This window comes from Mixophyes fleayi, chromosome 11 (genome assembly GCF_038048845.1).
Source record: "Mixophyes fleayi isolate aMixFle1 chromosome 11, aMixFle1.hap1, whole genome shotgun sequence".
NCBI classification, from domain to species: domain Eukaryota; kingdom Metazoa; phylum Chordata; class Amphibia; order Anura; family Limnodynastidae; genus Mixophyes; species Mixophyes fleayi.
The window spans coordinates 5385652-5500287 of NC_134412.1; the positions used below are offsets into that span (position 1 = coordinate 5385652).

Genomic DNA, 114636 nt, shown 5'->3' on the forward strand with positions numbered 1-114636 from the left:
GGCTTCTAAGGTGTTTCCTGGTTCTGTTTGTTTTAATACATTTAAACCCCCATGTTGTGCTATTCCTGGGAGGGGGGGGGGGTGGTTGGTTGATGGAGAGGATGAAGCAGTCACATTTCAGTGTCCACCAACGGCCCCCATCCCCTGCACCCCCCCTCTCTGCCAACATTGAGCGCATCTGTGTTGGTGTCACTGACTTATGATCTGCGAGTTTTGCAAGCCTGTGGTTGAGCTGCAGCTGTAGATAATAACTTGGTGTAAGAGATGGAAGGAGGACCACTTATCTCGGTCAATATTATAATAGCTGCCTAACCAAATGTCATCTTGGAAACTTTAAGTCACCCTTGTACCCCCCCAAAACAAACAGTTCACACTGAGGTGGAGGCTCAATTCTGGTGTCATCTCTCCAGCGCTGATATTCCCTTATTCCCACCAGATATCTCAGCGAGTAGAGATCGATGTAACCGACACTTTCCTCCAGCAAATTCTTATTTTACGCGCTGCGCAATGTGTGCAGGCGCAAAGCAAGATGCGCCTCGAGCGTAAAGATAATTACATACACAATAAAAAATAATTCCAAGCGTATGTTTGGGCTCGATGCTGTCACCCTGCTTTGCAAGGTGCCTTATTATCAGTCTGCCCCACCCTGACTGGATCCCAACACACCTGTGTCTTCCAAAGGGGTCACATGTGGAGAAAAGTCGGTCTCTGTGCGCCCCAGAGCCCCAGATCCCCATAAAGACCGGTCCTTATGCGCTTCTCTATGCTTCATCAGGAATTCCACCTGCACCCACATATGACCCCCCCCCCCCCTCCCCAATTCATCTGTCCATGGCCCCCTCCTGGTCCCCTCTTCTGAGCAGCAAGACCTAGGTGCAGAAATAGAGGCGCTAGTTGAAGTTTTTATTTTGTGTTACATCTGTCACCAAAAAAAGGAAACCGAGCTGTGACCTCACTTCCCAAAACGAGAGGACACACACTGACACAGTGATACACACTACACACACACATACACACATACAAAGCCTCTCATCCGGCCCCACTGCGCACCGAGAAGCACCTGGAGTAGAAATGGCTTCCTGAGGACCCCAAGTTCAAGTCTCTCCAGGTGACATGGACTGCACCATCAAGGTAGGTTCTGGTCCTGTTGCACCCTGTGCCCCAGAACGTGGAGATTCCACCCACCCCCTCCTTTCTCACACTCAGCCTTGGGGCGGTAATCCGAGGCCCCCACTCTTTCCTTCTGGTACCAAATTTCCTCTTCCTTCCCTTTGGCGGTTCATGTCTGAGCTTAAATAACATTCGAAACCACCAACTAAACATCTAAGCGAGGGGGACCTACAGACACAGCCAGGGAGCCAGGACCCCGGGGCCCAAGCATGGGGGACCCACAAAACACAACTAGAGGGGCAGCAACTCTGGGTGGTCTGCACCAGACCACCTGCAGCCATAGGAGGAAGAGGTGGGAGGTCCAAGCCAAGGGCCCCAAGAATCAGTGGATTAGCAGGTGGGTGACTTAATATTCTGTGGAGTGCAGGTAAAACAGGTCAATCATTGGTAGCTGGCCTACGTCCACTCCAGGGGCCCACTAGGGGCCACACACTTGTCAAAGGTGGCTGCAAAGATGGACATAATATACCCCAACATTTTACCTTGAAGCCAGGATATATAATAATAATAATAATATATTGCTATCTACACGATGACTTTTCATCCAATCTTGCATTTTATCAAATCTATCTATATATAGGGATTTATGGAAATATAAGAGTTAATACATCTATATATATATATATATATATATATATATATATATATACTATATATATATATATATATATATATATATATGTATATATATATATATATATATCTATATCTATAGATATATAATATATATATATATATATATATATATATATATATATATATATAGATAGATGGAGATAGATATATAGAGATAGGTATAGATATATTATATCTTAATTCATTTACATAAGTCACAGTATATAGTGATTTATGTATATATATATATATATATATATATATATATATATATGCATATGTGTGTGTGTGTGTATATATATATATATATATATATATATATATATATATATATATACACATAAATCACTATATACTGTGACTTATGTAAATGAATTAAGATATAATATTGCAAATAGTTTGCGTATAAATGTAGAAAGACAATACAACATTTAGAAAATACAGATTGTCAACATGCCACACACTTATAGTAATTAAACACCAGCGGGATTTTATTTTAATTACATTTATCTTTACTAATTTTTCGTAATCTATTAAAGCTTAATAATACTATTTTTTTTAAGACACAACAAAATCTTTTTTTTTTTTCAAAAAACATTCTTTTTGGAATTTAAATATTTTCAGGCTGAAAATCCCTCGTATAAAGTATAAATTGCACCGAAATATCAGTTTATTGGATAAATACTACTAATTAATGTTGGACAAAAATTCCAATCGCGGTAAATGGCCCGAATCTCTTCTATAAACGAAATATCGATGTTGCAACGTAAATTAAAGACAATAGTTATATAAAAAAAATTACCGATGTTAATTGTGAATTCCTGTAATTGTTTTATTGGATTATTTAGATCCTGGAAATGATGTTTCTGTGTTTGGGTCCCTGGAACACCAATATTTTTTTTATTGATAAATATTTATAGACTTTTATTTTGGATTCTTGCTGTATAATTATAACGGTGTCTGATCTGTTTCTATGTTTATAATTCCTATAAGTAAATTCCTATAAATAAGTTCCTGCAGCAAAGGCGCATATAGATTGCAACAAAATGTCTAAAAAAATTGTGAATTGTTTCCACTAATGTTTTATATTATAAATACATAATATTTATAATATTTATCTGCAAATAGACATAGAAAAGGTGGATAGATTCAGAGACACGGAAACAAAACAAGAATTAAAATAGGTTTATTTTCTGCTTGAGACACGAATCGCTGATCTATAAAGGACTTTAATTCATTGTCTGGAAACAAATCGGAATAGAAATAATTTTTATTTAAGGGGGAGGGGTGAAAAAATTGAGTTTTTGTTGTTCAGGGCGATAATATAAACAGCTCATTTTCTATAACAACTGTTATGTTCGATGTTTGAGGAAGCAGCTTTCTGGTTTCCGCAAATTGCTGCAGATTTGGAGGGGGGAGACTTAACCCTTCAGTGGTTTCTTGCCTGTGCATTAAATAGACCAGCCTAAAAATCTGCAACTCTTCGGAGGAACTACAAGTTCCAGAACGCCCCTGCTGGGAGTTGTAGTTCTACAACGGCCAGGGTTTGACATAACCCCTGCTTGGACTTGTAGTCCCACAGTGGCCTTTGACTACTGTCTGATAGTACTTTGTTGCAGGTGATTATTATTGATTTTTGTCCACATGATATTAGATCTCACTGCGGTGATCATTGATAGGGGGGTCACTTGTAACAATATATCATATAAAGTTGTTCAGTTCTGCTTTTAAAAATTCAGGCTCAGCCCCCCCCCCATATAATACTATTTTAGTGAGAGGGTCACACACACCCCAGGCCCTGCAAATTGCATCATTGCAGATTGTGTGAGTGTTGCAGAGGGTGAAAACGTTCTGTAACTTTAGGGTCTGAAAAGACTCATCCACCTCTCCCCCCCCCCCCCCTCCCAGTTCTGAAATGAGTCACCCGTCCAACTGCGCTTTCACAAGCCCACGCTCGGTTAACCCTTCTGCAGCTGCCAGGGTTACCCCTGGGGGGTGCAATGCCTGTTTCCTAAATGTATGCAAGCTGTGCACTATTAATGACAGGAACCGTGTGCTCTAGAAGTGCTTACAGTGATCCTATGTGTGGATTATAATGGTACAACGCATCAGAGTATGCTGGCGCTATATACATGCAAATTAATAAATACTTATAATGATATTGCAATGAAGGGGGGGGGGGAATGAATTATATGAAGTATTTGGCAGTACAATAAAATAAAACGGCATTGATAATATATTTATGGAACCATTGAAGGCTGATGGGAAATCACATTGTATTATTTTATGTGGTAGCCAGAGGACTCACAATTCCTAAATTCACAGCATGGATGACAGGGCAGGCTGGGATTTGTAGTTCCACAGGACCAGGCTAGGCTTACATATGATGTCAGTTTAAGTATGGGTTAGATGGTGTTACATATTGTTCTGGGATATTATTGTTATGAAACAATGCAGAAATGAGGAATAACCAGGACTTACAATAAGATATGACATTATAGTTACAGAACACATATTATTGGCAAATTCTAGATTATTTAGTATCAAGGAGGATATCGCAGAGATTTTGGCTACAATGTGTTAAATCTCCTGTTCATCGGCGCAGTGCTTAAAGGTCATATGTGGTCAACGGATTTATATATAGTATGTTATAAAGAATTATCAGAGACTTGTAGAAACTATGCTTAGAACATGATTAGTATTTAGAGAATGATCACTGCTAGCAGCTCACGTTGCTGTCCTAAAAATTATGAAATGGAGCCAAATTAATTACTTACACAAAAAGATAATATATTTGTTTAGTGCAGTTCAAGTTATGTTATACGAAGACAATTTATTCCCATATTAGCTCTATCAACGAGGGAGAAAACAAATTTTCATACAATAGGAGCAGGATGTTGTTATTAATGGATTTAAATCAATTTATTGAGCTCCCAAAACTCTGACACATGATCCATTGCTAATACCCAAACTCTGCCACCTGACGCATTTCTCAGACCCAAACTCTGCAACCTAATGATTCCTTAACCCAAACTCTGCAACCTGATGTTTCCTACACCCAAACTCTGCAACCTGACGCATTTCTCATACCCAAACTCTGCATGCTGACGCATTTCTCATACCCAAACTCTGCATGCTGACGCATTTCTCATACCCAAAAACTCTGCAACCCAACGTTTTTCTTTACTCAAACTCTGCATCTGACGCATTTCTCATACCCAAACTCTGCATCCTGACGCATTTCTCATACCCAAACTCTGCATCCTGACGCATTTCTCATACCCAAACTCTGCATCCTGACGCATTTCTCATACCCAAACTCTGCATTCTGACGCATTTCTCATACCCAAACTCTGCATCCTGACACATTTCTCATACCCAAACTCTGCAACTGACGCATTTCTCATACCCAAAACCTCTGCAACCCAATGTTTTTCTTTACTCAAACTCTGCATTCTGACGCGTTTCTCATCCCTCTGTTCTTTTCTCCACATATACAGTGTATTTTCCTCCTGGTCCTCCTGCTGATTATTCTATTATCTTGGCCAGAATTCATGACATGACATTCATTGTGTTTTTAGCATTAATTCTTTCATTCAGCCCAGATTATTGTAAATGGAAACACTGGTGAGAAACCAGAGATTGTGCATTGGGTGAGAAGGTTATTTTGGAAGTCGGGTAATAATATTAATAACAAACGCTGTGAGATCAGCTCAGTGGAGAGGAGAAGCGGAGGTGACATTATCGAAACATTCAAATTTATGAGAGGAATTACTAGAATTCAGCTATCCTCCATATTTACATAAGTGTACCCGTTGCCTATACAAGCTAGAGGTGGCTGTTTTGTAGACTGATTTATTATTAACGAGCATTCTGCCTATCAGTTCACTAGAAACTAGTTGCATCATGGAGGTATGAGGTACAAAGTGCCTCATGCCTCTGCATAGCCCCTAGCGAATTGAATGCCTCATCTCCATAACATCACTAGTTCCTGGGGAATCGAGTTACTCATGCCCACGTCTTGTACCCAGCTACCAGCGACTTCAGTGCCTCATGCCTCATGATGTCACTAGATCCTAGAGAACTGATAGGTGGCATTCTAATGTACGCTGATTCAGCCCACAACACGGCCCACAGAATACAACACTCTAATGTAATTGGACCTATGCATGTAAATACATTGTAACATTGAGAAGTCTGTATCCACCATCCTGTTTTTTGACTGGTATGGGGAGCCGGCAGTGAAGGGGTCACTGTGTAGAGAAGTGGGACATCAGCTGTGGATGGGACAGACACACACAACCATCAGATAGTTTTAGTGCAGCCGTTGGAAACAAACTATAAAGGGACCCCCAGGCCCAGAGCTTGCAGTTATGTGGTTAAGGCATGAAGGCAAACCGTCACCGGATCTGGTAAGGAGGCAGCTCAGTGTATTTGCCACAGAGCAGAACCTGGCAGAGGGGGGCTCTGCACTACAAAGGTGGGGGGGGGGCTGCTGCTGCAGCAAAAAAATAATTTATCTGTTTGATTGACATTCTGTAAGTTATGAGTCAATGTGGTTGGTGCAGCCAACGCAGTACAGGTGTGTGACAGACAGCCCCAAACGTCTCTCACATACAGTTATTAATTCCCCAATGTCTCCTATCTAAAGAACTCGAAAATCTCTTCCTCAAATCTTGTATTTCATTAATATCTGCAGAGTTATTTACACTCTTTTGCAAAGTTAATGTTATTACCTCTGAAATGTTAAATATATAATCATTCTATCAGGATCAAAAAAGCAATTGTAGTGGACTAATCAAATAAAAAGTGTTTTGAAACCCTGTAAACGTTATTACTTTTGGAAGAAGCAGTTTTTAACATTGCATAAATAAATAAATAAATAAATAGGGATTTGGTCATTTGGGGGGTAAATATAATATTTTGACAAACTATTTGCAAAAAAACGTCTCATAAATATGATGGAAATTTGCTATTTTTAACTTGTAGAGTAATAAACTCACTTTCGTGTTGGAAATGGATTAATGAACTGTTTGCAAGTTTTTTGTAAAAGGAAAAGGAAAAAAGTTTAAACATGAAATGGCACAATAACATTATATATAGATAGATAGACTGCTGCATATATATAGCAGTATATATATATATATATATATATATATACATATATATATATATAGAGAGAGAGAGAGAGAAAGAGAGTTATATATATATATATATATATATATATATATATATATATATATATATATATATATAGAGAGAGAGAGAGAGAGAGAGAAAGAGAGAGAGAGAGAGAGTTATATATATATATACATATATATATATACACATATACATATATATATATATATATATATTATATATATATAACTCTCTCTCTCCCTCCCTCTCTCTCTCTCTCTCTATATATATATATAAAACTCTCTCTCTCTCTCCCTCTCTCTCTCTCTCTCTCTCACTCTCTCTCTCTCTCTCTCTATATATATATATATATATATATATATATATATATACAATTTGAGTTTGCAAAAAAGGGAATTTAGAATTTATATGTGTTAAATCTGCTTTTGCAATTTATTTTTTGTTAATACAGTTTGACATTCACAAGTGTTTTAGTGAAAGTTTTTCATGCACACTGGATAATTCACTATGAATAAAGTTTCCAGTAATTCAGTTTGTTCAGATGAACATTTATATAGCTCTTGTAAAATGTCAAAAATCCAATGAGTTCCAAAATCCTAAAGAAATGTTCTACTTAAGCCTATTTTTTATTTTTCTACTACGCCGCTACCTATGATCCCAAAGCTGGGGATTCTCACAGAGACTACTTTGGGCAATGGGCGGAGCTAATGCAGTAGGCTCCACCTCCTGCTCCTATTTATTATTGTGAGCTATGCCTGGTCAAATGTTCAAATTTCAATAAGCTTTATTAAGGTACTGTTAAAATTGCACAGCAACAGGCAAACATTTGTGTCCAGTTCTTTTTATGCAAATTACATCATGGATAAATTTATGGCAGAATCAATTAAAAAGACCAGGGGGTAAATGTATGAAACTGCGCATTTTGCAAGTCGACAAATATCGGCAACTTTGCAGGGGGAATTTAAAGAGGCAATGGCTTTTAAAGTCAAGTTTTGCCTTTAAAACCATTACTGCTTTAAATTGCCCCTGTAAAGTTGATGGTATTTGTCGACTTGCAAAATGCGCAGTTTCATACATTTACCCCCAAGTCATTTATAGAATTTAGTAGATAAATGATCGCTAGAATCTGATTGGATGCTATGGGCAACGCTTCCACTTTTGCTCTTTAGAAGGATGGATAAATCTACCTGTGTATCTGGTGACATTTCACAATGCTTAGACGGAGCCCCATGTTAATAGAACTTCCTCAGTCTATGAGGACAATTCTTGGTTAAAACATAAAGGGTATTTGCCCCCCACCTCTCAGTTAGACCTGACACTTTATCACATCTCTGTATAACTCCTGTTTTGACCTTCTGATACCTATGGTAAAGGGCTTTACCTACTAGAGGATAGCGGGTCCAGTAGACAGGACTTCTTAGGTCTGTCCTTGTTCTAAAAGAACAGGTGAAACCTGGATCAAAAAGTGTCTCCCAACCTTTGGTCGACTTAGCTGGGGTGGGTTGGAAGTTATGGACGATCTACTCAAAGTTGGGATCACTGTAGTAGCAGGAGGTAAATTGTCATGGAGAACAATCTGCCCTGTCATAGCCCCTTGTGCAGTGACTTAATGATAAGGGTAGAAGCCCACACGACTGCCATAGGAGGGCCTGCAGGGCCCATCTTGGCCCCTCTTAGTCAAAGGACAGTACGCCAAGACTTGTAGGATCATCAGGACCATCAAGACCGTCGGTGATGACTTCTCCCAGGTGGAAAATAGGACCCGACAGACCTTCCCACTCCCACTTGAATTTTGCCCCTGAGTTATTATTTAAGAACCTCTATCGGTGTTTCATGTGACAAGAGTGCGCCCCCCCCCCCTCCGTCACAGTTATGCCATAGGAGCGCCCACTCACGCTCCAGGCTCCACTTCTCTGAGTAGATTCGAGCGGTAACCTCTCACAGTATTTATTGTTGCATAATAATTGCATTGTTTAATATTTTCTTCTTACGCCTCGTTACACACAGGGATGTTACAACATTTGTGGTGAGTGAGGCAATCTCACAGACCTCTCTTGTATTTTTCGCTGTAAGTGGCTCAGACTAATTCCGAAACAGAGATGGAGGGTTGTATTCATAGCTTGTAACTATTACTCATTGCGAGAGATTATAAACTAACTTGGGTCTAATGCTGGGTGCCTACACAGTCAAGGGAAGCGTGGAATTATGGGACATTTGTGGAATTATGGGGCATTGTGGAATTATGGGGCAGCGTGGAATTATGGGGCAGTGTGGAATTATGGGACATTGTGGAATTATGGTGCAGCGTGGAATTATGGGGCAGTGTGGAATTATGGGACATTGTGGAATTATGGGGCAGCGTGGAATTATGACACATTGTGGAATTATGGGGCAGCGTGGAATTATGGGACATTGTGGAATTATGGGGCATTGTGGAATTATGGGGCAGCGTGGAATTATGGGACATTGTGGAATTATGGGACATTGTGGAATTATAGGGAAAGCGTGGAATTATGGGACATTGTGGAATTATGGGACATTGTGGAATTATGGAAAGTGGAGAATTATAGGGAAGCATGGTACTATTATGGGATTACGACACTTATAACACCCTAACTTCAATGTAACAAACACTAACCTAACGACAATTTAAAAAGAAATAGAATTTTATCATTTAAAAGAAAGATTATTTTTTACACAGTGGCAGCAAACGCCTCTACACTGTGAGTATATTACTGAGGTAAATCAGACTCGGCACCTGTGGAGCTTACAATCTAATTTCTGTACCACACTCGCACAAACACCAAACATATACTGTATATGGTATTTGCACTTTGTGGGAAAACTGTGTGTACAGGAAATATTTATATACTCTGCGTAAGTAGCACCCTGATCAGTATCAGGCCAACTATCAGTATAATAACCACTGAGCCACCCAAATCAAACGAGAGAGAGAGAGAGAGAGAGGGAGAGCGTGGGGGAGAGAGAGAGAGAGAGAGAGAGAGAGAGACAGGGAGGGAGAGCGCGGGGGAGAGAGAGAGATAGGGAGGGAGAGCGCGGGGGAGAGAGAGAGATAGGGAGGGAGAGCGCGGGGAGAGAGAGAGAGAGATAGGGAGGGAGAGCGCGGGGGAGAGAGAGAGAGAGAGAAAGAGAGAGAGAGAGAGAGAGAGGGAGAGGGAGAGAGACAGGAAGAGAGAGAGAGAGAGATAGGGAGGGAGAGCGCGGGGGAGAGAGAGAGAGATAGGGAGGGAGAGCGTGGGGGAGAGAGAGCGAGAGAGAGAGAGAGAGGGAGAGGGAGAGAGACAGGAAGAGAGAGAGAGAGAGAGGGAGACAGGAAGAGCGAGAGAGAGGGCGTAAGAGACAGAGGGAGATAGGCAGGAAGCGAGAGAGAGGAAGAGGGAGAGAGAGAGAGAGCTGGAGAGAGACAGGAAGAGGGAGAGAGGGGGCGGGAGAGAGAGAGGGAGAGAGAGAGAGGGAGAGACAGGAAGAGAGAGAGAGGAAGAGAAAGAGAGCGAGAGACAGGAAGAGGGAGAGAGTGCGCGGGAGAGAGAGAGACAGGAAGAGAGAGAGGGGAACGAAAGTGAGAGAGAGAGAGACAGAAAGAGGGAGAGAGAGAGGGAAAGAGAGAGGGAGAGAGAGAGAGAGAGAGAGAGAGAGGGAGAGAGACAGGAAGAGGGAGAGAGATGGAGAGAGAGGGAAAGAGAGAGAGAGAGAGAGACAGGAAGAGGGAGAGAGGAAGAGGGAGAGAGAGAGAGAGAGAGAGAGAGAGAGAGAGAGAGAGAGAGAGAGACAGGAAGAGAGAGAGAGGGAGAGAGAGAGAGACAGGAAGAGAGAGAGAGGGGAATGAGAGTGAGAGAGAGAGAGGGAGAGAGACAGGAAGAGGGAGAGAGAGAGGGAAAGGGAGAGGGAGAGAGAGAGACAGGAAGAGGGAGAGAGATGGAGAGAGAGGGAAATAGAGAGAGAGAGAGACAGGAAGAGGGAGAGAGTACGCGGGAGAGAGAGGGAGGCAGAGCAAGAAAGAGAGAGAGGGAGAGAGAAAGGAATAGTGGGAGAGAGATGGAGAAAAAGAGATCAGCTTCGGTTACTGGAAAAGAAAATGATTTAGGTGTTACAGGTCATGTGGGCGGGTGAGGTTAAGGTGTCAGGGAATATATAAAGGAAGTAGTTATAAATTCATCTTTCTTTCAAAAGGAACTTAAATATTTCACTTTACTGAGCAAACATTATTCTCTATTTTCACATATTTGTGGACACTTAGCTATGTAACACGTATACATGTAATATCTGTGCAGTGACACAGGGAGCTGCCCATGGTTATACATGGGCTATTGGAGGAAGGGCTGATTTAAGAGGGTGGGCAACATTGTAATGTCCTGGGGTCTCATCCGGGGTCTCACATGATCAACCGTTAAATTTGCAGAGAAAGCGGAAACTGTGACGGCCTCATAGGAACCTCCTTGAACAAGTGTCCAATAATTGGGACATATGTAGATCCCAGAACAAAGGCACTAGGTGATCCTATCCCAGTTGGACTGGAACAGGCCTGTCTGCCCACATGGGCATTTGTCTGCAGCCATTGGCTGATAAGACCCGCCCCCGAGGATCCATTGTTTGTATGAATGTCTAGAATGTGTAATTGACATGGACCCTACTGTTCAATGTCTGACACAATCAACCACAAGTTGTCACACATGAGGCTGGTTTTCGGATGTAATGTACAGGTCATGAAGATGAGCCCCATTTGAGCATGTTAATCCCGTGTCCTGGTAAAGCGTGTGGACAGGGATACAGAACTGTGCAAATTTGTCCCCATTAATGACCATAATGAACGACAGGTCAGACCTGCGCAGTCCCGCGCTCCTGTACACTGACGCATGAGGTTTAGATGCTGACAGGTGCAATCAAGATGCGAATCTCACGTTGGCTTCAGACAGTGCTAACATTTACGTTATGTTTTTTTTTTTTTGCTTTTAGTTTCTTTTTCTAACTGGTTTCCAGCATCACTTACAGTCAAAAGTTTATCTCCAAATTGAAAGTACATTTCCAAATTTAAACTATTTCCTTCCTCTGTTAATCTTGTCACAGCCACGGAGAGTAGAAAAGTGCAAATTCCTGATAAGTGGGTGATCATGTGGGCTGCAAATAAGGACACAAATGATTGGAACTTTCTATATTCAATGTCCTCAATAATTACTATTAAATATATAGATAATTGCATGTAAACACTTTAAAACTCTTCTGACTTTTTATATATATATTTTATTTTTTTTACTGATTTTGTAAACTTTCTTTTGGGTTAATTTTAACATCTGAATTACCCCTTGAATATACTGGAGATACCACAAGGGTTATAGCTACTGGATTGGGAAAACCTGCAATAGGGGCATTCGGTAACGGATTGCTGGTTAAGGGACAGGGGGTTTGGGCAATTACCCCACAGGGGAGAAGGTTGATTTCCTGCTTGGTGCTGCAAATAGTGAGCAATCATTATATATATATATATATATTACGTATTTTATTGTGTGATTGATTACTCTATCTCGCTTGTCCCCATGAGCAATCCCAAAACAGATTTCCACAATGCTTTAGGGATCAAAACTGATCCTTGTGTAGTGTATTGCAGTTATATATTGACAACGTGATCAATACACGGTGATATTGGATACTGGCTATGCCAATTGTCATACTAAAGTCTGCCCCATTTGTGTATCTGAAAACATGGATATTACTGAGCAAAATAATATACTGGAAATAGCTAAAGTATTTATCTGCCCAACTTGTTAAATTCTATAGCAGTTGCCTATGTTTTAAAAGCTGCTTGTGTTGCTCTTATAATGAGGGGCTTGCAGTCTCCTAGCTAACGGTAATTGTGATTTGTTTGGAGTCTCCTGACCTCTTAATTATTTAGCCAAAAGAACCTGCAGTAATATTAATGGCTCTATGATCTGTCTCCCAAGTGTTGCTCATAGTAACCGACAGGACATTAGAACTCCCTATTGGGATGTGTCATAGCTAATGGATAATGGTACAATTTGAGTGACTTGTTTAATTTAAAGCAGGGTTAAGTAATCTGTGCCTCTACAGTCACTGGGGGGATTTACAAGTCCCAGCAGACTGCACCAGATAGACCCTCTCAAGACTTGCTGAGTCTTGTAGTCCTACGGCAGCCGAAGAGACACTTTTTCGCCCAAAGTGTTATTGTTTCAGAGAGCGCTGTGTAATTACTTTGTCTCCCAGCCTCAGAGGGAGCCGACAGAATTCTTTCCACATCTTTTCTTAGGTCAGTCCCTGCACAGGATGTTGTATAGGCCATTGTGATTATCTGCTCTTATCTACAGCCCCAGACATTATGAAACATCCGGTCCAGCATCCTGATTATTCCAGAGCTGGGAAGCATGCCCCCCCCCCCCCCCCGTATCTAAAGAACGCAGGACATGTCACCTTGTTAAATGTGACGTGCAAATTATATATTTCTGCAACAAGACAAACTTATATACCGATATCGAGACACCTGAGGTTTTAGTGCTGAACATTTTAGAGACACATTTTAATATTATTTAATACCATGCAAAATATTGTTTTATTAGAAAGCAAAACGATTGACAATATTATTACAGGTGAAAGTTAAAACAGAGTCTCCTTGATTCACTAATTTTTTTGGCCCATATAGTAACTTTCAAACGGCACTGAACAAAGTTCGTATATTATATTATACGTACTGGTCTATAATCTACTCATAAACTCCCTTATTACCCTGTCATCTCTATCTGCCCTCTTGCTTGGAGTATTATGATATAAGTTGCATAAAGTTACGTTATAACATTTCTAAATAAATAAACAAACAACAGCAGCTTGGTACAATGTGTCAAATAACACAGAGGATTCACCCTAAAATATTTAGAAACTTAGTACTTTGATTATTTAATTATTGTTCTATAGATATTTTGTGCTGTCATATTTGCTTAGATTTACAATAAATAACGTTTCAGTATAAAATGTAGACAGTCAGTAAAATGACATTCAATGTGGTCCAATTGCAGAGTAAAAATAATTCATCGCTAACAGCACCCAAAGGAGGCATCTAGATCAAATGGAAAATGCCTATAACCATCATTAAGAGTTTTATCCATTATCCCCAGTGGGTTTTATAAAATCGGGAGTAAACCTCTGGATGATCAAAAGTTGTCGAACTACATATCCCAGCATGCCTAGATCTAGTCTTCCAAATAGTCTGCCTCTGTAATCCTCATTAGGATCATACAGACTTCAAAAAGTATATTATTTTATTTATTTATTTACTGACTTAGTTTATATTTTTAAATTGTTGCAAAGCCATTATATGTCATTATCTCTAATTCTCCTAATTTTTCCAAGCCATATTCTCCTTCTAATAATCTGTGTAATCATTTCTCCCCCCCCCCCCCTGTTTCTCTATCGCTCATATCCACCTCGCTCGTTTAGCCTCCGTCGTGCATCTTGCTGAATCTTGCACCCTAACCGACCAATCAAATTGCACCTCAATCTCCGGGCTGATTATATCACACGTCCTGCACAATCACATTTTCCCTCATCAGTAAATCAGATCCTCTCTAATATCCTTCTTAGTAAGGCTAGTGGCACACAGGTGCTCTATGTATTAAATTAGGCACTTACAAATTCTCCCTGTACACAGCCAGGGGTGTAAGATCCAGAAATTATGCCCCCCCTATGAACTTCTACATAAAAGCCTTCATGCTACTTTCTGAAGTCACGGTATCTGTTCCAAACTTATGAAACGTTTTTAAATGATAGATTGTCTTAGTATAACTACCAAACGTACAATATGTTACGGAAATTTAGACTGTAAGCTCCAATGGGGCAGGGACTGATGTGAGTGAGTTCTCTGTACAGCGCTGCGGAATTAGTGGTGCTATATAAATAACTGATGATGATGATGATTCTTCTCTTAGTATAGATTTAATACAGATTGATTGATTTGTTTATTTAAAAAAGTGTTTAGTTCATAAACATTTAATAAAGAACTTGCATTGATGATGATCAACTATTCACTTTTTTTACCCTGAATTTCATGCGACAGACATGAGTTATAGCAATTTATATTTATAGCACATACCGTAACCAGTGAGGCAGTGGCTATAGATTTAAAAATATTCTCAAACAAATGAGATTAGGCTGTCAGCGAAATTTGAATAAAAACTAGGTTAATGACTATGAAAAATGTTAATTTTTAAGATGAACAATTTAATTTATCTATCCCTCTAATAGCTATTGTGCTGAACGATAGTTAATATTAATAATAATATTTATTTAATGATGTATGGATACATTTTTGTCCAACCACTGAAACACTGACAACAATTAACGTAGGATCGGGAGTCTTTGTATATCTACAGTCACTGTTACGACTGTTGTAAAACGAGATAGCAAATGCGAGAAAAAGGGCCCTATAGTAGTGCTCGGCCTTTTGCCCCCCATAAAAATATTAGTTCCTACGCCCCTGTACATAGCTGTGACGTTTATAGGGGTAATCTGCCAGGAACCAGCGTTTAAGCTGCCATCTACGCACAGGATAACACACAGTGTAAACATTGGGCCTAAACCAGACAGGATATAATAATGCCCACTCGTCACTAACCTAAATCAGAAACGGATCGTCCACCAGCCAACCTAGGCTCCTCACTAGGGCCCAGTGAGCATTGAGGGGCCCAAATTACTCTAACACATCCTGACACAATCCGGTGTCCCTCTCAATCATTAATTATACCAACATTACTTCCCCGACTGCTACAAAGCGCTCAGGACAATCGCTCCTTCAAGGATAGCTCCACCCAAAAAATAAAAATGTTGTATTGGGTGGGGTTTAATAAGTTACAAAAAAAGCAAAACACAAAAGTTAGAACTGTATATCTGTGTCTACATCTCTGCGCTGCAATGAAGGGCTTGCCACATTTTGATTAGTAAGAAGTCCCAGTAACATTTTCGTTATAATTTTACAATGTTACATATATGTTGTCATTATTACTGTTTATTTAGAAGAAGCTGCAGAACTTAGCAGCGCTGGACAGTCAGTACAAGATAGAAATCATATATAGAAACAGTCAAGGGTGACGGAGGGGGCTCAGTCACGAAGCAGAGGATAGAGAGGACCCTGGTCGTTAGAGCTGACAATCTAAAATGTTTCTATCTAGCGGTGCAGTTCTTAGGCTTGTTCCTATCTCACTATCACTTATTCTGGGAGAGAACAGGCAGATTTCTTTGTCTGAGTTCCTAGGGTGTAGCCGCGGGTGGGGCTCTGTATGTGGTTATTAAGATTTCTGTGTAAAACACGCAGCAGTCACGGGCTGGGGGATTTGGGTGGATACATTTTTGATTGAGCTCCAAGTATAGAACGTGTGTTTATCTTTCTGCTTTCTTGTCGCCCTAATTTGCTGTGTTCGTTCTTTATTCCCCGCTATCGTTCTTCGTCGCCTCCACTCGTCTTTGTTTACCCTGTTTCGGAGCGGGCGGGGATTGTCCAATCGGATCAACAAAACGGTCACCGTAGCACAGAGTGTTTCAGTAGACGAGTATGCTGATCTTATGCGTAGTGAGTCCTTTAAGGCTTAGGAGTTACCCCATGTGTGTTCGACTCAACTCCTGATTAAGAAAAACATGTAAAACAAAACAACCAATCAGATTCTAGCTATCATGTTCTAGAATGCTATAAATAAATTAAAGGTAGAATCTTATTGGTTGCTACGGGCAACACCTCCACTTGTTAGAAGCTTTAGTAAATCTACCCGCTACGATTCCCTGGAGTACAATTCTTTTTTTATCACAGCAATTATTAGCATTTTATTTATTTCCATAGCCCCCGCACGCTCTGTGTGCTACATATAGTTAATTGCACAAGTTTCATAGTAATGTAGCAGTAATTCATCTGTTCTTATTATTTGTAGACATTCTCTCCTCACATTCTACATTATTACCCTTACGCGGCCTTGGCCCTGTCAGGGAACAGATACCAGGCAGGAAGTGTCCTGCGCTGGTGGCAGACGATGATTAATGCCCCATTATGGCAGATTGGGGTAAATGAAGGAGAACTGTTGTAAAGATTATTTGTGGCCACTGAAAACTCTTCCTGTTAACCAGAGACCGTTTTATCTGCTCACGCTTTGTGCTATTTTGGTCAGGGCCGTGATCCACAATGAGAGGAAGTATCCGTTGTGTACAGTTCTTGGTCTGCTGGAGAGCTTCCATTAAACACTAGAGGCCAAACGGCTGCCATTATTGCACATATATCAGTCCTGCTGTTTAATTGCTGATGCAGACTGAGTGCTGTCCCTCATTTACCCACTAGGGGCGCTATAGGGGGACACCTGCCCATTTGTCACTTTAAGACCCTCATATTAATACATTACTTTCAACTTTTCCGTTTTTTCCCTAAAATACTGCTCAGTTTACCTTATATCCTAAATTAGTAAGGAGACATCGACTTTTGGTGCATAAAGATGTGTTATTGGTGTATGTGCTCCTTAGGCAGAAAATGATTAGAATTAATTTGCTTTTGACATGTAGTTGTGGTATCAGGTGTACTTTTGAGTGTTCATATACTAATTAGTTTACTGTATAGAAACCTGACACAAATCTCTTCTTCCATGGCTACAAAGTTACATATTTATGAAGATTAAAATATGCTTCATCAAATACATTGTTGACTGGCTTGACACAAAAATATAAAAACAATTTTTCCCCCTCATTACATCACTTCTCTGTGCTGCTGGGAGACCCTGCTCCTTCCACTATATAACTCTCAGTCTGTGGCTTCCTGCTGCCTCCATTCCCCTCCTCACATCATGTCACTGCCCCTGTCACATGCAGCCCTGTCCTCACTAACACATCACTCATCTCCTGATATAATCTGTGCTGCTGGGGACCCCGCTCCTTCCACTATATAACTCTCAGTCTGTGGCTTCCTGCTGCCTCCATTCCCCTCCTCACATCATGTCACTGTTCCTGTCACATGCAGCCCTGTCCTCACTAGCACATCACTCATCCACTGATGTACTCCGTGCTGCTGGGGACCCTGCTCCTTCCACTATATAAGTCTCAGTCTGTGGCTTCCTGCTGTCTCCATTCCCCTCCTCACATCATGTCACTGCCCCTGTCACATGCAGCCCTGTCCTCACTAACATATCACTCCTCTCCTGATATACTCTGTGCTGCTGGGGACCCTGCTCCTTCCACTATATAACTCTCAGTCTGTGGCTTCCTGCTGCCTCCATTCCCCTCCTCACATCATGTCACTGCTCCTGTCACATGCAGCCCTGTCCTCACTAACACATCACTCATCTCCTGATATAATCTGTGCTGCTGGGACATCAGGACCAATATGTTCGTTTTAGCTTTAGGTGCAAATATAGCACAGGTGCTGTACTGCTGCCATCTGTATTGCAAGGGGTGAAACACAACATTGTTTTGCAAGCAGGACAAGTACTACCAGAAGCAGAAAGAAAGTAGTAATAATACCACTGTATAGGTCACTGGTACGGCCTCATCTAGAATACTGTGTTCAGTTCTGGAGGCCGTATCTTCAGAAGGATATAAATACACACACATGTTACACACACACATTACACGCACACACTAGCCGCCTCTGTTGTTACACTGCTGCAGATTTTGGATACGTCTCCCCCTCCCCTCTCTATATCAGACTGTGCCTTTTACACCTCTTTAAAGCAGACAGTGGTTTTTTTTTTCGAGATGGAAACTCGCAGCCAGAAGTTGTATTTGCTGCTATCTCTAAATCAGTCTTTATAGAGAACACTTGTACGTTGCAGAAAACCATGTTCATGTCATTTACTGTAGATGGGAGTTTAACCTCACCTGCAAATCCCTCAGATGCAAATGATTCCAGATTACTGATAGGATCACTGATAATATCAATCCCTTTAACCCCTGTGAAGGGGCTTCTGTGCAGAGAACACAGCTAATTACTAGGCTTAATGAAGAAATGCTGTGCACATTTTTGCTGGTAGGAAATTAGTCATTTAATGAGAATATTCATTGCAGGAAAGGTGACGAAACGATTGACTGATGTTCACGAGAGAGGAATGACCCGAAACCGTCCATTCTGATCGCTGACAGAGAGATTTCTATCCGCACTTTGCTAAGTCCCTCAAAGGCGTTTTACTCAGTTACAATTTTCAGTCTTTTATTGTTGCATTTTTAAAAGATTTATGATGAAGATATTCAGTGTGATACAATATTACAAAATCTAATTTCAACCGTAAATAAGACTTTTAAAGGGCAGCAGTCACATCGACACCTCTAGAAACACCCAGCGCCTGAATCACAAAGGAGCGTGAAACAAGCGCATTGTGTGCTTTTTAAAAACTATTAATGTCACCTGTTAATAATATAGTCATTACTGACAAAACATCAAAACCTCCCCCTCCCATAAAATACATTTATTAGGATGTATTGCTACAGGTGTAGGGATCATTTATAGTTAATGCTAATGTGGCACAGTGGTTAGCATTGCTGTCTCACAGCGCTGGAATCATGGGTATGATTCTGGCCAGGGCCCCCCTGTCTGGGTGGAGTTTGTATGTTCTCCCCGTGTTTGTGTAGGTTTCCTCCCACAGTCCACAAAAACATACTGTTAGATTAATTGGCTTATGGCGCAATGGACCTGTGTATGTGTTGTACGGGAATATAGATTGTAAGCTCCAAAAGGGCAGGGACTGATGTGAATGATAAATATTGTCTGCACGGCACTGCGTAGTATGATTGGTGCTATATAAATAAGTAATAGTGATAATACACATGAGCTATCAGACGTGTGGGTGGTTTCACACTAGAGCCTCTTCTGCTGCCTTTCTCCTGTTGAAATGAATTAGTTTTGTCCTGGTGGTGTCACACAGGCAGTTTTTTTGCACTAACATCTGATAAAAAAGTTACCAGCAGGAAAACAGCTGGAGAAAATATTGTAGAAGTTAAAGGTATTTCTCATGAGCGATTAGACAGCGGCTGAACAACCACATGGATTCCGTGCAGAACTTCTCAGGCAGCAATATATGGAGGAGATTCTTTCTACATGAAAAACTCTTGTGTAGTAATGAGCACAATTTTCAAAACCGGTCCTCAAGATATTCACCTCGTTCCATCAAGATTATGATAGATAGTGGTGCAAAAATATTGGGGTGCACGCCATGAAAACGAGTATCTGCAGACAATACTTTCCTTACCCTGGGTCTCATTAAGTAGAACAGGAAGTAGGATGTTCTACAACATTCTATAGATCAGATACTTTTGCAGAATAAATGTATTTCTATACAAGTGTCTTTGTTCTGTAGATTTCTGGAGAGGGTAGTAAATTGCAAATGCAAATGGGGGCGCGTTCTCGTAAGACTATAAATCTCCAGCTTCTGGGACATTATGGACAGTAGACATTTTCCAGAACGCTGGATTCAGTTTCTTGGTTTCTGCAGCAAGTGTTGTGGAGCAAGAAGGGTTTATGCAACGTGAGGTCGGTGGGGCAACATCCGCTGCCTGTACCAACCGTCTGTGACAGCAGATTTCTATTGAGCTAGGAGAAAGGCACAATAAACCCATATAAACGTAACCTTTACAGGAGTTTAATGATTGGTGGAAGAGGGAGAGATGGTTGTGACGGTTTCTTCAAATAAAACTGAGTTTACATTTTTTGCAATAGAAATACAAAGTAGTGCACATATCAAAAGTTACAAGAGGATGTTTACGAGCCAAGAAAGTCGTCTGAAGCGACACAGTCCCTTTAGGATATGTGATGGCAAAAGTTTGAATAAGTCATAGATTGTGCATTCAAGAGGAAAAAAAACTTTATACAGCAATATGGGTATTACAAAGAGGTTTTAAAAGTTTCTAGGGGTAAAAGGTTTGATCTTGAGAAGAGCAACAAATATCAACAGGGGACATAAACCCCCAAATGACTGTCAGGAACTTTGTCCGTGGCCATTCTGACCACTTTAGACTTGAAGGTCACTTTGAGCAATCGAAGGCCACATCTGAAGACTCTGGAACAAGTTCATGTGGTCTATCTCCTTTTAGATAAAGCTCCTTAAAGAGAAGGTGTTCTGTACACGTCACTGTAATTATTGTAACGCTGTCTATCTCTCTCCATGTAGGAGGCCCTTTCAGTGGTCAGCGAGGACCACACACTCTTCTCCCCTCTTCTGCTGAAGACAGAGATGCCGGATGAGTACTCACCAAGCATTAAGGACCGCGGAACTATTTCGGAGCCCACCTGGGTATCCACCAGTGACCGTCAGCACAGCATCAAACAGGAGATAGACGACCGATCCGGAAACAGGCAAGACTGCTGCTGTTGTTGTTTGGGATGAAATACTAAACACACTATGGGGTATATTTACTAAACTGCGGGTTTGACAGAGTGGAGATGTTGCCTATAGCAACCAATCAGGTTGTAGCTGCAATTTATTTACTGCATTCTACAAAATGATAACTAGAATCTGATTGGTTGCTATAGGTAACATCTCTCCTTTTTCAAACCCACAGTTTGGTAAATATACCGCTCGTCACAGAAAGCATTTTATATTAGTCCAAGGGAGAAGGCTTCATCATGAAGCTAGAGGTCTATGCCAGACATTGGTTGGCTATTCGTCATGGGATTCATAACAACTGAAATGATGACTGTTAATCATTCCTTGATCTAGTGAAGATATTCTACAATGATTATAAAAAAAAAGCCTGAGAAACAGAACTGCAGATAATTCTAGATATTATCGGGGTTACTTTAATGTATGACTTGCCTTTTAACAATACTTTAACAGAAAATTTACCTCTACCCCTTGTTCTGTCTCTCTCAGGCTCCCCCCAGCTGAGGTATCAGTATTACAACAAGTGGATAAATCAGTTGAGGACAATGAAAGCCCCCATACAAACTACCAGACAACGTACCCTGACACCAGGAGCAACGGAACCGAGTCCCCAAATCAAATCGTCAGTGAGGAGAAGAGGGTTATCGTACCTGCAGGTCAGGAATGGACTACATCCAGAGAGGCTCTGGAAGTATCTATGGTCTCCGTGCTTAGGCTCACAGCCCCGTGTGACACTTTCTTAAACACATTTGCGTGTTGAAAACTCAGAAACACACTGTCGCTACCAGGCGACAAATAAGTGGTGAAGAAAGTGATCTTTCTTGACAACCTTGTAAACAAATTGTGGCCTGCACTGGTTGGTTCAGTAGCTGCCAAGGTTATTTAAAGCTTTAGTTTTTTTTATTTACAAGCTATATCATAATTGGCAGTAACAGTGTGTTTTTGAGTTTTCAACAGATAATATCAGGTAGGGCACCTACAACCAACAGCACCAGTGAAGGTCATCAGCTGACTGAATATGATGCAATCAGACTTTTGCATTTCAATACAATATGACATTTTGTAGGATTTAAATTAAATTATTATTATTATTATTATTATTATATTATTATTATTATAATTATACTTATTATTATCCTTAATTTATATAGCACCAACATATTACGCAGCACTTTGCAATTATAGATAAAATATTGTTTTTTTCTACAGGTAAATACATTACAGCTCATTTACTAACATTTAGGAGCACAATTTGCACCACACCTTACCAACCAGTTGCCTCGTTTCACAACTTGCGCTGGACAGATAAAAGCTCACTTCTGATTGGTTCCTCTGGTTCATTACAAATGTTGCAGATAAATGCAATGTTAGCAAAACAGTCCTATCAGTATAAGTCACAATACACCCTGAGCCTTTATACCTCTGCTTATTTGCTCCTATTAACTACTATGGCATCTAGCGCCACCTACTGCCCAAACTATTATGAAATTGGACGATAAAGGTCCTGCTAGCAGTTAACCAGTGTCTCTGTGATCACAGACCCCTTGGCGTGGACACATGACCACGTGGCTCAGTGGTTGGACTGGGCTGTGAAGGAGTACGGGCTTTGCGATGTGAACACCTCGCTGATGCAGGGAGTGGATGGCAAGGAGCTCTGCCGGATGACACGAGAGGACTTTCTACGAATGGCGTCTTCCTACAGCACAGAAATGCTGATGTCACACCTTACGTATCTCCGCCAGAGTAGGTACCCCCCAAGTCCAAAATATCTTTATCAATCAGTTCCTTCAATATTTGCAAAAACATTTAAATTAGTTCCTTTACTATTATTTTGGGGTACATGGTTCCAACCTACTGAAATAAAATTATTATTATTATTATTATTATTATTATTATTATTATTATTATTATTAATATCCTATAGCACCAACATATTATGTGGTGCTGAACAAAGAATATTTAATCAATAATATCCCCAGATATGAAAATTTGCAATATATTGATATTTTCTCACTTATATTCTAAATAATCTACTTAGCGAACTGCTGTCAACTGAAATTATTTTTTTGCTTACAATTTTCTAAAAAGTTTACTGATTTTTACTGACACGTTGTTATGTCGTTTCTCATCTTTCCTAATCATCTTACAAATCCCCACAGACAGCCCGACATTCACGTATTCCGTGGTCCCGACCGTCCAGGCACATCCAGTGACCCCACGGAACCCAGTGAAAACAGGTGAGTACAGAGGTCACCAGAACAGATCGTGCGACTCAGCAGCGCGTTTCGCCAACTACAAAATGCCTGTTTTTGTGCTTTATCTGCAGAGCCTTTATATGAAGATGTGCGAAGACCGAGCTGGAGCTCAACTACCAGTTCAATCCACAGAGGTAAGTGATAACAGACTGTACACATACAGGAGGGGGATAACAGCCTTCTCTTTGGCGAAATGCGTTGTGAACACATACACAGTTATTACACTAATATTTACAGCTCTTTCAGATCATTTGCTATTAGGCTTTTAATCAGTTTGTATTATTAATGTTAGCGTTTCCTAAACTGTACAAAGGGTCTGGGTCACTCATGAACAACAAAATTGAACAATTCTAAGTGTTGCTGAATGTTTTATAAAATACATTAAAACTATCCTGCTTGCACTTTGTATAGTAAAAATACAGGCATGTAACATGTACTTTATATGTTTCTGACATTATATGACTGGTCTGGTATATATATATATATATATATATATATATACAGGGGCCAACGCAGGATTTGTAGAGGGGAGTTTTCACACCACGCCGCCAGTGGGCGTGACCAGAATGCATGGGGGCGTGGCTATAATATTAGACAGTGTTTGGCTGCTCTCCAACTCTTCCTATCCCCATAATATACATGGGCAATGCTGCGTGCACTACTGTTAGGTGCACACAGGTCTCCCTTTTGAAACAGAGCCGTGTGAAGCGGGGGCAGGGTCCAGCCACCTCAATTATACTATGTCCCAGGCTTGGAGGGGGGTTTCCAGGAACTAGGACCCCCCCCTCGGTTTGCTTATGATATATATATATATATATATATATATATATATATATATACTGTAGATAGTTGAATGTATTAAATGGTTGTGTTTGTTTGTAGGTTCTCCCCCTCAGACTCCAGCCATCACCAGCACGGTCGGTTCTGTGCGCAGTACGCCAGGTAGGTTGCTGCGCAGTTGGATATTAACCAATCATTACAGGAAAATTGAACCAATTAAGGAATCAGTTGTGTGTTACTTATGTATTGTGTGTGTTTGAATACAAAAGAAATGAAATACATTCCTGAACCACACGGACCCCACGATAGACCGCTCCCGTCTCATATTATAACCCAAAATGTGACGATTTGTAGCACTCGCGATACAATGTCCTCTCTTTAAAAATGTGACAATTAGGATTCTTGGTCACGGTCATTGAAGAACAAATTCCAGCTAAAAGCGCAGACAGGTTGTGGGCGCTGTAGCAGAGCGTTAGATGCGTGTTCATTAGGGCGTCTCAGAGCCTCTATGCAGCGCACTGTACTGTGTATTAGATGGACATTCCCGCAGTACATTGTATATTACAGACATGGACGTATGTGCAGCAGTGATGATTGTCAGAATGTGCTGGTACCGGTCCATTGACTGACATTACTTTTTGGACCATGAGCACTGAGGCGTTTCTGAGATGGTGCATTCAGTGCTTACAATTAATGCCCGTATGAGGCGTTAATAGCCTCATTTCTTTATTTTACAGACCCCTACCAGGTGTTGGGACCAACAAGCAGCCGTCTCTGTAATCCAGGTGAGTTACCCCATCGCCCAATTTGTCTGATGTGTTGGAATCTACCCGGAGCTGAGAGTTTTTGCCACTATTTGGCAATAAATTGGGTGGGGTTTCCTACATCAGAGGCGGGGCTTCTCACATCAGAGGCGGGGCTTCTCACATCAGCGGCGGGGCTTTCTACATCAGCGGCGGCGCTTCTCACATCAGAGGTGGGGCTTCTCACATCAGTGGCGGGGCTTCTCACATCAGCGGCGGGGCTTCTCACATCAGAGTCAGGGCTTCCTACATCAGTGGCGGGGCTTCTCACATCAGCGGCGGGGTTTCTCACATCAGAGGTGGGGCTTCTCACATCAGAGGTGGGGCTTCTCACATCAGTGGCGGGGCTTCTCACATCAGCGGCGGGGCTTCTCACATCAGAGTCAGGGCTTCCTACATCAGTGGCGGGGCTTCTCACATCAGCGGCGGGGTTTCTCATACCAGAGGTGGGGCTTCTCACATCAGAGTCGGGGCTTCCTACATCAGCGGCGGGGCTTCTCACATCAGAGGCGGGGCTTCCTACATCAGCGGCGGGGCTTTTCACATCAGCGGCGGGGCTTCTCACATCAGCGGCGGGGCTTCTCATACCAGAGGTGGGGCTTCTCACATCAGCGGCGGGGCTTCCTACATCAGCGGCGGGGCTTCTCACATCAGAGGCGGGGCTTCTCACATCAGAGTCGGGGCTTCCTACATCAGTGGCGGGGCTTCCTACATCAGTGGCGGGGCTTCTCACATCAGCGGCAGGGCTTCTCACACCAGAGGCGGGGCTTCTCACATCAGAGTCGGGGCTTCCTACATCAGCGGCGGGGCTTCTCACATCAGAGTCGGGGCTTCCTACATCAGCGGCGGGGCTTCTCACATCAGAGGCGGGGCTTCCTACATCAGCGGCGGGGCTTCTCACACCAAAGGCGGGGCTTCTCACATTAGAGACGTGGCTTCTCACACCAGAGGCGGGGCTTCTCACATCAGAGGCGGGGCTTCCTACATCAGCAGCGGGGCTTCTCACACCAGAGGCGGGGCTTCTCACATCAGCGGCAGGGCTTGTCAGCCCCTGTAGCCTCTGCTCCCCCTAATGTAACGCCCCTGGGCACAGTGGTTAGCATTGTTTACAGTCAAAGCTGGGGTCTCGGGTTCAAATCCAACCAGGGTGCCACAGTGTATTCGTTCCGTTTCCGTGTTGGTTTCCTCCTGGTGCTCTGCTTCACTTCCCATGGTCCAAAAACATAATGATAGGTTAATTGGCTTCTGACTAAATTGGCTCTAGATTGTGTGTCTGTGGTAGGGAAATTAGATTGTAAGCTCCATTAGTTGTAAATCAATAAACATTCTCTGTGCTGTGTAATATGGTATGTTGAGTTTAACAATATCTCCGTGTCTCTCAGAAACAAAAGTTCTACGTAGCACAAATTAATTCTAAAATAAGTAATTTTTCTACGAGGAAACTTTAAGGTGCTGATGAAGTAATAAATAAATAAACAGCGCAACAAGAAAATAATACTGTAACCTGTTTGCAAATCCCATGTTGAAATATTTTGATAGGAGGAACACACTGAGATAACAGCAGGGGGTCTTGCTTAGATAATGTTGCTGTGAGTCTGCACAACCTCTATAAGCTGCCAGCAAAGCCGCGGAGGATTTGGTAATAGCCCACAAGCTGTTTACCCAATAACGTTTAAGTAAACGATGCATCGATGTAATGCTCATTACATAGCATCTTCTTACGTTACCCCTGCTGGTTCCTTGTCTAATGTTTCATTGCCCCCCCCCTCCCCCCAGCCCACCCCCAATACATGTCCCAGCTCGGAGGGCTGCCAGCTTCGCTGTTGCTCACTTGTAGGGCTCAGTAGGGAGTGAGGAGATTACAGTGCTCCACATGACGTGCCTTGCACCTAATTACTCGGGCTTAGTGTACAAATAGTTTAAATGTTTTTATTAGCTGGTCTACGCCAATGTGGATTATCATTAATTTGTTTTACTCACTCTTTAATGACTTTAAAAAGTCCTAACTACTGTCCCCTGCTGCCGATTTTAGGAGCAACAAAATGGAGCAAGATAAAGCAACATTCCTTTAATTTTGCTATATATTTTTTTTTATCAAATTAGCCTTATTGGAAAATGCAATGAGATGGAAAGCTAGAAAACTGTTGCAGAGTTATATAGAAATAAAAGTTAATAAGTAGAGATAACCCACTATTTTTATGTATTATACAATAGGATAAACTGACCTTACAAACTGTCTTTTTTATTGAAATTTTTGTACAAAGAAATAAGGTGTCAATCACAACCGGGATGATTATAATATTATAAGCTATAATAACATTGGGGTATAATAACAATAATGACTTAAAGAAGAGGTCCACACAGAAATTAAATAATTAAAACAGACCCCTTTTCCCCAACTAGCGTAACCACAGGGGTCTGGGGTATTCACCTCCACAGTGCCTGGTCTCTGAATACTCCCCCCAGGAGACGTTTGAAATTCAATGGGTCCAGCACATCTTGTGTCAAGAATTCTGATTGGCTGAGAACCCAGCCATCCACTCAGCACTCTCCGCACCACAAAGGTGTCGGAACATTTGAATTTCAAACTTTACCTGCTGACACTAACAGACTTTTGGTGGTCATCAAGGACATTAATGTCTTTTCCCAGTCGGTAGTTGGCTAGACCAGTTATAGAGCACAGTGTACGGGCAGTGGCCCAGAGTTGAGTTGGGCCGTGCACAGGTCCAGTCACACCTGTTGAGAGCAGAGCAGGCGTCCAGAAATTGCTATTCCTTTACTTAAATTTGGTATGGGTCCTGGCATTGATCCACCGCAGTATAGAGGGATTATCATCATGGTAAAGGGTGATGTTGTAGAAATCGTATATGTCATTCTCTGACTCACTCATGATTCATTCTTTTGGCTCCTCCAGGCAGCGGCCAGATCCAGCTTTGGCAGTTCCTCTTGGAGCTCCTCTCAGACAGCGGGAACGCCGGCTGCATCGCCTGGGAGGGGGTGAACGGAGAGTTCAAGATGACAGACCCGGACGAGGTGGCCCGACGCTGGGGCGAGCGCAAGAGCAAACCCAACATGAACTATGACAAGCTGAGCCGCGCCCTGCGCTATTATTACGACAAGAACATCATGAGCAAGGTGCACGGGAAGAGATACGCCTACAGGTTCGATTTCCAGGGGATCCAACTGGTCCAACAGTCCCACAACAACGACCCTTCGGTTTGCAAATACCAGGAGGGGAACTATTACGCACAGCAGGCCAAGCAGGCGGTTCCACTACCCCCCCATCACCCCCAGTCCCCCACCCTGCCCACCGTCATTCCAGCGCAGTACTTCAGCACGCCACCCGGTGGCGTGCTGTATCCGGTAACACGACAACATGGCGGCCAACTGGGTTCACATCTGGGGAGCTACTACTGAGCCGGGAAATAGGCAGGGAGGTGGAAGACTGGGGGGCCATAAATGTGGCCAAAAGAAGACTTTAAAAAGGTATATATGAAACGATCTCCTTGGACATGTACTATCTGGGGGTCGTACCAAAGGGGAGACACTGGACACTGGATTGTGCTGGATGAAATATAACGTGAGGGCCAGTGACCTTCTGCTCTTGGAGACTGGTTGGACTTCTTTGGATACTGTGGTTTTAATTTTGTGTCTTTTGTGTTATTTGTATTTCTTGTTGTTGGTATTTCATATATTAAATGTATTAGGCAGCCTTTGTCTGTTTATTGAAGACTACTAGATCGCTATTGGGTAACACTGGAGCCGTCCATCTGCCTCACGGCTGCTACTTATTGACACACCGCCTGCTTATGTTGCAACTTTCTAACATGAAATTAAATGAGCCAACCAGGGTTATGCCGATGTTGCAACTTTTTTAACTTTGTGTTGTAAGGACGTTCACAATAATAAATGATCTTTCTGGGTGTTTAGACGCAGTGCTAATAATATTTATTTATTTAATCTGTACTTTGTGTAATTATCTTCTTGTAGCTCAATATAACAGACAGTAGGGGGCGCATTTAGAATTAAGAGGGAATCCAGGGAAAGGGGGTAAATTTGCACCCAAACACCCATGTTGCAATGGAAGACATGTAAATACAATTATTATTATTTTTTTGCAAGCAGGTAATATACTGGCTGCTTTGATATGTAGCACACAAATACCAGGGAGATTTATTTTTACAGGGCGATTCAGAAAGGAGCTAGGACATGTTCCCTCCCAGCTCGAGTCGTATCTGCACATTTTAACCCCCCCCCCCCTTCCTCTGAGTTATTGCCATTTACAAAAAGCATGCAATCAAATTGCGTCAGACAGGATCTTGCAGAAGCAATCTTCAATATCAGACTCCAGAAGTAGAGTGCTTGATGTAATAATGCCTACATAAAGTCCAATAGTCTGATCACAAGAGCTTACACTCAAACCCTTCTGGTGACATTAATATTTTCTGTAAAATATTCAGAGGGCGGGGGTCATTTATGAAAACTGTTCCACAGGAAGCTAATTAGAAACAATGGTGTTGCCTATAGCAACAAGACCTGTGTTTATATTTTCTACACCGTACTAGAAGAACAACAGAATTGGATTGGATGATATGGGTAACAACCTCGTTTCAACGAAGTTACTTTCCATTGTCCCATCTTGTGTCCGCTCTATACAGTCTAAATTACTATATGAAGAAATAACTAATCTTTCGCAGTTACCAACTTTCCTGATGGGAAATTTAGGCAATATTCGGTCATGTCACCACAAACCACACCCGTTTCGGATGGAGCCACACCCGTTTCAGATTAGACCACTTTGCCTTTGGATGCAGAAGTCCAGGAATCTCCCAGAAAAATTGGGACTGTTGGCAGCCTGCACACAGTAATGTTGTGTAACTTTGTGTACAAAGGTGTCCACACTATATCCATAACTTCCTTCAAGACCTTAATGGAGCGAACGCCTGGGATGTATTCTTAACTTATTATAATCTATATAGAGTCCAACACAAGGACTTCAAGAGCACTGAACTAAAGTATATTAAATAATAATTATATTATATTGTTATACTGTGTGAATGGTGACTTCTCCACTCTGAAATACAAAAGTATCAGTGATAACATACCACCTATTTTTCATCATAGATTAGCAGTCTTCTCAGTTCTGTATAATAGATATATACAGTCCATAGGAGCCAACTTATTAAAATGATTAGGACAGGGGGGATCCAAGATACAAATCTTGTGGGTCACAAGGAATGAACACGCGGTTGTGTTAAATAAGACGACAACATAGCCCATAGTACTTGCAGTACGGAGTACGTTGTCCCATAAATCATTTAATCCGTGGATTAAAAGTGTCGGTAACCCAAAATGGTTAAAAAAAATGGGCAAAAAATCACCATAAATGTATACAAATAGGATTTTATTCTTAGATATGGGATTTTGACTTTATTTGTCATCCGTGTTTCTGGTGCTATTGTGGAAGTGTTTGCAAATGTCCCTTAGATCCTTAATTACCTATGGAGAACACAAGTCGTGTAATAGTACAGACGTGACCTGTGATCTCTGCACACGGTGACTTTAAGTGACTGAAAGTGATTTGAGATCTATATCCTGTGCTATGTTATACCCTCTCAGACATTAATGCACATCCTGTACACATACACAGATGTTTTCCTGTTTATCAGGAAATAGGACAATGAGCAGAAACGACTCCCAGAATCCTCCCTGTTTCTGCATCAGATGTAAGACATTGATAGGACATAACTATAAAATCTCTTATAAAGCAATTGGGGGTCTGCGATTGGTGGTAATACCGTATTAGTGGCGACAAGGCGGCTGGCACGCATTGGTAGATTAACGGACTGTGTCATTATGTGGCAGGAGGCAGACTTGGGGTACTCCGAGAACAGGGAGGCTACCGTATGATAGTATCTAGTGAGGGGAACATATCAAAAAATATAGAAAATCTAATAGTTGGTGTAACACAGACGGATAGCACTGCCATCTATTATGTTGAATCTTAAAATGTAATAATGCATATAGCACATTGTATTTATGTGTGCATTTAAAATTACATTTTTTTATTTGCAAATACGTTTAAAAAAACCCAAAACATAAACGAGTTTTTCCTAAACCTGCTTTTATGACAAAACAGGAAGTGATGACCTTGTTACAGCCAAACGCTGCCTATAATTGTATCTGATCGTCAACTGCGCTGTATCATTAACTAGTTCTCGTTCCGCTGATTGTCACATCTGTTTATATGTATTTAACTTACATTCCAAATGGCTCTTGGGGGCCTAATTATAACGCCGCTGTGTATGTGACCTCAGGACTAATGCGCTAAGCAGCGCTGGCACAGAGTTCTAGTAATCTATGCCAGAGAGATGAGAAAAAGAGGCTTCATTTTAATAATATTAAATATAAAAATGTGATACATTAAAAAAAAAAGGGAATTTAGTCATTAATTTAATTTAAAATATTGCAGCGCAATTCTGGGTAATTGTATTACCTCGCTGGACTGCTTAATCGCCGCAATTTTGCCGGCTGAATTTAAAACTGCAAAACGTGGAATGTTATATATATTTTCCAACCCAATACACAGGCTTTTATCCCATATTACTACAAGAAAATATATATTAAGACTGATAAAACCACAATCCAGATGACTGAGAATAATCCAGCAAAGACCCGACGCGTTTCTCCACCAACAGTGGTTTCATCACAGGTATAATGTTACGATTCCATGGAGGGGTATCCACCAATCAGATCATGGCATCAGTTAGCAGCAGCTGGTATATTTTCATGTAGATGATACATTTCATCTTCAATTATCTGATAGTATTATAATTAGCCAATTATTTCATCAACATTTAAACAGCAGACAAGCGGACACAATATAAACCTATCAGCTATGTTAAAAACAACATTATTGTTATTAAAAAAAAAATACATAGAGGAGTCTGATTTACAGTATCTATGTATCATGTCCTGAGTGAGCATTATAACATTATAATTTATACTTGCCCTGTAGCATGGATATTATATATTAATTCAACATAGATAGTTGTAACAATAGGTTATAGGTCCTGAACTAATGTATTTTAGTTCCATCTGCGCCTATGAGCATCATGCAGAATATAAATTATAAATAATAATAATATACCCCAGGACATATTAAAGCTGAAACCCTATATAGCCATATATCACCAATATGATGTCACAAATGTGGATTTAAGTAGCGCTCCAACAGGAGAGGGCCAGTAAAGGGACAGTAGTAAGTTTTTCCTCTCCGTGGATAAATTAATAATACATTATAAATCAACAAAAAGGCTCAATAAGATTAGTAGGTTAATTCCGTAGTAAAAATGAAAAACTTCAATAAACTATTGGTTGTAGATGGCTGGAGTTCTTGATTAATAAAAAGGGGGATTCCCTGAAAGTTACAGACTGAACCTTGGAAATATTCTACCTTAAATCTAAAGGCTTTTTAGAATTAAAATCTGAAAAGCAAACTGTGTTCTTGTAGCCCCATTAATGTTAATAAATTCATGACCGGGGGGCTCCTTGGGGAGTATCCGTTTCATCAGTATCTCATTTTATGTTTTAAATTTGCATAACCAGTGTGGATGTTACATTGTTTTCTTCAGTATTACATTTAATTTTATATTTTTCTAATAAAGTATATTATACTGGGAAAAAATGGGTGTGGGGTCAATATTCTGCTTTATGTATTGTTCACACATTAACTGCAAGTCCATTAATGTAATAAGTAGTTCTGGTGAGATTGGCGATATTACATGATATGTGCATTACAAGAAAGGATGAAACTCTGGTTTGAATTGGTCGGATTTCCTTAATTTATTTATAATTACATTTTGAGGGTTTTTCTTTATCCATTATTATGTGATACAGGACACAGACATGTTCTGCATTACCCAAGAACACTACAGTATCAGAAATAAGCTTTAAATAATTAAACCCATATATAGAAGAACAAATGCAACTTGTCGTTTGGTAATCATTCGTTCCCTGGTAAAGCAAAGTGTCAATATTTCAGGTTAATCAGTTGTCTGTATATAAAAATGCCATTTTCTGGTTGCCTAATGAACACATTTGTTTGACGTAGAGGAGCTTCACCCTAAGAACCAATATAGATCTATGATTAGGATGCTGATCAGGAAATCCCACAACAGGTGACGAGAACGTGTGAAAATATCCCAATCGGTTTTATTTACATTGTACATCAGCTCATATCAGTAACACAAGCGGCTCCAACAGGCCAACTGCGAAGTAGGAGACATGGAATCAAGAACAACCAACAGATTTACTAATATAAATAGATCATAAAAACAACTGAATGATAAACTGTTATTTTTTTAATATTCTGTAAAATAAAAAAGAATTGCGATTTGCAATAGGATCCTGTAGAAAGAACGTTTGTCGTTATTACATGAAGTTTGGGATGAATGTTGGAGACACCTCTGTATAAAATAAGGACAACACATGGCGCCATCTACTGCCTGTTAGCGGTATTACGGCACAGACTGGGTTGAACCTGCTGAAATTAAATCATCATTTATTTATATAGCGCCACTAATTCTGCAGCGCTGTACAGAGAACTCATTCACATCAGTCCCTGCCCCATTGGAGCTTACAGTCTAAATTCCCTAATACACACACACACACAGACTAGGGTCAATTTTGATAGCATCCAATTAACCTACTAGTATATTTTTGGAGTGTGGAAGGAAACCGGAGCACCCGGAGGAAACCCAAGCAAACACGGGGAGAACATACAAACTCCACACAGATTAGGCCATGGTCGGGAATTGAACTCATGACCCCAGCGCTGTGAGGCAGAAGTGCTAACCACTTATCCACCATGCTACCATTACTTCAGAGTAATGTTCAATCTTTATAACTACGAAAAAGTATATTATTCTAACAATTTAATTGTATTAATGGGTGATCATCAACTACACACAGTGGAGGTAGCATTTTGTGTGGGTGAAACCAATTATGAGGAAGCAGCCAATCAAAATCCCTAGAAACCAGTGGGAATCCATCCAAATTGATCAGTGTTGGCGGTATCATGTACGATTCAAATTGAATGGCTGCCAAATCCGAAATACACATTTTCTGGGATTCTCCAACAGGTATGTAAAACTTTCTAAACTCTTTTATGGGACTGAACAGCCCTCTCCCTTGTTGATGCCGGTTTAAAAGGAGGAGCATGAATTCGTATGCCATCGTCTACAGCAATAAACACACCTCTCTTTTATCACAACTGCTACAGATATCTGCCAATATTGGCACTGGTAAGCAGCGTCTACAGCCTTTAAAAGTAGCCACCCGCAGACCATTTCTGCACTTTGACGAGGTGCCGTGTGCACGATCCAGATACTGCTGTTTGGGCCGCAGACCAAGGGACCGGATCACGCAGGGACTATTAGTGGGGACCGGTGTGTCCACACATTCAGGCAAATAGTGGGCACCTGCCAATCGGATTGAAGACAAAAAAATTATCTTCAAAATATCTCCATGATATTTGATTGGACACACTAATAATATTTCAGGCCACCCACTGCGGGACACTGGAACATTGCAGAGATATTATCAAGTGTGTGGGAAGTTTTACATAACTTGCAACAGATGATACTGTACCTGCCTTTAGGAGTGACTTTTACAGAGGAAGTCTGGTGGGCAGAGGGGGGGGGGGGGGGGGGGGAATCTTCCACCTCACACCCATTCCTCAAGTCATTTCTAATAAGAAACAATCCACAGAACGTGACTGTTTGTAGCAGCTTTTATATATACGGATACGTGTACTGTATAGAGGCCCACTAATAGGTCACGTTTTAATCACTATACAATAATGAAGACAGGATTCATTTAGGGATCCACCAGCTGAACTGTTACTCTGCTAAAACCAATCACAGGTCTCCAATTCCAGGCGCCTATGAAGAATTTTTGGGTGGATGGGGGACGTTTTGGGAAAACAACATAACTGTACAACCAGAGTCTGTCATGTTCTATTACAATTTAGAAAATGAGAGCCAGTACGCGACTGGGTATGTTGTTGGTATCCCTTAAAAGAATAACGCCACTTTTATTTTTTAAAGGAGGGGTGATGGGGGGTAAACGGGACAGAATCAATCTCAACACACCCCAGCTGGAAGTGGATAGGACCATTCACACCTATTGGGTTATCATGCGTTTACAAAATGATGAAATAAAATATGTTTAATGTATCGACCGCTGAGCGACCGCAAGACAATTCTCATTACAACATTCATGCCGTTAACAGAACGGCGCCTGGACTTTCTGGAACATTTAGTTCGTAGAGACACAGAGGTGTAATCACCTGACCTGTACTTAAAAAAAGTAACAACAAAAGAAGCTGGATTAGAATGATGACATCACGTGTCGTACCAGATGTTACCGTGCGGTGTAAAGGTCGTCTGCATAACACAGCAGCATACAGGACAGTATAAAAAGGAGTAGAACCAGAAAACTGATTTTGGATAAATGGAAGGGAAGAAAAAGACATCCCTGACCAGTCAGCAGCAGGAACTCAGACTTGGGACTTATATATAACAGGGCCTGTCTCCGAGGATTCAGCCCGCTGCTTCGCATCTATCGCGTTTCACAATAGGTCACAGAAAACGGGAAAGAAACTGCGCGGCGACAACTCCTGGGCTTGTAATGTGGCCTCTGGCTCTACAGGAAGTTTACTGACGGTGGGGTTGAGGTACAGGGAATTGTGGGTGACTCGGCGCAGCGTCCACGAGTATCAGTCATTAAATTGGTAATAGAAGAGCTGAGAGTTCGTGTCTGTCCATTATCTGAGGCCGAGCTTCTTCTTCTCCCTCTGCTTCTTGCGCACCACGTCCATGTTGCGATCTTTCCACATACTCTTCCTGAGCTTGATGGGCCGTGAGCCCACGTATTTACCTGAAGAGAAGAACACAAGAAACGCGTGAGTTTCAACCAGCTCCACAAAGCAGCTATTTTGTGGTCCGAGCCAATACACGGGCAATCAATTCACTAGGACAAGACAGACAAATCCTTCCAATACCTTTATATTACATCCGAAAAACTATCTTTATATAAAGGTGTCTTATCTGCTATCTTTATATACTGTATGTGTCCTGATCATTGCCTACATTATACAGTTACATCTTGGATACATAATTCATACTTGGTTTAAAACTATGCAAATAAGAACAACCCGTGTAATCAGCTCCTCTCCTTACCGTTCATCTCCCTCATGGCGCGAACGTAATCATTGGGGTCCTTGAAACTCACAAAGCCGTAACCTTTGGTTTTGCCTGTGCGTTTGTCCCGGACCACCTTGGCTTTCAGGAAAGAGGGATATCGGCTGAACGCTCGGGCCAGGATATCGTCATTCACCTCGTTTCCCAGGTCCCCGCAGAATATCCGGAAGTCGTCTGTAAGATTGAAGACAGAGAGCTGAATAAAACTGACAGGTCATTGGGGAGAGCTATGTACAAAGCTATAAGGGAGGAATGGACAAAACGTTTCCTGTACAGACGCTATCGCCATCTTGTGGTATAACATACTAACTGCAGACAAAACAAAAAACTGGAAGACATTTGATGTTAGGAAGTCAAAAAAGACATCGGAATGTTTGTAAATCCTCTGTGGATGCCATCGGCCCTTAATTCTAAGGATAATTCTATGTCATTTTTTTCAAAAGCAAAAAAGGTGCTAGTTTTGCTTTCTGGTAAAACTAAACCAAACACTAATGGAATATTTAAATTCATCTCAATGACTTTTTTTTTTTTTTATGGTGCAAGTGGCAGCTACGCATTTCTCCACTATTAAGTGGCTGGTGATCATGGAGGGTGCTGACAAACGCACCATGGAGATGGCCGTCACGGTCTGCCGGAGATGCTGAGAGAGGTACGTTTGCTAAGTGACCTAACCTCCAACCAGAAACTTCATTATTGCCAATTGGCCCAGACATGACCTGTACTACGGAGTCAGACACTTCACGCTCACTCACCCGTGTCCCACTCCAGCAAGCTCTGGTCTTCCCAGGAAGTCCCGGCCGCCGTACGGATACATCGCTTCAGCTTCTCGGGCTTAGACTTCTTCTTATCCTCCTGAACGGGCTCCAGCACCACCTACACAGAAACACTATAGTCACCAGGAATGGACACAGGGGACAGGTTCTGTAACCTACGGCAACAACAGAGACTGACCTCAGGCTGCACGGGTTCAATTTCTGGCATGCTGGGGCCAATCACAGTTTCCTCATAGTTTATCTCCTTGTCGTCCGGTATGGCCGGCACTTCCGGGATCTCCTCCTAAACAAAAACATTGGATGTGAGACTGATGTTGCGATCGTTGGGAAATGCTTATAAAACTGTAACCAATACGGAACTCACCTCCACCTTCCTGACCGGAGGCGCAGTATAAACGGTAGGGGCGGCCTGTATAACCGAGGGGTTGATTTTTGGTGAGGACTGTACTACGGGCCGAGAGGGAGGCGGCATAGGTCCCATCGGGGCAGGCTGCAGGTACAGACAGGAGAGGCGAATGATGGACTTTCCAGACTTACATGAATGTGGGGTATACAATGCTCAGACTTCAGGCGGACACAAATGGAAAAGGTGACTTACCGGCGGGCCGGCTCGCATGTTCAGAGGGGGAGGAGGCAAATGATGGCTCATCAGCGGCGGGGGAGGGCCGTGCATCGGATGGGACATCATAGAATGTGGGGGAGGCATACCAGGGTGCCGGGGGCCCACTGCAAACAAATGGAGACAAGAGACCGCAATAGATCCAGAACAGATTACAACCATACAGGCCGAGTAACAACAACTGGCAAGACGGACACTCACTTGCTCGCTGGTGCTGCAGGACGTGAGGGATGAAGGACGGTCTAGGCATGGGAAGGTGCGGCTCAACCGACCGCTGTAACGCATGGGGGATGAAACTGGGCCTCATCATCGGGGGTCTCGGGGGTGGAATTGCTGTGGAGGGGAAAAATAAGAACAAAACTATTTGCAAGAGTGGCTAAAAAACACAAGGATAGATGGAGAACAGTGCTAGACAGATGCGGCTTCAATGACCTCTGTGAAAAGGAATCAACTCTCCATGAAGCAGCAAAGGCTAAAGGCAAACGTTGTTTCATACATAATTGTTTGTTTTAAAGTAAAATTGTAAATGCTGCATTGTGCCGTCAGCTTCCAGAGATTGCGCTCACCTGGCCCAACAAACTGTACAGGGGGAACCATCATAGGGGGCACAATGCTCGCTGCTGCCGCCGCTCTGGCATCCAGGCTCTGCTGCACCTGTGGGGGGGAATACAAGGGATGCATCAGTTGTACTGTAACATTTATTGGGCTAAACACACAGAGGGATATTCATAAGACCTTTTTGTAAGATGAAAGTAATGCAACACAACTTATTTTTTTATAACTTTGCGGCATAAGACCGGGGCATGTATAAATAGAGCTGAAATAGGATTTATTATTATTATTATACCAGTGTTATTTACAAGTCTGCACCTACAATAAACAGAGAAATACATTGGGGAACAGCACCACCTGGTGGCCAGCGTAAAAACTGTGCTATTATAGCCATGAAACAAATGGAAAGCCAGTCTTCCAGGCAGCGGTGCGAGTCTCTGTGTAATGCTTATATTAAGACTCGCACACGCTGTATAAAGGTTATAAATTTAGTAAATTTTCCCAGGACAGCAGTTTCAGTTCTCAGAGCACCAGACTCTGGGTTTATAAATCTCATCAGCAGAAATCCATTTAAAGGATTGTAGGTTTTACGCCGGAAGGATTAGTCTGGGTGTCTCAGCCGCTATCTGTTCATCCGTGAAGTAAAGCTGCTGCCACAAAGCACAGTAACACTAACACACAGCCAAGGTTCCAACGCAGCTATTGTTTATGTCCTACAGACTAATGACAATATGTAAAACCAGTGATGGGGGGAGATCAGGCACATAAACGATTGTCTACGTGCGAGAGATATAAATAGCTGTCGGCTTGGACAATACTGAAAACCACTAACTACAAACGCCAGCAACACTGACAAATGGCCCAGCTGTCAGATGCAGCATAACTGTGGGGTCTGACGCTGGAGAGGTCTATAGATATGGGGAATAGAAGCCATTTTTTTTTTACTGGGCAACTCATTTTCCAATATGAAGCATGAAGGTATAATGCACTGTTCAGTCTTACCCTGACTTATATAGCAATCTAAATATGAAAAATACGTTGGGTAATTTCCTTCCCCCTACAGACAGCAATGCTGGACACATTTAGTTACAAGGGGTGTCTACATAAAGAAACAAGGGTCCGGCAATCTTGTAATGCCGTCCTGCCCCCTATTTCAGCGAGAGATGCATGGACACGGAAGTGGTCTTACCAGCTCTATGATGGTAATGGCGAACGGGTCCACATATCTTATTACAGCATAAAGGAAAAACATCCTTAGTCTGACTCCCCAATAAAACTAAACTTGAGTCATTTCGGAAACATAAATACGGAGGTTTGTTCAAGATTAATGTCTTGTACTCAAATGACCACGATGGAAATCAAATACACAAAATATGCTAATATATTATAATGATGGGATTGGTCCCAGTTACTGACATATAACGAAGACAGCGGCCCTCAGACTTTTAATGCATCTTTATTGGAGCACAGACACAGATGCGAGTTAGTAACTAGATTACACCAACAAATGCACTCACCTGGCTGTAGGTGTTTGTGGCTATAACGGGACGTATGATGGGAACGGCTGAGATAGCCAATGGCACAGGAAGGGGAACGGGAACTGGAACAGAAACAGGAACAGGATCACCGGGAGGCAGAGCGACGGGGGCGCCCAGCACCTCCTGCTCAAACCTACAGAAAAAAACCCAAAAACTTTATACACAAGACAATCGCAGCTCATCTGATAACCAAGAGAACCTTCTACCAAGTAGGAAAAATTCATGTTTATATTAAAAGACAAAACATGACTTTCCAGGGGGTCTGGTGGTCCATCCATGCATTAGGCTCTCCGACATCTGCTGTGGTCAGGTGAACCTTCCCTTCATCCTGCCGGCAGTGTTATAATTGAAGGTCAATACAATGTCTGTATGATAAAAGCCTTAAGCTGGGTACACACTACAGGGTTTTCGTCCAATAATCGGATCAAACAGTCGACATACAACCGCTCGTTCAAAAGTCTGGTCAGTGTGTGTGTAGTGACACGATGGTCGAAAGTCTGCCCAAATGGATGATTGTCGCCTCATTTGGTTGGTCGTACCATTTAATATTTTTGTTCCAATCTCGTTTCCACTGTGTAGTGTGTATAAACTTCCGACCGATCCACAACAGTGAGTACGAAATTACTCACGACAACATGGCTATAAAAAGTCGCTAAAGGGACGTCCGCTCTTCCCTTTATCGTCCTAAACAAGGCTCGTGTGTATGCAGTCCATGGACCGAGCGATCGGAACATCGATCGCATGTAAAATCGCTCGGCATAAAAAGTTGGTGGAAAATTCTGTAGTGTGTACCTAGCTTTAGGCAGTAGCTGGCAGAGGATTCCCTTACTACGGGAGATATCAAGGGGCAACGGGCTTTCACCATACAGGAAGAGAGTTGTCCAGCAACAACAACACGCTGCCAGCAGGAGCAAAGTACACAGAAAGAACAGGGGAGCCATAGGTGGACCCCAGGTAAGAAATATCCCATATTTAGATTTAGCAGGGGGGGGGGGGGGGGGGGGATTCGGTCAGGTCCCTTATTACTCTCAAGATAACAGATTCCTCCTGGAATGACAGGTGGGTGGAGACACATGGTGCCCATATAATTAACAAGTGCCCACCCAGATGAATGTCAGTAACTATGAAGTTTGTTCTCCTGCCCAGTAGAGGGGGGATCTGGGAATAACTCAGGACACCAGCAGGAAGCTGGGTGTGCATAGGCGAAAATACTCCCCCATGGTCACAGCTTCTTCCACATGACCGTGCAGCTCCCATGGAGGCAGCCTGTGCTGCTCCTGCAGCTCCACGTCCCATTATACCCTGCACATGGCATGCTGGGACTTGTAGTCCCCCCCCACAGGCTGCCCCCGGCCACCTGTACTGTATGTAAGACCCCAGCAGCGAGGAGAGGACATTACTCACAGAGCCATCTCCGCCTCCATCTCCTTCATCTTGTCCTCCCCGCTCTTCCCCGCCATGTTGCCGATTCACACTCCGACACCAGCCGCCTCTGCCTGCGTCTCCCTCCGCTCCGGCGCCTGCAATACGCGTCACTACCGGCGGAGGGCTGCCGTGCGCGCTGACGTCACAGAGGGCAGCGATGGAACGCAGTGCGAGACAGCCGCCGCCATCTTGTTCATGGGCTGACCCCTCCCTCATATGTATAACTACATATATGAATAACTATAAAGATAGATATAGATATGTATGTTTATATGTATATCTATCTATATGAGTATGTGTATATATATATGAGTATGTGTATATATATATATATATATATGTATCTGTATTCAGGCATACCTATAGTGTGACACTTCTCATTAAGCACTACTAACCCCAGTGCCTCCCTATTTTTCTTCCTCACTGTGAAATTGTTGTCCAAAATGAATAAAGCCCACCATTGTCTCCAAAATGTATCTACTTGTCTCTAAAATGTATAGTACAACACCCTGTACGTGACTTATCTTTGTGGTGGTAGTAGGTGCATCAGGTCACGTACCTGGGCACTGCACGCCAAGAGGGGTCAGAAACAACAATGGCGCTCAACAATTGGATGGGTTGATGACATCCTGTGGGCCTAGGAATGGATGGGACCGGTCAATGACATTCCAAGATGTCCCCAAAATGGGCAACGTAAGTTAGGACTTGCGATCTGGTATAAGTAGTGCAATATTCGCCCTTGGACTGAGAACATGGATTTATCCAGCTATGTCACTCTATTGGGCTGTCAGGGTGCAACCAGGGTCAGTCACTAAACTTAGATAAAGACAAACTCAAATTTTGTTGAGTCCCTGGGGCTTGTTGTTTGTGTATATTGAGAAATTCATGCAGGGCTGCTAGGCGGAATTTCGGGCCCCGGGCCCATTCCATAGCCACCAGGGGGGGGGGGGTCGTGCTCACACCAGTTTAGTGGCTCCTCATACTACAGAGTTAGGCCTGGGCCCCTAGGCAGGCCCGGTCCCTGCTTAGTACCTGCTTACCCCCCCCGCCTCCCTCTTGGCACCCCTGACTGCATGGAGTCACTACTCTATCTCTCTACGCCAGAATATAAAGGTGAACACATAGAGGGAAATCAATTGGCCACGAGGTGATGAGTCTTTGGAACAATCAGCGGAGACGCATTGCGTCATCACTTGTTTCCCCTCGCGTCCCATAGAGATTCAAGGAAAAATGAGCTGCGATTTCTATACGGTATTGGCTGACAAAGTGCGCAGCTTTCTATAGAGGCGATGTCTGGCGGTACCCAGCGGAAAGTTGTACCCCCCCCCCCCCCCCATACAACGCTCACATGCTTTTTATATTTTTTTCCCTCTCTCGGTTCTTTCTTCTTTTTATTGTTTTGCAAAGAATATTACAATTAATGAATTGATTACCCCATATATACCCGACTAGGATTAACCTGCAGGTGGACACACCGGAGAAAAGTGTGAGTTTATCAAAAATGTCTTTATTCTTTAATGCAATTGTTTCTTCAGTGAAAGAACTTATCATAAAGCAATGTTCAATGCTAATAGTGCAGTTACTCTCTTCTGCTTCTCTATACAGAATCAATGTTTTCTAACTTATATTTATAAAAAAAAAAAAATCGGTACTTAAATCAGTGCCCTTGATCCCTCATCTAAAGCCAATCAAAAATATTGCAATAATATACAATAACAATGTAGAGGTATGTGAGATCCACCAATATCATACAGACGTCTGAGTATGTAAACTGTCCAATTCTTATTTCTGATCACGGAACCTTCTCCCCAGAGAAATTAAACTTACAGAGTGGGTTCTCCCAACGTTCACATAGCGGGTACTTGTATTGAATTTCCAAACTCTTCTATCCTCCTCGGGAAGTCGACAGCACTTGAGAACATCAATCACATGAGGAAAAAGAAAAATTTCTAGTGTAATACGTTTTAATTAAAAACACTAATATTTAATTAAATTAATATAATTACAAAGATGTGTCACAAACACAAAGGATTGTAGTTGCTCGTATCGGATAGCATATAAATGAATGGTATAAAGTCCAACTTTACTTTGGCAATTCCACTGCATTAGGTGAAGATATTTCGGAGAAGCTGCCAACTCTCCAATGTGTATCCACCAACGCGTTTCGACTGTAGTGTAAGTCTTTTACAAGGTAATGTCCCACAGCTCCGGAAGGTGCTATTAATACCTCCGTGCTCCGATCATGTGACTCCTAACTTTAACGCATTTCACACTATACAAAATGAATATAAATATAACGTATATAAACAAATAAAACATCTGTAAGACATTGTAATGTGGAAAAGAGAAACAGGAATAGTTTGAAAAGAGGCAATGCTCAAACACATATAAAACACCTAAGACACACCTTATAAATATGCACGAATCCCACCTCGTTATAGACATACTTATGTCAAAACAGGCTACATAGTCTTTATAAAACAATGTCCGGGATTAGATGACTTAATTCCCATAATAGATAAGCTCTTTATTTATAAGATATCTTGACGATATCCACTATAATTTAATACACCAGGAATGTGTTCCAGGGATAAATCAAGTCTCATCATGAATAAGCATATCAGAGCTGCAGCACATTCTCAAATAATATCCCGTAATTGACCTAGTCAACTGATACTAATTATCTCTTCTCCACACTCCAATAACACATAGAAATAACAAAAATACATTCTACATCATTAGATACAAAATATTGGAACAGCTATGGGTACCAGGTTCGCCCCCAGTTATGCAAATCTCTTTATGGCATATTGGGAGGACCAATGCATAGGAGATAGACTGGGAGCGCACCTGGTATCCTGGAAATGATATATAGATGGTGTCCTCTTCGTTTGTAGAGGGGATAGATTTTCCCTGGATATCTTCTGTTCTAGTTCAAAAATTAATCAATGGAACATTAAGTAGACTTTTGATATCAGTAAGTCTTCTGTACATTTTTTAGATTTGGAGGTTTATATAAAGGATATGTTGATTCATACAGTGTTATCATAAACCAACTGACACAAATTTTTATATCTTACGTAGTAGCCAACATCATGATAATTGGTTCAAAGGTGTTCCATTTGGTCCAATTTGTTCGTTTGAAAAGAAACTGTTAGCAAAAGGACCAGTAGTGGATTCATGCACAGTAAGAAAAATTTTGCTCTAATGGATTCTTGTAAAAATATACGGAATACACATGGTAAGATTACTGATTTTGTAGTTCATGACAAAGAATTCAAGATTGACCAGTTCATTATCATGTTGTATATCTTTTAGAATGCCATTGTGGCATGTTTTATGTAGGTAAAGCCTCTGGTCCACTAAAAAAGCGATTATATGAACATCTTCCTAATATTAGGATGGGATATGAGTTACATTCGGTGTCAAAACATTTTAAACTTTATCATAACTGCTCTGTGTCACATATGAAAAACTTATTGATATTATTCACGGAAATTGGAAAAATAGGGATCTGGACAATATCCTATCTAAAAAGGAGATGTCTTGGATGCCTGATGCCAGAGGGTTTAAATAAGGATTTCGAGCAAAAATGACTTGATTTAACCGTGGATCACACTCCCGGAGCCTGGTGTATTAAACTTTAGCGGATATCGTCAAGATATCTTATAAATAAAGAGCTCATCTATTATGGGAATTAAGTCATCTAATTTTAACGTGTCTTATTACAATCACACGTTTTTATAAGCAGTGACTAAAACATGCTTGTCTGCTCCCCAGGAATGTCCGGGAGACTCCTGAATTTTGGGTATTTCTCCCGGGACCCCAGTTCAGGCCTGTCTCCTGGATCCCCCACACTTCCTAGTAAAGTGGGTGGGATTGGGCCCACAATGACGCTATTATATCGCCCCCCCAATGGATTTTTAGATCCTGTTAGTGGATTCGCCATCACCACTTCTATGGTAAGGCATATCATAGCATAACCACCCTTACAGTAAAGAATCCTTCCTGTGTTGATTGTGGAATCTTCTTTCTTCTTTTCGCAAATAATGAACCGATTCTTGATGTTCTACTTGTGCATATGAATTGCAGAACCTGTGACAATTGAATAGAGGAAATAGTGACAGCCATTGATAGAAACTTAAATGCCTAGAACTGTATAGGTAAGTAGGTCGTCTTTACCGCATTCATGGACGCGATACAGGATAATTCTATTAACCATTGTTTCAAAGGCATTTCTATGTCTTTGAATGCTACTCTATATAGCGATGGCTAAACTATAAGCCTGATTAGACTATCCCGAGTTGTTTTCAGCATCTTCGAGTTTAAGATGAACTTCCTCAATTAAGTAAAAATTGAAAAGCCTCTCTGCGAAAAGTGGGGTGGGAAAAATATCAGTAGTCATTTTTGTGATCAGAAAGATCCTTTTATTATATAAAATCACATTATAAAAATATATAACAAAGTAAATGTGTTTATTTTAGAGCCGTTAGATATTGTTATTTATTATGTCTCATTAGTTACAATAAACAGAAGTTTATATGCCTTGAAGTAGTTTGTTTACATACATATTGCACACATGCACAGTACATCATAAACTTTTTCTTCCAATAGCAAGACACTTGTGTATTACACAGTAAAGAAGAAGATCTCATACTGTAAACATGTAACATCTGTAGATTTAATACGAATAGCTTTAAAGAGAAACCCTTTCAGTTCTACGGCACTGAATGCCAGTGTAATCATATATGTAATTAACCCTTTCAATGGGCAACAAACAGGTCCTATAGATTGTAAGCTTGTGGGTAAGGCCCTCTTACCTCTCTATCTGTCTGTATTACCCAGTATTGTTTTATTACTGTGTTTGATCCCAATTGTAAAGCACTACAGAATTTTCTGACGCTATAGAAATAAATAAATGATGATGATGATGTCATAATCATATTCCAAAAGTGTTGATGTAATGTATCACAGCAAAATGCACTAACAACAAGCCAGTTCCAAGATCTGCTCCATCCCAAAACAGTACCCTAGAATGCAATGTACTTACAAATCCTAAGCTTACCAATCTGACATTTATCGGAGGTATATACACAGAATTTTTTTTCACCTCCAAATACTAATCATAGAACTATTTTTAAATTAAATACCAACGTAATCAGGAGTCCCGGCTTCACCACGGGTCATGGAGCGATAGTTTTACAGGGCAAGCGTGCAAGAATAAGAAGATAGGTAGTGTATGGTAAAGGGAGATAAGGATGTATGCGGAGGTACATGTGATTCTGTGTACTGAAGCAAATACAGAGTAGATAGTTTAGACTGTATTGCAATACTGCAATATATATGTCAGCATGGAAAAAATAAATTAAAGGTACATTTTGTTGCTGACTCTAAGCATATAGGTGCTGATTCAGTTAGGTGCAAAACAAAAAAAAAATTAGCACATTTGCTCCTGAGCAAACCATGTTGCAATGCAAGGGGTGCACATGCATTTATTTTTATTGCACGCAGGAACAATACCTGCTGCTTTTGCATGTAGCACACAAATACAGGACAACTTTATTTTTAAACTGCAATTTAGAGTTCAGCTAGTACACCCCCCTCCCAACTCTAAATCTCTCCGCACATTTTAAATATGCCCAATACAGGGTAACATGGCTTTGCCAAGGTGCAAGTTTGCTCTTTTTTTGTTTTGTGCTCATAATAGGTGGTGCTGTCTACATGTAAGTGCAGATCCCATAAGGACATGTTTGCTAAACTTGGTTATATTGCATTTGACTGACAGAATTGTATTTGTCAGTTGGTGAATATTGAAAAACAGGGACATTTCTATGTACACAAATTTTCTTGGACAGACCATTAAAATCTGAAACGGTCTGGGAATAGGATATAGGTAAACACTTCATATAGGCGCTAATGCTAAATGACAATGGTGGTAAATTCATGAATTTCAACATATAACATCAATGTTTGTCATATGATATATAAATGAGATGAGCAAATTGTAACAATACAAAACACATGAAAAAATAGTGTTAATATGGTATCCGATACTTAAATCCAAACGGATTGTTCCACAAAAGTTATTGGAAATAATGAATTCCTTATGAAGAGTCACACGGTCAATTCACATGCAGGTGAAGTATATTCATATACGGTGTCCTCCTCATAAAGAGATCTTGATCGTGTGTCATCCCAACGTATAGAACAAAAAAAGATATAAACAATCCCATAGTGTGTTAAAAAAAAATGTATTTAAAAATTGCTTAAGACAAAGTATAAAAACATAGATGCATAAAAACGGGACTAGAGAGAGATAGCCGCTTACCAGAGCAGACTTCCCATTGATGTTATATGTTGAAATTCATGAATTTACCATCATTCATTTAGCATTAGCGCCTATATGAAGTGTTTACATATATTCTATGTGCTATATGTGATGATTAGGTGACATCCTATTTTTATTTCTCTGGCTGCTTTTGCTGGAGCGCTCCACCGTTGGTTTTATATTTCTAGGTCTGGGAATAGGGTCGGATCAAATAAGAGTCTTTTAGTTAAAAAGTATTTTCTCTCAATTTTACTCCCATATAAAGCACATATGGCACTGAACTCTGCAAACCGCTAAATATAGGGATTGCAAGATGGGGACCCTAACATCTTTTTAAAGTGCACATTTTGTGGGCTGAAGCAGCCTATTAATTTACCAGGAACTAGTCACATCACAGATATTTTCTGATGATTCATATGCATCAGAATGAAGATAATAATCAACCGTTCCCTAATTTCCACAAGTCCCTATATTCCAATATCGAAAGCAGCATTTGAAAAATCACTCTTCCTGCACAATATATGCAATTATTCCCATTGATTATTACTACTTTTTAGTTAATATTTTGCAAAGAGAAGCAAGTAAAATGCAAATAATTACATTTGTAGTAAAATATAATAAGCATGACATGCTGGGGATTGTAGTCCCCCTATGACACACTTAGACGCTCTGGCTCAGGTGCAAAGTGTCCATGAAAACTATATGGAAAAATTGGCAACTTTAAATGTCTATTAGTGCAGGAATCAGGGACATCACTGAGAGTAAAAACAATATATTTTTATTTAGTATGACTTTAATACTGGAAACTCATATTACAATATAGGCCACGGGGGCAATGGACAGTTTGCTCCTATATGGCTGAATAACGAGGTGCATACACTTGTATGCATAGCTTGTAAAATTCCTAATAATATATTCCACCTATAATAAGAACAAGCGGGAAACTTCCCATGTAAGATCCCCTGACATAGGCTGCTGTCACTGACTGAACCGCAAGCCTGCCGGGAAATGTAGTTTCCAAACGGTAGTGTCACTATTTGTATTCCCGGGGAGCGGGACCTTTTTGGACTCTATCCCCCAGAATGCAAAGCGGCACTGCTTTGCTATGCGTCTGGGTCTTGTAGTCCATTAACGCCTAGGAGTACATTGATAAAGCGACGCTCTGAACTACAACTCCCGTCATGACTCACGAGCCACCTGTACTTGTGTGGCCCGTCCTGCTATTATCCGGGATTTCCTCAGCGGCCGTGCTTTACGCAGACGACTACAGTTCTGTGTGGTACCGGTTCATTATCGAGTTCCCGTTCTGTGAGCTCCGCGTGCTGTGTCCCCGATAAAGCAAATCCGTCTGTCATGACTACATTTCCCGCCTCTCCCCGCGCTCACCTGTCCCCGCTTACCTCCCCGTAGGGCGCTATGCATGATGGGAATTGTAGTCCATCTTCTACTCTGAAAGCTGCGCTATCTCTCCCTCCAGGACTACACGTCCCATGGTGCCCCGGGCATAGAGGCGGCCTGGTGGTAGCACAGACCTTGGCGCCGGCGCCCTGCGCGTTATTATTGTAGTTCCCAGAGCGGATCAAGATGGCGGCTGCGGCCTCGGCTGGTCCCGGAGCCTCGGGCTCGGTTCGGGGCCGCTTTCCGGGCCGGCCGTGGGTGGGGAGAAGCGGGAACCGGGCGGACAGGGCTCGGGTGCCGTTCCACACCGTGGAAAAGGGGGCGGACCCCGCGGACCCCGCTCAGCTCCGGATCCTCGGACTCCACCTGAACATGAAGCGCCTGGCGGGGGCCTGTGGCCGGGAGAGTGACAGCACCGAGGTGGGCGGGGGGCACCGGGGGGTGCCTGGGGGCTTCACGGCCGGGACACTGGGGGGCGCTAGAGCCATGGTGGGTGAGATGACAGCAGAATGCAGCAGTTACATTGTATCTAACACTCGTTACATTGTATCACTGGTGATGGGATCATACAGGGGTGACTGCTGGGGTGATGGCACTCTGGGGAGGCTGCAATACTCCCATAGTCACACACACACATAGATATATAATTTTATCTGTAATTACCCCTAGCAGTCCCACAGATAGTGACATATATATATATATATATATATATATATATATATAAAGTCTGTGGTTGCCTGATCTACCCCAACACCCCATGAGAACCAGGTCTGACAGTCACCCTGTGTTAGTATACCTTTTATTCCACAGCATCATGCAGGGGTTTGCTGCTGGGGTGATTGCGCTCTGGGGAGGCTGTAATACTGCCCATATTCACACACACACACATTTGTAAGGGACTTATAGCCTCCCACATATTTATATTATTTTATCATTCCTATGTGTGTGACTGCTGGGTATAATTGCATAGAGGAGAGGATCTAGTATCTTAGCATCCCTCCACTTGCATATATATCTATATAATCTCCATACTATCTGTGGGACTGCTGGGAGTAATTAAAGATAGGAGAGAATATATATATATATATATATATATCTGTGGGTGCCTGATCTACCCCAACACCCCATGAGAACCAGGTCTGACAGTCACCCGGTGTTAGTATACATTGTATCCCACAGCAACATGCAGGCACCAGTTTACTGTCTCCCCCCCCCCCCCCTCCCTCAAAAGAGCTTACAAATATACAGAATATATTGATGGATATATGTCTATGAATTGAGGAAATCCAATGTGCACCATTGACAGGTTATACATTTGTTGCAGTATAACCTGCCACTATGAGTTTCCTCACTTGTCAAAATGTTTCACTATTTATGGTACAGAATGCAAATGAGAAGTGTGGAGGTTCTGTAAAATCAGACAGCCGTGCATAGTTTGTCAGTCTGGGGATTTGTTACTTTAGGCTGTTATTTTATTTATTCTTCAGGCATGTTAGATGTGGTGCTTTCTGTTTTTAATTCTTGCAATCATTTATATGTTAATGACATACGTTGCTTTGTTTCTTTCTCCTGTCTGTTTCATGCAGAATATTTTGTTTTGCTTGTTACTAATTTAGTTATTAGTATAAATAGTGCTGAAAGCGTTATATCTATAGTAAATATAGTGAGGTGGCAGAAAGAACAGCCTGTTAAGTTCATCCTTCCTTTATACAACTGTTCAGATAAAGACAAGACAAAATTCTCTATTTAGGCATCTGCTTAGAATATCCTAAAATAATGTTTTCCTGGTGCTAATGGCAATTACATTAATTTGATGTCATGTCTTGTAGGAAATGTATAATGTAAAGCAGGAATATTTTTTATTTTGTGAGGTCATTGTTTGCGTTGTTTTTTTTTTTCTAAAAAGGTGCTTTGATTTTCCTTTTAAATATTCAGAAAACCTTTGGTTCCCATTGAGCCATTTATTTTGAGTAGAGGCCAATAAGATAAATGCTTGTTTTTATAAAGTGGTGCTTTGTACTGTAAACAGATCTTAATTTTGATGCATTATTGCTTTACTGCATTTTATGTTACGTGGTCTTGTAGTAGTGAGGTATTTGGTGACTGATTATTAAAATGCTTCTGTCCGTTCAGTGTCTTTTGGCTGTGAAAATTACACTGTCGTAAGTTGACTTTTTCCAAGTTGTCGTATGAATCTTTTTGTTCCTAATGCATGGAATTTTTTTTTTCTTTTTCCCCCAAAATCTCTCATCTGTGGGTTTTCTAGATAAATTATATATCTTTAAAATTACATATTTGACTATAAAGCATCTTCAAACCTTTTTTCTGTAAGTGGATGGAGTCTTCCTAGACAAAATAATGTGTTCTATGACTTGTTCAAAGTAATACCACAGGTACTCCTCTTTCTGAAAGAATCCTTCCAGATGTTATTGCTTGGTGCTTTTTAAGCCCCCATTTTCATGGTGATCTGACCACGGTTCCGCTGGGGGCAACTGAGGATTTCTCGCCAGGCAATTGTTATGCCACCACTCATAGGAATACATACAAGTAAAGGTTCCTTGAATGGAATAATCCATACAGTTTGTTTTCCAGATAATGTAAACTTAATTGCAGTGTGAGCCTTTGTTGATGTCTTGTCATATGATCAGGAAAATCCTAACTAGTTGATGTCTTTCGGGAAACACCCTTTGCTGTTTGTATCGTCTCTATTGTTGTGCTGAGCAAAAGAGTGTATGTACAGATACAGAGGGGCTTTCCTAACAAATATGGCACTTCATGCAGAAATATGGTTCCTCTAGTGACCATTCCATGGTATCCTAGCTAGAGCCTTGGGGCTTCCCCATGAGGCTGTTTTTTCCCAGGGCTCTGCAAATGTTCTAATAGAAAATCGGCAAATCAGATGACCTGACCATATTATGTAATGGGCTCCAGTAGAACAGTGCCCCTAGTGGTAAAATGTTTTACAACCTTGTCTTTGCAAAATAATGGGTTTTGAACTAAGAGCATCATTCAGTCATGGGAGAGCCTCTATCTATAGATCTTTCAGATAGATAGACCTTCATAATACCCAATATGAAGTAGACTGCTAAATGTCATCTTTTATCTCCCTTTGTGTGACCCTATACAGGTATAAATTGTGTATATTGTATATAGATCCATCCACCCTCTTCGACCCTGTTGCTGTGTTTGGTGTTCCTACACTTGGGTCTAATGAAGCTTTTGTTAGACTCTATGTATGCCTGACTGTGGAGTTCTGACTCCACACCTGCTCTTCACAAGTTGGTGTTAGAAGTGGGTTCAAGTCTAAACCTTTGGGGCTCAGGGTTGGCATTATGGAGTCCTTTCTCCAACAGCTTACTTAGATCAGAGCTTGCAACAACACCAGGAGCTACAACAAGTACATATATAGTTTGTGACCAAAAAGACCTGGGATCTCCTTGCTCTCTGTACCAGCAGGACATGATTACTTATCAGGAGGAGGTGTTTTCTGTATGGCCAAGAAGAGACTAGCTAGACTTTGCTACACACTGTGCAGGAAGACCACAGAACTTTAGCTCTACTCTATAATTCAGACATCTGGAGAGACCTTTTTTTCTTCCGGCACTTTCCTATCTGTGATGAAAACACTTAAAATCTGGAAGAATGTTGACGTGGCCTTGGTCTCGCAAGAGGTCCTAGTGGGGTAGAGTGTTGAACAACACATTTTCAATGATTTGCGTTATCTGACGTTAATAAAGATGTATTGAATCTTCCTGCGGCACTCGCCTCTGGTGTGATTATCTCAAAGCAAAGTTCCTGCTTTAGGCAAAGCATTATAATTTGTGGTTGTGGTGAATGGTTTATCCTTAACAGGTGTAGCCTAAATAGCCTTGCTTTATTTTACAAAATTATGTTTTGTATAGAAGAGAAAAGCACAATTAAGGGGAAGGTCTTTTAGTTACTGGTTGAGCAGGATTTACGCTAAGACGGCTAGTTGACAGTCCCGAAGAACCACCCTGCGGCCACTCTTAATTCCATTCCTATATTTGAGGTCCATGTCGAAAATATTGGCGTGGACTTAGTGGGGCCACTAGAACCCTCCTCTTAAAATTCGCCATCAGATAACCAAAGTCATTTTCGCTGCAAACTGCCTTTGTCTGAGCCAACAAACTGGTAGAACTTTTTGGCCATTTGAGCAGATATACAGCGTGAAGAGAAAATTTGAGAGAATTGAGAAAGACTTGGCTTGTTTTACGGTATGTTCTGGATGTGTGCAACGGTCTGCATTTGGTTGGTCAATTGGTCTGGGAAAATTGAAGGAATGTATAACAGACATTAGCTGCAATTGCTGAGAGAAAAAGTTTTGCTGCTGTTAACACACACAAGAGACCCAGTTGTCAGTCTACTTCTCCAAATGTATGTAAAACCTCAAAAGGACCCTGCGATTTCACAGCCTGACTAATGGACATGACAAGAAATATATAATGTAAACCTTAAATGGCTTTCTGATCCTTCCATGCCTTCATAAGAATACATATTTGGGGCTGACAACATTCTTGGCCCTAAGGATACCGTAGATCCATTGCGACCCTTAATTGATTAGGAGGGGTCTTTTAAAAGCTTCAGTTGTTGAGTTTAAAGCTGTATTGTCTGACACTCTGGGAAGAATCAACCTTGTATGACCCATAATTTTTACGCTGTTGGGGGTCATTGTTGGTGCAGAAGGGAAAACGTTGATTATGAACAGAGGTTGAAGAAATATAGGATGCAGGGAACCATTGAGGAGTCCTTTAATGAATAGCGTATTCCCATTGTGCTGGCCTCAAGCTGGATGGAATTATCAGCTTTTATATGGACTTTCGGGAGGTGAACAATGTTTCCACAATTGACACCTACACTGTGCTGCAGGTGAACGAGCTTCTCCAACCGTCTTGGCTCTGCCAAATAGATTTCCATCCAGGATCTTGTAGTGATATTGGTAGATTGTAGGGACCGAGGAGGTTGAAGAGCCGGGATTCTGTCCTCTAATGGGGAAGATGTGTTAGACTGAAAGTCTATTATATAAAAAGGACCAGGATGAAACTACTCGTTGAGATAAAGAAACAAGTTCTTCCATAGAAGTAGTTTTATTCCAAACTAGCTAAAGTGTATAATATTTCGGGTGGAATAGACAAAACTGACTTCTTTTGCTTTTATTTAGAAGTGTTCATGATGAAATTAAGTTTATGGTCTGAACATCTTGGCGTAGTTAATGACCTCGCCTTTATTTTGAAGGGTTTCTGGTTGAATGAAGAGTCTGCTATTTAAGATATGTCCAGTATAATTTAACGATGTAAAGTTGAACTAATCCTGAATTTTAATTGGGCGATAATGACTTTCCACGCTCCTTTTTTAATGATGAAATCATTATGGGTCTGGATCATTGGGTACTTTTTTATTAGATAGATAAAATTAAATTATCGGTAAGGTTCTGGTTTTATATATGAATAATATCCTTTGTTATGTTTAAAATTAAACCATCATCTTGTGCACTGGTGAAATATTTCCAGCTGTGGTTTTCACTATTCAAAGACTGCAAATGTAATTATCACTTGTACCCGAGGGAGGGGCTGACCCCCCCCCCCCCCCAAATAAATGCAAGTAAATAAAAAATTGGCTTTATAGGAATAAAACTAAACTGGGAGAACTTGTTTCTTTATTTGACGGAGTTGGTGGCTTCTTGGTTCCACCATGTTGGGCAATTCAGTACTAAGCCTGTATCGGTCATCCTATGGGTGAGAGTGGTTGAATTAGGAGGGCTGCATCTCTGTTTGCTGGTAGAGTGGGCGTCTGCCACATGTAAGGAACGGGTAAGCGTCTCCTTGGCTTGGCTCCACCCCTTCTCCTTGGCTTGGCTCCACCCCCTCCTTTCACTGGGCGGGGTTATGCTCTTCATAAGGCTCAGAGGGTATATGATCGCTCGCTCTACGCTACCTCTTCCACTGAAAATTTTTGGGTCTAAATGTGCTGCTGTTTAACGGTGTGGCTGACTCCACCTCTACCCTCCACACTACAGCATCTATATTCAACCCCTTTTGTAAATGTGGAATTTTTCCTACTCGTTTGAAGGCCAAGTCCAACCTAAAAATTATATTTTGAAGATAGGTGGCCAACAAAAATAAAATGGAATGGACTGACCAGGATATATATTCCCGCCCCTCTGCATTGTTTGGAGGACTCTGCTGGTTTCACTAACTCTGTGGCTTCCTGCTGGCTCCATTCCCTCCTCACATCATGTCACTGCCCCTGTCACATGCAGCCCTGTCCTCACTAACACATCACTCATCTCCTGATATACTCTGTGCTGCTGGGGACCCTGCTCCTTCCACTATATAACTCTGTGGCTTCCAACTTCCTCTGTTCCCCTCCTCTCATTATGGCACTGCCCCGTCACATGCTTTCTTCACTAACTGATGACACAAGTGGACAGTGCACGCAGCACAACCAAAGATCACCTAATTTATCTTCTGAAATACTCTGTTCAGCTATGAACATTTTGATGACCTGATTGTTCTAACCCACCCTCCAGACCCCAATAAAACACACTTAAATAACTGGAAAGGGTAAACTCACATCTACCACGAGATCTTTGATACCAATCTCCTGTGTCTCTTATATACTTGGCAATGAATATCCACTTATTGATGGATGAAGCTTGTCGGGCCACTTCTGCACTGCCTTAGAGTGATGCAAGACAGAAGTTCTGCTTTTTAAAGCATCTTTTTAGGGATGGCACTTGTTATGAATGCAAGACAACATGCTGGATGTGTACAATGATGGGAATAGTTGCACAAATCAGTCAGTTCTCTGTCCGCTGTAGGACTTTCCTGACGATGCTTCTCATCGGCTCACAGTCCTGTAGCAACAAAAGTGACAAGTGGATTTGTGGATGGATCTCGGAAGAAATGGAAAAGGCTGAGATGCAACTTTCAGAAGAGCTCAATACAATCATTTTATTTCTGCAATAAACCCTCTCTCACACCACTGTAAACTATGTGGGGGCTCCATGCTCTTGGAAACCTCCCCGGCCATCTTATTGGAGCTTGGAATCCCCACGGTCCTACCCGTCTAGGGCTCACATAACCTGAATCTGACTGCACCAATAACCATGTACTTCTCCAGGGATTTGTCAGACGGGAGTGGGGTGTTCGTTGCTGAATTAGTATTTTTTTTTAATGGAATTTTTTTTTTGTATCATTATTATAATGTCTGTCAATAATCAGGAAATTTGAGTCACAGGGTCTGCATCGTCCACACGTTGTGATCAAGAACTTGTCTATAATATCATTCCTCCCAGGCTGCCTCTGTGGTCCCCGATTTATATATAAATGTTGTATTTTAGCTTTCACTTTGTGTAACACCCGACACTGATCCCTGTCTAAAACAAGTGCTGGCTGGGGATGTACTATGTGGTGTGACAGTCACATAACTAGATGTTCTTATAAGAAGCCATCACATTTATTAGGCAGTCACTGTCCTAGTTAGGGTTATGCCTCTTAATCCTCCCTTACTTCCCCCTTCCTATTGTGTAATACCAACTAAATTTAGTAATTATATTTTAATAAGTTGTACAAAGATTTAATTTTTCTAATTTAAACAATACATATATTAAAGGGGTTGTCAAGTTTTAGACAACGTCCTCATGAATAGCACATAGCGGTCTTGTGCTGCCTGTTGGCTTCAGGCACGGTTAGGGATCCTCTTAATTAAAAGTGCCCTCCACACATTTAATAACTAGAATAGGTTGTCCAGTCGCCAACCCATTTTGACAACAATATAGTAAAGTAGACGGATCTGAGCACCAAAGCATGACTCATGGATATAATTTGGGAAACCTCTAAATAAAAGTTAATTCCCTTTGTGCATTTGCATAGGCTAAATAAAAATCAGGGGGAGGGGGGAGGCTCTTTCTTGGCTCCGTAAATGTCTTTTGGATAAATTTCCTGACTCGATCAAACCAGTTAGGCAGCCTAATAGCTGTAGCTGGAGGATCATTTTTTTTGTTTAAATCCAGTTAAAGGATTGGCCATCACGACCTCCCTTGGTAGATGATCCCATAGTCTGCTGGTCTTACGGTGAAGTAGACGCAGTGTCTATCTCTGTCACCTTCAGTCTTTGGTATTGAAAGCTCATTAGAAAGATCTTTGTTTTAACCTTGAATATATTTATACACATTAATTAGGTTGTTCTGCTGTGGTCCCATGCATCACAGGCATCCATCTTCATTTTTATGCATCCCAGGATTTAATTTAAGAGCAGCTGCTGATAATTTACCTTACGGTCTACTAGTGTTACTAAATCCTATTCCATCTCTGATTTCCCCAGTTGTATCCCATTAAATGTGCCATGGTCTAGGTGCATCTACTTTAAATTTCATCTGCCATTATCCTGCCTAATTCTACACTGTATCTGAATCTTCTTCTGTGTTCATAAACCTACATGGTTTAATGTCGCCTACAAATATGGACCCTTTAGTTTGTCCTCTACAAGGTCGGTAATAAAAATATGAAAAAGAATAGATTAAACTATATAATAAAAATATCCCCACGGTGACGTTATTAATAAAATGTATCGCTATAATGATATAGATCATAAATATCCCTTTAGAAGGAAATATACTAAATCCTTTCAAAAAATAAAAATAAATATTGCAGTATATAAATGAAGACGCTAATTGAGATCTAGATGTAGCTTTATGGAACCTGATGTGAGGGAGTTATAAGAAAATTTCTACTCGCAATGTTGGTTTCATTAAAAAGCGGTAAATACACATTTTAAAATCTGCACTAATTTTAGAGGTGCAAGGAGAAGAGAGCGGAGATTTTACAAGAAATCTCTGCCGCAACGTTTGTACGCAACGTCCGTGAGACCCTTCACGGCTAAATGAATTGCCTTTCTAACTGGCCAACTGTTGACTGTATTCACCGGATTTTAAATGTCCAATAAAAAAAAATAGTATATAGTAATGTCCATCCGCATCATAGATAGTTACCGCTGCCCCTAATCCCAGCAGTTACTGTTTTTATATTGCATTAGCTTTTATTTGTGTTTCTAATGTGTCTTATAATTGAGCGTGACATAGATGACCCCTGTTAAGTTGACTGCAAAATAGAGAACATAAAGTTTTTTGCATAGCAAAAAATGGTTACATGTAAGACGATTTTGTTCTCTATTTTATTGTCCTTTGTAAAGCAATGAATATAAGAAGAGTTGCAATAATTTTACACATTGTGTTTGAGATGTTTCACGTGCCAGACGTTGGATAGATGCCTGCAGTAACATCTGATTTAACTGCTAACTAACGAATTCTAGCCAGGTGTGTGCTGTGGACGGGCTGTGACTCCCAGCGCCGCCTCTGTTCAAATGTGGAGTTTCTCACGTAGAGTCTTGTTATTGTAACTGATGGGATTTATATTTTTCTTTTGCAGGAAGAATTTGTGGGTTTCAGCGATAACCCAACTGCAAAGAGTCCTCTCCGCTTGGCTCTGAGATCCAACAAAGGTGACGCTTTCTTTCTCCTACTTTTGTAGTTACCGTTTGTAGTGCAGTGGAAGGGGTCTGTAAAGTTTCATTGGCTTATAGTCTCCTAAAAACCAAAGTATTCTGTACAGATAGTTTGTTTCAGAAATATCAGAAGTATGTTTATTTACTTCTGAATAATGTTCGCTAAAGGTACAAGACAGGAATATTAGTAGCACTCGGGTGTGATGGAAATTAGTTATTGTCCAGTTAGTGTCAACTTATCACTCCTGGTTGATGTTGCCAAATCCATAATGCAAAGGGATTTTCCAGGTGGAACAAACAAATTCTTGGAGGTGGTCAACAAACGCTAGTTTCGATACCTACACACTCGCCAGTCAGTTGTTAATGACGCACTTCTCCAGCGAGTTTGGTTTCTGCAGATATGATTCCATCCATTGAGTTGGTAAAATGTGTCTGACAGTCAATACTTAGTGTATTGCAAAGAAACATTTGCAATCTGTTTTAAACACCCCCCCAAACACATTTACAATTTTAAAGAGTACACTCAATCCTAATCCTTCATAGCTGACAGTATCCCACTGCTTGTAATCACGCCAGTCCCTGTGTTTGCAGATTCCTTTTCCCTAAGTGTTTCGTCAGGAATGGTTATTTATTCCAGTACATCAAGTAATGCAATCAATTAAAAATAAATAAAGATGACATCCCCTTAACAGTTGGACTTTTCTGAGGGTTCATTTGTAGATGTGTTGCTTGGTAAACCAAAATGTTTTCTATTAACAAGTAGTCTATGGGTAATGTTTTACTTTAACTCTGTAGTGTATGCATTCTATTCATGTTAATAACCAAGCCATTGTGCACAGAAATAAGGTTATCTGTGGAGTAATATATATTTTATTTGTTTCCCTCTTAGGTCAAAAATCTGTAGTTTCGACAAGCTCTTCGCCAGCTGTGCTGTCTTCTGCTAAGCGAGAAAGCCCTGCTGTGGCAACGGCTAAGCGAGAAAGCCCTGCTGTGGCAACGGCTAAGCGAGAAAGCGAAAGCCCTGCTGTGGCAACGGCTAAGCGAGAAAGCGAAAGCCCTGCTGTGGCAACGGCTAAGCGAGAAAGCGAAAGCCCTGCTGTGGCAACGGCTAAGCGAGAAAGCCCTGCTGTGGCAACGGCTAAGCGAGAAAGCCCTGCTGTTCCCCGTGCTATATACGGTTTCACCCCCGAGAAGATAGTTCGAGTGCATCTCACACAACTGGACCCCTCTTTATACAGTTTGAATTCTTCATTATTTCTTTCTTCAAAAGAGACGCAGAGAGCCTCAGTCAATCATAGCGCTGCACTGTCATCCCGTCTTTCCCCATCCCCTGAGAAACATCAGCAGAGCCATGATGACGTCCCTCCTCCCAAGCAACGGAACCGCTCCGCTCATACTCCAAAAGTGAATAGGCGGCAGAGGGGGAAGGGTAAACAAACCGGTCATCAAAGTAACTCTGATACTCCACCTGACCAGTGCAAAACCAACTTCTTGGATGTCAGTCCAATTGTTCACAAATACGAAGTGGTCTCTTATCAGGGTGTTCCTACGAAGGAAAGTAATGATGGTCCTCTTAAAGAAAGTCCTTCAGACCAGATAAAAACCAGAACTGACAAATCAAGAAAGTCCTTATCTTCAGTGGATGTTTCCAAGGTCACCAAAGCCAGAAAAAGCCTTGATGCTTCTTCTAAACCTTCCAGTGCTAATACAGACCAACCAACTGGAGAGCGGTCTGGTAGAGCCAGCAAAGGGGTTGGAGAGCAGGGTTCTGAATTGGAGGCAACTGTGGCACCTATGAGGCCTCTCCTCACGCTTAAACTGAAAAGACTAAGAGACAGTCAAGTTCCCAAAGTCAAATGGAAACTACGAGCTGGAAATAGGGAAGGAAGTGAGCTAGAAGATGAAGACACTGAGAAAGGTATACTTGAAGTTGATGGCAAGGAAAAGGTCAAAGAACAGAGACTACTGACTGAAGAAAAGTTTGTGCTTGACAGTAGGCTTTCTTCTGCATCGAGCACGGAAGCTTTATCTAAAAAGGAAGAAACCACTGATCAGACCATGCAGAATAGTCAAGATCAGACCAAAACGTCAACTGTTGAAGTAGACAAAGCATCAAACCATGAAGAAAACTGCCTTTCTGAGGAGAAACCTTTAGAAAATATTGTGTCTGGGTCTCTGCTGACAGGTGAGGAAGCTCTCCAAGAAACTGTAGAGAACCAACTGGCTCAGGGTTTAGCACCAGTAAATGAACTCGCTGATCTGGGGGATGCCTCTCCTGCCTTGTCAGAGTCTCCTCGAAAAAGGCTGAAAGTTTTTCGAAGGGGGGAGAGAGCTAAGCCCACTTATTCTTGGAAATCTGAGCGCACTGCCACTCAGAGACTAATAGCCAAGGTGAAGGAAGCACAGAGCAAAGCTCAGCCAAATCTTCAAGCTCAGTCTTCCAAAATGATTACCACCAGAAGTGGTGGCTTCGTCAAGCCCACAGTCAGTTTGCGCCCTTCCCGTGTGATAAAAATGCCTCGTAGATTCATGGACGATGAGCAACCAACTCTTGTCACCGAAATCCAGGCTAAGAAGGCTCCGTCTGAGCCAATTATTACCATGGCTGAGCTGGAGCAACAGGTGCTTTCTGATACTCTCCTTACCCCTTCGGACCCTCGTTTCAATCTTTTTAATGAAGATGATCACCTCAACTTGCTACCTCCAATGTCTCCCCATACAGACTCCACACAGACTGCTTCCTCTCAATCTTCCTCTGCTTCATCACCGGCTATACAGTCGGTTCCATTGGCTCCTCCTGAAAACATACGCAAAAATATCCTTCGGGCTCCAACTTTTTGTTGGAATTCCTTCAGTACTTCGCCTCCGGAGTCCCATGAAACACAATGTTCCACTCAACCACTTTTCCGACTGCCTTCTCCTGCCTCTCCCGATGAGCCCTTGCAGCCAAGTTCTCCTGCATCTGCACCATCTTCACCTCTTCCTTCCGACCTCCCTCCCAAGCCGGAGTCTGCCAAACGCTCTCCACTTCTCCGTGCTCCTCAATTCACTCCTAGTGAAGCCCACTTGAAAATTTACGAGGCTGTCTCCCTTCAGGACAATGAAGCCAAAACGGCTCCCTCTGCCGGTACTCACAGGATAAATCCGACAGACAACAGTTCAATTACTGTAGTCACTGCTTCTTTACCAGAGGTACTGCTGACACCTTCAGTTAAACATGGTGATTTGCAGCCTTTAGGAAGAAGGGCGAACCACTTGACTTTACCTCTGTTTGTTGACCCTGTTTCGGAGAACTTAGAAGCCCGTTGCAACTCATCTGAAGTAACTTTAACAATCCCAGAACAAACTGAAATGCTTCCTGAGCCAGATGAGACACTGAGCTTGAAATCTGAGAGCCCATCCAGTGATCTAGAGCTAAATACGGAATTTGATGTACAGAAAAGACCTCTGAAGATTGAACCCATGACTGTTTGTAGTGGTGACGTTCCTGAAGTGTTGAGTAAAGTTTCTGTCAAATCAAGATCACCATCTCCGGTGCAGTTGCCGTCACATGAAGACGGCTCCTCTTTCCCACCAAATGAACTTACGCTCTCCGGAACAGACAAGAAAGTCATCAGCCTGCTAGAAAAAGCCAAAATACAACTATTTAAGATTGATAAGCAGAAGAGTGTTGACCTGGTAAGGGTTACTGTTTTGTATGTCCTTAAATGAAAGAATTTGAGACCTTAGTACTTTGGCAGCACCTTTGCTTTTTCAGAATCTTGTCCCCCTGGGTGTAGGATAGAATTTTTGAGCACTTTTGTGGTCATGGTGGTAGCCCTGAACCAGCTAGAAAATGTCCGACGCGCATCTAGTATGCAAAATGCAACGCGTTTCGGTGCCCAGTGAATAAGTATCTATTTCGAAATGCAAAGCAGGATATATATTGGATGTGGGTCACCTGTTTTTCTAGCTGGTTCAGTACCACCATAAGCTCCAAAGTGCTCAAAACCCATGAAAAATTGTATTCTGCACCTAGGACATGGGGACAAAATACCCAAGAGACACATTACTGTCTTACTAAAGCACTTGAAGTATCCTAAATATTAGCACGTTTGTATAATCTATTGGGCTATACTGGATGTTGTGGGTAGTGCTGACTTGATAACACTTTTAGGTATATTTTTGCTTGTTCTAAAATGAAAGAAACAAGGTTTTTAGTTTTTTTTTTTTCTTCCCGTTTTTGAGGTGTTTGAGGTGCAAGTACCAAAGTATTTCAGGAGATGAGTTTGTTGTTGTGACAGGACATGGCTGCATGTGACAGGGGCAGTGACATGATATGAGGGGGGGAGTGGAGGCAGCAGGAAGCCACAGACTGAGAGTTATATAGTGGAAGGAGCAGGGTCCCCAGCAGCACAGAGTATATCAGGAGATGAGTGATGTGTTAGTGAGGACAGGGCTGCATGTGACAGGGGCAGTGACATGATATGAGGAGGGGAATGGAGCTAAGTTAGCAACCACAGTCCCCAAGTAAGACAGGAAGACTGTGTTGTCACACACCTCTCTCTATAATCAAAGTTCATACATCCAGTATAATTTATTTTCATCTCTCCTGTTTGTAGTCATTTTCGGGTGCTCATACTTTTTTGCAGGATGCAGGTGTTGACTCCTCTGCTGAAAATGGCTCCAGGTCTCCAGGCGTGCAGGTAATGAATGCTTTGGAACGCAGAGTGGGCCCATACAATTCTCCTCATTTTACACAGCCGTTTAACTTAATTTTTATTTTTATTTTTGTATTTAAGGGGCAGGATTCACCCCTGCAGGGACCACGAATTAAACATGTGTGCCGGCATCCTGCTGTTGCCCTCGGACAGCCACGTGCCATGATCCCAGAGGACATCCCTAGGCTCAGCGCCTTGCCCCTGCGTGAGAGAGAGGCGACTGTTCCCGCAGCAGCACCTGAGGAAGGTGATTGACCTCACTTTGTTCTCAGGAAAAACTGTTGCAGACGAATAGTTTTTTGTGCACAGAATAATAAGCATGGTGTATTATCCTACGTGAAATCTTATACCCATATTTCCTGGTTCCCAGACTCCTCTACCTCTGAGCCCGAGACCACCACCGTAGTGAGACAGAGGCCGGTGAGGCAGCCGCCACCACCACCACCTCGTAGAACGAGACCGGTGTCCAGGGCGAAACTGCGCATGACCAGATGCGGCGAATGCAAAGGCTGCTCAGTGATGGAGGATTGCGGCAAGTGTGTAAACTGCAAGGACAAAACCAAGTTTGGAGGACCCAACACCAAAAAGCAATGCTGCGTGTGAGTGGTTTTCAGTTCTTTGCCGGTCTCTTGAGAGGACTCAGTCTTACTAGTTACAGAGGAAGATAAACTGTAATCATCCCGTTATGTTAGACGCTACTCTTTGGGATTTTAAAGTCTTTCCTACATAGCAAGTTGCTGACTTGCGGCAATAAATCTACTGCTCTTTTAGCAACAATCATTCTCCCTCGTACATTCAGCATCGTATCAACCAATTTGACAGAGATCATAATCGCCAAGTTTATTTCTGTATCTTTATTATTTTTGAGTATAACGTTACAAACATTACAGCCTATTTACTGTCTGTGAAACAAACACCCGAATCCAACACACAAACATACATTGCATATTGGAAATTAAAATTGACCTTTATTATTAAATTTGCAATAGAACTGGTTGCATAATAACATGACACAACACTACATGGCTACAGGCTTTTCTGCCAGCGTACACTAATCTTTCATGCCCTGTTGTTTCATTGACCAATTTTGATCCAATATAAAATGTATTTTAACATAAATTGATTTATTTCACTAGAAGTTACACAGCTTCTAGAGTCGGTGCCGTCTTTGGAGAGCCCTTGGACGCAGGCTAAACCCATTTATGGTCAGAAATCAAAACTGATCCCAAACTAATAAAATATTAATATTTCAAGTAGCATTAAAAAATGGAATTAGTGGTCTTCAAAGTATGTAAACATGTCACCTTTAGCCTTGTAAAGTGCCAGGCGTACCTGTCTTCATCCTCTTGCTGTTTTGGCATATCTTGGAGAAATTCTGCATTACAGGACTGTACCACCACCCCCCTCCCTTTTCTTCTCCAGCACTCACCTGTCTGTCTCTCCAGGTACCGGCGATGTGAACGGATTGAAGCCCGCAGGCAGCAGAGGTTGTCACAGAAAGGTGAGCGGACTTCCCTGGTAATCTTGTAGATGCACCTCCAAACCACAAGGGTACAGCTTTGTCTATGGGCATCAGACTTGCACCTTTTTGTTTTTTGAGGAATAAACCCATAATCTACACAATATTGAACACAGGATGTTGCTCTGAAACAGACGCATATGTGACTAAGTTTAAGAACATAAATCTTTGCAGGTAGTTCCATCACATCCTGCTACAAACACCATGTTAAGTCACCACATCTACATTTTTTTATCTGTTATCCCGAAACAGGACGAAAAGTGATTCGACACCTTCCTCCTGCGCGGGAAAGTCCCTGCGAGTCAGACGAATCTTTTCCAGATATTGGTCGAAATGAAGACACAGAAGTCTCTGACCGCCTAGAGTCTGGCCAGATGTCCCAGCGAAAATCCTCTCGCCGCTGTGTCAGGCAGCGCCCGTGTTACGGCCTCTTCCCCGATTCCGAGGATTCAGACTATGACCCGAGCCCCAGTGTCCCTCGCCGGAAACCAAGGCGGGAGTCTGGTAAGAGCGATGTAGCCGTATCTTCTGTAGATGTTTGACCCCTCTGCTTCGTCCGTCTTTGAAACTGGAGCTGGCAGTAGCTAACTTGCTCTTTATGTTCTACACTTGGCCATTGGTGATGTGATTTGTACCAGGGGAAAAAACCCCTTTTATTCTTGTCACAGATTTACTTCCCCAGGACTCGGAGGAGCAGAGTAAACCCCGAAGGACTCCGCAGCAGACAGTGATCCTCCGTGCCAGGTCTGGGCCAGAGCAGGTGAGTCGGTGGAAGCGGAGAAAGTCTTGTCGTTTCTCTCTGTCCTGCCGTGACCTCAGTCCTTTCTCCGTCTCTTTGTGTCTTAGGACTCCATGTTGAATGGTTCATCCACGAAGATAAAATCTTCTGACGGAACCCATCGGTTGCGTGTGGATTTCAAGGTGAGCCTTCTCCAAGGTCGTACTTTGGGTCTATCCGGTATATTCTCGCAGTTGGAACTTAGGTGGTTTCCTCTGCACCTTTCTCCAGTGTTTCGATGTTCCTTGTAGAATTAATATCTGGTCTTCTACAATTCTTTCAGGAGGACTGTGATCTGCAGAACGTGTGGCTGATGGGCGGACTCAGCATCCTGACGTCTGTTCCGATAACACCGACGCACCTGTGCCTGTTGTGCGCCAGTCACGGCCATCATCAGGTAAAGCGCCAGCCCCTCGGACAGATAGAAGTTTGGTTTCTCCTGTTACAGACCCCCTCTCACTGTTCATGTGTCTCCAGTTCCTGTACTGTCAGGTGTGCTGTGAGCCCTTCCACACGTTCTGCCTGGAGGAGTCTGACCGGCCTCTACCTGAGCAGGAGGACAGCTGGTGCTGCCAACGATGCAAGTTCTGCAACGTGTGCGGGCGCAAAGGGAAGGTCAAGAAGGTACTTAATCCCCTTTCCTGTATCTTATACTGAAATATCAACGTGAAATTGTTTCAGTCTCTAGAAAATCAAATGTAGTGGGAAAAACTTCTCATTTAACTCAAACTAGCAAAAGTGGATTTGGTTTAAGATTAAATTATTGTTTTATTTCATTGTCTCAAAACAACAATAAATTGAAGAGAGAGAAGGTAATCCATAATGGGCACGAAAGTAACTGAACCTTTAGCGTCAAAACATGTTAGATTGCGTTAAATAAATTGTGAGGTTTTTGTTTTGTTCTTTAAATATATTTATCCTCGCTCTGATGTCTATCGTCTGTCTGCTGCTTAATCTAATGGACATATCCGTTCTCTTCTAGCTTTTATTTAATCTGGTAACTTGTTTCTTTTGTCTTCTTATCATCCAAGCCTTTGCTGGAGTGTGAACTTTGTAAGACAAACTATCACATTAACTGTCTGGGACCAAATTATCCCGTCAAACCGCCGCGCAGCAGGAAAGGTTGGGTAAGTGGCGTCTGTTGCCCCGGGGCCATGTTTTGTGATGTAAAAACTTTTCGTACCGAGGTTGTAAGTTTACTTAGTTTAGCAAAAGATTGAAAACAACCCCCCAAAGGGCGACTGTTGAGATAACTGAGTACTTAACGATGGCTTTATTGCAACAAAATTAAAAGTTATTTTTTATCCAATTTGTGTCCCATGGGTGCTCGCCTTAGTGGTGCTGGTGGTGGTCTTGCTGGCTCCACCCTAGCGGGTGGGAGTAATGTCACTGATTCCGACTGAATTAATAGAGAATCAGAATTGCACTCAGTGTCAGTAGCAGTAAATAATCACTTTTTAAATGTAACCCCTATGTCTTTTTACTTTATCGGTACTGATTTAATGATCTTCCCCACTGTGGCTGAAACTAAGAACTGTTTATCATTCAATAGAGCAGGCCTGGCCGACCTGTGGATCTCCAAGTGTTGTAAAACTACAAGTCCCTGCATGCCTTGCCATTTATGTGCTGGATATCCGCTGGCAGAGCATGCTGGGTCTTGTAGTTTCACGATGCCTGCCATTAAGATTAATTGAAAGCCGAATCGAAGGCAGATTAGCAGTAACTGAGCCTCTTCCTCAAGGGATTGTTCAGACCTTGCTCCCTACGTTTGACCCTATATTATATGATTAACACCTGCCTTTGGGCTCTTAGTGATTTGCAGGAAATTTAATTGCAGCTTTTGCTTAGTTTTTGTTTGTTTCTCTGCAATTGGTGCGTTGTTTTAAGATGGCTCTTGTGCATTGTAGCTGTGCTCGTCCTGTGTTCGCTGCAAAAGCTGCGGAGCGTGTCCCGCTGTGGACGCCGATATGGAGTTAACGGAAGGTGGAAACCTGTGCACGGAATGTTTCGGTCTGTACAATAAAGGTGAGGTTCTTTCTGTGGCTGCGTCTTGCCTTTGCCGTGTCCTTTGTTGAATGCTAAGTGCCCCTCTTCTTTCTTCCCAGGGAACTTCTGTCCCATCTGCAGCCGTTGCTATGAAGAAAACGACTACGAGAGCAAAATGATCCTGTGTGTTAAATGCGATAAGTGGGTGCACTCGAAGTGCGAGGGGCTTTCTGGTGAGTGTGTAGTCCGACTGGGTCCTTTTGGGCTTACTTTTGCTACATCATACAACCTCACTAACACTCGACTTTTCTGCAGACGAGGGATATGAGATCCTGTCCAACTTGCCCGAAAGTGTGGTGTACACTTGTCCCCCGTGTCTAGGCAGCAGCGGTGCAATATGGAGAGAGGCCATGCTCTCGGAGCTGACTGCCGGTCTTCACGAGATCCTGCAAGGACTCATGACCTCCAAACTTGCTGCCCCTCTACTGCACTGCGCTCAGGTAAGACGCTCCTCACGTAATCCCCAACTTATTGCTGTCTTAGAACCACGTACAAGACTGAGGTTTCTAGAGCATATCCTCATTTATCACATGAATTCCGATTTATTTTTAATCGCCCTTTTTCCGTTTCAGTGCGCGTGTGGCGACAACCAAGGGAAATATCACCTCAGCCCTTGTGATCTGGAGTCCCTGGGTCAGCTCTTAGAGGAAGGCTACTACAGCTCCATAGTGAGTGTTGCTTTTGCTGTCCAGCAGGGGGCGCTCTTTGCTGTCGTGTCCTCCTGCATAATCACCTCTCACTCCCAACTCTGTCTTCCTAGGCCACTTTCAACGACAACATGGTATGGATCATCCAGAACAATATAGAGAGTGGAGAACTGGATGTACACGGGGAGGCAGTAAAGTCTTTGTACATTAAGGTAAATGGAGGTTTTCATGGTTGTACTGTGATATCTCCGCTAGCTGCCAAAATCTACTTCCAGAATTGTATTGAATTGTAGAATAACTCGGCATGGCCGCAGGTGAAACATTTGTATATAAGGTATTTGTGCTGTTTTGTCTGTTTTGCAATTACACAGAAATAAATAGGAGATTGGAATTAGATCTGGCTTGTGTGTCAAAAAAAAATTACTAAATAGCAAAAGCAGAAGTGCCATCAGACCTGGAGATGAGTGTAGTTTGCTAATAAACACAAACTTTTAAAATATTGGGACACTAACAACAATGATTGAGTAATAGATATATTTAAACATTTATTGTAAGCTCTTTAACATGACTTGTATTAAGCAGCTGGTCGTGTGTCTGCACTTGATACAATGCAGGTTGGGTATCTGTAGAAAGCAGAGTTTCTGGGAAGCTTTTTGGGTCAGGAGTTTATGGACTGTTTTACAAGTCTTATGTCTGGGTTTGGTTGTTGGACTCTATGCCAGACCAAGTTTTCTTCTAGTATTGTGAATTGTCTGTATATTTTTAAAGGAACATCCCAAAATTTTCGAACCTTACATCAAGCCCATATGAACATTTTTTTTTGTGTTCTTTTGAAAAAAATCTTGAGTACAAGTGGCTGTTAATGTCCTCCCACCGACCTCTAGGAGCTGTGAAACAATGACTGTAACCGAATCCTGATGTTTTCCAACACTCACCTGGTCGGATACTGTCAGGAAACCTAATGACTCTGATAAAGCTAATAGAACCGATGGGAGTAAAATATCTGCTTTTTAATCCGTCTTTAATACCTGTACTCTCACAGCGCTTGTAGTCTGCATGTAAAGTGTGATAAACCAAACCGCCAACTCTCAGAATATCTCATGTATTCCAAGCCTATAACCTGAGTAGAGGAGAGCTCTCTGGGCACAGTCACTAACAGGCTCTTTCTCTGCAGTTTATGGAGAAATGTTTCAGCTGGTTCAATGTTCAAGACTCGAAATACTGGGAGAAGAAACAGAAGTCTGTGTCCAAGTAAGTGCCCCGTGGCTCGCTCTTTCCCCTTATGGCAGTTCTAATTTTGAACCCTTTTCCAGCCTGGTGTTGGGGGGTGTTTCACGCTGACACCTACAGGACGAGCAGATGTGGTTTATACAGGGTATTTGCTGTGTCCCAGCTGTCTGTTATATACACACTCCTCCCCTTTTTGTCTCATTTGAATTCCTTGCATGTGTTTAGATTCACCTCTTTGCTGAACCCAAAGGCACCCGCCTGACTCCTAAATGTAATATACTGTGTATAGCCTGTGTGCAGAGGGTTACTAAAAGCCTGGGGTACTGCTCCCTTTCTTAACCTGCTCCCTAAACCTTCTGAGACTAGCCAGTAAATATAAATCTTGCAGCTCTACGTCTACTAATCAAAGCATCAATTACTACTGTGAAGGTGACTTTAGCTCCATGTGTAGATACGCCATTGCCACTATAGCTCAGGATATTTCAGGAGCAGCCGTGTGCGGCCCGTACAGGATCCTGAAGCGTTTTCTCTGTTACAGCGGACTCCTCCCCCACGCCGTGGTGCCTCCTTACGCTGACCACACTTATGCCCATTGGCGGGAGAGAGAAGATTCCTCTAAGTCAAGCAACGGAGACGCACCGCAACTTGCGCCCCCTCAGAAAGGTATCCGCGTGTTGGAGGCAGTTGGTAGCGGCGCCTGTATTTCACGTTTGTGTCGTATTCATTTTTATTTATTTTTTTGCTCCCTTTTTAGTTAAGAAAGAAGCGGAGGCAGAGTCTGACCGAGAAGCGGTGAGGGACACCCGCCAGTGCGCCCTGTGTCTCAAGTATGGAGACGATGAACCAAAGGTGAGCAATCCGCGGATGTCCACCATAAATCTTACAGAACAATTCCACCCCTGATGTGAGAAACTAATAAACACAATGTAACGTTATTAGCCAGATCCACGATGGTCTCTGAGGCTCCAATTGTACCATACTCATCTGCTGTGTACTGTAGCAGCTCGTCTGAGTGGGAGGGGCGTTGACAACTGCTCATTTTGTTGGGCAGTATTCACATATAGAGGTGTGATACCATTGGAGCCACCAGGCCTGCCTGGCGATCTGACCAATGAAGTGTAACGGTAATTAAAATAGTTTTCTATCTCATCGAACTCCCATCAAAAGCGAAATTTATCGTTTTGGGCGGAGGTGGCGTTTTTAACGTCTGTCTGTCCTTTTTATTACCGCTTTATGTCTCCATCTCTCCCACTTAGGATGCCGGAAGATTGCTGTATATTGGCCAGAACGAGTGGACTCACATCAACTGCGCTATATGGTCAGCTGAGGTGTTTGAGGAGAACGACGGGTCGCTGAAAAACGTGCACGCGGCCGTGGCTCGTGGTCGGCAGATGGTGAGCGATGGCGTAGTCTTTGTGGTCCTTGAACTTGGTACTCTGTGTTTCGGTGTAGGCCCTCAAGATATTCTTTGTGAAAGTTGTTGTCTCTGTTGCCTTGTGCCTTAATATTCTTTAGTCAATATTATTAGTCCAATTTACAAAAACAGACTGTGAAAAACAGACTCGTCATGTTTCAGCCTAACGCGTTTCATGTGTCTTCCTCACAGCGATGTGAGCACTGTTTGAAGATCGGAGCCACCGTCGGCTGCTGCCTGTCCACCTGCCTCAGTAATTTCCACTTTATGTGCGCCCGAGCCAGCCACTGCAGCTTCCAGGACGACAAGAAGATGTTCTGTCAGAAACACACTAATCTACTGGACGGCACGGTGAGGACTGACGCGGATTAGTTCACTTCCTTTTTCCCTGGCACTGCTTAACCCCCAAGGTTGTACTTTGGCTCTTTCCATGGGAGATCCACTGAACTTTTAACAGTCCTACATCAGTTTTGTGTTCTCCACATCCGTGTTTGTAGCATTTACATAGGTCAAGAGGACAGTATTGGAAGCAATAAAGTATGGCGAGCATCTAATCTGCTTTCATGTCCGCAAAAGTCGATTCTTATAAAATATCTTCCCACCAGCCCCCTAGCGTACACTAATATTGGTTACCAAAATCTTACGAAGTAATCTGTCAGTTGAACAGTGCAAAATCCATGTAACAAAGTGTTAGACCGTCACTAATTCTGTGTGTATGATGCGTTAGATGTCTTCATTCTGCCCTCCTGTATGATTATATAGACGGTGGCGCCGGATGCTTTTGACGTGCTGCGCAGAGTCTACGTGGACTTCGAAGGGATCAGCTTTAGACGGAAGTTTCTTCAGGGATTGGAGCCAGAGACTGTTAACATGATGATTGGTAGGAGACGGATGATTGTTACCATGTTGTCAGGGAGGATATAGTGCCTCTGATACAATGACATTGATTTCTGGCCTATATAACCTTAGTTTCATTTTTTGTTAAGGTTCTATGAAGATAGACAGCTTGGGTATGCTGACCGATTTATCTGTGTCTGAGGGGAAGATATACCCAGTCGGATATCAGTAAGTATCTGGGAGTTTGATGAATGTCATCAGCGTTCGTGCTTAATCATTTACATTTATATGTAGGATCTGTGCTGTGATTTACTTTGTATGTATCCCCTAAAGACACAGCAGATGAACTTGCATGTTTAGTTCCTGTGATTAGATATTTTGGACGAGTGCAAGCTGCTGACAGTCAGGCCTTGCTGAATAGTATTGATTGACAGCTCCTCTGTCAGCTGTACTGTGACACCGCGTTTAATGGTCCCTACATCAAGAGTGATATCTGCAATTACTGTGTAACAATGTTGTGGACTCTGCCGGGATATTTATAAGCTCTCTCTAGGATTAGACATGTGGTGTTACAGTCCTATATACATTTCTCAGGTGTTCACGCTTATACTGGAGCACGCTGGATGCCAGACGGCGCTGTTGGTACAAATGCAGGGTCGTCGAGCATCATCCGAAAGAGGGCGATATCCCCCACGAAGGAGAGGATGGCGTGGGTGAAAACCTGACGATTATTCATAGTCCTGGATTGGTACCAGGTAACATCTACAGTTTACATATCTGGTGCTCAAGAAAATGTATTGTAACACATAGCAACGAATCCTGTTTTGTGTCCTTTCAGTCTGGTTGGTTACATCACCTTTTTTTTTATAAGTTCCGTTGTGTGTAGCAGCAGCTAAACCTCACCGAGAAAGTGAATGAAGTTAGGGAAACCCTTCAATAGGTGCAAGTGGTAACTTTATAGGAAGACCTCATCTACGCCAAATGCTAAGCCAGAATCCCAGCTACAGGCTGACTGCGTCTTCACCCTATTTGGGCTCATCATTGTAGGATCAAGGTCGTCTTGGGTTCTTCCTATAGTGTTTCACGTTCTGTTACTTAGTGATCCTGAAGCAGGGACATGTGCTGGAGAAACAAATTAGAATTGCACACACTTGTACTTGTATGTTTGAGAATACCTGTGTACTGCAGCAACTACAAACTTTAGTTGTAGCTGTAACTGTACATCCAGACGACTACCCACTGTCACATACTTGTAAGATGCAGGGATAGGGCCACTGATGGCTAATGAAAAAGTGATATTTATAAAGACATGTGTACATAATTACACTCTAATGGTTTTCTTTTTTTTTTTTTACTTTGTGCCAGGGCAGAAAAATATCTTTTGTATATTAAAATGAAATGCCGTTTTCATTTAGTTGACTACTGCATTTTGTTTTTCTCAAAATCCTCTCCTGCTCTCTCATTCCAGTTCAGCAACCAAGGTTCAGTCCTCCTGCTCCAGAACCCGCCTCACTCGCTCGCCCACCTCCTCCTCCAGAACCCATTCCAAACGCAACTCATCGCTCCTTCGTAGGCGCGCGAATAAAAGCTCCAAACTACTCCCCATCCCGACGTCCTCTGGGAGGCTCTTCCCGACCCCTACCTTCACCAGGTGAGCCTGGCTAGAGAGAATACTGACCATTGCAGAGCGGTGTGAATTGATCTCCTTTTTCTTTTAGTGGCCATTGCAGATGATGGGGGTGCTGTTCCTTCACCACCGAGAGACAGGACATCACAAGATAACATTTGTCATATTAGATAAACCGTGTAAATTCTCTGCTGCCTTCAGAAATAGTTACTGGATTCCAAATCAGCTATATTATACATAGTACATTAGAGAAGGGAGAGAAATAAGACAATATTGCCTAATTTTGTCTGTCTTTACAGGAAGTCCATCATCTTCCCCATTATCCCACCACATTCTGACAGTCAGTGATCCAGAAGTTACACCTCTTCGGAGGACCAGAAGGCCACCAGCACCCAATCCACGAGTGACTCTTCAGTCCTCTGCTCGGCTTCCAAGAGATCCTACAAGCCCGACCCCTTCCAATATGTCCTACCCACTTAGTCGTTGTTCTTCAGCCGAGAATGAGACTCTTCAACTCTTGTGTGGCATTAGTGACATGGAGGTGGTGTCTTTAGACAGCGGGTTGACGGCTGGACCTTTGCAGTGCGGAGCTCAGCTCGTCGTAGGTACGGATGTTCCAGTAGACGAATCGGAGGGTGGAAGTAGCTCGGAGGAGGAAGCTGGAGAGGACTACTACGGGCTGACTCGGACAGTTGTATCTCATGAGCCTTTCAGCCCTCTGCTATCTACTGCCACATCTGGGCACATTGAACAGCTGGACGGCATTCACGACAGTACGGACAGCGAGGATACATCGCAGAGCCACCACCGCCCTCTTGGCAGTGGTAAAACCCCTTCCCACTTGCCCTCTGATATAGTTGAGTTTGTATTAAAGAACGCTGGCAGCTCCGGGACAGCACTTCCTACACAACAGCAGCCGGTCTCCTCTTCAACTGCAACCACCTCTTCCTCCGCGCAGAACGGAGACACGGCTCCCACGCTCTCTAATGGCACAGACTGTGTAACCTACCAGACCTCTCAAGGACCACCACCTCTCAGGGACCCACCACAACTGCAAAGAGTGTGTCGTCCGCTAATTCCGATGCCCCCAAACGGCCCATTTTGCGCCCCAGATACTCCATCCGTGAACAAACCTGGATCAAAATTTATTTTACTCAACAAAGCGACAGGCCAGATGGTTATAAAGATGCAAAGCGGAAGCTCGGATGTTGTAGGACATCTTCCATCTGGGCAAGACACTCTGAAATTGGACCCAGTTCCGATCATGAGGGCTCCCCTTGTGAGGCCTAACAAGGTTGCACCTAAAGTTGTTAAAGCTCCCATTCCTTGTCTTCCTCAGACTTCTACAGCTCTTCTTCCTACTCCATCCCCATCCCCCACACAAAGCCTTGGCACAGTGTTCCTGCAGACAACGCCATCTGCACCTCAGTCATGGACGTTTCGTGTCCTTCCCATGCTCAATCTAGTGCAAGGTACTGGGCAGCTAACTCTGGGGACTCAAGCGGTGATGGCCCCCACCATCACAGGTATCCCTCAGACATGTCTTGTCCAAGGCCTCCCTATGAACACAGGGCTGCTCAGTGTGGCATCCACCCCCCTCCATCAGCAGCCGCAGGTGCAGCAGCCACAGCTACCGGTTCAGGTGCAGCAGCCACAGCTACCGGTTCAAGTGCAGCGTCCCCTGATACAGCCCGCTCCCCCAAAAGCTGTCCATGTCCCGCCAGTCCCCATCAAAAGACCCTGCGCCACAGCCGTCAGCGGCTCTCGCAACAAGAAACCCAAACTTGAAACGACTGATAAACTGGAATTCCTTGATCCACACAAGTTAACGCAGTCTGTTACTTTAAATTTTAATTCTGCGTCGGACACGTTGATCAACACAAGGTGAGAATCTAGGGGCAAAAATAAGGGGTGGGAGGTGAGTGACTATAGATGGAGATGTGGTTATGTAATACAGCAGCCATTGAAGTTGAACGTTTTGTGATACAACGTGGTAGATCGTCATCCCAGGCACCCGTCTGCTGCGTACACTGGTCATGTGATGCAGCTGTCATCTGACCCTTTCACATGTTCAGTAATCTCTTGCAGCGGCTTCAAGTACAAGTTGTGGGAGGAAGAATTAGCATGGTGCATCTTGGGATGTGTAGTTCCACTGCTATGGTGAAGATTACATATCCCACAGTGTGAAGTGATCAGTTCTTCCTCCCACTCCTGTCCATTTTAAAGAATAGAATAGAGTTAACTGAAATCTGTAGCACGTTTTTGAATTACATGCATAAGTAGTGCATTTTTGGCTATTTAAAAATAAAAACGTTTGTACCGTGGAGTATTAAAGAATAATGAGATAAATAAAAGAACAGTCTGACCATCACTCCTACAAGGTGGACATTTTTTTCAAACTGCTTGTCGCGTTGTGAAGATCCCGAACCTTTAAGTTGTCCTTCATCCAACTGGAGCTCAAAGGGGGATCTTGACAAAGTTGTTAAAAAATCTCACCAGGCAGAAGAGGGTGGAGCTGTCATTCAAACTTCAAAATGTTTAATGTATTTTAAATGGAGGTTCGATAAAATGAACAAAGGTTTAATTATTTCCTATTAAACGCTAAATAAACAAAACTTGACCCCACTGTCTTTCCACATTCAGCAAATTCAAATGATGTCTTCCTTGTATGTTTCACTGCAGTTCCGTCATTTTGTAAGACTCTGCCCCTCTAGTCGTCAAATTTCAGGCCCCAAATCTTTTAATGAGCGCTTATTGGTCATGAAAATTAAACCTTGCCCAGAAATAGGATGTTTTTGTTGGATTTGGTTACACCTGCTGGGTTATGCATTCTGCTTCACCAGCATTGTTTCTTGCAGACCAAAGCGGGCCAGGATCAAAACGCCGATGGTCCAAGAGGTTCTGGACCTGGACTCCATGGATGAAGATGAGCAGAGTATGGACAGCGGGTGAGTTTATATCACCTACGTACCTATCTCAATAGAGGGAGCGGCTGGTTTTCTGGGGCACATTTGCCTCTGATTTTAAATTTGTTTGATTTGTTTTTAGGCTCCATTTAGATCTTACGGTAGATGTAAAAACGGAGGACCCACCACTAGAAACAGCCAAAGAATCCCCCTTCTCCGAGTCCCCTCCAGGTAACCATGGCCATGCCGAGTTATGGTAAGAATTGCTGCTAAAACAAAGGGTGTAATGATGGTCTCCTAAAGTCTCCATCTTTGCAGATTTCTCTCCCAACTTTGATGATTTTGAGGACCCCTTCCTGGAAGAGAAGGAGAATCTGTTACCGAGGAAAGGCAGCCCTTATCTGCGCTTCGAAATCATCAGCGAGGATGGATTCTACACTCAGTCTGACAGCGCTGAAGGTTAGTGCCCCCTACTGTACAAGGCCTGTTTCTTAATATTTATTACTACAGCTAACAAATGATTAACTCTTTAATCAGCCTAAAATAACTACATGTGTACAGTCTGTGCTGTCGTTTCCATGTCTGAAAGCTAACAAGTTTAGAGGATGGTGGAGCTTCTGTACAATAGGGGAGGATGGACAACGCACATCAATCCAGCTGATCTAGGCATCACTGATTCGCTTGCAGCCTTGTCTGTGCTGTGTGCGTACTGGTGGATTCACCATGCTTCCGGTCATGTTCAGGAAAGGAAAATTGTGGCACGTTGTAAGATACACAAAACGGGAAAATGTATATCTAAGTGGTAAAGGGCACACGAGGGAAACGGACACTCCTAAGACTTTATGCCCAAATGGAGCTGCAGAGTGGACATTCAGTGTGTCATAGTTAATAAAGGTGGAGCAAGAAGAATAAAACGACTCCCTACAGATGTCTTGTGGCATAAGAAGCTCAGGAAGCCAACATTGCCCTGGTAGAGTGAGCCTCAATCTCTTCCAGAGCTTGCGTTGCCTTCTGTTTATATTCTTGCTTGATGATGCTCATAATCTGCCTTGTGATGGTCGCTCTAGAGACTTGCTGATCCACCTTGGATGAATGTCAATCTTCCTGACCTGTGAAGTCTTCAGACGCACAAAACAGAAGTCTGAGCCTTGATGAAATTCTAGCTTCGGCCTTACTTTGGAGGGATTTCTATTATTGCCTGTCTGCTGGTACCAGGCCTGGTAATAGGCCCTGAAAGTTCTTGTTTTCTTAGCTGCCATTAAAGAATTAATAGTCTTGCCTGCCAGTCCTATATCCTTCATCTTCCTCCTTTCATCCTCCATTCTATTAAACGGTTTGTTTATGTCTAATGGGTCTTGAAAGAGAAGGTGAGGGATCAGGGGTAATCTGAGGGCTGATATCATCGATCGATGTAGAACCAAAGTCTTCTCTAGGTGTCCCCTGTATTATAGACTCAAGATCTGTGAGCCAGTTCCTATAGGCTCTGACGAGGCCAGTAATGGCATACGTCATTTTTTTAAGGTGGTAACATCATAATATGTCCGCGCCATCTTCTTGGCCCCTATGGTCATACTGACATCTGTCTTGACGAAAGAACCCCAGATCCTCACATCATCCTTCTTAAACTGGTACATCCTCGTGAAATGAAGAGGGGAGAATTATTTTGTCTGGAATCGCCCACTCAGTCTTAATACTCTATGAAATCCTTTTTTCATATGCATGACAGTCTAGGTTTTCCTTGGGGTCCTCCTAAAACATTAGGTGTTCCTCCATTGGCTTTTCCTGCACTGTGTCTTTCATATAGCCCTACAAGGTTCATTACCAGTTCATTCTTGAATTTCGGTTCTTGAGAGAGCATCAATGTCTCTTCCTGTTCCTCAACCTCTCCTTCAGAAATGTCTTTAGGTGGCAAGTGCTGGTTTTTTGGAAGACACAGCAGAAGAATAGGTCAGAGACCATAACTCTTAGGTAATGTACTCTAATGGAACCATTACTTGCCTAGAGGACACCAGAAGGACTCCCAGGCTCAAAGCATGACAGGTAGACGAACAGGTAGCAGCAGTGGAACAAGGAAACCACCCTTTAATTAAAGTACAAAGCTGTTCTGACATCGCCCAGCTGCACCCCTCTGTCTTACCACGACGTGAGTCATGATCCTGGTCACAGCATCTTACGGCCCAAACAACACTGCATTTAGTCCGGGACTTGGAAGGAAGAGGAACCACTTCTGTCCTTTCCATAATAGGCAGAGGAAAGGGACTTGAAGGAAGGGGCGAGTGTCTTTTTATAAAGTTTTAATTTTCTGTCCATTTGCATGGTGTAGTATTGACCCCTTGTGTGGGGTTGTAGTATAACTGCTCCTCTTGTTGTGTAGGTGCCTGGAAGACGGTGGTTGAGAAGGTGCAGGAGGCTCGAGGTGTTGGGAGGCTACGACATCTGTCCTTCTCTGGTGAGCTCCATGTTCCTCTTGCTGAGATACCTGTATTGTTTGGGTGGTTCCGTGGTAAGTGGTGGTGTCCTCAGCAGGTCTAAGCGGAGCGCGGATGTTGGGAGTTCAGCATGATGCCGTCCTCTTCCTCCTGGAGCAGCTGGTCGGCGCCGAGCGCTGCCGCGGGTACAAGTTTCTCTTCCACCCCCAGGAGGTAGATGAGGAAGAGCTTGCCGTTAACTCCTCTGGCTGCGCACGTAGCCAATGTTATGCCAGGTACGCAGCAGTCTGCCTCTCAAGCCAAGTGGCACCCCCTAGAGTACACTGTACTCATTGCATCTTTCCAGTCTACATCTGTAAAGCTGTCTGACAATCAAACACTTTATTTTGTTTATTAGGAAATGCACTTTTGACATGTTCAATTTCCTGGCATCTCAGCACCGCACCCTGCCAGAAATATGTTTGTACGAGGAAGAGGAGGAAGAAGTACAACTGAAATCTACCAGGTAACGGACACACGAGGTCCTGAGGTCATTGTGCCACCCCTATAAACGAGATTACCCAACCACAACGTGTGCCCACAGATCAACCCCAAACACTGTGTCCTCTCATTGCACTTCTGATGCTTCAAAGGCCCAACAAACTAGTAACCATCGTTTGGGCGGGTGTGGTGGAGAATCCTTGGTTCCATGATGTGACTATATACTGGCACGGTGGTTTGTGGGGCTAGATGCAGTTGTCGTGGACCTGTGTGGAATAATAATGTGGTACCATATCGGCATTATGTAGCCATAACCTCACAATGCCTGAGTCACATGTTCTACTAGTCTCTAAGTCTTTTACATAAGGACTGTATATGAACCTTGCTTAGTAAATGACCTGCACCAGATGACATGTTTTGGCACTGTATTTTCAGGCGAGCGACCAGTCTGGATCTTCCCATGGCGATGAGGTTCCGTCACCTGAAGAAGACTTCCAAAGAAGCTGTTGGAGTGTACAGGTCAGTGGCGGGTCAGCCGACATTGCGCTTAGACATCCGCGTTTACCGTTCCGTCACATGGTTTTCTCTTTTGTTAGGTCGGCGATCCACGGCCGGGGTCTGTTTTGTAAAAGAAACATTGACGCTGGGGAGATGGTTATCGAGTACTCTGGCATCGTGATCCGTTCCGTGCTGACCGACAAGAGGGAGAAGTATTACGACAGCAAGGTAACTCGATTAACGCTCTTCATTAAGCCATAGAAGACACATCTGTATAAACCGTCACTCCCTGGTGCATAGTAAAACGCTTGTCTTATCTTTAGACTTTAGGGGATGCTCTTGCAATGGAGCTTATGCATAACGCCTTTAAGCTCGGCAGACTAAAGTAGTGATGACTGTTGATCCATAACCTGGTGCGGAGCTAAAATCGGGATGGATCAGGGGTTCCAGAGTCCTTCGGAACCTGCTCCTCTATCTTCTAGTTGATCATTTTGAAATTAAATGTCCAATTAGAGTAATATTTATATCCAATTAACATTGGTTAGACACCTCCATTTACAATACATTTACTTAAAATAGACACTAAACCTAAACATTTTATTTATTAATAGCTGCCCTGTAGCCGGGTATTAGCAGAATTTGTCTTGGCCTTGATGTGTTACAGGCTCCAGATCTGCTCTGAAACTAGATCAGAGTACAGAAAATCCCGTTTTACAAAACACATGGGTTCTTTGTGCAGATTAAATGACGTAGATTTATCCTTTTTAAAATAAAACGAAGTAACACTGAATCTGTTGTCTGTTATTTGTGTGTTTGGCCCGGTTCAGTGTCCTCTTCGGTATAATTGCTGTGACCATAAGCCAACGTCTGTGCTTAAGTTAGTTCTCTGAACTTCGTTCTCTTTCTGTAACAGGGAATCGGATGCTACATGTTCCGTATAGATGACTTCGATGTAGTGGATGCCACCATGCACGGCAACGCGGCCCGGTTCATCAACCACTCCTGTGAGCCCAACTGCTACTCGCGGGTCATCCACGTGGAAGGCCAGAAACACATTGTGATCTTCGCCCTGCGCAGCATTTACCGCGGCGAGGAGCTGACTTATGACTACAAGTTTCCCATCGAGGACGCAAACAACAAGCTGCCCTGTAACTGTGGTGCCAAGAAGTGCCGTCGTTTCCTCAACTGAGCAACGCGCGGAGACCCGGCCGGGAAGACTTATGTGTGGAGGTGCTGGCACTTCCAAAGGTCGGAGCGGGCGCACGCCCCCAGCCTCCGAGACTGGGCTGCAGTACGGCTTCTCTCCTTGCAGAACGATGTACATATTGTTGGTTCGGCAGAGAGGAGAGCATTACAGGAAACCGCACTTTACCCCTGTCCAGGGCAATTCCTCTCCTTCCTCTCAGGGTCTTCTATAATTTTCTCCCCTCCGGATTACGCCTCTTCCTTGCTGCTACTTACCCGCCCCTTCTTAAGCTTGCACATTTTCCAGGGCGCACTTTGTAGACCCCGGAATGTGCGCGTGCGTGTGGAATTAATGGGGGCGCAGTGCTACGGCTGCAGCAAGGATATTTTTGTTTTTTCTTTTAACAATTTGATCCTTTTTTTTTTTTTTTTGCATAGAAATTCAGTTCACTCCCATCGCAAGCTATCCAAGTTTTGGGGAGCAAAGAAAGTATGTTGTGGGGGTGACAATCATTTTAATCCTTTTGCTGCTAATTACATTACTTACCGAGCCCTGCAAGGGTTAACGTCCCCCAGCTTCTTTCAGCTCTTTGTTTGTAAAAAATCCTTTTTAGCGATAGTATCCCCATAGAGTGCAGCCCCTTGATGTGGTGCTCCCCTCTGGACGCTCTCCTCTTTCTTCCCTCCTTGTTTCCTAAAGTTGTATTTTTCTTAATTTTAAGTTTTGTTTTTTTTTGTTTTTTTTTTTTGTTGTGAGGGAATGAGTGGTGAACATGTTGCAGTTTCAAAATGGAAATCTAATAAAGCGGACGGCGTGTTGAGGATAGAGTGTAAATAATTGTATAAAGATTTGTAAGAACATTTGTTTTCTATGCACTTTTTTTATTTAACTTGCTGGAGAATAATAATGTTTCATGTTTCACCTCCTGTTTAGCATTTTAAATAAAAGGAACATTTTGCCATGTGTGCGCGTGTGGTGCTTGAGACTGCGCCCTTTATCCACTGACAAAACGCTCATTGCGGGACCTGGAAATCGGAGACTTGTGGGGACGGTCTCGCACTCTGCAGATCACCGGAAGAAAACAGTCTCCGGTGTCAAAGCGTGTACAGCAATAACTGTGCAGCACTTGCCGTTCATCGGATGGTGGCTGGGACCCAAGAGGACTGTGTTGCTGAGGACCAGAAGATCCCCAAACTCTCCCCTAATCGCTGTTCAGGATTCAGGGGCCATGGGCGTTAACAATAGAATTCTGTTAGCACAATGGTAATAGTTGGTAGGATGTCACCCTACCCCTTTCATTGGCATGATGTGGAAGAGCGAAGAAAACAGTATAGTTGGGTAAAAGTGTTTTCTGTTAAACTTTTTATAAACTCTGCAGATGGGGTCCTGACTTCCTCAGAGGCCTTGTCACTGAGGTATGGGGCATGGGTAAATTATTTTAATAAAGTTTACAAAAAGAGTAGTTGTCCTTTTAATGTCTCTGAGGGCCGGGAAGTTAACCATTGGCTCTTTTCAAGTGATTAACGGAGATGCAGAAATACTCTACACATTGTTGAATTCAACTGCGCATGATCCCAGAGGATGGAAATTGAGCAGAAAATGGGGCATGATCTGCTTTACTGTTTGAGCTTTTTGCCCCATTTCTGCAGTGTTCTATTTCAAGTCTGTCTTGTGACCTGCTGTTGGGATAGAGGGATAGAAAAATGATAACAGAACCACTGAATGTCTTCTGATGTCATTGCTTCAGGAAAACCTGGATTACGGCTTTCTATGCTGTAAATGCAGATATTAGAAGTCGTGCATGACCTGTATATAACACTTTTACATGGTCACAAAAATACCCAGTGACTTATCCATAAAGTTTATAGTAAAGGGTATGTTATCCCATTATATAAAGCGTCAACCTCCCTTACCACAGTTTGCAGAGTAAGCAGACGTGGGCCATTCCAACGTACACAACGTGGATCCCACAAGTGGCCTATAAATTGATTCAGTGGATTGTGGGAAAAGCCCAGAGCTTTTCTATTGGCTGATAAAATCATCTAATAGGGAAGGGGTCTTATCTGATTGTTTTCACTATGATACATATTTAGTAATGTGTTTGGGTTATTGTAGTGTACACAGATACATGGAATATTTAAATTGAGGTTTTTTTCTTTCCTTCCCTGGTATTAGAACTTCTGATAGAGAATGGCACAAAGTACAGTACAAAGAGATCCTTTACATTAAAAAAAAAAAAAAAAAATTCTCTTACAATGTAATGAGTCTATATGTCTAGTGTATTTGATCGCTGTTAATGTATTGAGGTCATCTGTTATGTGGTTTAAGTATTACAGATGTCCTAAAACAACTACCTATTTGAAAACAAATGTTAGTTTGTTCTACTATAGAGACAGCACAAAACATCCATAATCCTGTTCTTGTCCCAGCACAAGGACTGTATTTATGGGTGCGATGGGATGGTCTGGATCTGCCACATTTATTGGGGTCTCACTGATTAGAGCGTGCTGTCTTGAATGTTGGGCACAGTTCAGGATTAAATGGTTTTAGTGGGTTGGTCAGAGAAACATGCAGCCTCTTCATAGCAATTGTGTTTATTGGCTGAGTTAGCTTCTTCTATGAGTTGTTCCTTAAAGTACACACAGCACAAAAATGTAGCCCATCTATAAAGATAGGGCTTTTAGCCCATTTACCACTTTATCATACAGGTCTTGGGTGGATAGACCATCCTCTGTACAGGCTAAAGCCCCTTACCTCTAAAGGTGGGGCAGTTTGGATGCTTCACATTTACAATGCTGGGGGTGGGGTGCCCTGTACTCCTGTCCTAGTCCAGCCAGAGCCTGGGGGCTCGGCCACATCGTCTAATCTTTAGATATCCCAGACTTACTGCTATGTCTTTGTCCACTGAGCCACGTTCAGTTCTGTGAGGCCCGGAGCCGGATACCAGGGTACAGCTTCAGTACCCAGAGCTCACAGAGTCCAGCCCATCAGGTTTCGACCAGTGCTAATACTCTGACCGGGGGCGTTTCATTCAGACCCCACTTAACCATTGAGTTTTCTTGCAATGATATATTTAGATACCTAAATAAAGTCTCTAATGTGAAGTGGGTTTGGGGAAACCCAGCTAACCTCCTCCCCTTCATCTATTTGGGCTAGCAGTGGGGCTTATCCCTGTGACTGGGCTCCTGCAGTCTCTGGGGTTACCAGGCATTATCCAGGGGGTTCTATGGACATTTTCTTGCTTGTGATTGATATGAAAGCAATCAACCTGTACTGCCAACAGGTGTCCTATAAGGATTGTGGGCACCCCAGTGATTTGCCATTTTCACAGTACCGGCACACAGCAATCTGGGCACTCACCAGGACACCCCCTTCCCCAGAGTCCAATCCACCACTTCAGTGAGAAGTCTGTCAAGGGATTGGAACTTCAGATCAAAACCTCAAAAGGATAAAATACCTTAGTATTTGTTAGAAAGTTTCATCTCTTTTTAAGAGTGAAATTTCTCCAGCTCTCATCACCGTAATAAACAAAATCTGACCTTGACTCTTGGTTATGCAGAATAGCAGCAATTATAATAAACTTTCCAAAACTCCTCATCTTGTTTCAAATGTTTGCCGTTTCTAAAATTGCCTTCAACCAGATCCAATGGTTAGGTCTGTGTGATTGTTTGGAGGATAAACCTCCCAGAATTAGTGTCTCCATTCTACAATGCCCAACTAGCCAATGAAAGATGGAGGGTTTGCAGATATATAGAATATTATTACTTCATCTCCCAATTGAGCCAAACTGTGGCCTGGTTCTCTACCATAAAATCACTTGAAGAACAATGGGAGGCTAAGCGTGGTAGACCACCACATGAGGATACTTGGTCAACTATTAATGACAATGTGTCTAAATCTTGAATTTCAACCCTAATTAAGGAGAACTATAAAGTGTTTTATAGGTGGTATATTTTTCCATCTAAACTTCAAATAATATACCACAACACCTCTATCCTGGATAAATTATGTTTGTGTTGGACCTGTCCTGTACATCTGGTGGTCATGTCCTATAGTAAATACTTTCTAGAAAGATGTATCCCAGATCCTCAGCAAAACTGTCCAACGCCTGGTCACTGTTAGTTTGCAATAGAAGGTTTTGAGAAGTATGAAGAGAAGTCGGCTGTTCAACACAGCAAAATGCTTGATTGTCAATCCTCAGCAGCAAGCAGATTCTAATCAGTAAAAATGTGGCATTCATTTAAAGAAATTTCTGGAAATGTTTAAACATAGAAAATAAATATGGCCAGATATGGCTACGGTGGTTCTTATTTAATAGAAACACCTCAGTTCTCCACAAGGATTTTCATGCATCATTGTCTACAAGCTCAAGTGGCTGCTTTAAAGACCTAATTGTAGGGTTAAAAGTACATGTCTAAAATGTTTACTCTGGTATATTAAATCTTACTGTAACTTTCTCCCATGACTAATTATAACGGAATGTGGACAACCTCCTTTCAATGGAGTTTTTCCATTTCAAGACAAATGGGCCAATTGCAGAAAAATCAGACATTCAGATATCCCTATGGAGTCTTCAGGTGAATTCCAAATGATCCAGCATTGCGCCCACACAGCGCTGCAGCAGCGTTAAATGAATTAAAAAAAAAATAAAAAAAATTGTTAGCGCTTTGATTATGCTCAATATTACAAGGTTTGTAAAATGAATGAGATTTCCGAATCGCTGTTACGGTCATAAACCACCAAAAAAAAGCCAGTTAGCACTGCTGGGAAGCTCCGGGGACAAGGAAGAAATGCAGGATCATTTGGAATACACCTGACAATTGCAGCATGGTGTCCCAATGTCTGACCATTCTATAACCAACCTGTTTAGGCCATACGTACACACCCTTATCCACCATATTACACGACTCAAGCAGAAGAGGGGAAAAAAAAAAATAAAGAGGTGAACCAAGAATCCGATTGTTTTTTTTGTTGTTGCCATTTTTATTATTATTTAACAAAACAGGGAAACTGCAGTCACACACGACTAAACAAACAGCAGAGTTGTTGTTCAGTCTCTTGAGCACTAGATGGCGACTCTGCATAGGAAAGGGATCGTTCACTTCGTAGGACAGATATTTTTGCAATTAAAAAAAACAAAAACAAAAGACAAATATATAGATTTCCCCCAACCCTTCCAAATGAACGCCAATTTTCCTGAAGTTGAAGGCATCACAAGTACCAGAGCCTCGGCCTCTGTCTTTGGGTATACTGATATACAAAAGTGGTGAATGAATAATCACAGCCGTGGGGCGTGTGGAAACAGGCCCTTTATAAAATTCATATAGACAGAGAAAATAAACATCCAGACAGATTTAAAAAGATCCCCCCCCCATCCTCCCGGGCATTTACACGCCAGCCCTGCATACTGCCCCCGAGCCCATTCTGGGGAGACTGGTCCGAGTCGCTCTCTGCTGCCCCCTAGATTGGTCGTGGGTCAGTGACACGCCCGCGGGCAGCCGGGGGACGGAAGGGGGAGGGGAGAGCAGGTGACCATAGAAAAACTTGCCCGTCTTAAAATCAAGCCCTGATTAGTTCAGTCGTGGCGACCTTTGAACTCCAGGCTGGTCAATTTTAACTCAAAAAAGGCAAGACCCTGCCCAAACATGATTAGTGAATGTTCTGCATTATGTAAGTGGGGGCTACATTAAAGGAACCCATCCAACGTACCACCTACAAACCCCACACAGAAGCCAGACACCCTCTGCTGTCAAAATCTTCAATGCCACAAGGATGTCCAAAAAAATAAAAAAGGAAAAGAAAAAAATATATGCCCCCCCCTCCCCCCCAGCAATGAACATGTTAACAGCTTAGTGACAGAATGTTGTCGTCTTCCCACACTCTGTCCCCCTCTACTACACTAGTGATGGACGGAGGGTGCTCCTTAAAAGCGTCCGTGTCGGAGTCTGGGGGACCGTGAGCGGCGGCGTCTCTCTCTGTCGTTGGGTTGGTGTCGTTCAGAGAAACGTTTCGGAGCATGGTGCGGTGGGGCGCCCCTGGGGAAATCAGACATTGGTGTTAGAGAGCTGGATACTTACAGGTTCCTTTCTGTGTTGGACAACAGTGACCTGTGCCCTTGTCACGTGCGGTTTTCTAGTTACCAGCTCCCATTCCCGGTTTTAGGACTTTCCTCGGGCTACACCCACTCTGTGGGATTCCCTCCCTCGTAGAAGTCTTCACCCAGCCTCCAAACATTCCCTGAAAGCGAGTCTTTAAAATTCCCAAACCGCCTTCTTACCCTCCCCCCCAGGTCATCCTACCCGATTACCACCCCACTTCATACTTATATTTCTTTTACTTCTACACTCTCTGAACCCCAGACCATTGAGCACTAACTTAACACTTCTTTCCATGACCTATATACAATCTGTAGTACCTGTCCTCACGTATCTAACTTGTACATTCCTGTATATTGTATGCTTGCCAACGGTGCCCTCTTACAGCTTTGTTTAATTACTGTGTTTACTTTTAATTCTAAAACTGCGGCACAGTATATAAAAGGATAATAATAATTAGTTGACGGCAGCTCCTGCAGCTTTTTTACTGGAGAACGCCCACTGGTCAGCATTGCTATTCGTAATAGTGTAAACAGGAAGAGTCATTCTAACCCCCAGGTAACAACGACTATGTCATAGTGCGATAGATCAGAGGTCAGGATCGTCCTGTGGCCTCCAGGACTACAAACATGACTGGTATAGTAGGTGACTATTGTTATTTAGGGAGATATAACGGGTGCTTACTGTCGACTGCGTCCTCGTCCGTACAACTGCTGGCGCAGGGCGCTGGAGATGGGCTTCAGGTGCATGAAGTTACAGAATCCTCCGCGGTTACACTCCCTGCCAGAGAGATGGGACAAGGTCAGAGGAGGAAGAAGGTACATACAGCGTTAGGGCGATATTTCATAGACCGGGAGCCCGGCCCGGAGAGATAGTGCCGGGACAGAGCTCTATCCTGAGCAGAGACAATGTCTCCATCATCCATCACACATAGAAAAGTAACTTTGTTATATTACCCTGTTGTAAAAGGTGAAATACTGCACTTTGTGTGTTAGATTACTTCTTTCCCTAGGAACAGATAAACACCCTAATATGGTATAAGGTTTTATTATATTCCGTTTGAGATATTACGGCTATAACAACTGGCGCTCTGTGCAGTGTTTAGGAAGCGGTCCGTGGTGTATGGACATTCTGTTCCCTCTAGAGATCAATGTCCTGTAATCTTACAGACGTTCCACCACGGGGGCACGATCTGCATGAGCCTTAATGCTGTAGCGCCCACCATTGCCTTCTTCAATCTAGGCTTACGGACAGGAAGTCTGGTGTGTATAAGAAAAGACCTTCCCCCCACAGCCCAAGTTATAACTCATCTTCCTTTCTCAGCTCTTGAAACCTTTACATGGATTATAATCTCCTATATTACAGCTTGTAGTTTAGAATTAGTGGAGCCTTAATGTGAACAGGGATTTTAGAGTTGGTCTGTGCAGAGAATGAGGAAACCTAAACACAAACTGGAACCAAATAATACTGCAATTCTGGACATGCGTCAGCTTCACCCACGTCAGAACAAACATAGGATACAGACGCCAAGAAATAGAGAGACGCAGCAGTCACTCACCCCATCTCGTACTGTCGGCAGCAAGACTCCCTGAAATCCGTCACCGGAGACAGCTCCGCGTGGATGGCTTGCCCATTGAACCAGCGATTGTTAAGTTCCACGAGAGCGCGTTCTGCGTCTTCTTCCCGGCGAAACTGTCCATTGAGAGAGAGAGAGAGAGAAAAGCTTAGTGGGGATCAGGGGACGTATTACTGCCTGTATGCAGCCCCCCCAGATGCTGACAAAGTACAAGTCAGGAGGTGGAGGAATCCTGGTGTCGTCATACGGCTCTCACACACGCCCCGCCAGCAGCTTAATATAGCTGCACTTAATCAGGATTAAGGTAATTAGGATTTGACACAGAGATCTGGGGCATACAGACAGAGGACCCACCGAGTACACAACAGGTACGTAGACCCCACTATTAACCAAACACAGTCTACAGCCATAAAGGACTGATCATCATCTGAGTGTCACCTATCCACCACACTCCAATCCTTCTACACAAAGAGAACATCACAACATCCATCTCTAAAAAGGGGGCAGAAAACACAACTAAAGTGGGGACAAAAATCATGAATTATAGGAGAACAAAGGTTTGTGAAATTATTGCCATTAATACTTCACATTGAAGTTTATTAAAGGAATTTGTAAAGTGAATTAGGATATTCATTTTTCTACTTTTATATACACGATCCCTGTGCACATTCTACCCAACGACAGAAATACATTTTTACAATTCTTTGTGTACCTAAATCAACTTTAAAATTAGACCCTTTGGCACAGGATTTATTTTGATAGCACACAGGAATACACAACACAAAACATCTAATTACACAGGAACAAAAACGAAGAACAACATTTTACGTCCATAATTTTTTTTCTTTCATCGATACTAAATCCAGAAATATCTTTGTAGCATCCCTAAAATTTATAGAAACACCAAAGAAAAGTGTACTTTATTAAACGCTTAGTCTATGTACTTGTGTGTTACAGATAACACTTCCACAGCCAAATGTGAGTGAAGACGTAAGATGTTAATTGTATAGAAGATTCGTTGTGATTTTATTTAATCCCTTGGGATCTCCTAGTCTCCGAATATTACTGTAATGGGGATCTTTGTGAAGTCACGGGTTACATACATGTAACAAATATGAACACAAGTGCCCAAATCCTGAGGACAGCGTCTAATTCATACACACATTCCGAACAAAACAGCGGTTACAGGGATTTGATGTGTTCGTTGGGCTAGGTGTTGGGAGCAGTTGTAAGATTCACAGTTTTCAGAATAAACACAACAGCTATTTATTATCAAAGTATATTTTTGGGTGCGCCCATTTTAAAAATTGTAATTATAACCACTGCTGGCTTATGAAGGAGTTTCAAATGTTGTCGTTAAAGCTCCAATGACACGGACAGAATACCAGCGCGGTGTTCACACCCCTCCATTGGTCAAGTCGGCTATCAGCATCAGCATGCCTAGAGTGGACCCACAAGCCGCGGGCCAGCATACGGACAAAGGGGGTGGTCATGAACCGAATGGGCGGTGTTCTGACAACGCCCAGTCTATCAAGCCCCGACAAGTCCTGGCTTACCTTCCTCGGCCCCCCACGGATACCAGTCGATACCGCAGCTTTCCTCAGAAGGTAAGTGAGCTGCGCGTACTACATCACAATCCACCCAAGCTTAGAGTTTGTATCAAACTCATCTTGCTTCCCTCTCTCCACAGCCAGAATGTGTGGTGGTTCCTACATATGCCGCAGAACCAAAGCCAAAGCCTATCGCTCATCCCATGCCACCGCCCACTCACCCTCTCCTTCCACTTCCCGATATAATGCCCCGTAGTGTATACAAGCGCCATATGAGCACCACCGATATTGGCTACGCCTATTCAATCCGCCCACGCCAAAGTGTCTGCATCTCATCGGACCTCCCCAAGTACCGTCGCTCTTCTCTAAGAGACGGTGGTTTCGGGAATGGTCGCGGGTACCCTCGGCACGCTGTAAGCGTGCCCGACATTACTCACGGACCTCGATACATCAATTTGCCTCCGCGAGGATTCTCTGCCCCGGCAACTGGACCAGAGAGGCTCCCCAAGCAACGCTGCAAGTTTATGGAAGCAGAGCTCCACCAAGGCAAGGCGTCGACCCAACGAGAGCGCCAAAGGTATGTCGCAAAGGATGGCAAGTGTCAGGTTAACTTGGGCCGCATCGAAGAAAAGGGGCGATTCCTGTCCGATATCTTCACTACAATAGTTGATCTGAAGTATCGCTGGTTCCTGTTTGTGTTCATGATGTGCTATATCGTCACATGGCTGATTTTTGCTACCATCTACTACTTAGATGCCTTCTGGCGCCATGACCTGCTCAACCATGATAACGACGAGTGGTTGCCCTGTTTTCAGAACGTGGACAGCTTTACATCAGCACTTCTCTTCTCCGTGGAGACTCAACGTACCATTGGCTACGGTTCCCGCATGGTGACCGCCAATTGCCAAGAAGGAGTTTATCTAATTATGGCCCAGTCCATCGTAGGCTCCATGATTGATGCCCTTATGGTGGGGTGTATGTTTGTGAAGATTTCTCGACCCAAGAAGAGAGCCCAGACGCTGATCTTCAGCCAGAACTGTGTGGTGTGCCCGCGCGATGAGAGACTCTGTCTAATGTTCCGGATCGGAGACCTCAGAGACAGCCACATGGTGGATGCTAAAATCAGGGCCAAACTTATCAAGTCGCGACAGACGTACGAGGGTGAATTTCTTCCTCTCGAACAGTCGGAGATCAACCTTGGCTACGAGACCGGAGAGGACCGTTTGTTCCTCGTGGAGCCGCAAGTAATCTGTCACGTGATTGACGACAACAGTCCTTTTTGGGAGATGGGGTCCCAGCAACTACTGCGAGAGCAATTTGAGATCATCGTCATACTGGAAGGAATTGTGGAGGCCACAGGTAAGTAGAGATGTAGATGAAGTGCGGGGGGTTGGGGTGGAGAATGAGGCAATCAGAGGACAGGATGGGAGGTTGTATCTGGCCGACTTGTCTCTGCATATAATATCACATTCTCCAACATCTAAAAGGGACACTTCCCAATGAGCTACTAGTTTAACTATATGGAGTATACAGGAGTTCCCTTATCTAGGATTATCCATCCTTAATGACCATCTGTTATCTTAATCTCCATTTAATTTGAATACCTGGCTGTTTTATCTTCGTGGGAAATGACTTTAAGAGGTCATAACATTAGATCACCCAGTGAGGACACAATTTTTTTCTTAAAATAATAACATGCAAGAACAATGTCTTATTTAATTAATTATATTTTCCAAATGTTCTAAAGTTTTACATGTTGGGCCTTTTCTCACAAGAATATTCATTTCTTTTTAATCCTATTTAAAATTAAGCCCGAAAAACAATAATCAAAAAAAAAAAAAAAGTATATTATTATAATATAATATAATATAGACAGGACAAAATCTGGGTCAAAACTTCTGTCCTGAAGGCAGTAAAAAAGTCAACATGTCACCTACACCTAGTATAGGCAGGATCAGTATGTACCAATGTACCTTACTGATTTCACTGCAGCCCGATGACTGATAAGGGCTAACATACTCTTGACGTACTGGTTACTAGTGAATGCATAAGAATCATTCTCATGAATACAGTACAGCCCACAAAATAGATGTATCCATTGTGTGGAGTTGACGGGTCTTCTTAAAAAATCTGAAGAGGGTGGGGTTAAGCCAGAGAGGAGGCGGTTTCATTAAATGCACCCTCCCTGTGTTGGTGGAACATAACCGTCCCCCCCCCCCCCCCGAGATACCTATAATGCTGAAGTAGAATTATCAGTGACAATCTCTCCCCTCCAATAGGAATGACCTGCCAAGCCAAAACCTCCTATTTGGAGAACGAGATAATTTGGGGCCATCGCTTTGAACCCTGCATGACCCTGGAGAAAGGAGCCTTCCGTGTCGACTACAAACGCTTCCACAAGACCTTCGAGGTTCAGCTTCCGCGCTGCAGCGCCAAGGAGATGGAGGAGGTGCGGGAGCTGGAGGGCTCAGAGTTCAGCTTCTACTGGGAGAACGGTGACTTCAGCTCTATGCGCAGACACACGATGACAGACAAAGAGGAGGAGGAGGAAGCGGAGGAGGAGGAGGAGGAAGTGAGGACCCACGGAGAAGGGTTTTCAGACCGCACCGGGAGACTGATCGGAAACATCGCCGAAGAGCGGAGCTCGGATTTCAATGGAAGCGACTATAACCTTTAAACCCCACACCAAGAAGATCTATAGATTACAAGTCTTTACAAGGGTGGAAGAACAGCAGCTCTTCAGGTCTACAGTCTATATTGTCTTCTGCAGACCATGATGGCATAAGAAACATTAAACTGCAACCTCATTGTGTACACATAGTGGGGGCAGCCATATTGCTCTTACAGAAACGACCGGCTCCATTCTTATAAATATTGGTTCAGGGTAAATAATGTCCTACAGTGCTTAAATTATGAAAACACCAACATCCCATCAAACCGTATAATATAAAATTCTCATATACACAGACCTAACACCAGCAATTCTTGGGGGAGAACATATCAAACTGCGAACTTCTGGCGGGTTTGCATAGTGGAGATGTTGGCCTATAACAACCAGCTTCTAGTGATCATTTATTTAGTACATTCTACAAAATGACAGCTAGAATCTGATTGGTTGCTATAAGCAACATCTCCACTTTTCAAACCTGCTGGAAACTCTCAGCTTGATACATTTACCCCTTGGTTTTGAAGTAACAATCAATATAAACACCACTCTCTTTGATCTATCATTAGGTTGATGAAGCCACACAATACTTGTGCAAGACCTACATACATTCAGATATTGCTGAACTACTAAACCCAGGCTCTTTCCTGAATGATGAGAATTGTAGTTATGTAGCAGCTAGTGACATCAATTGCTACTTTCTCATAACACAAAACTATTGACAGGCAGAATATTTTATAGTGGAAAAAGCAAATGACTAAGTTACAATATGTATCACATAATGGATAACAGTAGTGTAAAACAATACAAGAGAATCAAAAACTAATGTTGGATTACAGATTTTGTTTGAATACAGAGTCCTCTAATGTAATTAATTTGTCAGAACAGTTTGATTCACTTACTAATTCACTGGAATTATTGAATTCACTAAAGTCTGTTCTACAGAATGAGTTTAATAAACACACTAAAACCCCCCTGTGTGCTTCAATGTGTAAGCGGAACAGCAAATACCAACTTACATACAGTAGGGGAGGGGCGGGGGGATTAATTGTATGCAACAATATTAAGTGATAAATCCATATATTAAAAACATTAAACCATGTTAGAGCTTCAGAGATTGAATTCAGCTAGCACCAAGCAGGTCATGTTTTCAGGATTCCCCTATATGTGCGAGTGTGTGGCATAATTTCTTACTTGGTTAATAATTATAAATGTTTTAGCAAAACAAGCGCTTGAGTAAAAAGGCTGAAATTCTCTGTATAAGATTTGTAAGAGGTCCCACTGGGTGTGAGGAACGGTCCTTTCAAAGTAACCACATACAGAGAGGGAACTGGTGATAGAGCAGACAGAAGACACCATGGGGTAAATGTATCAATGCCCGGATTCTTCAACTCCGGCGAGATCGGCGTCTTCAGCGCTTAAATTTAAAGCGGCGCTGCCTTGTAAAGGGAAACTTCCCTTTACAAGGCAGCGCCGCTTTAAATTTAAGCGCTGAAGACGCCGATCTCGCCGGAGTTGAAGAATCCGGGCATTGATACATTTATCCCCAGAGATAGTATAACCAAAATACAGGGACTCTACCTTGACATAGACGTTGCCCACAAGGTGATCTCCAAGGTTATCACAAATATTCATCTCCTCGATTTCCCCGTACTTCTGTTCCACCTCAGTGAACACCTCCTGGAGGGGGTAAGGGCATAATAAACAGTTAAAAGTTAACAAAACCCCAACCAAGAGAAACATGAAACAATAAATGACCTGACCCCCTCCGGGAATATTACTCACCTCGAAGAAATCATCATAATGTTCCTGAACCTGGATGTCACTCACACGACCTGAAATAGAAGATGGGGCTCTCTCACTACTCAGGGATGTGACTACCCTCAGCCCCATTGAAGAGGTGTTGTATTATTTCCCGAAAACCCTTTGTGTCATTTATATACAGGATAATCATATAATGGACCCACCCAACATTTCATTATTATTACTACACTTCCAACCCCATTCACCTCCCTACCATGGCTTAACCCTCTGAGTGCCACCCCCGTAGGATTTAGAGGTGTCTGTCCTGCAGTCAGTGCGCCAGTTAATACATAAAACAGTGGCAGTCACACACTTAGGTAAGATCATCACTGAACAAGGCTCACATTGAGAAACAGATTGTGGGACTTGAGATCACTCTGAAAAAACAGGTGCAGCAAACTCTAACCCCACATTAGTGCATGTTAAAACTAAATAAAAAATATTTTTTCCATGGCATGAATAGGTTACTGATGGAGGGTCTACCATCGCCTGACCCCAATATTATTTCTGACCCTTTACCATCCACAACTCTAATATCACATTTAACCAATTGTTATCCGTTTACCAAACAATGACATACACACTATTGCTCTTTTGTTAAAACATGTTTACAATGTATGGTTTGTCTCCCCTCTTTTATTCCCCACTGTTTTTTAATCCCCATCGTCCATTATTTTCTATATCACAAAAGTTTCAAGAAAAACTATTGATAAAAAACAATGATTTTATATTGTTTAAAACCATTAATGATAAATATTTATACACACACATAATGTGACCCACACCTTTACTGAAATACAGGCAGTGTATCCCTGAACGTTCCAGAATAATATCAGGGTTTATTTCTCGTGTTAAATTAATGTTGTGAACGTGTCTAATGAAAGATTACCCATTGCAGAACAGAAATGACTAACCCCCCCTCCATCAGAATTTCTATCACTATATTGAGTTAAAGTTATTTTCCCTTCTCCTATGGAAAAAATTCAAGGTATGAAATTAGAAAAGAAACTCACAATGAGAACCGTCCGCACTCTGCGCTGTGTTTTGAGGATTTCGATAAAGGTTCAGCAGCACAATTGTCTGAAATGAAAAAAGAGAAATAAGAAAAAAAAAAAGAGAAAAATTATTGAGAAGCAAATATAACAGACTTTGCTTCCAGAATGTCACCTACTATATTTACTGTGTCTGCCCTAAAAGTACAAACATCATGAAGGTTAACCCCAATTTAAGTTTTTATTAAACTCTACGTACTGATCAGAAGGAAACAGAATATTCAGCAGTACAGATACAGCCCCGTCCTCAGTTATCCTACACGAAGGACACCCACATCCAGGACTTTCTGACAATAAACAAAGTCAGGTGGCAATACTTATACAGTGGGGTAATATTACCTGGCTGAACGTGGGCTTATTGTGAAGCCGAGAGCAGCGATCTCCGTGCCGACAAGCTCCAATCTTGAAATAAAAGGAGCAGTTCACCCTGGAAAACAAAGATACATTTTTTTTAATTCTCTTTTTTAAATTATTTTATTTGAAACAACACAGAATAAGCGATGACACAGACGGCATCATTGTAATACTAATGATAGGCAGCACGGTGGCTCAGTGGTTAGCACTTCTGCCTCACAGCACTGGGGCCATGAGTCCAAATTTCCAACCATGGCCTTATCTATGTGGAATAGTTTGTATGTTCTCCCTGTGTTTGTGTGGGTTTCCTCCGAGTGCTCCGGTTTCCTCCCACACTCCAAAAACATACTGGTAGGTTAATTCACTGCTATCAAGATTGACGTGTGTGTGTGTGTGTGTGTGTGTGTGTGTGTCTATTAGGGGATTTAGATTATAAGTCCCAATGGGGCAGGGACTGATGTGAGCGAGTTCTCTGTACAGCGCTGCGAAATCAGTGGTGCTATATAAATTAATGGTGATGATGATAAATGCATCTGCATAAATTAAAACTGAGCTAACACCTTGATAAATAGCATTATAGCCAGACACCCCTGAGGAGCCCACCAATAGGAATCCGCAATCCCAGACATAGGTTCCCCCCCCCCACATTATAAAGTGGTGGATCGAGGCGTTAGGCGTTCATCCAGCCTTGCGACCCAGACACAGGTGAAGATCTGATCTGTGATCAGCATTTCACCCACTAAATAATATATATATATATATATATATATTATTTTTTTTTAAAAAGAATAAAATGAACAATGTTTTAAATTATAATTATTAACTTAATATAAAATAATGTTAGATCCTATTGGACATTGTATAACAGCTGCTATAGGACCCCCCCAGCCATGGTGCCAGGTATTAGACAGAGCCCCCCTCACAGGGTGTATGTGGTGTGGGGGGGGGGGGGGGGAGGCTGGGGGTACAGACCCGGATGAGATCTCAGTAATATGGGGGTCCCCTGACAGAACCCCCAGAAACCCCCCTGACCACAACACCAGCCCCCACCCCGGGCACTGGCTCTTACTTGTCTTTCTCGGTACCGAAGATCGAGGCTAGGTATTCCGCCATCTTTCCCCGGGCTAGCTTGCTTTCCTGCTAGCCGTGACGCAACTTCCTGTGTGGAAGATATGTCATATCCGCTTCCTGTCCCGCCCCCTTTCCCGCGTCTGCGGTGCGTTACGAGGCAACTGACAGGGAATAACGCGGCTGCTCCGGGCCCCGGTCAGTCTCAGGGTCTAGTAGGTCTCTGTCCTCCTTCGGGGGGGTCTCCGGGACCGAGGGCGGGAGTCAAACCGCGTCCGCGGCTTCTAATCGAAGGAAAACTACAACTCCCGGTGTGCCTTGCGGGTCTTTGCCGGAGATGTGCGCATGCGTCGATCGTCATATTTGTCCAGAACTACATTTCCCGACACAACCTGCGTGTTTCAGCATAACAGCCCAGGGAGGAAGAGGAAGAGATTGGGGGGTGAGCTGCTCTGACTTCTCGTTATTCTCATTAATTATATTATTTTAATTATCCATAGTGCAATTATACAGCATGTCACGTGACGTGGCCTCTCTCTCTATGTACAGCAGGGTCTATAGACTAAGGATATCATTGGTGGAACTACAAGTCCCAGCAATGCTCCACAGCACAACTGCAGGTCACCCTGCTGGTAATTCATGAGTCCTGTCATCGACAGACAATGGCTGGGCTGCAAATTATTATCATGTAGCATTTTAGTTCTGAATCTGCAACATCTTCTGTATATAAGGAGTAAAGATGGGAGATATATCTGAGGACAAGAGATGGTCTTCTCCCTCTTAAATATATTTGATTAAATACCTTTAGTTATTATAGTAAGGACATAGTATGGTATAATAATGATATTAATTTGGGGAGAGGTCCCTTCACTGTCATCCAGATCTGCTGCTCTCATAACCCCTGTGTGGGATTGCAGGTCCTGGCTATGTGTGAAGGCCGGGACCCTGCCAAGTAGAGCGCAAAGTGGGGGGCAGAGGAGAGGGACCACTATACTATAAGTGGTATGAGTTGTTGTTTAGTTTAAACTGACTTATTTATTTTTTTGAAGCGTGGTTCCCTTTAATCTCACCGTCCACAATTTTCAGTATTGTCTCTCTGTGACCGAGACTCTGTAGATTGTAAGCTCAACTGAGCAATAAAACATTGTCTGGAGTCTGTTTTATTAAATGACCCAGCCGACTTCTAAGGCTATGTACACACTGGAGTTTTTTTAGCCAGTTATTTTGCCGATAAACGATCGTTCGATCGGATATTGCCTTAGTGTGTGTAATTACACGATGGTCAAAAGACATTCCAAAGTGACGATTGTCTGTTATTTTGGTTGGTTGTACTGTTTAATAATCTTGTTCCAATCACCTTTCCGATCATTGTGTATGCACCAACGATCACAATCTCCATAGAGTTTACAGAGTCGCGGTCTTTTCAGCCGATGCCGGCGATGAACATGCCCCGGTGAATAAATGTAGAGAGTGCTGTAGATGGAATAATTCGTTCCTTTGTTCCGAGACAGAATGTTTCGTTTCAGAGTCACAGAAGCTAACGAAATTCGTTATGACATGTGGATGGCTATAACGAGGAGGTTTTAATCAGTGAGGAATGAAGGAGTGACTATTGTGCTGTCATTCTGTAAACGACTAGAGAACCAGATAAAGAGCACAGATCTGAAGGTAAATCGTGTGTATACACGAATCGCCCTAGTGATCGGACCTTCAGTCGTTAGTAAAATCGTTGTAGATAACACATCACTTGGAAAATCCTTCACTGTGTACCTAGCCTAACAATCTGTGTCCTAATAATTACCAGGCTGTACATCTGTTGTTATCAAGCTTCAAGAGAAGCCCAGTATGTCCCATTGTGTCTCTGTTTCCTTCTAATAAGTAACAATAAAATACTGATCGTGTTCCTCCGATACCATAGAACACTTGTCCTTTATCATCTTTTGTAATAAACACTAGTTTTATAATATCGCTGAATCCAATCCTGGAAGAGGTGTAACGGAAGAGACAGGGAAAGACAGAACTGAGGAAGACACCGGTAGTAGGGAGCTTACTGTAGGTGACTGGGCAAGAAGTGATATCTACAAATAAGTGGAACTGTAACCGGGAGGTTTACTAACATGTGACCCATAGGGAATTAAGTTGACCGCGTTACTGGTAAAAGTAACGTAGCCTGTGCATTATTACCGCATAATGCACTCACATGCACACACAAAGGGGGCAATTCAATTGACCGCTGGTTTTTTTTGTTTTTTTTTCCACACCACGTGAAGTCATTTTAATGCAGTTTTCACTAATTTTAGAGCGGGTTAACTTTACCCGATATTCAATTACATTTGTAACGCAGCGTATTTTTTGCACAAACGGTCCTATCGCGGACAAGTAGAAAATCCATTGAAAGTATAGGGAGGGCGAAGCGTTGAAAGCAATTCAATTGTTGTTTAACGCGGCGCAGTAAACTGTCAAATCTCCAGTTTTATCTCTCACCTCTCGTGGCTGTGCAAAAAATGAAAAACAATAGAAAACTATTTGAAATCGTGTAATAATGTAAAAAAAAGAAGATAAATTATGTTTATCAGTAATGCATAACATGAGAGGTGATTTTCTTTTACAAAAAGCATGTGCAAAAAAACATTTCCTAAACATAATAAACACACCAATCACTAATTAATATATTTGTGTATGTTATATGTACTAATATGTATGTACTAATGTGTTTTGTCATAGTATAGATGATTGAATAGTAAAAAAAAAAAAAAATAGTAACAAAAAAAAGTACTGTATGTAGATATTATAAAATAGAAAGGTTATTTAATGCAATAAAATCTATGCCACTGCATTTTTTTTTTTTATTATAGATGACCGCGTTAAACCCTCTCCTTCACTCCCCAAATAGTTTGCAAGCACCAATGATTGACGTGTGGGGGCTGGCTTACCCGTTTTATAATTGAATTGCACGATTTTTTACACGGCGGTAGCTAAAAATGGTCGTGTCAGCGGGTCAAAACCTGCGCGGTCAATTGAATCCCCCCCATGGATTCACACCAAATTGTGTTTGCGTGAATTCAGCGTGGATCCGACAAGATCCGGGTGTTTTTGTGTAAATTTAGTGTGAATCTAGCTCTTAAGGGGATGTGTGTGTGTGTGTGTGTGTGTGTGTGTGTGGATCAGGGTGTCTGTGTGAATTTACTATTGATCCGTGTGTGTTTATATGGATCCGTCTTTTTGGGGGTAGATTCAGTTCAGTGCGATGTGTCTCAGGAACAGTCCACGGAGACACATTGACGCAATGTTCAGAATGAAATCTCTGTTTTCCATGCACCCCGTAGTAATGTGCCAAAAAAAGAGCTGAGATTCCTTACCAAAATCGGCGACAATGTGCGTATCTGGACATTGAGGTTATGTCCCCTGGCACCTTGCGCTAAATTGAATCTCTCCCGTTGTGTACATTCAGTAAATGTATTCGGTCCCCCCATGTATTCCTATCTACAGGCTGAGCTGTCTTTGGTTCAATCTATACATTGTTCATTTGCTAACTACCACATTCAGGGGTAGATTCAATTCCCGCGTTGTCCTCGCGTCCCTATTACCCCGCACTATGAACGTTACTACAGTAATTTCTTTGCTCACAGCTCTGTGAGTCTAAACAACAACGCGGGGAATTGAATCTACCCCTTAACGTCTTATTAAATCCATTAAATTTAAAACATGTTTTCCCAGCATCTACAAATATCATTGACAACTAAATGATTTAGGACAGGCCTGTCCAACCTGAGGCCCTCCAGCTGTTGTGAAACTACAAGTCCCAGCATGCCCTTCCAGCTATCAACTGGTTGTCTACCAGCAAAGCATGCTGGGGCTTGTAGTTTCACAACACCTGGAGGGCCGCAGGTTGGACAGGCCTGATTTAGGATCTTGTCAGAACTAAAGATGTTGGAGATAAATTTGGGACTTTAAGTCTAATGAATGACATTACACCCCGACTGAGGCTGTGATGTTTGATAACCGTGAATAATGGCTACAAAGCACAAGTAAATACAATGTCAAGGATCTCAAGTTCTGGAAACCTTTATCTAAATATTTGTAAGTGTTTTTAGTAGCTCTCAAAGGCTTCAGTGTTCCTTTCATACTGGAGTGAATGAGCCTTAAATGCTGTGGGTACCGATGACATTAATCTTATTATATATAAATAATCAAGAAATGATTGTATTGCATCAAGCACAATAAAGTAATATGGTGTTATTTTATATTCTTACTACAGGTCTAGGTGTTTTGTATGAGGTTTGTTTTTTCTTGTGTCCCTGGATAATGTTGACATTACCCAGTTTCTGAGGCTATTCGTTGCGTGAGTATTTTTGTGTTCAGGTTGCCCTGCTAAGTGTTACACACAGGCGGGTGATCCTTGCTGCATAGTTCCTGGTGATCAGGCTGCGTTCCAGCCAGTGTTCGTCTGCCTGTCAGACTGCCGGTTATTGAAGACGGTGAGAGATACAGATGTATCTCAAACATTACCAAATACGGCCCTCCTGAGCCTTCTGCCCCCGGGAAGAATGGAGGGGCGGGCCGTCCTGTGGGGCAGGGAGCCAACATATCTCAGCGAGCATTTAAATCTTTATCCACTTTAAGTGTTTAGGAGGCAGCGTCTGTGCTGGAACCAAAAAGCTTTTAACGTTTGGCCGTTTCTAGGCTGGTTAACCCTTCGTCTTCCTTCTGAGTATTGTCACACAACGATCTGCAGAATTTTACCTATCTATTGATAGTTGGTGTTGTGGTGGCATTGCTATAATATATATTTTTTTTTTTTATATCTCTGCCATCCCTGTGCTGGTTCCCTGTCTCTCTGCAAGAGTCTTGTACAGCAGTTAGAGTCAGAACGAGGGACGCACTATCCGCTACTTACTGATAATTAACCTGTCTCAGTGACAATTGACGTGACAGTGAAGATACAGAAATACCAATTGCGGCTCCGTCACTTGTCTGAGCTATTATCTGAGGACGTGAATAATCTGTAGCTCTCAGATGTTACACTACTGGTGTCCGAATGCTATGACCAGCAGCCATCTACCTACCTAGCTAATATCCCTCTTCACTCTACAGTTCTTGTTCTTGCGGTTCCAACCTAATGCCCATGACGTAATCTGCAAGGAAGAGACAGATCAATCAGCATTCTAGCAGTGTAAAAAGAAACCTACCCTCTGCTGCTTTTCAAAGACAATTGCAGTTCCATTTTGCTCTGGCACACTGTCATCAAGACAAATCTTCAATGGATGTTTGGCAGGTGCCATTTTTTTGCTTGTTCATAGGATGCCTGACCCTGTACGTGGTTGTGTGACTATAAAGCAGGCTAAGGCGACAAATGGCTTTCCAAGTGTTGGAGAACTACAAGTAACGGCATGCCGTCCTATGGCTGCCATGAGCATACTGGAAACTGCAAGCCCTAGAATGCTTTGCCAATAGTCAGGTGATAGCTGGCGAGGCATGCTGGGACTTGTAGTTTCACAACACCGCCTGGTGTAAATAATACATGTAAATGGCACATTCATACATTGCTCTCACTTTCCGTTCACAGATATCTTCGTTCCGGAGCCAATAGCGTTAACCTGACCGGTCACTGAGAACCCACCTCGTTGTGTGATCTATACGCGCTACCGCCCACGTCCTGCGATGAATCTGGAACGTGTTCCCAATGAGGAGAAACTGCAACTGTGCAGGAAGTATTACCTTGGTGAGTGACGTAGGGGGGATGGCTGTCACTACAGAGCATTTACACCAATTGTTGGGCATTACTGTGCACCACTGACTCTGAACTGTTGAGTTATTATATCCAGAATAACTGCACCGCATGCTGTCCTGTTCATTTGCTTAAAAATTACCTGTTCTATAATAATAGTTATGGTGCGAAATGGGGGGGGGGAGGGGAATGCGGTGCATAGAAGTCTATAAAGTTTCATAGGTTTGAGAAAATGGCAGATTTTCCTACAGAAGGACCAGTGGGTGACATTGTGGGAGGGGAGATGTTCTGCTTTGCTGTTTGATCTTTTTGTCCCTCAAAACTGAAAACTCCGTAAATCAGTCCTGGACAAACGTATCCAGAAGCTGGAAGCCAGCAATTTTTGTTTTTTAGCAATATATCTACCAGTTACAAGTGATATTTTATGTTAAACAACCCAAATGATGAGCATATTACACATAGCCTGCACCCAATACGTTATACGACACAATCTGTGCCCAACAAAGTGGTTGTACCAGCCTGTGACCTGATTATCCGCCTTTGTCCCTATTATATTGGTCAGGGGAAGGCTCTCTAGACTCCTGCAGGCAGCTTCTTGCTGATGGAACAGGCTCTACCCCCGGCAGGAGCTAGTAGACCATCACCGAACCATGGCAGACAACGGGGTACTCTGTCCATTCCTTCATACAGGAAGCGTATTGTCTTTTATGAACAATTCTTTGTAACTATACAAGTCCATCTAGGTCAACCATAGAGTCATAATAGTAATTGTGTTAATCCAGAGGAACGAAACGCAACGCAACCCCAGGATGGGACAGTTGTCCGTTTAGCCTCACAGTGGGAAATGGCAAAGTGCCCATCACCCATATAATGTTTGCTACTAATTATAGCTCCATTTCCCGCAGGAGTGAGGAGACCACGGCAGACGTTTGGGGTCCTGCCTGGTCAGGTGGAACTCCGGACTCCGGTTACGTTATATTCTGTAGAAATATTAAACACGTGGAACTCCAACTAAACTTTAATTTCACTTTTAGGTGGCGTTATCCTTTTATCTGTGGGATGTGGGGATGGGACAGGAAGCGTTGGGTGGATGCTCCACGCTGTGTCACAGAATACTGATGTGTATTCATGTTGTTTGTCCGCAGGAGGATTCGCGTTGCTGCCCTTCCTGTGGTTGGTGAATGTTCTGTGGTTCTTCAAGGAAGCGTTCTTCAAACCTACATACACGGAGCAGCCCCAGATACAAAGCTGTGAGTGTGCGCATCTAGTTGTATATGATAACCTAATTCTTGTTACTAAGGCCACTAAATCCAATATACGAGTTACTCCTGTTCTTCCTGCTGACAGGAAGTCTAGTGTGCATAGAAAAAATTCTTCCCCCTTGTGCTCACAGCCTTAGCGCAGATATACGGCCGACGGAAGCACTTTGTCACTATTAACTCTGGGTTTCCTCCCACAGATGTGAAGCGATCGGCATTCGGCCTGTTTGTCTGGGTGGTTATTCTGACAACGTGGATCAGCATCTACCAGACGCATCGTGCAAGCTGGGGGGCGACGGGGGATTACCTGTCCTTTACTATACCGCTGGGCATCCCCTGATCTACAGCCACTGTGACTATATACCCGGGACCACCTATTCTTGACTAGCATCTCACAGACACCTCTGCACTTCTTGTCCTGCGGACCCCTCCTCAATGTGCATTAACAACAACAAGGCGGGACTGAGTATTTTACCACTTGGGGGCTGTTTGTCTTACTTGTCAGATACCCTGAAATAAAATGTCAAAAAAAATATTTCTAATTGGCCACTTTCCCTCCCTTTCTAATGGAGTCTTCAAACACATTAACCCTTCCTGGTGTGGCAGCCGGTAGCCCCCTCCTCTGCTTCTATAATGAGGCTGCAGGGGTGGGGGGTTCATTTAGGATTATGCCCAGCTTCATAACTGTAATCCTGAGTCACTGCTTTTATTACACAGACGGGAGGATCAGCTAGTACGGGTGTTATTTATAAAGCATCCTTGTTATTTATTTTTATTGATTTCCGTAGGGTGTGAATGCCTTTTTGATGTTTTTTCCCCCCATGGGTGTCTGTGTGTAAGCTTGTATGCACTGTACAGAGATAGTAGCAGCATGTTATCAGACAAAGCATTAGACCAGTGCTGGCTAACCTGTGACACTCCAGGTGTTGTGAAACTACAAGTCCCAGCATACCCTTCCAGCAATAAGCTGCTATATATTGGCAAAGCATGCTGGGACTTGTAGTTTCACAACACCTGGAGTGTCACAGGTAGGCCAACACGGTGTTAGACCCTGAAATTAACAACTAAGCAGGCATAGAAGTGGATGGGCTCTATAAAAGGCCCTCGTACCTGCATCACCACTTACTGTATAGCCTCCCGTACCCTCCGTCAATACATGACTGTAAAATGTACAATCTCTGCTGAGACTGACTGTACAGGTCACCTTAAATTTATCTATTATACACAGGAATAGATCACATCTATGACTTCTGCTCTTTATCCTTTCCCTGAAAACCTCAATAGACTTTAATGTTAAATTGTTTTCTGGTATTCACCAATTATGTTCCAAAATTACAGTTTAGCCAAAGGCTCCAGCAGAACAGCGCCCCCTAGTGGACAAATTATCACGAAACTCTGCCAAACTTGTGAATATCTTCATTTTACGCTGCAATACAGTAATCAAAGATTGACCTGGTCTCACAGCTCCATGAGTTTATAGGCCAGTTACTCCAATATATGAGAAAGCAGTAAAATTCATAAATATACATATAATAATTACTACACTTTATCAGATTGAAAGAGGGTGGCCGCTATCAATCTCTCAATCTTCTAACACCCCGGAGAGAGGAAGAGGCCAAATTTGTTACTGTACTACTAGGTGACAGAGATGTTCTGTGCAGATTGGAAGGACGCATCGGTTCCTCGTTGGCCACAGTCTGTAGGAGAGAGAGTAAATACTCCTACATACTTTACTTTTAAAAAATTGCACATTGGGTTTTTACTTGTTTGCTTTGCATATATCGCTGTACATGAAAATATCAGATTTTTATGTTTAATTGCTCCTTCGTGTAAAAATATTTATATATATATTTGGTTCAATTTGCCTTTAAAGCCCCCTCTGCAGACTATCAGGTGACATATTTGAGTTGTACAACACAGACCTGACCCTTCCCCCTCGGTAATCTCCAGCTGTTGGACTCTATGTCCGTTCTGACGCGTCTGCTATAAATTCACACTGGACCCGGTCTCTCTGGATTGTCTCCAATCCCTTATTGGCAGCGTTCCCTGCACACAGGACCCTCTGTTGAAAGACCCCCCCCCCCTCAACCTGACAAAACTGATTACCCCAAGGGGTGGGAAACTGACCCTGTACAAGTGTTGTGACTGCTATGGAAACTACGACCTGTCTGGATATATATATAACCCAACGCGTTTCCCCGGGGTCGGGTGTCTGTGATGATATCAGATAGGGGATCGTGCAAACGGCGGTCACAGATCACACACACATTTGCCCTAATACCCCAGCTTGGGGTGCCAAGGTTTCAGGGCAATTCCTTACGGTTTATTTGTTTTAGTTGTGAAACCAATGAATAAGTGAAGAGTACAGTCTAGAGCCTGCCAAAGATCCGCGTGTTCAAGGCAATAATAAACAGCTCGTATTGATAATATAATCTATACAGTTGATAATTAGGGACACTTTGTAGGTCATCAAAGATATTAAATATACAATCCCCGGAAGTTAATTGCAATTAATGCTTGTATTAGAATATGATTTATAATTTTGCGGGTCAAACACATTTAAAAAGATTAGTCACTTCCTATAATTGATTGGCAAAAATTTGTCCAGAACTGTAGCTATAAACTCGTCATTGCATTTTGTATGAAGATCTAAACTGGGGCCGTTTATTAGTACAAGTTACAGAACAAATTCTAAAAGTTTATTAGTACAAATTATAAAAAAAACAACAGGGTGATTGATTGAAGCATGAAGTTGCCTGACAGTACATAGTGAGTTTAAAGGGGTTTAAAGGCTAGCAGTTAGATTTTTCCGAAATATATGGTAGTATAACAGCAAATATTTGGAGCAATTAGGTAAAGCATGTCAGTTTTGTCTTCAAAGTAATTGTTTATAAGACACCACAATACTGTGGATATAACAAATCATACATAGAAACAGAACAAGTACATACGATGTTGGGGCAGTTGTGAGAGAGAGGGCCCTGGTCCTGAGAGCTTACAATCTAGAGGAGTATAAAATGACATGAAAATATATTAGTTCTTTATAACTGCTTTGAATTCTTGTATGGTAAAAAACAAACTCGTCCTTAATTTCAAATCCGTTTTCCTTAACCCCACCCCAATGTTTATGTTTCTGTGGTTTTGAAACGCTGCTCCACTACGCTTTTTAAAATGGGATTAAAACCTTACTAGGTTTTTCTTTCCTGTTTTCTTTTTACTTTGGAGAACAACTATCCTCTTATTTTTAGTTTACATTAATTTCAGTGTATACCTCTCCCTGTCACAATTTTGCACCCCCAGAAAACTTGCCCACCCCCAAAAGCTTTGCGCCCTAGATTGCAGCCTATTGGATATCAGTATAGATGCTCAGGCTTGGTTTCCCAAGAATTGAATATGCCTGAACTTAGGGTATCCGAGCCGGCTCGGTACTGTCGCGCTTTTTTGGATTTGAAAACGAGGCAAAACGTCATCGTGATTTCGTTGATTCTCGCGCCCTCCCTCCCTCCAACATAAGGAGGGAGGGAGGGCGGACCACCATTTTTCTTTTCTGCCACTGCTGTGTGCCAATGTGTCCTAGATGTGGTAGGAACTGCCGTGTATTTGTGTCATTGCTCTGTCGCTTACCATCCAGCCAGGTCGCTGCAGTATTTGTCCGAAAGTGTATGAAAATAATATTGTGACCTGTGAGGTGGTCAAAATTGAGTGCAAATGACTTGAAATGAGTGTTATTGAGGTTAATAATAATGTAGGAACAAAAAAAAAGAGCAAAATTATGTGATTTTTGCATATTTTAGGATTTTTTCAAAAAAATTCAAAACCAAAACACACGAGAGCGGTTTTGCCAAAACCAAAACACGAAGCTAATCCAGATCCAAAACCACTTCACGGGGGTCAGTGAGCATCTCTAATAATCAGGCCTTGAAGACCACTTTGAAATAGGAATAGGCAAAGTTCGTTACCCTGATAGGAAACCGCTGATTGGTTGCTATGTCGTACAGAACCTGGTTTTCCAGAAATATCCCCAATATTGATTTGGGGAGTACAGAGGAAAATCACCTCCTCCAGCATAGTGGCGACGGGCCAGGGATATATAGTTACTGCTACATACTAAGGAAAGTGTCATGTAACTATATACAAGATTATTGTCTCACTGATCTCTGAGGCTGAATTGCTCAGTCACTCTGTGTGTAGCTATTTTTGACGTAATCCCCCCCCCCCCCCCATCCCTGGGCTGTAGGTCTGGATCCCTTCCACGTTCCTCCTGGCCAATTCTAGAGACTTCGCTGTATCAGGGGGGAGCTGCGGAGAGGGTTCTATATAAGCAGCCCGGCTCTCCTCTCCTCACTCTGTCTGGATACAACACCCAGCCATCATGGACATTACAATTCATCACCCCTGGATGCGTCGGCCCGTCATGGCCCCCTCGCTCTTCCCCAGCCGCATCCTTGGACAGAGGTTTGGAGAAGGGATCCTGGAGTCGGATCTATTCCCTGCTATGCCCATGGGCCTCAATCCCTATTACTACCGATCCCCCAGCATCCCACAGCCAGAAGCCGGATTGTCTGAGGTCAGGATCTGTGTGTGTGTTTATCATATGAGTCCAACAAGACACCTGCCTAAAGGCAGCACGGTTTGGGGGCAGCATATTTAAATTGTATTTTTTTTTTTTTGCTGCTTGGTCAGTTTTTCTTCCCAATAGAATGACGAAGGAGGGTGGGTTGAATACAGGGGCACAAGTATGTGGGCATAGCTGGCAGCTGTCCGTAATTTGCCTTGTCAGTCCCAGGTTTTAAAGATTTGTCCCTATTTTTTTATTATTGACCAAAAGCACAATGAGATCCCTATTTTTCTGCACGTCTGATGCGATTCTCACCATCTGTTATTCTCTGAGTTTATTTGTTATTTATGTAAAGGAGTAGTACAACTGGCAAATGATACTTTATTATTAAGGTAAGTAGACAATGAGACTTGTAGTTCTTCACCGAGACAATCTTGCGTGTGACTGGCTGACACACAGCGGCTCAGCAGCAATTTGTCTCTGTAAACGTCACCAGCTACGTGTGGGGTCTGTACTCACTCTCAGTGTCTGTAGCAGCCCTGTGTAAATCTCTGTATGGATCTCTCTCCTGTCTCTAAGTCCGCTGGGTACACACTACAGTAATTTCATGAAATTATCGTGCAGATCACGATTCACAACCGTTTGGACAGATATCACATTAGTGTGTACGCTGCTACAATCACGTATTATCTTACCAACCACATCGTATCTGTTTATTTGGTTTTATAAACTTCCTAAAAATCACGATGGGACGATGTCGGGCAATTGTGGCAGTGTGTACAGACTCACGATCTAACAGCGTAGTCAGATATCTGTACAATGCACAGAGTCACCATCTTCTCTGCAGATGGTTATGAGAGATGAAGATCACAGATCTGACGGTAAATTGTATAGACGTATACGCGTTAATCGGCTGCTCTTCGGGACTTTCAGTCGTTAGTAAAATCATTATCTGTAGTGTGTACCCAGCTTTAATGTCCATCCAGTATACATGGTCTGTTCGATTTAGAAATGTTTATAGCAGAGAAGGGGGGTTGTTTAATTTAGTCAGTCTTGTAGTCTAACCAGTCTTGAATTGCTTCTTTATATATCCATTTACTATTTGGTTATTTTTATAACTACACCCACTGGCAGTTTGTTTCAGTCATCTCCTCTTTCAGTGTAATAATAATAATAATGTTACATTCATCCACTGTGCATAAAAGCAGTGTTTAAGAGTCACAATCAGGATGCTGCTTCCGTCCACAAGCTCTATATGAATCCTGCACTCTGGAAATGAAGGGTTAATAATAGAGGAGAGTATCCCGTTCCCCATAGCCCTGTCCGCTGCACTCATTAACCCTTCACATGGTGGCGGCGTCGCTTCTTGTCCCTGTGCCAGTGCTAAAATGTCAGATGGAGTCATAGTGACATTTTCATCCAGTGACGCTGAAATAATCCACAATACAGTGTTCAGGGATGGAATTTCATTTGTACCTTGGATAAGACGGGCCGTGTTGTGCCCCCCCGCCCCCACCCCACCACGTCAACTGGAAGTGTACGATTCATCGGAGGCAGTTGCAAGCTTCTGTAATGTAATTATAAGATCTTAAAGTAATACTAACAGAATATATGCCACTCACATCAGTCCCTGCCCCATTGGCGCTTACAGTCTACAGTCCCTAACATACATACATACACACACACACAGAGAATAGGGTTAATTTCGTCAGCGGCCAATTAACCTACTACCATGTTTTTTTTTGGAGTGTGGGAGGAAACCCGCGCAAACACGGGGAGAACATAAAAACTTCACACAGATTGGGAATCGAACTCATGACCCCAGTGCTGGGAGGCACTACTAACCACTGTGCCACCAGGCTGCCCAAAATGCATTAGGACTTTCTGAGAAACTAGTGGCTAGCCTCTTAGGGCATAGGTTCCAGGCAACAATAAACTGTGGACGATTGCCAGAGACATAGTGTAGGGTGCTTCAGCCTTTGTCCGCATATGATGGGTAGATAAGAGGAGGCCAATTATGAGGTTCATGGCTCTACGGTAAAGAATGTAGTAAGGTAAGCAGTAGCACGTTGCTACTTGTCCTCTGTAATTAGTAGGTGGTTTAGCTTGAAGACAAGACCTAGTTTATGCCTAATTTAACAATATTCCAGCAAGGGGCATTCTGACGTCTAGCCAGGTATTTTAATTTTTGTACAAATTCCAGGGTTTCCCCTAGAATAGTCTTAGGGGGTAGAGCAGGATGGGATACATAGTTAATATGTAAAACAGCATTGCCTTTGTCTTTTTGGGATTAAGTAGTAATTTTGTACTAAGGACTTTATTTGGTTGATATAAATAAGATAGAAGGAGCCCCAGGATGGATCTGTGCTGGACGCCTTGTTATAACAGATTGAAGGTAGAAAGTTAATGTTGGTGATGGTTAGAAAGTTGCAGAAGGCCTAGAAAACAGTGCAGACAAACGTCTTCTCCGGCTGGCACTGCCAGTAACTTGTCACCTTGGCCGGGGGCGTAATTGTACAATGATCAGTTCGGAAACAAGATTGGGTTTAGCTGGTTAATATCATCAATGAAGGATTTCAGCATTCAAATTGTTTTTTCCGCTGGTTTAGATCAGAGGTCCCCAAGATGTAAACAAGATGTGGTCTTCCACAGTTTGGGTAGGGTCCTTTGAGAAAAGGGCAAGTTAAAGAGATGCGATATAGCTGCGGTTAAGACGGGATCTTTAGGAAGTATGGGTTGAGGGTATCCGTGGCAACCTCTATTTCTCATGTCATGTGCCAAAGTGATTATTGAAGGTTTGCAATATTTCCTTGTTGTGGTTGCTGTTTTGCATTGTGGCATTAGTGCTGCTTAACGTCAATAAGATACCTCTGAAATCGGAAATGGATGGACGAAACCAGGATTCAGATATGACAAGTTGCTTCGAAAGGCTGCACACAATAAAATGCGAAAAGCTTATACCTTCAAACTTCAGGACTTCGGACAGTGAATGAATTGCATTTATACAACCAAGGTTAAGTTAAATATTACGTGAACAGTGCACTAGGAGAACAACTGTGGCTGAGAGTAGATACGACACCACGGGGCATAGAACCATTTAATTTTCAATATCCGCTGAAATTACTAATGCATATAAATATATTCTGACAATCAGAATATTTTATAAGTAGCATTATTAAAAAGAACTGAGAGGAAGTGCTCAATTTATAGAAGATTCCCATGTTTTTATAAGATTTAATGACTGGTATCAGGTATCTAATGGAATGCTGAACCTCATAAAATAAACATAATTAGTGATGGCAAATGAATACAATATAAAGTAAAAAATATGTCCAATCGGGGACTAATTTATCAAAAATACAATAAAAGAATACGAGTGTGCACACATATATCTCTGTGCAAGATACGGACGAGGGGAAGGTCTCAAACATCTGTATAAATAGAATGGATTGTATATTTGTATGTCCGTATATTCACCACGTATAGAGTGGGCATATATCAGGGCATCCTTGAGTACTGTGCATGATACAGCATTAGTATGGCAGCATCGCCCTATCACATCCTCTCTTTACACTCAGGTAAAGCTGGACAAGGATCAGTTCTCCGTCCTCTTGGATGTCAAACACTTCTCGCCTGAAGAGCTGACAGTCAAAGTCATCGGAGACTATGTGGAGGTTCACGCCAAGCACGAAGAACGGCAGGTAACTGTCGTATTGTAAGAGGAGTGTTACCCAGTCACACCACCCCACAAGTAATGTTATAATACACATATAGTGTTAATAACGGTGCGTTCTGAGGTTACCGCTTCAGTGTTTATTGGGGAAACGTGTATTATAATGAACAGCGCACGCTCCTGCTGTAAATAACTATGGATACTAGAATTGGGAGGTTAGGTAAAGAGAAGTTGAGCGTAATAACTACTTATCTCATTATCCGTCTTGCAGGATGAACATGGCTTCATCTCCCGGGAGTTCCACCGTCGCTACAAGGTCCCCTCAACGGTCAACCCGTCGGCAATAAATTCTGCTCTGTCTGCCGATGGTCTGCTGTCCATCCAGGCTCCGGTCACCGACAGTACCAAGACCGAAGAACGATGCATTCCCATCACAAAGAAAGAGAAGTGAGGGTGCGACGGACGAACCTCCATTACATTAATACGAGTGGATCCTACCGCAGAATACAGGCACCTCCGTACCAAACGTGGGGCAATAGCCAATATCTCTTTACTTTCTAAACCTGCCAAGGAAATGACCCTAAATTCAGGATTCCACCCACTTTTGTGACATTGTGTGTTCCCAGAAAGTATCTTTCTTATAAACACACATATATAAAGCCAGGGGCATGGATGAGAATTAAGAGGTGGCCCCTTAAATGCCAAACATAGTCTAATTCACGTTTCTAGAATAAACCTTCATTTTGCTGAATATGAAAGGATGTCGGTGTTTAGAGTCCTCTCTTATAAAAGTCACATTGTCATTTTAAAATCATCACTTTCAGCCTAATTTGCATGCAAAGATAATAAACTTTAGAAAATAAACCTGCTTGTTCTGTCCATGCAGTGTCCAGCACAACTTCGCTGATTTACTAATTGTTTCCATTCCTGTCTTGATGTACTTCACACCCAGCATCAAAGGAAAGCGAATGCTCATTCCAATCCAGATTGAGAGAAGTGGGTACAGACAAACACAGGGGCCCGGAGCCAGGGTAGGGCGAGGCAACATATCCCAACTTTCACCTGTTATCCCTCTAGAAACTGGCCTCTGGAGTGGGCGGGACTAGATTAAACCACAGCCAATCAGAGAATTATTTCAGCTCCGCCTGCCTGTGTGTAGGTGTGACTGTTAGTTTTAATTGGGACGAGTGTCCAACATGTAGCCGATCCGAGCATCTAAATGTTATCAGCAGACTAATAATGAGACTGCTGATAAACTGGTGCAGGAGGATTGTGCCGTCAGACATCTCTATGTGAGAAGACATTCATACTGACCACTTGCATCTTATTCTAGCTGATGGTAGCAGTTTCTGCAGATACCAGTCATCAAGGCCGCTGCGTTTCATTGGCTGGGATTATTCCGGCAATTAGGGATCACATGATCGGCCTGTTCTACGTCTAAGGACAGAGCTGCTATTATCCACGTTCGATTGGACAGATGATGCCCGTTGTTCCGTAATATCCACAAGGTTCTCTCATGCTGTGAATAGGTCATACTCAGCTTCAGTGAAGGTCTCTGGAGAACAGAAGGGAGATTTCTGGTGATCCCTGGCCCAGAACAAGACTTTAGTTGGAGAAAGTGTCCATAATTCTTCAGCGTCAAAACAACACAACTGTAAAGCTTTTTCTGAATTACAAATTAAAATCCCAGACAACAATGGATCGCTTATTTAGTCCTCCCGTGGGCCACGATACACCTAGATAAACCCTGGAGCAACCAGTTGTCCTCACTGGTCACATAATTAAAGGGATTGGAGACCACCCATGTACTATTAAAATGTTCAAATTAATTGTCCGAGCGAGGTCCCAAAGATGGTTGGATCATTTCTAAACAAGACCTTCATCATAAAGATCCAGGAACATTCACAGTATCCCCCACACCCCAAAAAAAGGTTACTAAAAAGTACAAATCACAGCAAGGATGACTAGCAAGTACTTTGGATATGGTACATTTGTGAAAAGGCCTAAATACAACTCTGACACAGTTAATATATCTATCTCCTGGTGTGGCCCAGACACAGCGCGGACCTTAATCTATTGAAAATCTGTAGCGATTTAATCCGATTGCTGTTCACCAACGTTCCGCACCCAAATACTTGGGAAATATTACACAGGACAGTGGGGAAAAAAATGCAGCATCCAGATGTACAAAACTGGTAGTGACCTTAATGGACTCACAGCTGTAACTGCAGCTAAAGGTGCTTCTACCACCTATTAAAACAAGGGGGTGAATACTTAGGTCATCAATTATTGTCCATTTGTGTTTCTTATTCAGAAAGAGATCTCAAGTATTTATTTTTGACATTTCAGATAATTAAATTTGTTGATCAGTGGTAAAGACACCAATAAATCCATTTTATTTCTATGATATAAGA

At 42.6% G+C, this 114636-nt stretch overlaps 7 protein-coding genes across 17 annotated transcripts; 5 read left to right on the plus strand and 2 right to left on the minus strand.

The window, feature by feature from the left end:
- Nucleotides 1–961: 961 nt before the first annotated feature.
- On the plus strand, nt 962–28835 carry LOC142107754 (Friend leukemia integration 1 transcription factor-like). 4 transcript variants are annotated; one of them, XM_075191357.1, is made up of 9 exons: nt 962–1131; nt 21075–21259; nt 21777–21943; nt 22827–23030; nt 23447–23524; nt 23614–23676; nt 24425–24484; nt 25039–25107; nt 28040–28835. In XM_075191357.1, exons 1-9 carry the CDS (start codon nt 1114–1116, stop codon nt 28540–28542), a joined length of 1347 nt encoding a protein of 448 aa, XP_075047458.1. In that variant the 5' UTR covers nt 962–1113; the 3' UTR covers nt 28543–28835. The 4 variants fall into 4 exon arrangements, with proteins under 4 accessions (XP_075047458.1, XP_075047459.1, XP_075047460.1 ...); XM_075191358.1 differs by having other exon boundaries at nt 963–1131; nt 25060–25107; XM_075191360.1 differs by lacking the exon at nt 962–1131 and adding an exon at nt 1311–1507.
- Nucleotides 28836–34856: 6021 nt separating this feature from the next.
- RBM42 (RNA binding motif protein 42) lies at nt 34857–41425 on the minus strand. The gene is made up of 10 exons (XM_075191648.1): nt 41276–41425; nt 39851–40004; nt 38348–38435; nt 37983–38114; nt 37761–37888; nt 37527–37652; nt 37341–37445; nt 37142–37262; nt 36369–36563; nt 34857–36066 (listed from the first exon to the last, which is right to left on the minus strand). Exons 1-10 carry the CDS (start codon nt 41329–41331, stop codon nt 35954–35956), a joined length of 1218 nt encoding a protein of 405 aa, XP_075047749.1. The 5' UTR covers nt 41332–41425; the 3' UTR covers nt 34857–35953.
- Nucleotides 41426–49178: 7753 nt separating this feature from the next.
- Nucleotides 49179–82300, plus strand: KMT2B (lysine methyltransferase 2B). Of its 4 annotated transcripts, none has more exons than XM_075191575.1 (37): nt 49179–49442; nt 58469–58541; nt 59434–62222; nt 63176–63229; nt 63326–63491; nt 63615–63843; nt 64690–64745; nt 65016–65267; nt 65432–65523; nt 65610–65684; nt 65825–65938; nt 66019–66165; nt 66573–66668; nt 67449–67566; nt 67647–67760; nt 67843–68027; nt 68160–68255; nt 68348–68446; nt 69409–69485; nt 70003–70127; nt 70219–70313; nt 70721–70858; nt 71071–71229; nt 71641–71758; nt 71865–71943; nt 72310–72470; nt 73184–73366; nt 73642–75226; nt 76201–76290; nt 76391–76479; nt 76552–76707; nt 78623–78697; nt 78772–78952; nt 79075–79182; nt 79593–79676; nt 79754–79883; nt 80569–82300. In XM_075191575.1, exons 1-37 carry the CDS (start codon nt 49209–49211, stop codon nt 80842–80844), a joined length of 8898 nt encoding a protein of 2965 aa, XP_075047676.1. In that variant the 5' UTR covers nt 49179–49208; the 3' UTR covers nt 80845–82300. The 4 variants fall into 4 exon arrangements, with proteins under 4 accessions (XP_075047676.1, XP_075047677.1, XP_075047678.1 ...); XM_075191576.1 differs by having other exon boundaries at nt 78775–78952; XM_075191577.1 differs by having other exon boundaries at nt 76567–76707.
- Nucleotides 82301–85803: 3503 nt separating this feature from the next.
- Nucleotides 85804–97113, minus strand: U2AF1L4 (U2 small nuclear RNA auxiliary factor 1 like 4). Of its 2 annotated transcripts, none has more exons than XM_075190182.1 (8): nt 97006–97113; nt 95922–96009; nt 95544–95610; nt 94513–94562; nt 94309–94407; nt 88495–88628; nt 87621–87716; nt 85804–86876 (listed from the first exon to the last, which is right to left on the minus strand). In XM_075190182.1, the coding sequence occupies exons 1-8, from the start codon at nt 97047–97049 to the stop codon at nt 86765–86767; spliced, it is 690 nt and encodes a 229-aa protein (XP_075046283.1). In that variant the 5' UTR covers nt 97050–97113; the 3' UTR covers nt 85804–86764. The 2 variants fall into 2 exon arrangements, with proteins under 2 accessions (XP_075046283.1, XP_075046282.1); XM_075190181.1 differs by having other exon boundaries at nt 94513–94604.
- LOC142107048 (G protein-activated inward rectifier potassium channel 4-like) lies at nt 88797–93823 on the plus strand. 2 transcript variants are annotated; one of them, XM_075190179.1, is made up of 4 exons: nt 88797–88880; nt 89875–90119; nt 90203–91421; nt 92342–93823. In XM_075190179.1, exons 2-4 carry the CDS (start codon nt 89880–89882, stop codon nt 92737–92739), a joined length of 1857 nt encoding a protein of 618 aa, XP_075046280.1. In that variant the 5' UTR covers nt 88797–88880; nt 89875–89879; the 3' UTR covers nt 92740–93823. The 2 variants fall into 2 exon arrangements, with proteins under 2 accessions (XP_075046280.1, XP_075046281.1); XM_075190180.1 differs by lacking the exon at nt 88797–88880 and having other exon boundaries at nt 89668–90119.
- Nucleotides 97114–97155: 42 nt separating the features above from the next.
- On the plus strand, nt 97156–104526 carry PSENEN (presenilin enhancer, gamma-secretase subunit). 3 transcript variants are annotated; one of them, XM_075190184.1, is made up of 4 exons: nt 97156–97446; nt 102571–102726; nt 103878–103982; nt 104192–104526. In XM_075190184.1, exons 2-4 carry the CDS (start codon nt 102666–102668, stop codon nt 104329–104331), a joined length of 306 nt encoding a protein of 101 aa, XP_075046285.1. In that variant the 5' UTR covers nt 97156–97446; nt 102571–102665; the 3' UTR covers nt 104332–104526. The 3 variants fall into 3 exon arrangements, with proteins under 3 accessions (XP_075046285.1, XP_075046284.1, XP_075046286.1); XM_075190183.1 differs by lacking the exon at nt 97156–97446 and adding an exon at nt 98480–98672; XM_075190185.1 differs by lacking the exon at nt 97156–97446 and adding an exon at nt 101641–102279.
- Nucleotides 104527–108278: 3752 nt separating this feature from the next.
- HSPB6 (heat shock protein family B (small) member 6) lies at nt 108279–113086 on the plus strand. The gene is made up of 3 exons (XM_075190753.1): nt 108279–108558; nt 112128–112250; nt 112494–113086. Exons 1-3 carry the CDS (start codon nt 108364–108366, stop codon nt 112671–112673), a joined length of 498 nt encoding a protein of 165 aa, XP_075046854.1. The 5' UTR covers nt 108279–108363; the 3' UTR covers nt 112674–113086.
- The last annotated feature ends 1550 nt before the right edge of the window (nt 113087–114636 follow it).

Excerpts from the sequence above, each read along its gene's own strand:
- LOC142107754 (XM_075191357.1), top strand. Across the intron at positions 21,260-21,776 it reads GACGACCGATCCGGAAACAG|GCTCCCCCCAGCTGAGGTAT; the intron begins GCAAGACTGCTG and ends TGTCTCTCTCAG. Across the intron at positions 23,525-23,613 it reads ACGGAACCCAGTGAAAACAG|AGCCTTTATATGAAGATGTG; the intron begins GTGAGTACAGAG and ends CTTTATCTGCAG.
- RBM42 (XM_075191648.1), bottom strand. The coding sequence starts at position 41,331 with ATGGCGGGGAAGAGCGGGGAGGACAAGATGAAGGAGATGGAGGCGGAG. Across the intron at positions 37,653-37,760 it reads ACATGCGAGCCGGCCCGCCG|CCTGCCCCGATGGGACCTAT; the intron begins GTAAGTCACCTT and ends CTGTACCTGCAG. Across the intron at positions 36,067-36,368 it reads CGCCATGAGGGAGATGAACG|GTAAATACGTGGGCTCACGG; the intron begins GTAAGGAGAGGA and ends TCTTCTCTTCAG.
- KMT2B (XM_075191575.1), top strand. The coding sequence starts at position 49,209 with ATGGCGGCTGCGGCCTCGGCTGGTCCCGGAGCCTCGGGCTCGGTTCGG. Across the intron at positions 70,314-70,720 it reads ATGGAGACGATGAACCAAAG|GATGCCGGAAGATTGCTGTA; the intron begins GTGAGCAATCCG and ends TCTCCCACTTAG. Across the intron at positions 79,884-80,568 it reads AGAAGTATTACGACAGCAAG|GGAATCGGATGCTACATGTT; the intron begins GTAACTCGATTA and ends TTTCTGTAACAG.
- LOC142107048 (XM_075190179.1), top strand. The coding sequence starts at position 89,880 with ATGACACGGACAGAATACCAGCGCGGTGTTCACACCCCTCCATTGGTC. Across the intron at positions 90,120-90,202 it reads ACCGCAGCTTTCCTCAGAAG|CCAGAATGTGTGGTGGTTCC; the intron begins GTAAGTGAGCTG and ends CTCTCTCCACAG. Across the intron at positions 91,422-92,341 it reads AGGAATTGTGGAGGCCACAG|GAATGACCTGCCAAGCCAAA; the intron begins GTAAGTAGAGAT and ends CCCCTCCAATAG.
- U2AF1L4 (XM_075190181.1), bottom strand. The coding sequence starts at position 97,049 with ATGGCGGAATACCTAGCCTCGATCTTCGGTACCGAGAAAGACAA. Across the intron at positions 94,605-95,543 it reads GAGTGCGGACGGTTCTCATT|TCACATCCCTGAGTAGTGAG; the intron begins GTGAGTTTCTTT and ends GGCTGAGGGTAG. Across the intron at positions 88,629-94,308 it reads TGGGCAACGTCTATGTCAAG|TTTCGCCGGGAAGAAGACGC; the intron begins GTAGAGTCCCTG and ends CTCAATGGACAG.
- PSENEN (XM_075190184.1), top strand. The coding sequence starts at position 102,666 with ATGAATCTGGAACGTGTTCCCAATGAGGAGAAACTGCAACTGTGCAGG. Across the intron at positions 102,727-103,877 it reads GTGCAGGAAGTATTACCTTG|GAGGATTCGCGTTGCTGCCC; the intron begins GTGAGTGACGTA and ends GTTTGTCCGCAG. Across the intron at positions 103,983-104,191 it reads GCAGCCCCAGATACAAAGCT|ATGTGAAGCGATCGGCATTC; the intron begins GTGAGTGTGCGC and ends TTCCTCCCACAG.
- HSPB6 (XM_075190753.1), top strand. The coding sequence starts at position 108,364 with ATGGACATTACAATTCATCACCCCTGGATGCGTCGGCCCGTCATGGCC. Across the intron at positions 108,559-112,127 it reads CAGAAGCCGGATTGTCTGAG|GTAAAGCTGGACAAGGATCA; the intron begins GTCAGGATCTGT and ends CTTTACACTCAG. Across the intron at positions 112,251-112,493 it reads CCAAGCACGAAGAACGGCAG|GATGAACATGGCTTCATCTC; the intron begins GTAACTGTCGTA and ends TCCGTCTTGCAG.